This window comes from Phocoena phocoena, chromosome 1 (assembly GCF_963924675.1).
Source record: "Phocoena phocoena chromosome 1, mPhoPho1.1, whole genome shotgun sequence".
Classification (NCBI taxonomy): Eukaryota; Metazoa; Chordata; class Mammalia; order Artiodactyla; family Phocoenidae; genus Phocoena; species Phocoena phocoena.
Window position 1 is genome coordinate 102,391,152 of NC_089219.1, and position 144,179 is coordinate 102,535,330.

General features: G+C 44.8%; 2 protein-coding genes across 2 annotated transcripts; both read right to left on the minus strand.

Moving 5' to 3' along the window:
* Nucleotides 1–13,637: 13,637 nt before the first annotated feature.
* CASQ2 (calsequestrin 2) lies at nucleotides 13,638–73,032 on the minus strand. Its single transcript, XM_065875940.1, has 11 exons — nucleotides 72,728–73,032; nucleotides 51,642–51,726; nucleotides 48,100–48,200; nucleotides 46,522–46,633; nucleotides 42,236–42,309; nucleotides 35,984–36,114; nucleotides 34,555–34,600; nucleotides 27,810–27,864; nucleotides 17,054–17,154; nucleotides 14,821–14,895; nucleotides 13,638–13,853 (listed from the first exon to the last, which is right to left on the minus strand). Exons 1-11 carry the CDS (start codon nucleotides 72,959–72,961, stop codon nucleotides 13,638–13,640), a joined length of 1,230 nt encoding a protein of 409 aa, XP_065732012.1. The 5' UTR covers nucleotides 72,962–73,032.
* A 58,329-nt stretch (nucleotides 73,033–131,361) lies between these two features.
* On the minus strand, nucleotides 131,362–134,452 carry NHLH2 (nescient helix-loop-helix 2). Its single transcript, XM_065895482.1, has 2 exons — nucleotides 133,598–134,452; nucleotides 131,362–131,832 (listed from the first exon to the last, which is right to left on the minus strand). The coding sequence occupies exon 2, from the start codon at nucleotides 131,822–131,824 to the stop codon at nucleotides 131,417–131,419; it is 408 nt and encodes a 135-aa protein (XP_065751554.1). The 5' UTR covers nucleotides 131,825–131,832; nucleotides 133,598–134,452; the 3' UTR covers nucleotides 131,362–131,416.
* Nucleotides 134,453–144,179: the final 9,727 nt, after the last annotated feature.

Here is a 144,179-nt window from a genome sequence, read left to right on the forward strand (position 1 = left end):
ATTAGAGGGTACAAGATTTTGTTTGCCTGAAATGTTTATAGATTTTCTATAACTTTCAACCTGTTATGAAAATGGGAACGTTAAACAGTAAGGAGCAGAAAAACTTAATGAGGAGTTTATGTCTGTGGTTGTTCTCTTCCCTGGCGATGTTTTAACCAGTAGATAGTTTCTGTTCTTAAGTGTGTACTTTTGAAGATAATGACAATTTTTAATCGTCCATGAACTAAACAGTGAAGTCTGCATTCATAGAGCTGGAAGGGATTTTAAGGCTTTGTGATTGATCCATCCTTTGCATTATCGGTTAAGTCAAAACGTGTAATGGTTTTGCGAAAGTTTTTAAAGTAAGCCCTAGAGAAAATGCTTGACTATTTTTTGCCCAGCTGTCATCATCTCCCTTCCTTCCTCTCTGTCCTCTGTCTACGCACAGGACAAATTCTGTACGGCCAATGGATAGAGGAAAGTGGCCGTAGTATATGTGTACGTGTGTGTTGTGCTGCGGTTCATTGCCAGAGCTCGGACCTCCTTTGCAATGGGGAGATGGTGGTTGTTCGGGTGTGTGTTGGGTGGGCATGAGGTGCTCCGCTGTCTTCACCATAGTTGGTGGTGGTCGAGTACTCTCTTTCTTGTGTCTCCTGGTCACTTTGGTGTGCATGTATATAGATAAGCCTGTAGCCCTGTGGGAAGCCATGAGCCTGTTAGGCTGACAGAAACTGATGACCCTGCCCCTCCTTACTTTTTCCCGGGAGAGTGAGTGTAGCAGCCGCTCAATGAAATCAGCAAAATCAAGTCCTTGTTTACTCTCGTCTGTGTGAACCCTGCTATGGAAGGCTCCCTACACTGGGACGCACATTTGTTTGTGGGTGTGTGTTTCTATATATGTGAGCATTTCTCTGAGTGTAATTACCAGATGGACGGCATGTTTATGTTAGCCATCTGAACATCTGTGTTATCTGTAACAGATGGGTGTGTATCTCAGCAAATAACTTGTGGATGTGTTTATATAGATGAGTGTGTGAAAGTCCATGTGTTTCTACATATGCCCTGTGTTTGAGAGATACCCTAACAGCACCCATCTTCTGGGAGGTTACTCTAAAGCCAGATACTTCTCCCTCCCCTCCTTTACTCCTCCCCCTAGGTTACACTGGCTTCTCCCCAGGAGTAAATGGCTTTAGCACAGCAGTGTCTTCTGGAGAGCCTGCTGTCCTGTAGGCAAGTCCATTAGACTTTCTTGCCTCAGGACTTTATGACCTGAAAACAGCAAGAAAGAAAGGTCAAGCTCCATGATAATGACTGCTCCAACTTCACTACCCCGGAAGCCTTACCATAGATTTCTCAATATAACTTAAAAATTGAGCTTCATTTAAAAAAAAAGATTGATTACTAAAAGCAGCACAGAAATGGTGCCATAATATTCAAATAGTCCAGCAGAGACCCTGCAGTTGTAAAGTGGTGTAAGTATTTCTGGGTAGTGTTTGTGCTTTGCGAGTCTTGTTTTACAAAAAATAAATCACTACTGTGAATTTACTGCTATGTAACCCTGTGGCCATAATCCATTATAAATAAAATATGAGTTATTCTTAAGCCCATAGCACAGTTTTTGAATGGTATTCAGTGCAGTAGTGAATAAGGTACCTTAGGCACTACATTGAAATCTCCATATTGAGCTTTAACCAAGTGGATGCCTAGAAAATTAGATTTGGGGTCACATTTTTGACAAAATATATTTTGGTCAAAGAAGGAAGAGAAGGGTAATAAGATGTATCTATCAGGTATCGCATGTTAGGCGTTGTCTTAGAATGTGAATTCCTTTAAGGTAGGCGTTATCTGAATTTTACAGGTAAGAAAAGGGATGAGCAGAGAGGGAGGAACTTGCTTGAAATCTCATGGCTAATAAATGAAATTTCAAATCTAATGTTTGATCCCAATCCCTCAGTCACTACCTCGAAGTATTACCTAAATAATCTGGCATTTTCTGGATGTGGAGGAGAGACCTGAGGATACTTAACCTTGAATCAAAAGCTGGGATTGGGGGTTCGTTGGAGGCGAAATCACATCTGTTCTTCGACCTCGGGTTTGCACCAGAGCTGTGGCTCCAGGGAAGGCTGCTCCGCCGTGCTAGCAGATTTCTCAGGAATTTTGATGGAAAGAACTTGAGGATCCTCCTTCCCTTAGGAAAACCAGCCCTGCTAGCGCTGCACCTGCTGTAGGACTCAGGTGCTATTGTTCTGGTAGCCACCCTTTGCTTCTGTCCCCTCCCCCTCCACTCCCACCCTGCTGGCTTGGGCAGGTGTGCACCTTGGGGAAGTGTGCAGGGGCTGACCTGGCCTCCCTCTGATCTGAGGAGGCCTCTTCCTGGTGCTTTGTCAACATTATGCCCCAACAGCTTCCACTGGTTGGGGTGGGAGAGGGACTGCCTGCAGCCCAGCCTAGGGAGGTTTGGGACTGGAGCCCCTGGCCTCCATCCTTGACTTCATGTTCTCAGCAAGCATTTTGCATCCCACTATCTTCCCCACATTTGCCCTCTAGAGTTTTAATCACTAGACATAAAACAGGACTCTGAGCACACTTTTTTCTCTATTCCAATGTCTTGAGGTTTTGGTTTAGTTGTGCATAAACTACCTTCTCTCCTGCTGTTTGCTTTCAGTAGAGGATAGGAAAGGAAAGATAACACACCTCTCGGCATTGCTGCTTATTAGGAACGAGTAGGACACATTTTCAGAGGGTAAATAGGGAATGTATAACTACTGAATAAAATTAGATTTTAGTACTCTGTGTCCCTTTTACCAGGCCTGTCCCTGTCTACTTAGATAACCCAATTTGTTTTGTTTCACCTGTAACATAAATCTCTTCAATGGGTTGTTTTAGAGTCTCCCCAACACAGCAACAGTTTTCCGACACCTGAAGCAGCACGGTGAAATGTTACTCCCAATATGGCACCAGGAATCTACAATTGATATGTCTCTCAGCTTGAAAACATCAGTGTTTTGTCCTTGTTTTAGTGGGATAAAAACACTCTTAAGCCTTGGGGACAAATGTGACCAATTCCCAGGCTTTTATCTTGAGTGTCTTTGGCACTTCTTTTGGCACTGAAATAATACTTGGATAAAAATATTTGTGCAGTGTCTGGTTTTGTATTTGCTTGTATTTATCTCAGCCTTCCCTTGTGCACATGAGCTTTCATTCTGAAGGAGGTCATCCTTTAGGAGCTTTTAAACCCCCAAAAGCCCTCACCTTGGGAAAGCTTCATGTCTGAGGCCAGAGACTCTTGCTCAGGGAATTAGTAGTGGGACCCGGGCATCTGATCTGCGGGTGTCAAGTCTAGTTCAATTCATGTTGTAGCGAATTTAAACAGTTAATACACCATCACCATTCCAGGGGCCAGGTGGAGAGAGGTGGCGGTCGCTTTGCATTGGCCAGCGCCCCTCAGTTATAGAAATAATGGAATATTCACTTAGTGTTGATCATCATTCTAAAAAAAAAATCCAGACTTTGCTGAGAAGTCCTTCTTTTTATAATGGATTCACAGTAGGCTTTAACTAAATAGCAGAGTCCTCTGGGACTCCTAAATTATGACATGTTTAAAAAACTTGATTTCCAAGCAGTTGTTTATGACAACTATTGCATAGAGTGGAGGACACCAGCCAGGATGAGGGCAGTGGTGGATACTGGCTCACTGGGGTGGTGAATTAACTCATGTTGTGATGACCACTTCCTCAACAAAGATGCTTGGGAGAAGACCAGAGAGGCAGGAGCCAGGTCTTACTCAAGGGAAGTTTATTTGACCATCGCTTTTGTGTTGAAAGGACTTTACATTTCTGGATTTAGAATCCAGTATCAACCCAGCAACTTCAGTGACAAAACCATCTGTCTATCTGATGGGGCCATTACTGTTTGTGCAAAGATGTGGCCAGGGGTCTTTTTCATTCTCCCTTATTAGTTAATACTGCACTTTGTAACCAGAAGGGGAAGTTTTGCTGGTTAGCAAAATGCACAATCACTAGATATGTATGACAAAGTCTGAGTGTGACTTCCTGCATAAACTGGGTGGTGGGCTCTATTGAGACATTGCAAACATGTGAATGAATGAATTACACTACCAGCAACCATCTGCCCAAGTACATTTACATATATTCATAAGATGTATGCAGTGAAGCCTCTTTTCACTGTAACATCAGTAACAATGTTAGAGTCTATGAGGGGCATAGTGTACCTGGCATCCAAGTTATTTTGTTCTCTTTTGGGCCCCCATTCCAATTAATTGTAAAACATTTTACATGTTACATTTTTTATACTGTAAAACTCGGAAAATAAACTGAAATCCCAAATTACATTTTGTTACTTTTTTTTCATGTGATTACTTCAATCTAAAAAGTTTTATTTTATTTATTTATTTTTATTGAGGTATAGTTGATGTACAATGTTGTGTTAGTTTCAGGTATACAGCAAAGTGATTCAGTTATACATATTATTTTTTTCAGGTTATTTTCCCTTATAGGTTATTACATAATACTGAGTATACTGCCCTGTGCTATACAGTAGGTCCTTGTTGGCTATCTATATATTTCATATATAGTAGTGTATATATGTTAATCCCAAACTCCTAATTTATCCCTCCCCCCTTCCCCTTTGGTAACCATAAGTGTTTTCTACTTTTTAAGGAACATTTTCACTCTTGAATAATTTTGATACCTTCTTAAATATAACCTGTCAAGTTTCTCTGAAAACCAAGATAATTGTAATGGTAGATTGAACGGGAAAGTGGAATTGCCATTGTAAGAAAAACTATAGGTTGCGATCATTTTATGGTCAAGAGAATGTTTTAAATGAATAGATTACTGAAAATTAAATCCTTAGGCTCTAAAACTTGGAGGTGAAACAGGCCTTTTGAGTAAATCAGCAAGTGAAAAAAGATCTTTGAGTCAAGTAAGGAGGGAGGAAAATGTCAGACCCTGGAATTATGAGGAGGGTGAATGAATGTTGGATTGTTTTTGCAAATGGCTTGCTAATTCAATTTAAATTATTGACTTATTTTCGATAGGTCTATTTAAAGGGAACTTGATCATTTGACAAATATTGGAGCTTGCCTTCTGCTACTCCCAGCTGTCCTTACTGAATGCTGGTAGCACACAGTCAGATTCTTACCTGTTGCATGGATAAAGATCAGAGAAAGTAATTGATTTGATGATATTCATTGTATAGATTATTGATAAACTCTGTTTCTCTGGGCCAAGATGGGCACAATTTACACCTGCACAAGCAAAACCTACTAGAGAAAAGATTAAAAGTGTATGCAAACATAAACCAAAGACTTCTCTTTTTCATTCATTACCCATAATACAGATATAGAATTTTGGAAGAGTTCCGAGAATGTCAGATGATAAACTGAGATTATGGAAGTGGAATGAGGGATATCAGGATGGCATCAGCTACAGCCACTGCCTGCGTGCCTAGTGCCAGAGACAAGACCCACCAGTAGTAGTGTGGGAATGGGCAGTATCCCTGCACAAGAGAGACTTGGTAATTCCCTACTGGTGTCATGCAGCATCTTCTAGTTATGCAGGCTAATGCTGACGTGGAAAATCAAAACTGTATTTGCCTTCTGGTTGTGTTCTCTATATTTACATCTGAATGTGTTTCTGCGGTTCTGAGAATTCATAATGTCTCAGACAAAATGATGATGCATTTGTACAACTGACACGGGGGCTTTAAACATGTTTCCTTGCTCAACTCTCCCATCTTACCCACTCCGTTTTGCCTTCTGTGATCCACATGTGGTAACCAGCTTTATGGGTCCATTGAATGAATATTGGAATGAGTGAACGAATGAATGAGAACATGGCAGCACACTCAATGCTAAAACTACTGGGTGTAACCTAATCATCAGTGACTAGGGTGATCATTAAGAATTCTGGTCATCACTGCTCCAAAGAGTTCTGATCAATGAAATACCAGGTTAATTTGAAAAAGGTCCTTAATTCACCTTGCAACCATTTGGGTCTGAAGGTGCATTAAAATAAATGCATGGACACTTAGGTGGCTGTGGTCATTCCATGCCCAGAGAATGGGGCCTGGGACCACTGCTATCATCCCCATGCTGCTTTGCTTCCCGTCATGATGGCTATATTGCTGGGGGACTTTGCTAACATGAGGAAAGAGAACATCCCCCATTGGAAACCTTCTTATTGAGCCAAGGAGATAGTCTTCCTATTTCTTCAGCAATTGGCTATCCTCAGCAAACCTGAACAGATGACACCGTGTTGCCAAAAACGTCTTGGGATAAGATAGACTTTCGAGAATCAATAGCACATTCTTAATGGTGCTAATAGTTGTTAAATTAGCTTTGCATTGGGGCTTAGAGAATATTTAGTCAAACAAGATTAAGTACCAAGATCACTGAGATTGGTTCAAGATGGCAGAGTAGAAGGACGTGCTCTCACTCTCTCTTGCAAGAACACCAGAATCACAACTAACTGCTGAAAAATCATCAAAAGGAAGACACTGGAACTCACCAAAATGATACCCCACATCCAAAGACAAAGGAGACGCCACAATGAGATGGTACAAGGGGCGCAACCACAATAAAATCAAATCCCATAACTGCTGGGTGGGTGACTCACAAACTGGAGAACACTTCTTATACCACAGAAGTCCACCCACTGGAGGGAAGGTTCTGAGCCCCATGTCAGTCTTCCCAATCTGAGGGTCTGGCAATGGGAGGAGGAATTCCCAGAGAATAAGACTTTGAAGGCTAGTGGGATTTGTTTGCAGGAGTTTGACAGGACTGGGGGAAACAGAGACTCCAATTCTGGAGGGCACACACAAAGTAGTGTGCACATCAGGACTCAGGGGGAGAGAGCAGTGACCCATAGGAGACTGAACCAGACCTACGTGCTATTGTTGGAGGGTCTCCTGCAGAGTTGGGGGGTGGCTGTGTCTCACTGTGAGGTCAAGGACACTGACAGCAGAAGTTCTGGGAAGTACTCCTTGGCATGAGCCCTCCCAGAGTATGCCATTAGCCTCACCAAAGAGCCAGGTAGGCTCCAGTGCTGGGTCACCTCAGGGCAAACAACCAACAGGGAGGGAAGCCAGCCCCACCCATCAGCAGACAAGCAGATTAAAGTTTTACTGAGCTCTGCCCACCAAAGCAACAGCCAGCACTACCCACCACGAGCCCCTCCCATCAGGACACTTACAGAAGCCTCTTAGATAACCTCATCCACCAGAGGGCACACAGCAGAAGCAAGAAGGACTACAATCCTGCAGCCTGTGAAACGAAAACCACATTCACAGAAAGACAGACAAAATGAAAAGGCAGACAACTATGTACAAGATGAAGGAACAAGATAAAACCCCAGAAAAACAACTAAATGAAGTGGAGATAGGCAACCTTCCAGAAAAAAAATTCAGAATAATGATAGTGAAGATGACCAAGGACCTCGGAAAAAGAATGGAGGCAAAGATTGAGAAGATGCAAGAAATGTTTAACAAAGATCTAGAAGAATCAAAGAACAAACAAACAGAGATGAACAACACAATAACTGAAATGAAAACGACACTAGAAAGAATCAATAGCAGAATAACTGACGCAGAAGAACGGATAAGTGACCTGGAAGACAGAATGGTGGGATTCAATGCTGCGGAACACAATAAAGAAAAAAGAATGAAAAGAAATGAACCAGCCTAGGAACCCTCTGGGACAACATTAGACGCAACAACATTCACATTATACGGGTCCCAGAAGGAGAAGAGAGAGAGAAAGCACCTGAGAAAATATTTGAAGAGACTATAGTCGAAAACTTCCCTAACATGGGAAAGGAAATAGCCACTCCAAAGTTTACCATATGACCCAGCAATCCCACTACTGGGCATATACCCTGAGGAAACCATAATTCAAAAAGACACATGCACCCCAATGTTCATTGCAGCACTATTTACAATAGCCAGGACATGGAAGCAACCTAAATGCCCATCAACAGACGAATGGATAAAGAAGATGTGGTACATATATACAATGGAATATTACTCAGCCACAAAAAGGAATGAAACTGGGTCATTTGTAGAGACGTGGATGAATCTAGAGACTGTCATACAGCGCGAAGTAAGTCAGAAAGAGAAAAATATCGCATATTAACACATATATATGGAACCTAGAAAAATGGTACAGATGAACCGGTTTGCAGGGCAGAAATTGAAACACAGATGTAGAGAACAAACCTATGGACACCAAAGGGGGAAAGTGGCAGGGGGTGGGTGTGATGAATTCGGAGATTGGGACTGACACGTATACACTGATGTGTAAGAAGTGGATGACTAATAAGAACCTGCTGTATAAAAAAAAAAATTTTTTTTTAAAAGATTAAGTACCAATCCGAGTTTAGGCACTGAGGATAGAACAGAATCAGCCAAAGTCTTTTCCCTAAGGTTGCTTTCAGACTAATGGCCGGGGGGTGGGGGTGGGGAGACACACACTTAATAGTACAATACATTGCAGGTTCTGTAAGAGGCCTCCACGGGGTGCAGCTAGGCCTCAGCAGAGGAGGTGGTCCTTTTGCCTGGGGCGTGACTGGAAGTGTCACAGAGTGTATCTCTATAGGAGTTTGCCAGGCAGGCACAGATGGGGAAGGACAGGCTTTCCAGCAGGTGGAACAGCATAAGCCAAGGCTTGGAGGTGTTAAACAGCCACGCAGCTTCGGCCAACTTCAGGTTCTAAGGGTAGAGGGGCAAAGGGGCAGATGGTTGGGAGGTGTCATGAGACATGAGGATGGTAAGGTAGACGAGAGACATTTCACATAGACCGCTGGTGTCCTGTAAAAGAAATCAGTTTTTACCCCATGACAAAGCTGGTCCTGGCCCCTTAGCTCGTTGGCGGTGGTACTGACCCCACTTCTGCTTAAATAACAACTGGGTGCTATAATCAAGATGAGGCATTTGGACGCCATCATTCCAAGATGGCACTCCACATTTGCAGCATGGATCACCCCAGCTAGGCCAGTGCTCTTCTCATCCCTGAGCCCAGATATCCCCAGTGTCAACAGTACTCAGACTTCGCTTTCCTCTTGTGGAGGAGAGACTCTTCAAGGACTTTTAGTTTTACAAGCCCTACCTCATTGTTCCTCCCCAACCTCATGCCCCCACAGTCTAGATTCCACGTTTGGCCATCAGAAAACTTTCCATTCATTACTTGATCTTTGGCCTCATCATCTTTAAAAACAACAACAACAAATTTTAAGCACCTATTGGCAATAGAGAACCACTGAAGAATTTTAAGCATGTGTGTGACATGATCAGTTTTTCATTTTCAAAAGATCGTTTGATTGCAGTGTGCAGGGCTGGAGATGGAAGTACAGTCAGAAACTTGTGGTCACCCAGCTGAGAGATTGTAAAGCCTCAATTACACAGTAAGAGCGAGTGAAGAGAAGAGGACTGGACTTGCTCCCTATTGGATGCGAAAGTGGGAGACAAGAAAATGGCTCTAAGGTTTCTGGCTGGGACGTTGTCAGAGGGGGATGCCTCTTCCCCACTCCTCTGCTTCCGTGAAGGACTTTCCCCAAAACACTGCTGGCCTTTTGTCCAGTCCTTGTTCCCGTCCTGAGATGGCGTAAGTTACCTGGTTAATGGGCGGTAGCCATTTGTCCATGTTTCTTAGAGTGAAGTGCCTAGGGTGCAGTTAGTGTGAGGGGTCCACTCCTTTTCTCCTGCCTCTCCATCCTTGAGCGCTGAGAGCACTGGTCCTCTCTGCACACCTGGATGACCTGCACTTGAAGGCTGGAAACTGGCAAGCCCATTCTCCTAATCTCTAGTCTCCAAATTACTGCTTCTCTGTAATCAGGGTGATATTTTGGACTGCTGACTTTTGGAGCTAATTTCTCAGTTGGTTCAGATCTCAGTCAGGAAAAGAGAGATATCAGTACTTTTTAAGGGCACCCTCCCCACACTTAAAGCCCCAAAGCTGTGTTGGTCTAAGGTGCCTATGGGGCATCCAGGTGATGCTGTCCAGGGGAGACAGCTGGAGCGAGGGGCTTGGAACTCAGGAGAGGCCTGGCTAGAGACAGGGTTGGAAGACGTAGGCTGGATGAGATGACGGGGGGGAGTGGCAAGAGCAGTGGTCAGTGCTGACTTGCATCCATCCCCAGTGACTCTTGTTAAAATGGAGAGGATCGGGCTTCCCTGGTGGCGCAGTGGTTGAGAGTCCGCCTGTCGATGCAGGGGACACAGGTTCATGCCCTGGTCTGGGAAGATCCCACATGCCGCGGGGCGGCTTGGCCCGTGAGCCATGGCCACTGAACCTGCGCGTCCGGAGCCTGTGCTCCGCAACGGGAGAGGCCACAGCAGTGAGAGGCCCTCTCCAAAAAAAATGGAGAGGGTCAGGCCCCAGCTCTGGAGCCGGTATATCAGTAAGTCTGGGCTGGTGACAGGAGTCTGTGTTTTCTAGAATAAGCTCAGACATGATTCTGACGCTCACTGAGCAGGGTTGAGGAGCCCTGGTGGGAGTGGGAAGTTCGAAGACAGGCCACAGGACCCACTCAAGGGATGTGTGTGTCTGGGTGTAGCAGGGATTGTTGATCAAAAGCTATTCGATAATGACCTGTGACTGGTGACATCATTAACAGAAAGGGCTTCCTGGGCAATACAAACTAGGGCCTGGACAGTACACAACCGTGTTACAGAAGAGACAAGCACATTTCAACTCTGAGATGATGTTCTAAAGAAATATATTTAAATGATTCTTAATAACACAATGATTTTTTGTTTTATTTTGTTTTCTAGCAGGATGGCCAGAGCTCACAGTTCTAATTAGCCTACATTTCTAGTACTGTATAATTGATTACTTGCCTCCAGAATGAAAGGGGAAAGGGCATCTTGGCTTAAGCAGTGAAAAGGATTACGAGAAATTCACTTGAGTCCATCTTGGGACACCATCTGAAGAAAAGAAATGGAATCCTTTGATTGCTTGATTTAAGGAATTAAATATAGTTTAAATCCTTGATTTAGCTATAAAAATGGGGTTACATTTACACTCCTTTAAAGTATTTGTGTGACCCTGGGAAAATTACTCGAGGCCTCTGTGCCTCATTCAGTTTCCTCATCTGTAAAATGGGGGAAATAACAAAACTCATCTCATAAGATCTTTGGAAGGATTAAACGGGACAATACATGTGAAGCATCTAGCATAGTGCACTGGGCACATACCAAACATTCAATAAATATCAGCTGAAAAAGTTTTAGACCAATAACTAAACAGCACTACTACTTACAGATAGTACTAGTTTAACACTCGGTGCTTCTAACACAGGAGCAGAATAGCAAGATTTAAACTTAATGCATATTACTCAGGCCTGTAAGAACCAGGGAATTTTCCTGGGCTGGGAAATAGACCACTTTCATGACAGAGCACATTCCTTGGCTATTTGAAAGGTTAGCTTCAAAGATCACTTTGAAAACTCACCTCACCAGGAACTTATTTGGGTCTGTCTGGATGGCAACATAGCCCAGCTTGGGAAGTGTCTGCCTTGTTTTGTGAGGCGAAGGGATAAAACTAAGGAGGCCTTGGAAGCACTGTGATCCAACAGTGCTGATCAAACAATTATTCACCCATCAGTTCAATAAATGAGTATCTACTTCATGCTGAGCAAAGTGCTAGGTGTTGGGGATACAAGAGTAAATGAATTCCTTGTCTCCAAGGAGCCCGTGTTTTAGTGAAAGGACAGACATACAAATATGTGCTACCATTTAAATGACGGGTGCCAGGATTTGGGGTATACACAAAATGCCATGGGAGCAGAGGGGGAGGGGACCCCTTCGGACCACCCAGGCAATTGGACAGATGGTGATATTAATCATTTGAACTGGGGCTCCAAGAGGAGGAGGAGGAGACATTTAGGGGAGAAGGTAATGAGTTTGGCTTTTGTGATGTTGTCTGAAGCACTTGTGCAACGTCCGAACCAAGATGTCCAGAAGCAGTTGAACGAGTGAGTCTAAAGCTAAGGAGAGAGGTCAAGGTTAGAGACCCAGACTTGGAAGTTATTAGCTGATGGGCATGGATGATAAACTGTCTTGGAAGAATGTTAGAGCTGAGTGATACTGTGGAAGACTAACATTTCAAGGGCAGGCAGAGGAAGAGGGGCCAGAAAGGAAAAGGAAGAAAGAACAGAGAGGGAGAACAGGCGCCCAGAGATAATGAGCAGAAACAAAAACTCAGGAGAGGATGTTCAAGATAGTCTCAGTATTTTCAAAATATAACTTTAATGACAGAGTTAGTTAGCTACTATTCCATAAAGGATTGCCCTATTTTCAAAGAATTTGCAGTGTCTTACACGTGTGTTAAAAGATTGAGAAAATAAATTAGAACATTATAATGCACACTTAACACTAAAACTACCGAGCACAATATCACTTAGATAGCTCGGAAGGCACTGAGGGATTTTTTTCAGTGCCTCAGGGTATCATTATGAACTCTAATTATTATTGTTCTGTTCAACTGTGGGAGCACTGATAGACGGAGAGTTAACTGCCCTCCGGTTAAACCAACTTTGACTCCGAACGGGAAGGCTGACTAGGAGCAAAAGAGAGGGGGTATGGGGGCTTCCCTGGTGGTGCAGTGGTTGAGAGTCTGCCTGCCGATGCAGGGGATGCGGGTTCGTGCCCCGGTCCGGGAAGATCCCACATGCCGCGGAGCGGCTGGGCCTGTGAGCCATGGCCGCTGAGCCTGCGCGTCCGGAACCTGTGCTCCGCAACGGGAGAGGCCACAACGGTGAGAGGCCCGCGTACCGCAAAAAAAAAAAAAAAAAAAATAGAAAGAGGGGGGTATCAGGATCCCAGCTCAGGCTAGGATGCCAGCTGACCCAATCAGAGACCTAAAGCCATCAGAAAGAATTAAAACAAACCCCTGTGTGTCTATGCAAGACGGTCACCTAGAGGGAAGTTCAGAGAGCAAATCAACCTCCCATCCCAGTATCTTAATATACTAGAAATGATGGTGACATCAGTACGCATGTTTTTCAAGACCTACCTCTCAATAGCCATCCAAAGGTTTGGATGTGAGTTCATAATGGTCTGACCTACACTTAAAATAAGTTTAATAGAACCAAGAGAAGCTGATTTATAAACTTGTTTCCAAGCCTGAGCCTTCCCTAAGAGGGATCCTCTTGGCTTTAGGAGGAATCCTAACTGACGTTGTAGGCATGGGGGCTACATGCATTGTGTGTCTTCCCTGGGCTCTGGTTATAAGGTCACACCATGCTTGTGAGTTAGCAAGCTGTGAATTCTGTTACCGCCATAGTCAAAGACAACAGGTAAATTCGAGTCAAGGTGTTTGGGGATTGCTCTCCCCAGACTGCCAGATTCGGGCACTGCCATGGCCACTGATGATCTGGCAAAGAACGAGAGTTTTTTCATGACAATCAAGACCGTCAACATGGGAAAAATTCCCCGCTGTTCTTGCTGAGTGGGATTGCTGGATTTAGAAAGGCATTTGCTGAGTTGTACATCTGATGAGAAGGAAGTGGGAAAAGAGAGGTTGGAAAAGGGAAAGGAGCTGGCTGGACGTGGTCCAGGGCTGCTTGCTGCTACCTTGTGCTGTCTGCATGGGGGTGCGTAGCTGTGCTTCTGTGTTCATGAACATCATCTGGAGTTGGGGGCTAGTCATCATCGTCATCACTGTCATCATCCCCTTCGTCAGAATTGTCATCGTCATCGTCATCATTGTCGTCGTCATCCTCTTCATCCTCTTCATCTTCGCTGTCATCATCCTCAGTGTTTATCTTCCCAGAAAGCACGTCCTCAATCCAGTCTTCCAGCTCCTCAGCTGTGGGCAGGTCATCACCATCTGGAATCTCCATCCAGACACTGTCAGCCTGCAGCCAGAGACAGGATGAGTGAGTGAGTGAGTGCGCGAAGGGTCAGCAAGGCCAGGGGCTTCCAAGCAGCTGTGCTGAGTGGGCTCCAGGTCACTTACACTTATCAGGAATATGTGCACAGTGTTAAATGGAAATGCTTCATTGCAGAATGGTGTGTGTAGTATCCTGTTTGTGCAACATAAAAGGAAAGGTGTATTCTATTGCATATATATTTTTTTTCTATTGTATGTATATATAGCCAGTTAGCAATGTCCTTTTACCCTGTTGGTAGATGTTCAGTCACCTGGGAAATTCTACATTTCTTTATTTTGTAAACTACTTTTAAAATTAATAATAATAATAAATAATAATAATTTAAAATTCTGCTTAAGTTAAAACAGAACAGTAGGATACAAGGTGAAAAGCAAAAGTATTTCTGGCTGCCCTGACCCCATCCCTAGTCTCATTGGTGGTAGTTTCATGGCTGTCCTACCAGAAGTTTCATATAGATCCTGTATATCATATATATCCATATATTCATGAACACACACACACACACACACACACACACACACAATGGTGATTGCCTCCATGGGCTTCTGGGCCACAGCTTCCCCATCACCCATTGAACAATAACAACTCCCGGTGTGGGTTCCCTTGTGTAAAGAGACCTTGTTGGGCTTTGGAAGAAAATATAGGAGAGTTTACTTGTGTGGAAAGTTCTAAATAGTCAGTGAACCAGGTTAGGCTGGCTCCCAAAGCGAGGAAATGTGCCCATGGAAGAGAACCATGGAACAACAGGCTGGGACTGGCTCAGACTAGGATTGAGCCACACTGGCAAGTCTCCTGAGCTTTGGCAAGGCCAAGGGTCCTGCTTATTTCACATGGGGCCAGACTCCTATACGCGATCTTATAGTCTGGGCTGCATGGCAGAAACCAGGGCAGACTGAGGGCATCTGAGCAAACTTTCATGAGGTATACTCACATCTGTAACATTCACCACTCCAATCTGTGGCTTGAATAGGTCAATCTTGAAAGTCTTTTCCCAATAGGCAACAAGCTGTAGCAACAAAAAAATAAAATTAGACAGCGGGCAGAAGGCATTCCCTGTTAAAGCCACTTTTTGTGGCTGGACCCACCTGCCATCCCATCACAGTAATTAGGTCACCATTGGTTAAAGGTCTCCAAAACAGCTGTGGGCACTGAGGAAATTGAAGACTTGGCCCCAGCATTCAGCACTTTAAATAAACATGAAAAAAAAAGTCGTAACACGAACTGTGAAAGCATGTAATACAAAAGCTTCTATAGCCGTAAGGAAGAATATTACAGAGATAGTCCAAAGCCGATTCCCAAGTCACTTGTGGCTCTTTTACAGTTTATGTGTGGTGAAAGAGCCATTTCCCTCCACCTCTCTTTCAATGTCTCACTTAAAAATCCCTTACCTTGCACCACTCTGCTCGTGAGATGCCCAGGAAAGCAGTGGTGTGCTGTAAGTGGGCACACGAATAAGAAGAGGGCTTCTTCATTCAGCCAGACTTGGGTTCCATGAGGACTCATCTCTGACTAGGGCAGGACTAAAAAAGTAAGGGGCCATGGGGCTAAGAAAATGGAGATATTCAGTGGTAGAAAGTCTCCCAAACATGGGACTTCCCTGGGGTTCCAGTGGTGAAGAATCCGCCTTCCAATGCAGGGGTGCAGGTTCAATCCCTGGTCGGGGAACTAAGATCCCACATGCTGCAGGGCAACTGGGCCCTCATGCCACAACTACTGAGCTCTCATGCCTCAACGAGAGAGCCTGCGTGCCGCAAAACTGCAGAGCCCTCGCGCTCTGGAGCCCGTGCGCCACAACTAGAGAGAGGAAAAACCTGCACACCACAACTAGAGAGAAGCCCACTAGAGAAGAAGCCCGTGTGCCGCAACTGTAGAGAAGCCCACACACTGCAAGGAAAAGATCCCGCATACCTCAGTGTAGATCCTGCATGCCGCAACTAAGACCCAACACAGCCAAAAAAAAAAAAAAAAAAAACAGAAAGAAAGAAAAAAAAGTCTCCCAAACAAATATATGGTCTCATGGGGACTGGAAGAGTATATCTAACACTTACAGCTTTAACCTCTCCAGCTGTCATTCTTTTCACCTGTAAGATAGGGATTATAGGGCTTCCCTGATGGTGCAGTGGTTGAGAGTCTGCCTGCCAATGCAGGGGACACGGGTCCGTGTCCCAGTCCGGGAAGATCCCACATGCCGCGGGGCGGCTGGGCCCATGAGCCATGGCCGCTGCGCCTGCGCGTCCGGAGCCTGTGCTCCGCAACGGAAGAGGCCACAACAGTGAGAGGCCCGCGTACCGCAAAAAAAAAAAAAAAAAAAAAAAAAAAAGATAGGGATTATAATAGTCTGTACTTCACAGGGTTGTTGAGAGGATTGGATGAGATGATGCATGGAAAGAATTTATCATAGTTCTAGGCAGATAGTATATTAGCCACCCTCACTATCATTACCACTGGGCTCATGTATTGTACAAATTCTGTTTATTTTCTTTAAAACAAAGCATAATCAAGGCTTTCTGGCCATTGATCACTGACCCAGCAAGAGTTTGGGCTTTAAGGACCTGGGAGAACATGCTGAACAAGACAGGCAGGGTCTCTGCCCTCCCTGAGGGTTTTTTTTTTTCTTGGCTGCGAGGCTTGCGGGGTCTTAGTTCCCCCACCAGGGATTGAACCGTGCACCCAGCAGAGGAAGTGCAGAGTCCTAACTGCTGGACTGTCAGGGAATTTCCAGCAGAGGTTGTTCTTAACTCTATGCAAAATGTTCATCTCTGAACATTTATTACTTAGTAACTCAGGTTGCCTCACAGCGATGGTCCCCACCCAGAAAATGAAAGAGGTTATAGTAAGGGGTGGTGTGGTGGTGGGGTGAAGGGCAGCTATGGAGCTGCTGGCAGAAGAATTTCACCCAACACCCTTGAGTGGGCCCTGCAGAAGGACTTCTGGCCTCTAGGGGGCGAGAACAATAAGTCTAACCATGTCAGGTAGGCACCAGGCACTAAGTTCAATGTTGCCCCAGCGGCTAAGATCTCCCACAGTGGGTGGGGACAGCCACTGAGCTTCTGCAAGTGCCCCTCCTATTTCACATCCTCCTTCGTGCATCCAGGTCTCACACTAAACACAAACACGAGGCTGTGAAGGTGGCCAAGGACGGAGCCCCAGTCTGAGCCACTCACCAGAGGAAAGTCATCTGGGTCGATCCATACGATGCTTAGGTCAGGGTTGTCCGTGTTGTCCCGAGCAACCTGCTTCAGGATCTCCAGGAACTCATAGCCATCTGAAGCAGGATTCAAGAAGGTTGAGTAAGCCCTGTGCATACATGGCTTCTAATGTGGAGAGCAGAGCGCCGTTATTCCACAAGTGTTTCTTAGGCCATTTGGTGCATACCCTCAATTATAGGATTATTCTGTAAAATGAGTCAGGTGAGAACTCCAGCCACAAAGCAGCTTATTCAAAGGAAACAATAAACATTTTGAATAAAGAAATTGAAAGTTTCACAGGGAACTGTCTGGTTGTAACTGAAAGCTAAGTTGCATATGAAAATTGACCAGCCTTGTGTCAGAAAGTGCAACCCCAGAACAGAGAAACTCCTGTCTGGTCCTCAGTGCTCTGTGCCATCTCTTAAAACTGATAATTTATTGATACTGTCCCTGAGAGTTCCCCATAGCATTTGCTCTATGGAGCAAGAACGTTTAGCCTGGATCCTTAGTTTTCTACAACCTGGAGTTCCCGCAACCTTCAGACTAAGTGGGCTTCTGACTGACAGTTGGTTTCAAAGCTTTGAGATAGTAAATAGGGTTCCCTCCCCTCGTCACCATTTCCCTGCATGCTCTGCCATCCCTTTATTCAATTCGAAGCATTCATTGCCCCCCAGGGGAGGGATGATTCATAAGAAAAGCAGAGACAAGCCTCAAAGGACAAACTCATAGCTTCAAGAGCACAGAAAGCCTAAATCTTGAAGAAATGAGAAAGATGAACTTTATATCATAGACAAAAATTTTGGAAGAATGTCTAGTAAGAGAAAGGATAGCCTAAACCCTCAGCGTCTCTGCCCCACTCCCAGGTAGAAACAAAGAGTTTAGATTCTGGCAAGTCCCTGAGGATAAGCTCCGTGCCTGTGTGTATGCGTTTGTGTGTACATGTGCACGTACGCGAAAGCAAGCCCATGTAGAGAAACTCCACAGTTTCAGGGAGTCCCAGAGTATAGAGGATTCGTGCTTTGTTCTAAAACTCGTGAAAATGGAAAGACCTCAGATTCTCTCGGCGAATCCTCTGGTGCAGGAAGACTAGGGCAGAGAAGAGTGTGAGGAGGCCCCACCGAGTTCTCTGTGGTTTTGAGGAACATGGACAAGGCTAGTGGAGGGGGCAGATCTGAAGAAGTCCAGCGGTTGGGATGAAGGGGACCAGTGGTGACCCTGGCATAAAGCTAGAGTCCAGACAGAATGACGGACTTCTCTGCAGATGCCAGCATGGATAGGTGATGATAACTCTGACCAGATGCACACTTCACACATCATACCTGAGAGCCAGCAAGACGCCGGATCCCGAGGGACGGTGGGTGGGGGAGGGGAGACCATTCATTGTCAGACCCAGTTTCCACCATCCAGTGGTAAAATCTAGGTTCGGTTCTAGAAAATAAAGTTGTATCTCTTGCATAGATGAATTTGTGGCCTGAAATTTACCTTCTATATAAGCAACTAACTCACCCACTACTTAGAAATTCAGTACGGCAACTGCTCTTTCTTTGTAAAAGCTTCCTTCTTTTGATGGGGGCCCCAGCCATTCTAAGCCCCTCTCTGTGGCCTCTGTTGAACACACCTCTCCTCTCTCCAGCACCCTAGCCTTTGTTTGGCTACCTGGGGCCTCTTGGGAAAGGTTTTTCTCTGCACTTCCTCATGTTTAACATATTCTAGGCAAAATGCACACTTAGGAGCTCTGCTTTGAGTGGGTGTAGTCTCTTTAACTGTAGCTAAATCACACTAAAGGTTCCGACTCGGCCCCCTCAGGCCTTGTTACCTGGAAGGCAGAGCTACCCTGCTAGTAGAGAAGAGGGTCGTCATGGCCTGCAGCCCTCTCCAGCAGAGATCCGGGTGGCCTAGGTGATTTTTCCATCTGTGCTCTGAACTCTATGACAAATTAGATTGTATGACAGACACTTGAGATGGATGGGGCCTTGTGTTTCAGCGCTCATTATCTATTACTGTAGGGGTTGGGGTGGAGATGGGGGTGGAGGTAGGGATACTCTTCTTGCTGCCTGATGTGTGGCCGAGAAAGTCAAATCCCTCCAGAGTGCCACTGGCTGCTGCTACTTGGACACCATGGATCTTCCTTCTCTGGGTGTGTCGCCGTGTCACAGGACAGGGACTATGGTGCCACCTGGGTTATCTGTGGATTTAAGTATCATTATACACAGACTGCAACAGGGGATTTCTCCTCAACAGCTTCAGTGACTGCTTTCAGCAGCCGAGAAGTGATGAATGGCAATAAATAAGGTGATGTTGTCAGTACTCTGGAAGAGGAGAATCACGTGTGACAAGTCAGAAATTCACAGAGAGGATGAAACTCCACCACACACACCCGAATTCAGGTAGAAAGTAAACTTGAAGCGCAAAAGGCTAACTAACTCACATAAAGGGCAGGCAGAAACTGTCTAGACACAGTGTTGTAGAGGGAGAAGATCTGAACGGAAGCCGAACACACAAGACGGCCCTGTGGTTTTCTGATGGAAAAACCCACATAACGGGATTTATGAATAAGAATGTACGTACAGGGATTGTTTCTATGTTTTAGAGCAGGTTTGGAGATAAAAAGAGAAAGATTGAAGGAACAAAACCTGGGTCCTGCAAGAAAAATCAAATGGATTGGAGTTTTTACATAAACAAGAGAAGTCAAAATTGTGGCTTAATGCCTATTTTCAAGAATACAAAAAGTTTTTGTGAGGACGATGTTCTTTGTGTCTATGGAGGAGCAAAGCTCAAAAGACGTGCCCAGAATAAATTAATAATTGAGTTGACAAAAGCTGGGGAAGTTTCTTCTGGAGTCAAGGGCAGCCTTTTGGTGTTCAGGATGATGGAGTTTATAATGGGCATCATCCTTCTGTATCCCTGAATATTTCCAAGAACAGAACAGAACCTGTTCTTTAGGGAGGGAGCCCAGCTTGATATTTCAACACAAAGGACACTTGCGGCAAACAGTCCAAATCCTGGGTCTGCCGTTTAGAGTGTGACTTAGGGCAAGTTATTTAATGTCTTGGTTTCTCAACCGTAAAATGGGGATGATAATAATAGTACCTATTTCAAAGAATGACTGTTAGTTAAATGTGTTAGTGTCTCCATGGCACTTAGATGGTCCCTGGCACATAGTAAGGTTTAGCCATTATTCTTCTGAAATGCTCTGACATTCTTCTGCTTGAATACAAGGAACCTGGCCACTCATCTGTTCGTTCAATGCATATGTCTTAAGTGCAATGATCTGGGCACAAGGGGGCAGTTAGACACAGTCTCGGCCCCGTGTGTCAGAGAAGATATACTCCCAGGCAGTTACACCAGGAGCTGGTGTATCATGGAGCTATTCCTTCCGGGCCCTGTTGCTGACTCAGTGACTGAGGTCTGCAGGGGTGGCTGTACCAGGTGGTACGACTATGAGTACCTCGCCTCAGTACGTGGTTAAAGCACGGTTTAATTACTTTGTTTTAAAGTCATTAAGCTAATTTGGACATTCCTGATCCAAGGCTCACAAGCCCCATACCTTTCCCCCCATTATTCCCCAGCCTTGAATACAGACCTGTTGGAATGGATTCTCATTCATCTGGGAAAGCGGAATTAAGGCAGTCACACTGGCCTCGCACGGATTCAGTCGCTAACATTTTAAGTTAGAAGTTCAGTTTCCTCTTAGGGACAGTAACTATTTCTTTGTAAAACAGGTGAGCTGGAAAAGGGACACGTCCACTGTGGACCCTTCCTTTTTGACCAGGAAGGCAGGTGTAGGAAGCCACATTTCGCTTTTGTAATTCAATGTGAAGCAGAAGACAGTTCACAGTTGCAATTATATGAATGAATGAATGAGTTTGAAATTAATGACTGTTTCCTTTATCAGTGATATACACAGCTAAGAGGTCTTTTAAGATTGTGGCCATGTAGTTCTCAAAAGGAATAGCCCATAATTTCTTTCAGAGGTAGGTTAAGAAAAAAGAGGAAATATTATTTTGAAATTTGTAGGCTAGCAGTTATTTCACCATTGAAACTAGAGGACAATTCTCTGCAGTCATTAGTTAGAGGAGCAGCCATTTGCAAGGCCAGAAGGGACTCCCATCCCACAGATTCAGGCAGGTGTATAGCCCCACCCAGAACATTTGTCTGTCTTCTCTCTTGAATGTTTCCAGGGCTGAGCCCCTCGGACCTCCCTAAAGGTCCACTATAGAGTCAATAACCCAGACAGACAAGAGTCGTTTTCTGGCATCCAGCTGAAATCTCCTTTTTTTTTTTTTTTGCGGTACGCGGGCCTCTCACTGTTGTGACTTCTCCCATTGCAGAGCACAGGCTCCGGACGCACAGGCTCAGCGAGCCCGCTCCGCGGCATGTGGGATCCTCCCGGACCGGGGCACGAACCCGTGTCCCCTGCAACGGCAGGCGGACTCTCAACCACTGCGCCACCAGGGAAGCCCTGAAATCTCGTTTTTTCTCGAGAAGTTCGTCTCCCAACTTCTTCCTTTATGAACACAGGACATTATTGTTCTTTACATGCAGGAAGTCTGCAATCATGTAGCCCAACTTTGACTTTATGAGTATTTCTTGAGCATTTACTGGCTACTGAGTCCTTTTGTATTTAATCTTCACATCTAGTCCTGATGGAGGTTAGGAAGATGTTTTTATCTCCATTTTAAAGAGGATGAAGTTGAGACACAGGGAGAGTACCTGACTTGCCCAGCATGACACGCCAGCAGGTGGCAGAGCCAGGATTCTAACTCAGGTCTTTGGTCTGCAGGTCGAGAGCCGTTTCCACAATCCACCTGTGGTCTCCACATTCCTACCACAACTTCTGCATCTTCTTGCTCGAATTTGTGCTTGAGAGCCCAGTGCCCAGTGTGAAAGCTTCAATGTGAGGGAAGCAAGGGCAGGGGCATGGGGAGACACCCGGGTGGAGAGGGGGGCTGGTGGCCGGGCCCTGCCCTCCCCCGGAGTAGTCAGGGTCCCTTCCCCTCCTTCTAACCTGCCGCTAAGCCACACACTCCCCAGCTACAGCCTGTTTGGTTGGCTGTCTCAGCGATTTCCCTGAGTGCGCCTGGAATCTCAGAGGTGGCCCTAACTAAAGAAGAGGAGCCTGGTGCTGTGAAAGCTGTGACTCTGTCCCTGCCACACAGGCCTGGACCCTGAGATCCCACGACCCGGGGTCGAGGGCTCAGGATGGGCCAGGTTTCCCACGGCGAGCCAGAGACCTCTGGGAATCACATCCTGTGGGAGGGGGAGCCGGTGATTATGCTCTCCTCCTTTCCAGGCAGAGAGAGCCTGGCGGGAATGAGACTGCACAAGCCCTGGGCGACCAGTTCCAGGCCAGTCACAGCCATGTCAGGAACCAAGGCCTGTCTGGCAGAGACACGTGTGTCTCAGACCAAGCAGTGGCCCCAAAGTAACAGGCCCAGGCCCTCAGCATGCTGCCCACCCGGCTCTTACACCATCCTCTGGACCCAACCTCGGGGACTGGCGGTGCTCATTCCATAAAGGCACTGAAAGACCCTCCCTGCCGCCACACCATGTACAGTTATGGGACTCGGGGTCTCGTCCCTGGAGACAGGCCTAGGCTTGGGAAGCCGGGCTGTTTGGCCCAATCCTGTGGCCATTGCTTCTACAGCAGACAACACAGATAAGCAGGCATCACACAGCTTGGAGGTTGTGTCTGGAGTTTGAAGACCCTGCACAGGTCACTTAACCTCTCTGGGGCTTCCATCTCATCGTCTGAAGATGGAGAAAACAGCTCCCTTATTACCTTGGGGGCTCATTGATAATAATGATACCGCTGTTATCATGTGTGGCATTTGCAGAAGGAACTGCAAAGATTTTCTGTCTTTCTTTCTCACTCCATCAACATTTAATTCATTTCAAGTGTTAATGGGAGGGATTCATTTTTTCATCGGGCAGGTATGTTCTGAGTGCCCACATGTATTAGACCCAGGGCCAGGTGCTGGGACACACAGGTGTGGAGGGCAGTCACCTGAGAGGTCCCCTCGCGGAAAGGCCCACTCAGTAAGTGTGGAGGTCTCAGAAAGCTGCGGCATGGCATCTGAAGCTGGGCCCTTTGGGAGCCTAGGGAGGACAAGGTTGAGAGCACCTCCCAGACAAGGCGAGTCACCCAGTCACCTGTTAGAGTGAGACATCCACTCAGAACCGGGGGACATTGTGTGGGCGCCATGGTCCCGAGGTGGCACCTGCGACATCAGAACACCCTGACACTCCTTACTGCAGCCCTCCTTCTCCGCTCTGTCTCCTAGCTCTCGGGGCCCAGCATTGGCGGAAAAGTCCAGCGGTACAGCTTTGCAATACGGAGGAGTGTAGGTGGTAGTTATAGGGCTTGGGCTTGGGGTTGGACTGCCTGGGCTGGAATCCCAGTTCTACCGCTGACTAGTCACGTGACCTGGGGATGCTACTTAACTTCTCCATGCCTTTGTTTCCCTATCTGCATATCGGGGAGGATGATAGTGACAGTACCTACTGCGTACAATCGGGCTGCTGTGAAGATTAAATGTGCTGATATTTAAGGGCCGGAACTACGTTTAGCATTTAGCAAGAACCAAATTTTAAAACTGACAAATCAAATTTAAATTTGGAAGCTCAGTTAAGCAGTTGCCTATTTGAGACAACAGGTGTCAAAAACGAAATCGAGGCTGTTGAAACTCGGTTGGAACAAGGGCTTGGAGACTTTGATTCGGGGCCCCTCACTGGTTGTGTGCTCCGCAGACGCAGACGGCAGCCGATTCGCGCATTTCCAGCTTGTTAGTGCTAATATTGCCAGTGCCCTTGGAGGATATCCATCCAGCATGCGCTCACGTAGAAACGCCACTTTGTGAACCGTTCATCGACTGTTCTAAAGAAGATGTCAGCCTGATGCAGACACATCTGGGGGCGGCCGGGGAGACTAGTTCATGTTCAAACCTGTCACACAGTAGCTCCGGCGGCATTCTGAGCGCAGGAGCTGAGAGGAGGCTGTGAAAGAGGAAGCCGGGCCGCACCACAGGGCACCGGGCAAGACCAGAGAGCCGGAAATGTCCTTCCCAGCCAGGCCCGCCTGCAGGGGCAACGAGGATGAGAGCTCACCGCAGAAGAGACCTAGCGATTACGCTCGGGGCCGGAGAGCAGTCACTGCAATCCCTGAACACAAGCTCTCCGCTGCGAATGTCAGAACCGCTGTGACAGTCCCTGGGAGACCCGGGTCACTCAGACCTTTGTTATTGCTGCTGCTGAAAAATCGTACATTCCAAATTTAGAAACATCAGTAGGGAGGAAGTTTGACTTTTCTTCATTGATCGGGCGCTCAAGCTTCCAGATGGCTCCGCTCGCTCTCCTCACTCCCTCTTCTTTCTCGTGCTCTCTCGGCTCCCTCCGCCCCCATTCCTTGCAGCGGCTTTGCGCATGCCCAGAGCCTGCAGCTGGCTGGGGAGTCCTGGAGACGGTAGTGTGGTCAGATGGACAGTGACCAGAGGAGCCAACCAGAAATCTGAGCTCCTGTGTCCGCTGTGCCTCTAACCGTGTGATCTCAAGCGCGTCGTTGAACGTCTCTGGGTCTTTCAAATGTTGGAGGTGCAGGGGCTGGTAAAGGACAGCAGAGAGGAAGGAGGGCGGGCTAAATGGTCACCCAGATGTCCTCAGGGGTAGTAACTCCAAAGGGCCGGCAGACACAAGGCAGGGCCTTGTGGTTCAGGGTGCGGCTGGGGAGCCAGACAGCGCTGAGCTTAATTCCAGCTCCACTGCTTCCCAGCAAGTCAGCTGCTCTGGGCCTCAGCTTCCTCAGTTGTAAAGTGGGAATAAAAGTAGCACCTCCCACGTGGGGTTGCTGTGTCACCTAAGCATATGGTAAGTCACCATCATCATCACCTTCTTCCTCAGAATCAGAATGGATTCAGAGGCCAAGAAAGCCTGATAGAATTTGAATCTTGGCTTGGATACATCGAGTGATCTGGGCGAGTCATTTAACCCTTAAGAATCACTTTTCTCATCTGACGCTGGGATGATCGTTATTATGCATATATCACAGGGTGGCTTTAGGGACCAAATAGGACCACCTCCATAAAGCTCACAGCACAGTTCCTCCAGACTGTTAGCCCTTTAAGGAGAGCTGTATTATTTTCCTGGATGTATGACCCGTTTTCTTTGGCGAGGGGTTTGGTTGGCGCAGTGGGCCACATGTAGCTTGTTAGCAAAAGCAAGGTATATGAGGAAGTACCGTCTGGGTAGGAATGAAATTCCTAGTCCTGCAGGCAGGCCCCTCTGGCCCGGTTACACATCAGTGACCTGAGAGTAATGACTGACTAGTCGCAGACTCAGGGACTTTCACGGAAAAGCCTTTCCCTTTCCCAGCCCTGAGCAGGCCAGGCAACCCCCCCACCCCGCCCCCGCCCCCGCCCCCCGACCAAGGAAAGATGCTGTGAGCTCCTCCCCCTCCCCCCACCCCCCCGGCGCATTTCTTCCAGCTTCCCAGTAACAAGCCCCAGCTTGGGCTCCTTTGGGGCAAGACACAGCTTCGGGCCCAGGGGTGTTTGTGCAGGGAGGAGGTGGAAGTAGTTTCTGGAGCTTGATTCATTACAGCAGCAATCTCGGTCAAACAGGTTCCTGCAACCTCTCGGAGGCCTCTTTGTTCCATTGTTCCAGAAAGCCAGACAGGCCTCCCTGTAATCCTGGGAGGGGGAGGGGAGGGGGGGAGAGGGCGGGGGAGGAAGCCCCCTGGAGTCTAGCCAGCAGGCTGCTGCGGATGGCGATCTCATCTCTGTTCACACAACACCAGGGGATCCCATTCTGTTTGATTATAGCTTGTAAACCTTGGGCAACTGGCTTTCTTTGCTATTTTCTTCTCCAGGGGCTGAGGGGTGGCCAGAATCTGTGGAAAAAAGCTGGAAGCATACTGGTATATTTTTTTTTGGACTCAGACTAGATTTTCTTGAAGAGTTTTTCCAAATCTGCAAGTCAGTGATAGGAAAACTGGAATATCAATGGACATTCAAAAAAATTAACGAAAAAAAAAGGGGGAAGGAAGCTTTCAGATAATTTGCAGCATAAATTTGTTTTTCATACAATGGAATATTATTTGGCCCTAAAAAGGAATCAATTATTGATACATGCTACATACAGATGAATACTGAAAACATTATGCTGAGTGAAAGATGCCAAGCACAAAAGGCCACGTATTACATGGTTCCATTTATATGAAAGATCCAGAACAGTCAAATCCATAGCGACAGAAAGTACATTAAGTGGTTGCCAGGGGGTGGGGGAGAAGAGAATAGGAAAGGCTGCTAATGGGTATGGGATTTTTCTGAGGTGATGAAAATGTTCTGGAATTAGAGAGTGGTGATGTTTGCACAATTTTCTGGACATACTGAAACTGCTGAATTGCACTTTAAAAAGGTGAATCTTATGGTATGTGGATTATATCTCAATTTTTTAAATTGCATGATAAAACATTTGGGTTTCAGCCTGTAAGAAACTATGGAGGCTGATCGTGTGTTACCAAAAAACAAAACAAAACCCAAAAAACTACTGGTCAGACAGTGAAGAATTGGGCTCAGTCTCAGTCAGTCATCTGCCTATCTAATCATCTGCCCACAGGCATTTATTGAGCACTTTCTATGTGTCAAGGCATGGGCAAGAACCAGGTATATATCAATGAATGAGACAATCTGTCCCTCCTTCATGGCCTCCCTCTAGCTCATTGTGCCCTCTTGGGCAGTTTGTTGAACTTCTCTGACCCACTGTTTCCTCATCTGTCCCTATGAATGTATAAGAGGCTGAGGTCCTAGGAAAATACGACACAATTGTATCTTACCTGGAACAGTGGTTCCCAACCCCACGGTACATCAGCACTTGTCTCAGAGCCCCGTGAACTGACAGGTGTCTGAGGGTCCTGTGTCAGTCAGCCCCAGGTGGCTTTGTGGCACTATCAGGTTGGGAATCCCTGCCCAGGCACCTCATAGTCCAAAGCCTGACTGCTTAGCCATCCCAAAGGAAGTTCCCTGCCTTCTCTGGTTGCATTCTGGATTGCCCCAGGTCTTCCAAAACACACTTCAGAATCACCACTGACACCTCCCTTTGGGGACCCTTTATTCACAGAGCACTGCTGAAGGGGCCCGGCATTTTACCACCTGCAAAATTAATTTTTCCTGCACTTCACTTTCCACTGGTGTTAAAAAGAGTGAAACCAGGAAAAAGTTCCAAAATAAAACAAAATTACACATCCATTTATAGGGTCAGTTTGTACTTTAGAAATAAGCTGCTCGTTTTGCCCAGTTCTCGTTATTTGGGGGAATATGTTCTATGAAGTCTCCTAAGCACAGACAATATTTTTCAGACCAAAGGGTACCTGATTGTTATTTTAAGGTAGGATTGTGAGTCACATAGGCTAGGTCACAACATTGGTAAATGAACTTTAAATGTGAACAGACGTTTACACACATACACACACATCCTTAAAGCTAGGACGTTTTAATATCCTCAACCTCAGTACTTGGTGCTTCTTCCTCGTTGGACAGGTAGGCAGAATGAGGTTCAACGTTCTGTTAGCTGTGCGCACATTTGAAAGTGGAGTCGTCCCTCACAGGCGACCACCAGGGGGCGCCCGATACCTTGCGGTTGCGAAAAACCGGAAGTGACGGAAGAGAGGGTGAGGGCTGACAAAAGTGAGAGGTCAGTCAGGCTTAAGGTACACAGGAGCAGACAGGGGGCTTCCTACCTGGATCACTCCTCTCTGCGAAGGCCACAATGTGGATCCCGTTCAAATCATCTTCCTATGGGAGAAAAGAATCAAAGTTACTCTCCTGGGTAGAGAGGTACCAAGGACAGACTCAGGGACCGGAATGGAAATGGGAGGTGGTGGAGGGGGGTGGACGCAGGGGCACAGAAGAGCCGAGCAGGGCATGCATTCAGGACAGGAATACTGATGAGCCCCTGGGAGGAATGTGTGGAGTTTGATCAGTGGGTTTGCAAGACAGGAAAACACCAACTCCACACAGACATTAGCACTAAAGGGGCCTCACCCCGGTGGCCTGGTGGGTCCAGGAGAGCAGCAGTAAAAGGCAAAATGAGGAAGAATGTGAGTCTGGTTTATCAGGAGCTGTGAGGGCAACAAGCATTCTGGACACAGCTCAGTGAGTGCGCACGTCCGTCTGTGTTCTCAAGAATTCACCTCCAGCAAATATAATCGGCGATGTACCAGATTATGGAAACTTCCGAATGCTGCTGACAGATCCTGCAGCTGTCCCCAAACAGGCAGCAGACAGGACTCTATGCGATAAATTAGGATGTGGGTCTGTTTTGGTCACACGAGGATCACATGCAAGTGTAGCGCTTCCCTGTTAAGACATCTCTTATTGAAGAAGCAGAACCTGTGTGGTCAGTAGGGGACGCCTTGCTGACTGTGACCTCCAGGTTGTTTCCTTGGGGTCCTTTCTGCTCTGGAACCCAAGCTTGCCAAAGCAGGATAGGCCTCTAAAACATGTCATGAAAGTGGGAGGCTACAGGGAGAGTCTGGAATTTGGAGTTAGGGAAGGTTGAGGGTGTGACAGTAAAAGTGTGTGTGGATGTGAAGGCTGGGACGAGGTAAAGAATCTAGAGAGAGTATTTCAAATCCGTGGACAAGCAAGTGGCATTCCATGTTTCTATGTCCTGGGCAGAAAGGACCATATATATGTGCCTTGTGTCTCCTCTGCATTGATTATTCCTGCAGAAGGAGAAGCGGGAGCTTGGAGGGTCCCCTCTTTGGGAAATGCGATCCTCAGAAGACCTGGAGAGGAAGTTGTGTGAGAACGAGGCACCGGGGACAAATCCAAGTGAATATGATTATCACTGACACCAGCAGAGGGATTCACTGGATGCCCTGAATGTGTCATATCAGAATCATTCTAGGGAAAAAAAAAAAAAAACTCCAGGCATCTCAACCCTCCCATGATCTCTGTTTCCATTTCAATTGATTTTAATGCTGGTGCAATCCTATCTAAATGCTAATTTTTTCCCCTTTGAGTTTGGAATGGACAAAAACCTCCAAATAGTCTAAGAGAGATTAAATGGAAAACATTATTATTAAAAACAAGAGAGTAGGCACTGCCATGGTCAGACTCTCTGGGGAATTGAATTTTACAGATAACGTGTGTGTGTGCGTGCGTGCGTGCATGAGTGCAGGTTTATTACACAAATCCGACAGCAACCAGAAGGGGAGTCTGAGGTTTCACTATTTTACATTTGCTATTATCGCCAGACAGAATATCTTGATCAGTTCTCATTAGGCTGCCCCGTGTCTCTGTCTCCTGCCATCAGTTGGAAGTAAGCAGTGTTAATTCTGTTCATTTCTGTGTGCCCTTCTAGAATGCATTTGGAAATTGGTTTTAGAATTAAGAATCCATATTCGTTTGCTAAGAGGCTGCTTATAATACAGCTGTCACTCCCCAGGCCTGAGGTTGTCCCTGGATGGAGAGCCATACGTAACCCAAAGAAAGAGCCTCTCTCTTTGTGGGTCTCAAAGATTCAGCCCACAAACCTGTATTGAACACCTGCAAAGAGGCAGGCGCTGCTCAGTGCCGGGTGTTTTCAGTATTTTCAGTAATAAACTCACAGAGCAAGAATCCATGGACAAGCGAGTAAGTCAGGGTTACTCAATGAGAATCCAATGTGCATGGGGGAGGAAGAGCCAAGCTGACCATCCACGGGCCTGAGAATAGCCCAGGGGCTTTCTCTGAACCCCACAGCCTTTGCTGCCCAGATCACCCATTTAGTCATCACCTTGCCTTGGAAATAACCTTTTTTGTGTGTGTGTGATACGCGGGCCTGTCACTGTTGTGGCCTCTCCCATTGCAGAGCACAGGTTCCGGACGCGCAGACTCAGCGGCCATGGCTCACGGGCCCAGCCGCTCCGTGGCATGTGGGATCTTCCCGGACCGGGGCACGAACCCGTGTCCCCTGCATTGGCAGGCAGACTCTCAACCACTGCGCCACCAGGGAAGCCCAGAAATAACCTTTTTAATTGCACAAATCTCTTCTCAACCAGATGGCAAACTCTCTGAGGGAAGGCATTATGGCTTAAAATGATAATGATGATGAAAATGGAGACAATAATATTTACCACCCTCTGTATCAGTACTTTGTAAATACATTGTTTCTAAATCTCAAATCAAAGTCTCATTCCTATGCAACGCTTCAAGAATTAAGTGACTTCCCTTAAGGCATGAGATGGTACGTGACATAACTGGGATTCAAGCCAGTTCTGTCTGGCCCCAAAGCCCATGCGCCTTCTCACTGAAGGGGTCCAGAATAAGCCACTGTGGCATAAAAACTATTTTGGCTGAAGGCATTTGAATTCCTGAAATCTTTTATCTGCCTAAAAGTAGAGCCTCCCCAAAGAACTTGTCATCACTCTAATTTTCTTTTCTCAGATAGACATTATCACGAAACTATCATATCTGCCATCTCTTCTCCTAAGGGCCCATTTATCTTTCCAAAAAGTCATTTCGTTCTCCCAGAAGTGCTCCTCTGCCCCTACCCACCCCATTCCCCATTAAGATGGTATATAAGCCCCTCCTTGAATCACGTTTGTGAACTTGCATGCATAAATAGCTAATTAAATCTTTCTCTCTCTCTCTCTCTCTCTCTCTCTCTCTCTCTCTCTCTCTCTCTCTCTCTCTCTCTCTCTCTCTCTCGCCAATCTGTCTTTTGTCAGGTTAATCTGTAGGCTGTAAGAAATGAACCTGAGAAGGTAGAGGAAAGATTTTCCTCCCTGACATTATGAGCAGCAGAATGGGCTCCTTAAATCTATTGTCTCTCCACAGGCTTTGCAGAAGAAGTGGAAATTTGGGAGTTACTTTGGTGAATACCTTACTCTAGATTCCCTAGCACTTTGTATGTCCCTTTGTCATAGCAGCAAGCATACCGGGCTGGTGTTGTATTATTGCAACTGTTTCATCTACTTAACCTCAAATTCCTAAGGACAGGACAGTAAGGCTTATTTTTATAACCTCCGTACTTAGCACAATGTAATAGGTTCTTCTTAATGTTTATTGACTTAAAAAAAAAGAATATAGTGATAAAAATCTTACATATCGCTTGAAGAAAATTAGCAAATATTAGAGATACCAAGGAGAAATGAAACATCAATTACCCACCAATCAATTACCATTGTTCTTATTTAACTCTGTTTCTTTCCAGTCTTGGTTGAATGTTTGCTCTCATGTTGAATGAAGAGATGCAAAGGAAAAAAAGAAGCAGTTAAAACTGTCAGACTCCCTAACTAAGGGGCAGTGAAGTGGTGCAGGGGCTCATCTGGAGGAGATCTCTGCCCTCCTCTGGGAATTACTTGCCTATTGCAACCAAGGGAAGATTCTTTTAGAAAGAACTGCTGACTCCCATTTCTGTGGGTTTTTGCTAAGGACTCTGGCTGACCACTTGCTAGGATGGAGAGCTGGTGGGAAGGTGGAGTCTCAAAGAGGAAGGACAGGTCAGCATTGGGTCTGGACCACCCTGGCTACCTTGACATTCTTTGAATATTCTAAATAAATAAATAAATAGTTGTCTGGGGCTTCCCTGGTGGCGCAGTGGTTGACAGTCTGCCTGCTGATGCAGGGGACATGGGTTCGTGCCCCGGTCTGGGAAGATCCCACATGCCGCGGAGCGGCTGGGCCCGTGAGCCATGGCCGCTGAGCCTGCGCGTCCGGAGCCTGTGCTTTGCAACGGGAGAGGCCACGGCAGTGAGAGAACCGCGTACCACAAAAAAAAAAAAAAAAAATAGCTGTCTGATTTTCACACAGCAAATATTACTAGGTATAATGTTTTTAGGAATAATAAGTTATGTGTTTTCTATGATTTGCTGCTTTAAAAACCTGTAGAGTTTGGGAGAGAAGAAGGTCAATAGTTGCTTTAGCTCTACCTAGTTTTACTATTTTATTTAAATATCTTGCAATGTCTAAGGAAGTGGGTATTGAAGATAAAGACTTTAAAGTTCATGAGCTGGTCACTTTCCCCAACATGTGGGGTTTAAGTTGCTATGGCCAAGTAGCCCAAGAAGATGCTGCTTTGGGGGTGGGCACATGTGGATGGGTTGGGGATAGGCAGAGGGGTTCCCCAAAGAGCCTTCTGACAGACTGATTTCTGCTCCTCCTTTTTCAGGATGTGAAGATAACCCTGGATGGCCTGTCTTGCCCTCCCTCCCTAGTTGGAGACTTGGATGAGGGGCTGACTAGGTCTGGCTAGGGCTTCTGGGGAATCATGTGGGTATTCCATGATGGGGTGTTGGAAAGGAGTAAACCAGTCTGGTTGCCCTTTTCTCTACCTGGTTAACTTCCATACACAGCCCTTTCCCAACTAGAAAACAATTGAATATATAATAATGTGAGCCATCACTGTTATCTTACAGTATAGCAAAAGCTGTAACTTACTAAGTGAAAAGAAAGCAGAGAATGGGTTCCAGTGAAGCCAGGCAGTGAACTTTCTTTCTGAACATCTACCTCCGATATGGGAGAGAGAGCATTTCTTCAGGGCAGTGTGGAGGATTAGGGGTGTCTGTGAAGGAGGGGACAGGACATCTCCCGCTATGGTGTGGTGGTTCGGGGTGTGATACTGCTATGTCAGTGAGGAAAGGCCTGAGAGAAGGGGTCTACAGTTTTGCAGTGTCTCCCTTCCAGGAGCCTAGAGACTTATCTCTTAAGAATGAACAAAGTAAGAAGAAGAAATAAAGATAAAGGCATAGCAGAACAGAACAGTAATAATCACTCTCGATTTAAAATGGTACCTTGTGTCATGAAAGACAAAAACCAATGACCTCTTCCAGATTAAAGGCAACTGAAGTAACATAACAACCAAACATAAGCCTGTGATCCAGGATTGGATCCTGGGCCAGGAAAAAACAAATGTTTTCTCTTGCTATAAAGGATATTAGTGACAACTGGTCAATTTAAACGTGGAATTGTATTAGTATTAATTTCCTGATTTTGATAAGCATACTATGATTATGTAAGAGAAAGTTCTTGTTTTTAGACAACTTCTGAAGTATATAGGAGCAAAGGGGTATTGGGTCTGCTACTTAGTCTCAGACACTTCAGGAAAAAATCTGTATATCTATCAAGAGAGTGTGTGATAAAGCAAAAGGAGTAAAATGTTAACATTTGGGGAATCTGGGTAAAGGGATCATGGAATTCTTTGCACTCTTTTTTATAAGTCTGAAATTGTTTTAGGTGAAAAGCACATGTGCTTAATTTAAAAAGGAATATTATTTTCAAAGCACTGTTATATGCTTTTTGTTATTTTTAAATCTAATAATGAGACCTCCTAAAGGTTAAATTTTTGAAAGGTTTAAATGTTAGGGAAAGATGTTTCTATTGTGCTGTGTTGCTCTTCTATAGTCCTCTCCTCTGGACCAGATCATTTGCCTTCGGTGTGAAATGTTTGTTCTACCTTCAGACATCCAAAGAAGTTACGTGCCATTAAAACAGAGGGTGTCAAGTTACTCCACGGTTCTGTTCATCTGTCACTTTAGACTCTGAGTTAGAGAGTAAATATATGCTTCCATGTTAATCCCTTTCTGCCCCCTCCCCGCCAGAATGTTGCCTTATGGGGACATGGCCCACTCTAGGAGGTATACTGGAGAAATGAGATTTGGCCCCAGGTGGTCTAAATTTAAGTCCCAAGATCTAATGCTTATTAGTTATGTATCCGTGAGTAATTAATCTAATCTGTATGATTGTCAGTTTCCCCAGGAAGCTAAAATAATACTGTTTCTATATCACTTTCTAGAACTGTTGAGAGATCCAAGTAAAAAGATGCATGAAATGCTTTGAAAAATGCTCCATAGACTTTGGTTTTTACTGTTTACAGAATTTTGTATAAAGCTGGGGGTGGGGGGGGAGTGTATCTCCAAGGCCCTCTTTCTAATGCAATTTGACCCACCTTATGTCTTGTCCGTGACACAGACCTAGGGGACAGTCTGACTCAGCATTTTCCAGTGCCTTGAGTTGATATTTACAAAAACAGCTACCATGCATTAATGGAGTACCCCCTATGTCTGGGTTCTTCACACCTTTCATCCTTACGAAAAGCCGGATTTTAGATATAGAAATTAAAGCTCAGAAAGACCACGTGACTTGATCTACAATGCAAAGCTACTAGGTGGCAGACTGTGGAATTGAGCCCAAGTCTGTATGTAACTCATGGTCTGAGCGCCTTCTACCACGTGACCTTGGGTCTCTGGTGGCCAGTGAATGAAAGCCAGTAGAAACTCTAGGAAATGAACTCAGAGATAGAGTAATTTTGCCTACTGGCCGGCCCAGAAGAACTGGGTTGTAACTCAGTGTGCTATTGTCCACATTTCAAATTCTCCACCATCCAGACATCCACTCCAGGCAAATAAGAATTTGTCTGAGTTTTGGAACTCAAAGGGGTATTCTTCCTGGGGAATATACCCATCTCTACAAAGCAGAAAGAGTTTGCCACTTTCTTACCCATGTCTCAAACATATCTTCTGGGCGCAAGCGACGTAGAGTGGGTCTGAAAAAAAAATAATAAGATGAGCTTTGTTGAGTAGGGATTACCTTGGCTGACACCAAAGCCTCAGCACAGTGAAATGTAGAATGAGATGTTGGTCCATTTTCAAGAGTGTCTACGTACCTGTTGTCTCCCCTAATGAGACAGAGCAGATTGACCCTGTTGTGTCACACACAGAGCTGGGCCTAAAGCTCTCAGCCTTTTCATGGGCCCATTTGATCCAAGGATTATAAAATCTATTACAAATAATGGGTCAGAGGGCACGGAGTCAGCTCACTCCCAGGCCAAGAAGCCATTTCCCTCCTCACATACAGCTGCCATTCCTGAGAACCCAGAGCAGGCCCAGAATGAGGAGACCCAGGAGAGGAAACAGCCCAGAACTACAGTTGTTTTGTCACCAGGGTCATCCATCAAAAGCCCTTTAGGGATGTTCGGAGGAGCAGGTAGGATCTATCTTTTGCTCATGGTTTCATTTCTTTTTGAATGTTGACAAATACTGTTAGACATGTTGACATTTGTTCCTCCGGGTGCTGCATCCCTGTAGGGACCAAATGATGCTCCAGGTTCAACGAACCTATGTGAGCGTGTGGAGGGGAGGGTGGGTGGGTAAGAGGGTGAACCACCACCATATGCCATGTTCCAGTATTGCCCTCCCTTAAGAGCTGGGGTCAGCAAACTACAGCTGGTGGGTCAAATCCAGCCAATGGCTCCTGTTTTTATAAATAAGCTTCCTTTGGGACACAGCCACACCCATTTGTTTACATATGGCCTGCGACTGCTCGCACACTGTAACGGCAGAGTTGAGTATTTGCAACAGAGACCATCTGGCTCATAGAGCCTGAAATATTTATTATCTGGCCCTTTGTAGAAAAAGCTTGCTGATCCATGCTAGAGCTGGTGGTATCAACGATTCCTCTCCCAGAAGTTCTAGGCATATAATGTTCATCCTTGACTAAGTTACTCAACTTCCCTGAGCCCAATTCCTTGATCTGTAAAATTAGGATGATAATAATTACCCCATAATGTTGAAGAGTAAGTAATATAGTTTCCCAAAGCACCTAACATAGTACTTTAGGAGGCTGTCACTAAATCACTATCATTATCATTGTAGAATTTACTTACATCCTACTGTATGAGGTGATTTCCTCACTGCAGGGAGGTGGTCTAACCTTGTTTGCAAGTGTAGACCCATATTCAGAAAATATAGCAACATCCCTGCCACTGATCAATGACCAACAAAGCCACACTACTGAGTTCAGGTCTGCTCGGTTACTAACTCCAGGTTGTTGCCCTTGGGGGTCTGAAATGGTAGGACTGAGAGGCTTTTCTCCATCTCCCAGGCCCTGGATCCCCCCTGCCCCCACCCCTGCATGCCATCTAGGACACCTTTGGTGCTCCTTCACAAACTCCACAAGCTCCTCTTCTGTGTAGGGTTTGTCAGGGATGGCAATGGGCTCGTCCATAAATGGCTCATAGAAGTCAACCTCATTCATCTTCAAGGACAATTTCTTTGCAACCTGTAACGATTAGAAGTAAGACAATAGTTTCCTTGAACACTAGTCTAGAGTAGCAATGGGTTGTCCGGCTGCAAGTGTGTGTGTTCTCTGCAAAAGACATGAAAGTGTATGCATGGTTTTTACTTAAACATTGAAATGATAGGAACTCATCACCTAACTCATCCTGGCTGGACCGATCTAATTTTGTGATCAAAGGACAGATAGAAAAAACTTCTCTGGCAAATGAGATCCAATCAGGGCCAGAGAGCAGTCAGAATGAAAGGTGGGAAATTTAATTCCATTATCACCATCACTCCACTGTATTTGCCAGGGGCTGGAGGAGGAAGCAAATGTCAACAGATCATGTTCAGTGTCTTGGGATGTATGGATTTAATTGAATCAGTTTTGATAGAACAGGCAATTGACAGAAACCATTTAAAGCATACAGGTACTCAGAATCAGAGGCCAACTCAGGAATCTGTCCTCGATCAGCTCATAAACCCTAATTGCTATTTTGGTTGAAGCATTGGCCCAAGGGTGGTCTCTCAGTCCTGGGCTTGTTTTATGGTTTCTCAGGCTCTGAGAACTGCCTGGTTAGTTACCTGTCAGAAGGTGACCCACCATCCTGGTTTGTCCAGAGTGGAGGGGTTTCCCAGGATTCAGACTTTCAGTGCTAACGCTGGGTTAGTACCCAGCAAGCTGGGATGAGTTGCTCACGCTGTACCAAATAAAAAGCATGGGGAGCCAGCCCATAGCCTGGGAGCCATCTGCGCTCTTCACTAACGTGGCCACGCGGTCTGGTCGGGGCAGAATGGTCGCTGTGTTTGCCTGCAGAGCTGCTGAACTCTCATCTCCTTTTGTGAAATGATTTGAGAGGCCTGGAATGTGCAACGCTCTGTAGAAAACCAAATGCCATTCTTTTCTAGTTCAAAGCTGTGGTCCAAGAAAGCACAGGGATGAACAGTGGTTCCCTTGAAAATAAAGAGGAATTGCCTAAGAGCTGACGCCCTGTGGTGGTAACCAACAGTGTGGAGGCCCAGGGCAGCCGTGACTAATTGGTGACCGGGAGGAACTGGGTGTTACATAAGCTGTTACACAAGGAGGTCCATTCTGAGCACACACTGGTATCCCTATGGCTTTTGTCATCAATTGCTATTCATCCAGGTCACTCTACTCCAAAAGACATTTCTTGAGGACTTAAGGGAAAGAAATACCAACATCCTACTCAGAGCTAACGAAAACAAGCTGTGTTAAGAGCCAGCCGTCAAAGAGATTTAATGGTCATGCTGATTTGGTTTTAAAGGACAAGAAGGTGTGGGGTTTTTTTCTTACTTTCTTCCCTCTTCAGTGGGGTGGGGGTGAGGAGTGTGGTTGGAGGAAGGGAGGAAAGAGCAACTCTACAACCACTGTTTGGGTTTACGCACAGTTCTTCACAAAGCTGGGCCCATCATAGAATGGGCTTGAAAATGACATTGGATTCTGGTTTTCTGAGTTCACTTACTACATATTCTAGGAACCAGGAAACTGTGTTTATATGAAGTAGGAAGTGAGCAGACGAGCAAAAACTAATAATAGCAAACATATGGAGTGCTTACTATGTGCCAGGCACTGATGCAAAGTGTTTTCAGTTGATTACTTTATGAATCCCCACTTTGACTGTATGAGGTAAGAACTATTATTATACTTATTTTACAAATGACAGACCTGAGGCACAATTTGAGTATGCAATTTGTCAAGCAGAGTGTTCTCAACCAACAATTTGCCTCCGTTCCAACTTTCCTCTCATCTGAAAATTACCTTCTTCTTGACACTGTACAGAAAGGAATTTATGTCCCTTTAAGTATTGCCTTGACACTGCGCATGTCACAGTGAGAGGGTTCCTTCTACCTCTTGTAACATGCTCTCATCAGTTCATCCCTAGCACAGTCTGCTGGAACGAAGGCTTCCTGAAGGTGAAAAGGAGCTCATCAGACCCTCCACCGAGGTAAGCAGTGGAGACGCACCTATGCACGTGAGTGTGTATGTGTATATGTGTGTGTATGTTAGGGTCTGTAGTGTTAAGACCATGAACGTAAAGTTGGATTATGATGTTCGTAAGTTTAAGTCTTTGGAACCCTGAGCAAAATTCTCCAGAGACCTGTTCACTATATCCCCATCACTATACCATAGAATTTCCTCCTTTTGAATCTCAGAGAATTCCATTCTTTTAATCGTATCTTGGATGGTAAAGACTGAAGGAGATTTGATTGATTGAGGCATTGATTCTTTCATTCCTTCAATAAATATTTAGTGGGGTCTACTATATCCAAGGTTCTGTTCTGGGAGGAGACCTGTTTCATGGATGGTAAGAATGGATTTTACTATTAAAAACTCAACAGGTCCATATAATGAATTCTTTTGTACTTAAAAAGAAGATAGATGGAATGGAGTATGCCAAAGACAAGAAAGTTACAAAGTACAATTTTTTGACATTTGCATGTGTATGAATTTTGATAACAGATGTTTTTCTACAAGTTAGCAAGCCATTTTGGTTGTTGCAGATGAAAACAACTCAATGAATTTAGGTCTTCTCAACATCTGTCTTGCCCATCAACTTGTTTAGAGAATCACAGCTTCTTTTGGACCAATATGGTTCAAAAAATGATTCTGCTTCTCACTGTTCACTCCAAGAAAAGAACAGGCCAGTGGGAGATAGCATGAGATGATTAGAACTAACTTTTTCAGGCTGTGAGGTGCCATAGAGTGGACACCATCCTTAGCCCTCTGACTCTTGCTCCATTTGCTTCAGGGAGGTTAGGCCCTTGTGTGGCTTGATGTAGGATCAAAATCCATATAACAGTGCTGGTCCCAAACCTGTGTGCCAGGTAAAATCTCTCAGGGAGCTTTTAGAAAAATGCATATTTCTGGGCCTTGTCACAATGCTAGAAAAATCCAAATTTCCAAGATGGGACTCAAGAATCCTTGCTTTTAAAAGCTCCTTGGGGCATACCAATATGGACAGTGGTTGGAAACTACTAAACTCCCAAATCTACATCAGCGGCCCTGATATCTCATCCTCTTTACAGTTCTCCAACTCATATAATACATTTAATATAATATATTTATTGCGTTGTTTACTTACTTTCTGTCTTCCCATCTTTTCCTTTCCCAGACCTTACCCACCAATCCCATATACTAAACTCTAAATTCTACAAGGATAGGAATCTGTTTTGCTCAATGTTGTGTCCCTGGCAACTGGAAGAGTGCCTGGCACAAAACAGGCACTCAATAAATGCTTGCTAAGTGAGTGAATGAATCAATAAGTGAAAGATCCTTCCAGTCGAATGTCTTCCCGGCTTGTAGAGATTAGAGCTCATCACCCCATCTTATGTTCCTATATATAGATTCTTCTTCCTAGATTTCCAAATGTTTTCAGTAGCTTTACAATCTTTGCTGTCTTGAAGCAGGGACTTGAGATCTTAAGTTATTGGTGTGTCTTCTCTCGTCTTTCTCTCCTTCATGTCAACAGTGGCCAGGTCCTCTAGTCATCTCAACCTCTGCCAGTTAGTTTTTCATCTTTGGGACTGTATTAGGGCTTCCCAGGCCCTTGACTCTCCTGACTTCAAACGTCTAGAAAGCACCTCCCCTTCCCCCAGTCCCTCTGGGATTCCCTAGGATGTGTCTCACAACCAGGTCCTTCCACCCATCTCTTCTGCTCTAGCGCCCCCTGCTGGACACCACTGAGGCTTGGACTGGGGGCAGCCATGCCTTCTGGACACCACCATTTCCCCCACTCCGCAACTGATGAGTGCAAGTTCTCAAGTCCCACATGGCATGATCGGGTCCGCTCAGTGAAACAGCTCTTCCTTCTGTGCTCTCTATAGAGGTAGAGAGGTAGAGAGTGCATCTTTCTCTTTATAAATGTTATAAAATCCCACAAGGCTCTATGAACAAGGGCACTTATGACTCAGTGTCTTACAGAGTTTTTAGTGAAGAGCCTTCTGAGTTTTTGATTATAGCCTGACCTCACCTTCTTCATGGGCCACAGATATGAAGCCATATGGTTGGGCCGGGAGGCACACCTAAAACCAGACACTACCCTGAACTCAGCATTGGACCAGCCTTTTAAGAACTGAGGCTTTCTTGCTTGGCCTGGCTTGCCCACCTGACTCTCACCTGATGAGTTCTTACCCAGGAGCCACCTTGTTTACTCCTGGCCCATCGTAACCAAACGCCAGCGATGAATTTCCCTTAGGCTCCTCTGGACCTCCCCTTCTCTACTAATATCCCCTCCCAACCTCCATCCTCCTGGGCTTAGAGGGCTGCCTCTTCTTAGCAATAGTACTGGCTAACATTTACTGAGTGCTTACTATGTGCCAGGCGGCAGCTAATCATTTGACATGTAGTGTTTCTCTCTCTGGGGTGCAGCAGTACAGAGCAGTTGACTTTGAAGTCAGGCTGACCTACTCACTGTGTGACCCTGAGCAAATCACAGATCACTTCATCTCTTGGTGCCTTGGTTTCAGCTTCCGTAGGCTGAGAATCCTAATCCCTCTTATACAGGGGTGTTGAGAGGATTAAATGAGAAAACCCATGTAAAGCTCTTAGCACACAGCCTGATGCATAAAAAGTACTTAATAGATGGTAGTTATTATTCCCTTTGATATTCTTGTTCAAGCTCTCTCCCAACTCTAATCCAAACAATTAGGGTAAACTTTCTTCAAGTTTAGATTACATTACTCAGATTATAGAGCTCCCTTCTGGTTTATAGGCTTGTAGACTGGGGTCAGATCCATAGCAGTGGTTATGTCTATATATTTAATGCAATCTCTTTTCACCGTACTCCTTCCCTGCTCCAGCACCTACAGGCCGCCTCTTGTTTTTCACAGAAAACTTGAACTCCTCAAAGTAGCAAGACCCATGAGCATTGTTCATCAATGCCTTACTCCTCAGTAGGAGTAACTTTTACCTTTTTTACTTTCAACTTTTACCACTTGGATTTGATCAGGACTTAGTTTGTCCTAGATTTATTTGTTCTAGTAAACGTTGTGATTTAGGGCTTTAGTTGGGGTACGTATGTGTAGGAGGGCGTGGATGTAAGTTTGAATGTATGTGCACTGGGAGTGTTATGTATGTGTGGGTGTGAGTGTGTGAGGAGGTATGTGTTATGCTGGTATGTTGTGTGAGTGTGTGTACTGTGTGTGGTTACATGGGTGTTGTGTATGTGTGTTCTGTGTGTGTTGTGTGGATGTGAGTATGAATGTGGGTGTGTGGGTGTGCACCCTGAATCTCAAGGGCAGATACAGAGTTTTCTGCTTAATGGTGTGGTACAGAAGAAATGGCATGAGTTTTAGGTAAAGATTGTCCTAAATTGTGATCTCAGCCCTACTACTAATTTGCTGGAGACCTTGGATACTACTTAACCTTTCTAAATCGTTTTTCTCATCTGGGAAACAGGGTATTTTACTTTTCAGAGTTGTTTAAAGGATTAGAAATAGTATAGATGCAATATATCAAATTGTGCCCAACACACAGAAAATACTCAATAAGTAGCCATTCTAGTAGTAACTGGAGCCAGAATGGAGTACTGCAACCTTAGTAGACCCCAGAAAAATTACCCATTGATTCAAGATCCCTCTATCTCTGCTGTTCTTTGGCTTAAAAAGGAACTTGCCACATCCAGAAAATATAGATCCATTGAATTACAGACAAGTACATCAATAGCTTCTCCTGAGGATGAAAGTAACTTTCTGAAGCACCAGGGCTTCAGATGGTCAGCGCTCCTCTCCACTTCATCCCCCATCCTGACCCAGTAGAGGGGGAAGTATGCAACCCCAGGAAGGCAGAGGATGGCCCTAAACAAAAAGGAAGCAGTGACCAGTGTCCTGGCACACTCTGGGCTCACACACTTCCCATTCTTAGTGTTGAAGGTGATAAAGAGTGGTTCATCTCTCTTTATTGGATGCTTTCAGAAATACCCTTATATAGCTTCTGAATGAATCATCTTCATACTCATCTCTTATTCACTGCCATATTTACTGCCATATTTCTAACACTTCTGGAGAAAGCGTTAATGGATAGAGGATGGTTAATGTGGACAAAAGAAAAGTGGTGGGAAGTTCAATCTTTAAAGCGGTTAAAGTGGGGTTTCATAGGTACTTACCCCTTTGTCGAAAGTAGCAAAAAATTTGATGTACGGCTGGAAATGTTCAGCTGCCTCTTCAAAAGCCTTGTAATCTAAGAGGAAGAAGATAAAAGGGAGAGACATTTTCAAGATACACACTGCATCAGAAATTTCTCTTTTTAAATAACGTAGAGAAAGTGGGAAACCAATTAATTCTGATTGGATAGTTATTTAGTAGCCATTATTTAGATAGATAATTATTTGATACTATTTTAAACCCCAAGGAATTTGAACTGACTGGCATTCTATCACCCACAAGAGGAACTCTTTATCACACGTTTCTGTGTTTTAGGAAATTGGGTGACAGAAAGGAGAAAACAGAAGAAACAAAGAGAGGACAAGGGAGAGAAAAACCAAAAGAAATTTTTTCACTCAAACTCACTGCTAGTTACGTGTGCCCTCTAAAGAGTACTGCTGTATAAGTGAGCACTGAGTAAGAAGAAAACCCACTTAGTATGCAAAGCAACTCAATCAAAAATGACATCACAGAAGAATTTTTTTTTTTTTTTTTTTTTTTTTTTTTGCGGTACGCGGGCCTCTCACTGTTGCGGAGCACAGGCTCCGGACGCGCAGGCTCAGCCGCTCCGCGGTATGTGGGATCTTCCCAGACCGGGGCACGAACCCGTGTCTCCAGCATCGGCAGGCAGACTCTCAACCACTGTGCCACCAGGGAAGCCCATCACAGAAGAATTTTAAGCTTCCTAACAGGAGTACTTCTTTGGGTAACTCCTAGTTTTTCTTTCTCTCTTTTTTTTTTTTTTTTTTAATTATTTATTTATTTATTTACTTTGCGGTACGCGGGCCTCTCACCGTCGTGGCCTCTCCGATTGAGGAGCACAGGCTCCGGACGCGCAGGCTCAGCGGCCATGGCTCACGGGCCCAGCCGCTCCGCGGCATGTGGGATCCTCCCGGACCGGGGCACGAACCCGCGCCCCCTGCACCGGCAGGCAGACTCCCATCCACTGCGCCACCAGGGAAGCCCTCTTTCCCTCTTTTTAAGTTTTCTTTTTTCATTCTGATCTCCTGAGAGATGACTTAAAATTAACCAACCCCAGGGACTTCCCTGGTGGTCCAGTGGTAAAGACTCCACATGGCAATGTAGGGGACACGGGTTCAATCCCTGTTCAGGGGACTAAGATCCCACATGACGCGGGGCAACTAAGCTCGCTCGCCACAACTACTGAGCTCGCACACCTCAGCTAGAGACCTCATGCCCCAAACTACAGATCCCACACGCTCTGGAACCCACACACCGCAATTAGAGAGCCCACATGCCCTGGAGCCTGCATGCCACAACTAGAGAAGAGAAAACCTGCACGCCACAGCTAGAGAGAAGCCCGTGCACCACAACGAAGAGCCCGAGTGCCACAACAAAGATCCTGCGTGCCGCAACTAAGATACGATGCAGACAAAAAAAAAAATTAACCAAGCCCTTGCTTGATCCTGGCCCCAAACTTGAATCTAAACTGGTCAAGATAAGCATGAGACCACATGAGTGTGGCCATGCTGTGCCTCACTACACCTAGATAGTTACTGTTTGGTAAAGACATTCGTATTCCTCTCCGATATGTGAGGGTGATGGTAATGGTGTTGGTGTTGGTGGTTGTTCTGCATAAAGTCTATAATCCTGAGAGTCAATGATCCTATGATTCATCCTTAACAAGATTACCTTTTTTTCCATTTCATGGAATTTCATATCTCTTAATCATCAGAGGCATAAACTTTAGCTAGAATCCCAGGAGCAGGCAGAATTTTCTAATATTCAATGAAAAACATTTCAAGAATCATGCTGACTCAGGGGACACCAAGACGAGTAAGACAAGGACACTGATCTCAAAGGCTCACAGGCAAGGAGGGTTATGGGCCCTTAAAGAACCACAATGCAAGTGATAGCTGCTAGAATAGAGGAAAGCATAATAAACACAGGCGAGACAGGGGTTGAAAAATTTACAAGAACAGCTGTACAAACTGATACACGTTTACACAAACTCATTCCTCATAAAAGTAGTTGTGTCATCAGAAAATATATCATAGGGCTTCCCTGGTGGCGCAGTGGTTGAGAGTCCGCCTGCCGATGCAGGGGACGCGGGTTCGTGCCCCGGTCCGGGAAGATCCCACATGCCGCGGAGCGGCTGGGCCCGTGAGCCATGGCCGCTGAGCCTGTGCTCCGCAACGGGAGAGGCCACAACAGTGAGAGGCCCGCATACCACAAAAAAAAAAAACCACCTTGATCAGGAACTGTATGTTGCTATTTCAAGCATAAAACCTAATATCAAAAGCTATATTCTTAGAAATAAGCACAAGATATTCATTCAAAATCTAAAAATATTTTACTTGGTAGTTTCCTACAATGTAATATTTGATATCTTTCCTATTATTTTGTATATTATTATATTAAGAAGGTAATTTTTTTTTTTTTTCTTGCTAAGCCCAAGTAAATCTCTTCCAGTTTACCACTATGTGTCTTTCAAACATGGTCACATTTCATGTGTGCCATGACCCGACAAAGCTGTAAAGTCTTGAAAGTTCAGCCCAGTGGTTCAGTGTATGAGCATTAAAGTCAGATGTCTGGGGTGTAAACCTTGGCTTTACCATTTATTTGCTAGCTGTGTGATACTGGGTGAGTTCACTCAACCTTTCTGTTCCTTCATTTCCTCATCATTAAAATGCTGATAATGATGGTAACTGCCTTACAGGCTAGTTGTGAGAATGAAACTAAGGCGTCTACAGAAAGCTCCTTGCATGGGCCCTGGCGTAGGATATATGTTACTTAAATGGAGCTATTATTCTCATTCATTTAGGGTGGGGGAAGGTATAAACTGGAAGATGTGTTTTGTTTTGTTTTGTTGCCACACCGTGCGGCCTGTGGGATCTTAGTTCCCACACCAGGGATCGAATCCTGGCCCTCGGCAGTGAGAGCGCAGAGTTCTAATAACTGAACCACCAGGGAGTTCCCTGGAAGATGTGTTTCTTATCCCAATCTTGGCCTCGTCTCCCTCCCTATATGCTATCCTGAGCTTAATGGAGGAAGAGAGAGAAACAGAAGGATGGAAATGGATAGAAACAATTGAGGGGGTCGGGGAAGGCAGAAAAAGAGTAAGGGAAATAGAAGGAAGTGAAATAAAGAGGAGAAAGTAGAGAAGGGGTCAGGAGAAGCACCCCAGAGTAGTCAGCATCTATATAGGAATGTGAAAATTCAAATAAAGTCACCTAAAGAACTTGGTTGAAACTCCCTGGCTAGGCTCCTTCCCTCAAACACACCCTTAAGGAGGGTGAATAGAGGCTTTTATGTAGTAAATGAGAAGACAGTTGTGTCATGAGAGAGAGAAAATAGGTGGGTTGTTGATGAGACGACTAAGGATGCCAGTTGGCCTATGGGGTACAGAAACGGCTTTACAAATAATTTCAAAATATTTTGAAGTTTCCAGAAATAGTCACGAGCAGCCCTTATTTGCACCTCCCACACGTACGAATGCTACCAGATTCTCTTTCATAGTTATGCCCACTCCTTCTAACACTGTCCCTCTCTCCAAGGCTCAGACACCAGAAAAAGCTTTAAGTCATATAGGGCCCTTGTTGCCAAAGCAGTTTAAAAAAGTGTCCTCAAGTAGTTGGCCTTCCTGGTTCCTTCTCTTCCTGACTCTTCCTGACTCCCACTCGCTACGCCGATCATCCCTGTGTGGGTTGTGGTGATGTCTGATATGTTCCTCTGCCCACCCCAAAGCTGGCCACAAAGCTTTCAAAGGGAGTGTACCAAAGGGCGTGGCTGTGCCGTTGCAGGCAGCCTTGGTGGTCAAGGGGGGTTGGCCAGCAGTCTTCCACATTGTGCTGTAGCTCCCAAGCCCATCCCTACCCAGATTTTCCTCTAATGCTGTCCAAGTAACTGAGAAGCTCTCCAACTGCTGACCACAGGAGCTGCCGATGTCAGGGAGACAGCCCACTCTCTGCCCCATCTGGGGAGAGAATCCCACGGGTTGGTGGGCAGGTGGAAAAGGTGGAGGAAGGGCTTTTCTCTCTTCTGTCAAATACTCGGCCCCCTTCAAGGTCAGCAAACAAGACCCAACCTTAATGTTCTTTCAGCTCCTCTGCCTGTTTTGCATAATTTCTGCTCATTTGTCCCATTCCATAGGGTGCAAGGAAGATTCTCCCTCTATTCTACCTAGCATGTGATGTGCTAATGGCTCATCTTCTTTCTGGATAATCTAACACACCTTGTTGGGAAAAGAGCCTTTAGAGTGACAGGCTGGGGCTGACAGACAACTTACACTCTGAGTCCTCACTCTTGAAAAAGCCGATGAGTTTGATATGGTCCTCAATGCGCTCAAAGGCTTGGACTTCCAGTTTGCTGTTGATGATCTCCACGGGGTCTTCAATGAGCTGGAATGCCACACACATGACACAAAAGCTGTTCAAATAAGAGAACTTTTCCCTCCCCAGAGGGGAAATCAGGAACATGTATAGAGGGCTTTGGAGGGAAGTTGTAGACTAGGTCCTGGTGCTTCAATGGCCATTCCACCTTCCCCTGTGAGCACAGTTCTTTTCTTAGAGGAACTGACCTTACCTCAAGGGGTAGGCTGATCGGTCTGGGGGCAACTCCATTTCTCTTGCCAGTTATTGATTCAGGAATGGCATGTGACCCAATTCTGGCCAATGAATCTCCAGGGTAGATAAGCCTGAAGGCCTGGGGAAAGTTCTACTTTCCTTTTAAGAGAGCAATGGGAGGCTGGATTTTTCCCCCCACTCAGTGGATATGAATGAGGAAATGTGATATATCAGCTCCTGCTTCTGGCTATCTTATAACCACCTTGAGAATAGTCAGCCTGAGGACAAAGCCAACACGCCGAAAAGTGCATTATCTGTGATTTACAGAGAAAAATGGAACTACAGCCCTGACTGATCAAGCCTAAAATCTGCCCTCGCCCTGGTCTTCCATTTGTGTGGGTCAATGACGCTGCTTATTCTTTAAGGTACTTGCATCTAAAAGCCCCCTCCTGGTTGACAGAGCCAGAGCAGGGCCATTGGGCCCACAGTTATCCTGTTGCCTCCCTCAGCATTTTTGAGGGCTTATAAGGTATGGGTTAGCGAGAGGGCCAAGCAGAGCCTATGTGCACTTTTTTGTAGGAAGTAACCTCCAACTTACTTCCGACCCTCTCTCTGGGTTTCTGAGGCAGTGGGGAAAAGGCAATAGGCCACTGTATTCCAGCTGGTAGATAAGGAATCACCATTATGGATGTTCTTTATCTGCACAGGCACCTGTGTTCAAAAGAACTTGACTTCACAGCTGTTATTGAAAGTGTGAGTTTATCTATGGAAGAATATTTTTATAAAGTTTGTTGCTCTGTTTGCCTGAGCACGTAGACCCCAGGGTGTTGGACCTCCATGGCTGAGAGGGAGTGTGATATTGGGTGTCTCATTAGCCCTGCCTCTTTTCAACCTGCCTGAGGGATCACTCAGCAGACTGTTACCCCTCTCCCTACCCCATCTTCCAGGTACTATCCAACTCTCTCTCCTACACTTTTCTTCAGAAGCCCTGGAACAAAGCCAAGGGGATTCTGGGGATGTTTGTGTATAATTGCTAAGAGAATTAACATCTTACTACTACACAGTCCCGATTTGTGACCCTCTGGTCGCTAATAAAATAGTTTCTGAGGTGATTGAAGGGCCAGCTTCCCAGTAGACGTATTGCCGTGATATAGGCATGATTTAGTTTTTGTGAAGCTTGAGATATCTTTCTTAGACCAGGTCAGGTTATTCACCTTCTCTGTTCTTACTTTGGGCTTTTACTTCCCCCTGTATTTGAACCCAAACAGTGCCATGCAGGGCCACTGTGCATAAATGCTTACGTCCAAGAGAAACTCCACCAAGACATCAGCGGCAAACTCGCCATCAAACTCAATTGTGCGATCACCCTTAAGAACATACAGACTTCCTTCTTCATCAAAACCTAAAAAAAAACAAAGAGTTCCCCAAATAAAGTCATTCCAATGTAGGAAGAGCCATCCTATTGGCCACGGTCTGGCTCAGAGTACCTGGGTGACATGGGGTCAGGCTCAGTGGAACTAGAATGAACCCTAGGATCAGTTCCCTTGCAGCCACACCTCTGAAGGGCTCCCGGAGTGGAAACTCAAAATGAACTAGTCAAGAACCAAAAATCTAATCTCCACTCCACCACTGCTTTAATTTTCCAAAAGTATTGCTGACCCCATTCTTCTTATCAAAAAGTTTTCATGCCCACTGCCTACCTGGCTGTTTAGCCTGGCATTCAAGCCCTTCCACAACCTAGTGCCAGCCCTATCCTTTATATCCTCCCTTGGGTGGACCCGTGTTCCCTTGAGAACTGCAATCCTCATCCCTGTGCAACTCCCTCGGCTTTTTGCCCAAGAGCTGCTGTGAAAGGGGACATGAAGGAAAAATCACAGTGCATGATTCTCTGCACAGATGTTCTCCTTGGGCCTAGAGTGACCTTCACCACCACCACCACCACCCCCTTGCCCATCTCGGTCAACTCCTTTGGGTCTCAGCTTACGACCCATTTTTCCAGAGAAGGCCGCTCCAATCTCCCTTGCCGTTATGGATCTGCTCTCAGCTCCATTTAGAGGTATTCACTATAAGAGCGAGCCCTCTATAAGGGTAGGGCTGCTGTCCTCTTGGGATCCAGTGCCTTGAATGGAGTCTGGACACACTGGGCTCCCCATAAATGTTTGCAGCCAGAATGAACAGCTTGCTTTTCTATTGTAGCTGAATTCTGCGCATCTTTTCCCAGTCTGCTGATAACGCTGCAAGGGCAGGTTCTGCATCTTCTTTCCTACCCTCCATCACTCTCAGCGTAATGCTGTGTACTTTCACAGATGCTTGCTGGAGAACTGCATTTGCCCCCAGGAATGCTAAATAGCTGAGGCTGGCCTTAAGTCCAATGGCATGGCATCCTTAATTCCATAGATTAATTGTTTTCAAACTCTCGGATTAGCTGAAGGATGCCTTCTCCAGATGAACTCTTCTGCAGAACCTCTAGGAAAGGGAGGCTGCCCACCGTGTCCCAGGGCATTTCTGAAGAACCCGTGGCACACCATGGAGCACCATTTGTAAATCTAAAGGAGCAATGGGCCAGGTATCCCTGAAGCAGGCAGTGACTGATCACAAAGGGTGCCATGGGGAACCTCAGCCAGTGTCCTGCTGTTAGATTTTTCTCTGAGTGAAACCAGTTAGGAGGTTGTTGCACCAGTCCAGAGACCAAACTCAGGCACATGGAAATGGGGATGGAGATCAAGGAGCAGGTTCACAAAATACAACTGTCCTGTAAACTCCGAGGATCGAATAGTCAGAAAGAACCCGCCCCATTTCATTTAGAGGTTCATTTAGACATTTAAACCCCCATCACATCCTCCATGGGGAGGATATCCACCAGTCCATTCTTATGAATATTTACCCAGCTTGTCCTCCCTAAATTTTTAGATTTCTGGAACACCAGCTTTTTCCTCTAACTAAATTTACTGGAAATTCTCCCAAATTCAACTTCTCATTAAAACACTGGGAAGGGAGGGCTTCCCTGGTGGCACTAGTGGTTGAGAGTCTGCCTACCGATGCAGGGCACACGGGTTCGTGCCCTGGTCCGGGAGGATGCTGCAGAGCGGCTGGGTCCGTGAGCCATGGCCACTGAGCCTGCGCGTCCGGAGCCTGTGCTCCGCAATGGGAGAGGCCACAACAGTGAGAGGCGCGCGTACCGCAAAAAAAAAAAAAAAAAAAACAGTGGGAAGGGAGAAGACTAGGGTATCAAGAGGCACTGGACAGCTCATCAACTTGCTTTTGACTAGGGAAAGAGTTGAACATGCTTTGTTCCCCTGCTCAAGGGAGAAAATCTTCTTAATTTATCTCCAGGGAAAGAGATACCCTAGGCATTCTTAATAATTCATTATTATTTTATGGTCATGAGTTCTTCCTTGTAGCTAACCCTAAATATTGTTTCTTTTTTTTAAAATATTGTTTCTTACAATTTAAATCTTTCTTTAAAAAAGCTATTCTTGAAAATAAAATAGAAAACAGTTGTTTGAAATTCTCTAAGATAATGCACTTTCGTGTGCCTGAAGGTATTTACTGAACCACCACTAATCTTTTTTATCCTGTGCTTACTACTCCAAATCCAATTAACCTTTCTTCAAAGATCCTGTTTTATAACCTCCTGCTCTCTTTTAATAGCCATCCTTCACTGGTCATGCAGAAAAAGTGAAATGGGCAGTACACATCTGGGGGTGTTTCAACCCAGCGGAGTAACCTATATTCTCTCTCCTTGGGATTAGAGATGTAAGAATCTTAAAGCGCACTTGCACTTAACCGTGACATATTGACACAAGAGATTACAACTTGCACTGTGCAGTTCCTTGCTTAACCATACCTCATCTAAATCCTCCCTTTCATCCTTGGTGACAATGCCCAGCTGGGCTTTGGACTTAAATTTAGAAACCACTGGGACCCTAGAGTCACTACTATTAATGACATTCTTTGTTGGCTGCTTCAGCCAAGAGGTCAGGAAATAATAGGTGTTGGAAAAAGAGATTTGATCTCCATCAAAGAGATCACCATGTCAGTGAGACAGAGAGGTTAGGCTTTTTAAAAAAAAATTGACGTATAGTTGATTTACAATTTTGTGTTAGTTTCATATGTACAGCAAAGTGATTCAGTTATACATGCCTATATATTTGGTTTTTTTAGATTCTTTTCCCATATAGGTTATTACAGAATATTGAGTATAGCTCCCTGTGCTATACAGTAGGTCCTTGTTGTTTATCTATTTTATTTATAGTAGTGTGTATATGTTACTTCCAAATTCCTAATTTATACTTCCCATCCGCCATCGAGAAGCTAGCCTTTTAACATGATCTAGAAGCTGGAAATAAAGGTGTGAATCTTTTTTTTTTTTTTTTGCGGTACGCGGGCCTCTCACTGCTGTGGCCTCTCCCGTTGCGGAGCACAGGCTCCGGACGCGCAGGTTCAGTGGCCATGGCTCACGGGCCAAGCCGCCCCGCGGCATGTGGGATCTTCCCAGACCGGGGCACGAACCTGTGTCCCCTGCATCGGCAGGCGGACTCTCAACCACTGCGCCACCAGGGAAGCTCAAGGTTTGAATCTTTAGTGTCCATTTCTCCAGGAAGAAACCCTCTTCCTTGTACTGATACAAAGGTATATTAGATGACTGATGTGAAATTATTTAATTCAGACCTGTATTTACTTTTGTGAGACTCTTCCCCAAGCCAAGACTAAGGTATGCAGGATCATTTTAAATTTATTCAAAAATAGTCTAGTTGTCATGCAAGAAAAAATGACCATACTTTTTTTTTTTGCAAGACACATTTGTTTCTTCATGATATATCTCAAAGAAAATCACACTTACCCAGTTTCTTGGCAAGCTTGGCTTCTTTCTTGGCATCCACCATCACAAAGCCTATATCTTTATGTTCCAGGACTTGGGCCACAAGCTGAAGGGAGAGACAAGTAGGAGAGTAAGTGAATCAAGATCAGAAAGACTGTAGAAAATACCACGGGATACTATTTTGATATGTTGACAAGAGGATTTTCCTCCATACTTCCTGTTACTCTGTGACCAGTTCAAGCTTCAATGTAGGGGTTCTATGCTTATGCCCTCAGGAGAAGGATGATTCAGTAGAATTCTGAGAAGGAAGGAGAGAAAAGTGTAAGGACCAGATCTAAGATATAAGATTTGGAAGACCTTGTCGCACACCCTTCTCTGCCCTCAGGGTAGATAAAATTTGAATTGGGAGACCGCGGGATCAGAAAGGAAGCAAAAAGTACTAGATACCCACAGATACCTAACATGGGGCCTGGAGCCCATCGCAGCTACCAAATGAACCTTGGGTTCGGTGGGGTCTCAAAAGATGCCAGATAGGCTGAGGGACCTTAGGACAAAGGAAACCTGTGACCCCAGTACCCAAGATAATCCTCAAGTCCCTCCACCCCGTGGGCTTGAGGAGTAAGAGCGCCCATTGAGTGTATCTGGTAAAAAGACCAGAGGCAGCCTCTGAAGTTTTCCTGCTTCCAGTTGAGAGGAAGAACTATCAGAGTACCTGGGTGGAAGTATAGCCCCCGAAGGTGAAGAGGATACAACAGTGTCAGGTGGACAGATGGCTGTAAACTACTCTGGGTGGACACCAGCCTAGATGATGACACCAAGCACAAGACTGGCATAGTGTTAAGCTCCCTGAAACTTAGATATAAGGAAGTAGGGAGACCCTCAGTTGCCTGAGATCTAATTCCTGCCATCTGGCTGAATGGAAGCTTAAAATAGAATAGAGTGGAGAAGCTACCAAAAAGATCATGTAATACTAATATTACATTTCTTTATTTACAGTTTAAAAAAAATAATTGTAGATTAACATGCAGTTGTAAGAAATAATACAGAGAGATCCCTCGTACATTTTACCCGGTTTGCTCCAAAGTAACGTCTTGGAAAACTATAGTACAATATCAAAACTGGATATTGGCACTTATATAGTAAAGATGCAGAACATAACCAAGAGGATCCCTCATGTCGTCCTTTTATAGTCACATCCACTTGCTTCCACCTTCATCCCTTCCCTAACCCTTGGCAACCACTAATCTGTTCCCCATTTCTTTTCATTTCAAGAATGTTATATAAGTTGAATCATATAATATGTAACCTTTTGGGTTGGTCTTTTTTTTTTTTTTTTTTGCAGTACGCGGGCCTCTCACTGTTGTGGCCTCTCCCATTGCGGAGCACAGGCTCCGGACGCACAGGCTCAGCGGCCATGGCTCACAGGCCCAGCCGCTCCACGGCACGTGGGATCCTCCCAGACCGGGGCACGAACCCGTGTCCCCTGCATCGGCAGGTAGACTCTCAACCACTGCACCACCAGGGAAGCCTCCTGGGTTGGTCTTTTTTTACTCATCATATTGCTCTGGAGATTCATCCAGATTCTTGTGTATATTAATAGATCATTCTTTTGTATTACTGAGCAGTATTTCCGTGGTACGGAGGTACCACAGTTTCTTCAATTATTCACCCATTGGAGGACATCTGGGCTGTTTCAAGTTTTGGGCTATTATGAATAAAGCTGCTATAAACATTCATGTACAGTTTTTTGTGTGAAGGTTAGTATTAATTTCTTTACGATAAATACTCAGGAGAGAAATTGCTGGGTTGGATCATAGTTGCGTAGTTTTTAAAGAAACTGCTGATTGTTTTCCTGAGTGGCTGTACCACTTTACATTCCCAACAGCAATGTAGTGATGAGAGATCGTTTTTCTGCATCCTTACCAACATTTGGTGTTGTCGCTAATTTTTATTTTAGCTCTTCTAATAGATGTGTGGTGATATCTCATTAGCGTTTTAATGCATTTCCCTAAGGCTAATGATGATGAACTTATTTGCCATCGGTATGCTGTCCTCCATGAAATACCTGTTCACATCTCTTGTCTATTTTCCAAATAGATTATTTTTGGTAGTTGAGTTTTGAAAGCTCTTTAAATATTAGTCCTTTGTTGGATATGTGGTTTACAAATATTTTCTCCGACTCTGTAGCTTATCTTTTCATCCTCCTAATAGGGTCTTTCACAGAACAAAAGTTTTTAATTTTGATGAAGTCATATTTATCAGTTTTTCCATTTATGGATTGTGCTTTTGGTGTTAAGTCTAAGAACTCTTTGCCTAATCCCGTATGCTGAAATTTTTTTCTAATTTTTTCCTAAAAGTTTTAGAGTTTTTTTTGTTTGTTTGTTTTGTTTTGTTTCCCATGGCTTTCAGGATCTTAGTTCCCTGACCAGGGATTGAACCTGGGCCATGACAGTGAAAGTGCTGAGTCCTAACCACTAGCCTTCCAGGGAACTCCCTAAAAGTTTTAGAGTTTTAAGTTCCTCTAAGGCACCCCTCAGGTGGTTTTCTCTTCTTTCTTAGATTTTGACTGAGACTAGAAAAGGCTTAGGATGAAAGATATCATCAGTGTTTAGATTATGACTCATCTTGAGCGTCCCTGTAATGCTTAAACAGGTCTTTCTGTGAAGTCACTTGGCTTTAGTCTATCGCATTCAATTTATTAGAAAAGGTTATTTTTGAATGAGTTTTCTGGTTTTCAATGTAAGCCACTCTGTCCTATTTAGTGCTATCAAAACATTAACTTAAATGCTCCCTTTCTATCATTAAAAATTAATGATGATGAGACCTGATGGCTTTGTGATATTAGTAAGTTTCCCAACTCCTAAAGCATGAGCCTCTAACAGTGGTTCTTAAACCTAAGAATCACCTGGAGCACTGGTTAAAGTGGGCCTTCCTGGGCTTCAGCACCGGAAAGTAGAGAATAGAGCTGGGGTGGAGCTCAAGTATCTACATTTTCATAAACCACACTACCAAGCCCCATGATTCTGATGCCGCAGATCCCGTACCACACTCTGGAAAACTGCTATAAATGCTTGTCAGTTCATCCAAAAGTGCTGTGGCATAATATTTTCCAGCTGTGACCCACGGGCCATGCTTAGCCCTGTTGGCCACTTCATCTTAAGTGTAGGAGAGAAATATTAATAATAGTAAGAATATTAGAGATTAACTGAGAATTAAACAGAGAATTTGACTCTGACCTCTTCTAGACATACATCACCACATTTTATTGGTTTCTTAGGTAGATGCCAATGTGTGCCTTTCCTAGGCTTGTAAAGCATGCCCTTCTCATTACCTTATTGGTATTTATATGTGACATTTGAAGATATATGAGTGGAAGGTGCTAGCTCAGGCAAACTCAGTTCTGTTTTTCTGCTTTTCTGTCTAAGCATAGCCAATTATCATCCTAGGCACGGATGGATAGACAGAGCTGGCAGTCACAGATTGTCCAGGAACCTGTGCTAGCTGACACCTGCCCACCTTCTCCTTGGTACCCTTACACACAATCCCTGCGGCGTCCTGTCACTCTCGCCTCCCACGACGATTAGGCCCAAAGCCTGCCCACTTGAGCTCTGTCATCACTTCCATCAGCCCTAGCAAGCACCCTTCTTGGGCCTAGGTCAAGGGTGGCCAGGACTGGCAACCACCCAAGAGAGAGCAGTGAGATAGATGGGGGAGAAGGGCTGTGGTGAAAGACTGGGAACTTCTGGGCTGACTCCTACCATGACCATTCTCTCCAGGACCAAGTACCCCTGCTGGGTTGATGGGGCTGGCCAGACACTGTCTGCCTCTCCCACTTGGCTTCATCTCCACTTTTGCTCTGGTCCTAGATTTCCAGCTCATAGTTTCCATTCTCCATTCTCTTGCACCACAATCCCACTGGGCTCACTCCAGTTGCTGCCAGCCTGGCCTTGGCTGCAAAGCCCAGCTCCAGACTCATCTTTGAGTCCAACCTCCTTTTTGTGAATTCCAATAGCCCATTACAGGGACACAGCACTCTGGCTCTTATTTTGCAATCATTAGGGTTCTGTATTGTGCATCTTTCCTCCCTAAGGAGAAAAAACCCATTTTGTGCTTCTTTTGTATCTCATATAGTTCCTCAGAGACACTCAACATACTTTGGATGAATGAACGGACTGGCCCAAGTACTTCAAAAGTTTAAGAGGCTTTTGAGCCAAAGGGCGAAGAGGAAATTGTTACCAATTACAGTGATTAAAATTTACAACCATGAGGAGGAGAAAAGATAGAGTCAATATGTTTCCTAAATTCCCAGAAAACTGGAACACTCTTTTCAGATCGGACTCCAGTTTTCTCCTGTTGACTTATAATCTTTCCCCTGCTGGCTTTGTCTGTTTGGTTGGTTGGTTGGTTGGTTGGTTGGTTGGTTACTTCTCAGATGGTCTTGCCTCTCGTCCATCCTAGAGAATGGGGCTGTCTCATCCGTTGGTACATGCAGCCGCTGGGCATTGGTGCAGTGCTCATTCTTTCCAAGAACTTTAGGATTTGCTTTGACCATTGCTGATTCTTTTGAGTACAAAAATAACTTTAGATTAAAAAAGTTATACTAAATAATATGCATAACTCAGTAGTAAAAATGTGGATATTCATAGTACGTCCTTTCTCTTTTTTAAAAAAAAAAAATTATTTATTTTATTTATTTATTATTTTTTGGCTGTGTTGGGTCTTCTTCGTTGTGCATGGGCTTTCTCTAGTTGCAGCGAGCAGGGACTACTCTTTGCTGTGGCTCACGGGCTTCTCATTGTGGTGGCTTCTCTTGTTGTGGAGCACGGACTCCAGGCATGTGGGCTTCAGTAGTTGTGGTTCGCGGGCTCTAGAGTGCAGGCTCAGTAGTTGTGGCACCCGGGCTTAGTTGCTCCGCGGCATGTGGGATCTTCCGGGGCCAGGGCTCGAACCCATGTCCCCTGCATTGGCAGGCGGATTCTCAACCACTGTGCCACCAGGGAAGCCCCCTATCCTTTCTCTTTTTAAATTTTGCATTGTATAGGTATTTATTGTACCATTGTTACCTCTGTAATGATGTGATAGAAATAGATCTCAGCTTTAAATGAATAAATGACCCAGGAATCCTAGTGGTTAAGAGTACACAGCTTGGCATCAGAGACCTGGATTCCTGACTTGGTCATAAGTGCTCACTCTTCTGTAAAATATGGACAATACCAATATCTATTTCATAAGGCTGTTTTGAAGATTAAATGAGATAATGTGTAAAGTTCTTGACACAGTTTTTGGCATGCAGTAAGTGCTTAATAAGTGTTATATTTTCTTCTTACTATCCTGACAGCTGGATAGGGTTCTGAACCTTGTACTAATTCAGAAATACCAAAGCTTAACATATTGGGATGGAAAAAGAACAATAATTATTAATTGAGGGCCTACCGTGATCAAGGTTCCATGCTAAACAAAAGTGTAAGACACGTTCCAGAGTCAAGGACCTTGTGATTTCATTAGGGAGGAAGCTAATGAATAATTAGCTGGTAAGTGTTAAAGGACTAGGACAGAAAATAAGGGCTATGGAGACAGAGCAAGAGAGCTCGTGGGCAGGGAGGTCAAATCATACAGAGCTTCATAAGCTATGATAAGGAGTATAGATTTAATTTCTATGCACTCAAGATGAAATCCAAAATCCCTAACATAGCCAGCAAGGCCCTGCACGGTTTGGCCTGCCTGCCTCTCCGGCCTCATTTGGGGCCCCTCTGCCTCTTACTTAACACACTCGTCTTCGGCTGCTCAAAACAGCAAATTCTTTCCTGAATCAGGAGGTCTTTGCACAGGATCACCTCGTTCAGCTCCCATGTCCTAGACAAAGACATGGGCCGCAGCTGCCCACAGGGATGCCTGGTTGTATTCACACAAAGACACTCAACATGCTCTGCTTCTGTGCATGCCCTTCCCTCTTCCTAAAAGATCTTTCCCTCCACTCTTTGCCAACTCCTATTTCTCCTTGAACTCTGCACATAAATGTCAGTTGCTCAAAAGGCATTTCCTGACTCCCAGTCTGAATTGGGTGCCCTTTCTACACTTGTCCACAGCGCCCTGTGCTTTCCCTTCACAGCCCTTTCTCAGTTTGTAAGTACACATTCACTTATACGATCATTTGTCTATCAACTATCCACGTGTGAGCCTGTAAGCTCCATGTCCCTGTCTGCTTTTCTCCATATACTATCTCCAGCACCCAGTACAGTACCTGAGCAGAGGAGAGCTCAAAAATATTAGTTTATTAAGTAAATGAATGGAAGAAAGACGGGAGACCAACTAGACCTTGAAAGAGGAGGAGTGTCTGGATAGGCAGAGGAGAGCAGCAAAGACATCCAAGGATGAAAAAGCAGCATAAATAGGTGAAGGTTTGGAGGGGCAGATGCATAGCGTGAGTGTAAGAGAAGAGGCTTCTGTCCTCGAGCAGAGGGCTTCTCAGGGGAGCTGAAAGGCCTAGTGTATTTAAGGCATGTTAGAAAAAGAGCACATAGGACTTGGAATATTAGGACTAGCGGTTCCGATTTGGGAGATGTTTGAGTAGAAGAACAATATGGCTAATTTGAGTTCGGAGAGGGTTGATCTAAGGGCGTAGACCAGACAGATAGAAAGGAGAGTAGAAGCGAAGGTGACCAGTTGGGAGACCGAGTGGGGGAAGACTGGTCTCCAGCTAAGGCGGCACGTGAAGTAACTTGTGAGGTAATGTTAGAGGTTGAGAATCATTCAGACCTGGTAACTATTTCATGACCTTGGAGAAGCTGCGGGGAACCAAGGAGAGAAGGAGGCAAGATGATTTCAGGGTCTCCAGCCAGGGAACAGAGTGAAGGGCAAACAGATGTCGGGAGGGCATGCCAGAACCACGAGCCAGCTTCTCGGCTTCGATTTAGATGCAATGAGTTCACGGCCATGGAAATCCAGCCAAGAGCTGGAGGTGCCAACCTGGAGCTTGGGGGAGAGTTCCTGAAGGCACTGTGCAAGTGAGGGGTGAAGGAGCGAGGAGAGTGTACGAGAAAAACCACAGGGTCCAGGACTGGCCGCCTTGTAGGAGGGGAGAGAAGGAGGCTGTGTGGAGGCCGAGAGGTCTGTGGGAGAAGTAGGAGACCAAGGAACACGGTCTCGTGACTCCAAAGTCATGAGAAGCTTGACAACGAGCAGGTGTTCAGATCAAGCGTTGCGGGGAGTCACGGAGATGGGACCACTGTGAGGTCTCTCCTTCCAGGATGGTAAGACGTGGGTGACCTTTAGCGAGGAGCTGGGACAGAAGCCAAAGCAGTGAGAGTGTGGCCGACGAGTGGGTGGCAAGCACACATTAGAGCAGATGTGGATCACTTGGTCAAAAAGTTTGCCACGAAGGGAAGGGGATACTAACACAGCAGCGCCAGGGGACACGTTCCCTTTGGCCTCAGAGGACAGGACAGGCAAGATGCCCTCTCTGTCTATGTGTGTCCCTCCAAGTCCAGTCCCTTTGTGAGACATCTCAGCCCTAAACCAAGGACGGACAGGAAGAAAGATACATTTGTACCACTTCCCAAGAATGGTCTTCCTGGAGGAGAAAGACTGATTTGTTTCATGGTCAGAGGAAGCTGGGGAGGCATGCGGTAGCAGAGACAAAGGAGTGTTTACTTATTAAAGGGAGCTGAGGCCGGGTTACTTTCTGCAGGGTCAAGAATCTGAAAAAAAAAAATCAAGGGCTGAGAAATTTGGGGGGAAACGTCACAGATCTTTGCTCCAAGTGCATGTCCCTCAGGCCAGTCATTAAAAATACCCTGGCTGCAACCCTGGTCTTTCCATGTAAGCCAAGAGCCAAACAGCTCTTTTCACCCACTGTCCCTGATACCATCTGGCCCCACGCCAAGCAATTCAACTACTGTTTGTGTCCTCCCTTGAAACCGGAGAGCTGACGTTTAGCTCCGGTAATCTGTCACTTTCCACCGCCCTCAGATGAGGCCCGGGCTATGTATAGCTGGGGGGTTGGCACATGATGTGTCCACGCTAGAGGCAGGCAAGGGAATGGAACAGCTATTCTACGAGATTCAAGTGAACATTGGGGCCTCTTGGGGCTGGACTGGGAGGCTTCTAAAAGAGCCTTGAGGGAAAGGGAGGCTGTTGATTGTTTTTATTAGCACTTTGGGGCTATCACCTTGGTCAAGGCCAAGGAAAAGACCCAGAGGTCAGTGCTATGTGTTCTTTCCACTCCACCACATTGAGAAGCAGTATAACAGCAACAATAAAAATAGCGCCTATTGAGTGCTTGCTTTATGCCAGATACTGCTCCAGCACCTTACATGAATTATCTTATGGAATCTTCACGAAAGCCACATGATGTAGAAGTTTGAGATGAGGAAATAGAGGCACAGAGAGGTTAACCAACTTGCCCAGAGCCACACAGCGTTTAAGTGACACAGCTGGGATTCCAACCCTGACACCCTGGCTCCAGGGCCCAAGCTTTCATCCATTACATTACATTCCCTTCATCTGGGCCTCAGAGGGACCTGGGCCCGAATCCTGGCTCTGCCACTTATCAGGTATGAGACTCTGGGCAGGTCACAACTTCTCTGATTTCAATTTTCTAATCTGAAAATGCGAGATCTAATTCTTGCAGGAGTAACATGTATGCAAGTGCTTATGAATGTTTGTTCCCTATAAATTCACTATAGGGCAACCTCATTACCCAAGCCGGTGGTTCTTGAATCTGAGCCCGCGTCAGCATTACCTGGAGGGAAGCCTTGTAAAAACCCAGATTGCTGGGTCCAACCCAGAATTCCTAATTCGGCAGGCCTGGGATGGGACCTACGAGTGTGCATGTCTGACTAGGTCTCAGGAGATGCTCAATCTGCGGGTCCTGGGTCCACACCCTGAGAACCACCGCCTTACAACTGTCTCTAACATATAAACATGATCTCCCTGGGTAGCATTTTGTAATGTCCAAAATGACTGACTGAGGGAGGCTGTTCCTGGAGTCCAGGGTTTTTTTTTGTTTTCTGTTTTTCATACTAAAAATATTATTGCAATGGGATTTTGGGGGGGAAATGGATTTGACTGACATGGGGGTGAGGCCATGCACTTCTCCAATTTTTTCTCAGCAGAGTTCTGTTCCCGAGAGCCTGTGAAAATGCAGTCTGGTAGCCCAAATGCCGACACCCCTTGGTAACCCCCTTCCTGGGAAGAGTCCCACACATTATCCACCGCGTTCCTGCAGCCAGAGAGAGACTATCCCTTTTCTAACGAGACTTTCCATAGGTTGGTGCACTTCCTCAAAAAAACGAAAAAGAAATCAGAGGGAAGGACGGAGGCTGCCGCTGGGAGAGCCCTTCTAAATGTAAAATGATGGCAGACAGGCCTCTTTGCTGCATCTCCCCCATAGCGCACATTAAAAAGCAGAAGAGAAAGCTGCTGCTGCTTGGCTGAACTTTACGAAATGTCTGACTAGTGTTTATTTTGATAACATCTGCTAATGACAACAAATGCCACGTATAACTAACCTGAGAGTTAGTTTTCAATGTACTTTCACATACACAATACATTCGAGAATAGTCCTTTCCTGAGCACCAGACGTGGGCCGTTCACTTTACGCACACCCCTCTTTTCTCTTCAGAGGAACCCTGGGACAAGGGGTTGGTGATCTCTCTTTTACAAAGGAAGGGGCTCAGCCTTGAGCAACTCAGTGACCTGCCAACTGTCTGGACAGTGTAAGGACTCAGACCCACGGGGTCTCCCTCCTAAGTGTATGCTTCTTGCCTTGCTGGGCCATGGTGCGGGCTGCTGTTTATGGGTTGTATTCACTCTTTCCTTCGGGTTCAGGAAAGGCTCTCAGTTCCTTCACAGGGAAGCTGGGTGTGTGTGGCCAGGCTAAGGAATGGCTTGGGGTGCTGAGCCAGGGCAGTGTAAGGTAGAGGCAGGTGAGTGTGTGAAGGAGTATCTGCTGGTCCGTCTCCCTGCCCAGCACACGGCAGATGGTGAGGAGAGCTCTGCCTGGCTTGGGGCACCGGGCAGCAGGTGGGCGCTCCTGGAACAGGCTGTCTGGGCACTGAGAAGTGGCTCTGGCCTGCCCAGCCCATTGCATGGCAAGATGGTGCTCTGGCCATGTTCCTACGTGTCTTTCCAAACAGAAATGGCTTATCTGGATCAAACCACATTCAGTCTACAGAAGAGGGAACCTCAGAGGCTTCATTGGACAGATGCAGTACTTTGTGGGGACTGGCTTTTTTAATAGAACAAGTCATTTTTTTTTTTTTTTGCAATACATTTTATTTTTTTTAATTGAAGTAGAATTGATTTACAGTGTTGTATTAGTTTCAGGTGTACAGGTATATGATATATAATATATATAACATATATATATTATGTATATATATCCTTTTTCAGATTCTTTGGAACAAGTCAATTTAGACGCTAAGGCTGAGCTGATAATTATGCAAAAATACTCCACACCAACCAGTGAAGCTCAAACTGCAATAGGGCTGCTGCTTTGAAAGAAAAATCTTGTGATCCTGAAACAGATTTTGTTTGTTTCTATTTTGCTACTTTACACTACAATTATCCTTATAATACTTTTATCACAGTGACTTTTGTGGTCTCTCCTATCTCCATTTAGAAATTTATAACTTTGGGAGGAGGTCTGCCTCAAGGATACGATGACTAGATATCCTATTTGGGCTTGAATATTATCGAGGGCTTTTGCGGGTGGGAGGAGTGAGAAAAGAAGGTTCCAATGGTCTAAAAGCTTCTGAATCAACACGGTATTTGCCATTTTGTAAAATCTCTATTTCCGTATTAATTCTGTGTATGGAAGAGAACATTTAACTGCAATCAACTCAATCCACACTCTTACCATAGCACTTCTTGTCTTTTCACCATCTCACCCCAGGCTCTAGTTTTATTACTGAGAAGTGCAGAGCAAACACGCACCCAACAGTTCAGTGGCACGTGGGCTCTAAGGAGAAGTGCAACTGAAGAGTGAGCCTGGGCACTCATCTTCTGAGAGCACTGGCTCTACACGAGGATTTAGTCCCAAAGCCAAAACAAAATAAGCCTGACCTCATCTGAGTTTTCCGAGTGCAGCAGGTGCGAATTTGGAGAATCCCATCCCTGGGCAGTGAACAGTTGGAAGAAATACCTGAATCCTGTGTGTCTTGCGATTCTCTGTCCAGTGTTCCCACATCATCCCATCTGTGGATTCACTTGCCTCCCAAAATTTCATTTTGCCTTCCTCTCTTGAGGTTTGGAAATGCAACCACTGGGACATTTACCAGTGCTGAATAGGTTTGAAGGCAGCATCAGCCTTAGAGAGTCCAGAGGTTTCTGCCCATACTGTGTATGTATTTTGGACTGAGAGTCCCATGGTTAAAAAAAAAATCTGTTTTACCCATATTTCAGCAGGATTAAGCAGGGATGACAAACAGTTCCCTGAATCTGACAGATTCAGTTTAATTTTTCACATTTCCACTCAATTCTTTTTTAAAAACGGATTTAATTTTTAAAAGATATCACAGAGAAATATAGTTCCAATGTAGGCAATGAATCTGTAATTCCATGCTTTTTTCTTTTCTCTCCATCCATCCTTCTACCCACCCACCCAACATTTATTAAATACCAAGTAGGTGGTGCTAAGCATTAGTCCCTCTACTCACACCAGTCACTTCAGTTCAACACATAGTCCAGTTGTGAAATTAAACACTGCTCAAGTGTGGGTGAAAATCCAGAATTCAAACTAGAGACACTTGTCCTTTTGTAAGTTGGCACTGCTTACAAACAGGAAGCGATCCAATTCAGCAATCCCAGTTCCTTGGTGTAGTGGAAGGAACATGATGTTTGGAAACAAGTAGACGTGGGTTCAAATCCTGCTTCATGCTGTGCCATTTTATAGCTTTGTGACTTGGGGCAATTTCTACTCAGCTCTATGGAATCACTTCTTTGTACATAATGTGAGAATACGTTGTAAGAATTCAACAGAATGACATATGCAAAGCACCCATATTGGACATGTTTTATGGTAAGTTCATAATAAGTGCCATTTCCATACCCCTCCATCCTCATCTGTTCATTTAACATTCATTCAGCAAACACCGTTGAGAGCCCACTGTGAATCAGACACTGATCTAGGTGCTGGAGTACAGCAATGAAGAGAACAAAGTCCTTGTCTCTGTGGGTTTTACACTCTACAGCAGTGTAGAGCAATATGCACTCTGTCAGCCAAGGGCTATGGAGAAGAATAAAGTAAGGTTGAAGGGATAAGGGGGTGCTTGGAGAGTGTGATTTATATGGGTGGTCAAGATGACTTCTTTCATGAGATGACACTTAAGCATAGACCTAAAGGAAGTGAGTTCTCATCATCAACAAAAGAAGACCAACTCCTTAGCGACCAGGGACCATGTCATCTGCATTTTCTAAGTAAGCAGTGCATGAATATTTGACAAATAAATGAAAGAATGAATATTTCTATTTGGGTGTTCACAAGACTTAGTTCCACGTTATAGAACACTCACCAGTGTTCTCTGAGCAGCTTCCCCGTACTTTTCTGTTAAACATGCTAACACGTTAGTGTCCCATATTCATATACTCCCAGGGTTGTCAGATTTTTGTCATCCCTTATGGAGAAAAGGGAAGTGTGCCATGGCAACCAAATAGATGCTTTTCCTCCCTTTCTGAAGGTAAATCCTGGACCCTGATCTAAGATTCTTTAAGGCACCTTCTGATCTGGCCTTAGAAACCCCTGTAATTCCACTGGAAACCTCTCAAGGAGGGGGAGGCTTCCCATGGGCCCAGATCTTCCCTTTCTTAGGAGGTCCAAAGTATTAATCACTGACCGTGTGAGTGAGGGGACCGTGGGAGAAGACTGGGAGACCTGGCAGAGTCCCTAGAGCAGACCTGAATCCCTGCAGCCCCCAAACCAACTTCACGTCTCAGCAGTTTTCCAAATCAGAGGAATGTTGACAGGTCCATTGTCATTCAGGAGCGTCAACAGACCAAAGGTCAAGCAGGTGCAACACGATTATGGTCATCTGGAAAATTTCTCCAACCCAACAGACCAGGATAGTGCTTTGCAAACTTTAACATGCCTATGAATCACCTGTGGATCCTGTTGAAATGTAACAAACACCCTGCTTATACCATCGCCACTGGTGTGGTCTGCCGTCCACATTTTGAACATCAAGCCTCAAGTGGTCCCCAAACTTGGCCGCACGTTAGAATCACCCAGGGAGGTTTTAAAAACTGTAGCACCTGGATATCATCCCTTCCCCTGTGACCAGTTAAATCAGTGCTGGTGGGGGGTGGGGGGGTGGGAAAGACCCAGGCATAGGTGTCTTTTAAAACTCTGTAGGTGAGTCCCACGTGCAGCCAAGGTTGAGAACTACTGCAACTGGCCAAGAACAGGGGCTACATTTCAAGTGACAGGTGAAGGGAATTAGCATTTGGTAAGAACCAGCTGTATTTCAGGCCCTCAGCAGTCTACATAGTTCCTAAGTAGTAGACAACGTAACAAAGTAATAATACCTGACACTTGTCCAGCTTCTTATAATCTTATGAGAAATTTTTATTCACTGAATTCTCTTAATTCACTGAGGTAGAAAGCACACAGTTGATGTTTTAGATGAATAAAATGTGATGCATATTTGTGCCTTGCCCAGGATCGAATAGTAAATGAAAGAGAAATTCAGTTACTCTGACCCACAGCTGTCTGTTTTGCCCAAGCACTGCGACCTCACCTGAAGTTGGATACACGAGGATGGCTGTGCACACAAGTCATGTCGACGACACTGGGCATATGGCAGAACCTAAAGAGGCTTCAGTCACCCCACCAAAGATTTCTCACTGATATATAGATTGATTAGGAAACTGAGACCTGAATACAGAAGGGAGCTCAGTCTGTTGTGGGCCTTGGCAGACTGAGAGCAGCTGCATTAGGACACTTAGCAGAACCCAGAAGCCTGCAATGCACGGGATTCAGATCCTTAGTTCTGCCGTAGATGATGGAACCAGCCTCCTCCTCCCCTGTAGGGCCTAATGGATGATCTGTTCTGGAATCACCATCTAAAAAGTATTGGGAAATAACCTGTTTACCAGCCCTGGACAGTCAGTCATAACAATAACCCTCCCTGCTGGTGGACAGGCCATTTCCAATAATTTTTAGGTAGTGATCTTGCCATTTGATATCCAAGAGGGCTCGGGAGAGAGCCCCTGGGCAGGTCATGTGTGGGGATGGCAGTGGCTTTTTTGTGGTGAGCGAAGTGGGACCTCCTTAAGCAGGAAGAGCAGAAGGCCCTGCAGAGGGGATCCTCTGGGGAAGCATCAGAGGGGAAGCAGCCCTGGACGTCCCAAGAAACAACAGGTGCAGCTGGTCAACCTGGCGGGCAACTACCGGAGTGATGTGGCTATTTCTGTGCCAGGACCCCAGGTTGCCTGCCAATCCCAGGGACCAGTCACCCTAAACAAAGGAAGTGATATTTACTGTTCACAGTATGGAAAGCATTGCTTGTTCACCATCTATTAAGTGACTCATTCATTCATGCTATGATTCCTGAGAGTCCCACTAAGAGCAAAAGATATTTGACGAATGAGTATTTCTATTCAAGGATTCACAGTACGTATTTTCATGTTCTGAAACACTAACTTGCCTGAGAAAAATCCCCTGTAGTTTTTCCTAATCCTGTAAATGTATATTGGTTACAGGTTGGTGTGTTTAGTTGCTCCCATAGGACATACATACACAGTGCACAGCCTCAGCTCTGGAGATGAATGTGATCAGAGCGTCCAGCGATTCCAACACTGAGGCCTCCTTTCTCCTTCCCCTCTAGAGATGTTTAAGTGGCCATGAAATCATTTCTCCGTACGCATGAAGCTCACTAGGAAAAGTTTTCACCTTTTCCTTCCTTCTTTTTCAGGTTGGAATGCTGGTTTCCTAGAGGTGGAGTGGTGTAGAGGAAAGGAAATGGGCCTTGGACTGGGGGATAAGATCTGTGTGACGGTAGGAGGGGAAGAGGAAGAAGTAAATGGTTCCGCAAATCTGGCCTAGGCATTTCGCAGGACCATGACACCGTTTCCAGCGAGCTCAGGAACTCACAATGTGGACACCATACTGCTGGGCTTCCTTCTGACATCAAGGCAGCCTCTGTCACATGACCAGGTCATTCATTCAGTTGTGTTTTTGGCTCACAAGCAGTTTTTTTGTCCTTGTCCATAGGAACTTGATTCCATCTCTTTTTTTTTTCTTTTTTTTTTTTTTTAACTTTCCCCCCTTACCAAGTTTGCTTTGAATTCAGTTGCCTTCAGGAAGCTTCCAATCTAGGGGGATAACTCCAACATATGTCTCCAAGGAGAGAAAGAGTGAGTTAGAAGGAGCCTGAAGGGAATGGAAGAACTTCTTAAATGCAAGGAGGCTGCAGCGTGACTGAAAATGTGGAAGGGGCCTAATTTAAGAACTGACGCTGATGATGTGGAATCTATCAGACACAGGCTCCGTAAGCCTTGGCGATCAGAGGGAGAGGGTCTGTGATCAGGGAAAGTCACTCCACCTTTCTGGGCGTGGCTGGCTGTGAATAAGCAACATGGCATCACATCACCAGTCCTGAGCTCTCTGAAAGTGGCCTGGGGTCCTCAGTCTCTAAAGTGACGGGTTAGGCTGGGCTGTATCTAAAATCCTGACTGAAAGGGGGTGAGGGCTGAAAGGAGTCAGCATTTGTCCAGTACCTTCTGTGTGCCAGAAGCTGAGCTCTTGCCATCCTGCCTCACTGAATCCTCACGCCATCTCCGGCATCTCACATCACAAGTAAGGAACCTGAACACAGACAGACTTCCTTGGGAGTTAAACCCAGGTCTATCTGATTTGGAAGCCCACGTTAGAGCATTTCAACCTGAGAGAGGTCAGTGATGTCGAATGTGGGAGGACTTTCTCTGGCAATATTTATAGAACATGATAGGCATAGCACTTGCACTGCAGTTTCAAGGCAAGGGTGGAAGCAGGCAACAAAGGAGCAAGGAAGAATCAAATTCAGTGCCCGTATCCTCCTCTTGTGTCTCTGAGTCCTGCGGTACTAATAGGATTCAGCCATTGCGGTATGACTGCATTTGCTGACTTGGCCAAAGCTGATGGAAATAGTATACAAAATTGCAACTCCCTTTATAATCTGAGTTGACACCTCAATAGAAAAAATGGGGAAAAGACATAGAAAAATAAGAAAAAAATGTAAATGGCAAATAATTTTATGAAAAATTCAGCCTAGCTAGAAATCAAAGAATGTCCATTAAAACAACAATAAAAATATAAATAGACAAAGGTTTTTAAAACCCTGAAAATTGTGTCAGTGTCCAAAAAGAGAGAAATTCTGTAATGGCCTATACGGGAAAAGAATCCAAAAAAGAGTGAATATATGTATACATATAACTGATGCACTATGCTGTACACCTGAAACTAACACAACATTGTAAATCAACTATACTCCAATAAAATTTTTTTTAAAAATTAAAAGGAAAAAGAACAGAGAAATTATCTTAAAAATATGTATGATCATACAATGGAATACTATGCCAGCATTAACATTATGTTTGTCAAGAATTTAAAGCTATTTAGTGACATAGGAACACTCACAATATACTGTAAGGAAATAAGCAGGAAACAAAACTATAAAAATGGTATATGGGCTTCCCTGGTGGCGCAGTGGCTGAGAGTCCTCCTGCCGATGCAGGGGACACGGGTCCGTGCCCCGGTCCGGGAAGATTCCACATGCCGCGGAGCGGCTAGGCCCGTGAGCCATGGCCGCTGAGCCTGCGCGTCCGGAGCCTGTGCTCCGCAACGGGAGAGGCCGCAACAGTGAGAGGCCCGCGTGCCGCAAAAAAAAAAAAAAAAAGGTGTAAACCTAATTGGAAAACATGATTTTATGCATAGAAAAAAATACTGGAAAGAACTCTATCAGAACATTAACCGTGTTTAGCTCTGGGTGGCAGTTCTTATTGCCTGCTTTGTCTTTTCCACATAGTCTAACATATTCTTACACTAGTGTGTTGTTACTTTGTGGATGAAATGCCCAACCAAGAATCAGGATTACCAGCTGTGTAAGTCACAACACTGCAAGGCCGCATGTATGACATGAGAGGTTCAGAAAAATCTAGATGATTCACAAGGTTCTTTTGAGCTCTAACACTTCATTCATTCATTCAACAAGCATTTACAGAACATCTGTATAGAGCTACGTACAATGCACCAACACTGGGGTCCCCCAGAACTAGACCCCAACCAAACGCAAAGCAAAGTTTGAAAGTGATGCCTCCCGGTGCCATTTGACTTGCCCTTTTTCTGCCTAAGCTTTTAATGGCCTCATATTCTTCCCTTTCTCCTCTTCCCCTTATCAAACCCTGCTCTCAACACAAAACTCAAACTTGATCCGATGGAAGTATAAATGGATAGCAATGTCTTAAAAGACGGCTTCTCCCAGAGGGGCTTGACTAAGTAGGGATAAAAATTTTACCTAAAGGAACGAGGCCCTCGTGGCCAAATTTTAGGAAAAAGCTAGTGGGGTGGAAAAAGATTTGGGAGCTATCAGCACCTTAGCTCTTGGGGTTCCCTCCCCGACCCTCGCTTATTTGTCTGGTAAATTCTACTCATTTTCACAAATCAATTCTTCCTTGTCATGCCTTCCACATCTCTCCCAGAGGGCGGGGTGCTTCCTCTTTCCTCTGCACTCCCGGAGGACCTTATGTTGCCCTACTACTACAGTGACCCCGTTGCACTGTGGCTTTTCATTTGTATTGCACTGTAATTTCCACATCAGGCTACGAGCCACCTGAGTGCCTCACGTTCCCGGTATCCACGGCGTGCACCCCAAGGCCCGACCTAGAGTAAGTGACAGATGTATGACTAAATGATCTGCATTTCAAGGCCCCAAGTCGGGCAGTGACCTCCTTACCCTGTGGATGGGACTGTTTCTGGGTGTTTCAACGTCAGTCCTTACAGCAGCAGACAAAACATTGACCATAGTACCTTTGGATTTTTTTTTATCAGAATGGGATGGCCTTTACGTGACGAGTTATGAACTTCTAATTCCTAACCTTCTAACCCTTAGAAATTCCCCAGGTTTTCAACCTGAGGAGGGCAACTCATCACCAGAGAGGGAAATCAATTTAATAGGTTGGGATTAGTATTTTTTTAATGAAATACAATAGAAGAATAGAAAATAACAATAAAATAGAAGACAAAAGTATTTTAAATCCAAGTATTCCCCAAATAATAATGTGTTGTCCTATGAAACTTTTGTTTCACCTGTGTATGTGTCTGTACACATTACGTCATAGTGAGTTATGATAAAAAACATGGACAGCCACCTTCCCCGGGGGGGTGGTGGTGGGATGAATTGGGAGATTGGGATTGACATATATACACTAACATACATAAAATAGATAACTAATAAGAACCAGCTGTATAAAAAGTAAATAAAATAAAATTCAAAACAACAAAAAGAAGAAAGCAAGCCACCTTCCCAAACTATTGGGAGGGAAGGAGCCCGCCCCTTCCTGTGCTGTCTGCCCAGGGCTGAGATTTCACTGTCTCCTCCCTTCCTTCTATCCCAAACAGACACAGCTCTGGGATGGGCAGGATATTTTCCTTAGTGTAGGTTTGGAGTCCAGGGAATTAAGAGGACAAAATAGGCTTTTCTGACCACAAAAGAAATTTAGAGGCTCACATCTACCCTCTCGTATCAGTCATGGGATTCCTGGAACCAGTCTTGTCCTGGATTCTGAGGAACAGCCGGCAACTGACAGGTATCTCAACAAAGGCCCACCCCTCCCCTCTCCGACCTGCGCGGAGGGAGCCCTACCTCCCCCAGGGTCTGGGCATTTGCACGAGCAGCGCCTCTGGGGCTCCGTGCCTCTCAGCTGATACAGCTGGCATCGTCAGGCCCAAGCTCACAGGCTGAGTACTCTATTTAAGGAAGACTCTTGAAATAATACTGAACAGGGTATCCACCAACTCCTTGTACATTGTCTCATTTGATTCCAGCAGTAACCCAGTATAGGGGCTAAAACTGCCTTCACCCGCACGAGTAGAGTGATCTTGGGCAAGTTAGCCTCTCTGTGCCTCAGTTTCCACATCTGTAAAAGGGGGATAGTAACTGTATCTACATCAGAGAAGTACTGTAAAGATCAAACCAGCTACCACATACAATCCCTACACACAGGAAGCATTCAATAAATGTTGATTATTATTATTTAATCATCTCATAAGCCTGTATGATAGTTATTTTTTTCAGATTTGTAGATAAGAAAATGAGGCTCAGAGAAATTAAGTAACCTGCCCTATGTCATGCGTCCAGTAGAGGCAAAGCCAGAATATAAATCAGGAACTCCTGACTCCAAGTTCTGTGATCTCTTTCCCTTAGTGATTTAGGAGTCTGTGGGGCATCAGACTACCTCCTGTGCTTAACTTCCTCCTTGTCAGTCTCTGCCGGGCACTCTTGGATCAAAGGTGCCTGGAAGGATGGTGAGTCCAGGGCAAAGCTCCTTCTCAGGATTTTCCTTGGGGGTACAGAATTCATCTTTGGGGGAGACAGATTCTTGAGGGAGTTTGTGTGTGAGTGTGTGTGTGTATGCATGTGTGTTAATATAACAGGGAATCAGAAATGGGGTCATTGCTTGCACTGGCATTCTTTTTGCGTTCTAGGCTAAGTGGACAGATACGAGCAGATATGGTAGAATCCTTACGCCTTCAATTAACATTTCATAAGTACGTCTCTATAATTGAGTAGGGCAGTTTGAGATGGAGGTAATCACGTGAGTGAGGATTTCATGGGCTGAGCAGCAGCTGTGCTGTATGTCCTGGTTTTTTCCAGCCTGTAATTTTCCCATATATATAGTACAAAGACCTCATAACGGTCCCTGCTTTTTCCTCACTTGTAACCCACAGAGGTTTCTTGTCCACCAGAGCTCTCTGTAATGACCACACTGCCGTATATAAATCCTCTGAAAATAGATATGTGTGTGATGATCGGGAGACACAGGATTCTGCAATACTTCTTTAATTATCAAAGATATTTTGATGTGTTTGGTGTGGTTTTCCTGGATTTTATTACAACCACTTTTTCTTGAGAATTAAAATCCACGTGGGTTTTACATGGTAATTCTGTTCATCAGAGTCTTTGATTATAAAGTATGTCAGTTATGTCTCAATAACACTGGAAAAAAAGAAAGAAAAAAAGGCATCTGATTGAGCTGAGCTTTCTGGCTGCGCCGGTTAATAAACTGCTGTAGTTCTCCAGTAGTCCTTTTCACAGATTTGTGCCTGGGCTGAGCCCGACCCGGGGACTGATAAGGGATCTTGGTGCCTATTAGAATTCTTGGCACTCACAGGTGTTCCTGAGTGTAAGCGATCTGAAACTGTCCAGGAGGAACTGTGGGAGGAGTTCGATTAGAGAACGGGTCCCAGCGCCAGGTTTACGGACAGGCCATGTAATGCAGATGAAATAAGAACTGACTTCAGCATCTTCCCTGAACTCACACCAAGAACTTTCTGAGAAAGAGAAATATTCCCATTAATGAACGCGCAGCTCAAATCTTCCCACATCTACACTGTGCGATGTTGACTAAAACCGAGTCACAGGAGAGGCTCCTCGCTTAGTGATATTCCCCATCTGACCCACGAGGACAGGCAAGGTCAAATGACTCCTGCTTCATCAGGATCATGGGGGGGGGCTTAAGGGAACAAAGGGTAGGAAATTAGCACGCCGAATGAAACCTGCAAATAACCCTGAATTTCATTTCAGTCAGGTTTTTTAACAATAGCTTTAACATTCTCTGAGAAAAAGAGTAGCTTGAACTATTGCCCTTGAGAAATCAAGAGGACCATCGGATGACAGACTTTACATCTTTACAGACTATTGTGAAGCACGTTCAATTGTCCCGTCTTAAGAGTCTGGACCCACCCCTGTTTTTCACACATCCCAGCTTTGCAACAAGAATATCTTCAGATTTGCCTGAGACTGAAATGCCACAAGACTTGAGGATATACTCTCAGCGCCCTCAGGTCCTCCCATGCCGACCACTGGCCACCTCCTGCTCCCTTTGGCCACGTGGTCTGGGGGCCCCCCACTCACCTCCAGCACGATTTCTTTCATTTGGAACTGTTTCTGCGCGACTTTATCTGAAGACACGGGCTCATGGTAGTAGAGGCAGAGCAAGTCGTGTTTCTTCAAAACCTGCTTGAAGTTCTTCTCGGTTAGACTGACCACGCGGTCCTTGCCGTCATAGGTGGGGAAGCTCAGCCCCTCCTCTGCCCTGCAGGAGGACAGCAGGTAGACCGCCACCACAAACAGGTGGGTTCTCTTCATCTGGGCGAAGTTTTGTTTTTCTTTCCCAGAGACACGGTGTGTAGGAAAGAGACTGGTGCCTTAGAGGACTTGCTGGGAGCAGTGGGGAGCAGAGAGGCCGATCTCGTCTCTCTCCTTGGCCCTTCCTGGGCCCGAGAACCCCCTCTTCACCTTCTCCGGCTGCTGACTGTAATCGTGGGCTTGGGACGAAGCGTGCAGAGGCTCACACCCATGCATGTGTAGAACCAGAGCCAGGCTAGGCGGCCCAGCCCCAGATACCTCGCATAGCTCTGCCCAGCCCCTGTCTCATCAGGAACTCCATTTTTAGGATGCAGTTGTTTCAGGCTAAAAATAAATCATGCAATGAATTAAAAAGTTAGATATGGCACTGTTGAGGGATTCGCTGATACAGTTTGTCAGGCCGGTGGAGGAGGAGGTGGGAGGGAGACGGGGGGAACGTGTGCACATGAAATAGGGAGGGCGGGAAGGTCAGAGGAGAGAAGTTCACTCAAGAGGGAGGAGGAGAGAAGGAGAGGAGAGAGACGTGGCACTTGGATGTGCACAGGGCCACTCAGACGCTGTTGAATCGGTCTATTACCCCAGGGAACTGTTTCAGTCTGTTCCTTCCTGGCAGGCTGCTCATCCCTTACCTACTCACTGCTGACCTGGGGACCAGCCGGACCCCCAGGTGGACTTGACGTTCTGCACCTGCCTTTTCCCTGGCTGGCCATTGCGCCGTGTCCCCGTGGCTCTGCCGGTCACTGGGCGAGGAATGTAGGGTCACCCTTTCTCCACAGAAAGCGTGGAGCTTCCCAGGAGCCCAGCCCACCCGGGGTCACAGTTCCTCTCCTTCTGCCCCGGCTCACCGCTGAACGCTGCTGACACCAGGAGATCCTGACCCATTATAAAATTAAATAAAAGTTCAACAGTCTTCCTCAGAAGCCCTCTTAGGCTTTTCGCTATCACCCCCATCATCTTTCTTTTTTAACATTAACCCCCAGTATATCATTTTTGCCCTTCTCCTCTTCATTAGAGACAGACTGCTATAGAGAGTCCAGGAGCTGGACAGATCCGAGTTCGAAGCCGTGCTCTGCCTCTTAATGGCTGAATAGACTTTGGAAGGTCATTCACCCTCTCTGATTCTCAATCTCTCCCCCCCACCACCACGCCCACCATGTAAAATGGGGATAATTACGACTGTATTGTAAGGCTTGGAACACAGAGATGGGAAGGCATGGTACAAAACAGTTACCCAAACACGGCAGCTATTATAGTTACTTCATTCTTCCTGGAGATGGTGGAACGTAGGTTATTGTAATAATTACTTCTCAGTTTCTAATAGTAATGGTTTGTGAACCCTTTTCTCTCTGCCTTCTTGAATCCAGCAGGCAACTGGGGCAGACGTGATTAGGGCGCATTGCACAGGGGAGCTAACTGAGCTTCAGGGAGCTCAGCACCCTGTCAGAGATCGCGTTATCAACTGCCTGAGTGAGGGTTCAGCCCTGCCTTGGAGCCTGGTGCCCCTGGGTGCTTTCACTCTGATGGGGCAATTCCCCCACAGACGCTTCTTTTCTTAAGTGGCTCCATCTTTTCTGGTCAAACAACAGTCCACCCCTGCCCTTCCGCTCTTTAGAGTAGTCTAATGGCTCTCATGATTTAGGCCAAATTTTTTTCTTCTTCTGGTTGGAAAATCAGCTTTGGAAATAGCAAGGACTCTGTCCCATACAAACTTTGTAGGGAACAGAAGGAGAAAAGAAGTTCAGTGGCCTACATGAGTGAAAGCAAGCCCCTCTACTGCAGCCAGAGGTCCTGATGCTGACAGTCAGGCTGACGGGAGTTGTCTTCAGGACAGGTTCATGTCCAGGAAGCCAGGACCTTGGGGAACCCCTCGCTGAAACCCATGACAGCATTCTGTTCTTTCTGATGGTGAATTCTCTAGGCTTTTAAAGGTAGAGCCAAGAGGGCTTCCCTGGTGGCGCAGTGGTTGAGAGTCCGCCTGCCAATGCAGGGGACACGGGTTCGTGCCCCGGTCCGGGAAGATCCCACATGCCGCGGAGCGGCTGGGCCCGTGAGCCATGGCTGCTGAGCCTGCGCGTCCGGAGCCTGTGCTCTGCAACGGGAGAGGCCATAGCAGTGAGAGGCCCACGTACCGCAAAAAAAAAAAAAAAAGATAGAGCCAAGAATAGCCGTTCTAAGATGTGGTTAGCTTTTCAGGTCACTTGCAAGTGTGCAAGATCTCTGCTTTCTTTAGAAAATTTAAGGGGGAAATGATTTTTGAGTGAAGCAATATATGTCTTGTCTTTTCAAGGTCAGCTTCCCAAAACTGTTCCCAGTTGTCTCAATCTCACTGGCTTATCTTTATTTAGAATTTGCTCCACTTCTCTTAATATATGCTTTTTTTTAATGTTACCAAAAAACTGAGAGATGTTTAAAGTCAGAGTCTTTGAATTTCCCACTGACTTGCAACTGATGAAAAGTACCAGGGTAAAGGGATAATTTAAAAAAATTCAGTTTAGCCCTCAAGTCTGGCTTATGACCAACTGTGTATTAACAGAAAAAAAGCTCCAGTGTGGAAAGTTCCTGTCCCTAAATCCTGGCTCAATTTGGGGCCTCAAAGCCCAGCCCTGAGGACGGCATGGCTACTCACACGTGTTGTGGTGATCAGGTTTCCCACTGTCCACCCACACCGAGACACGGGGGGTGAAATGCGTGTCCCCCTCTTAGGAAGGTTAGGTTTGCATGTCGACTTTTTATGTCCCAGCCATTTTTTTCTGACTGCTTTTTATTGTTTTTGTTTTTCCTTTGCTTTCTTGCCCACCAACCTTAACGTATTTATTTTTTATTATTTGTGTGTGTGTGTGTGTGTTAGTTTCTGCTTTATAACAAAGTGAATCAGTTATACATATGTTCCCATATCTCTTCCCTCTTGCATCTCCCTCCCTCCCAATGTATTTATTTTGTAAACAAGGGATGCTTCTGACATGTCTGAGTCAATTTGGCATCTAGCAGATCAGCTTTTCATTCCAGTTTTAGCAGCTACCCAGGTCAGGGTGACTGTGCTGAATTGTACATGTGTCTTTATGTGCCATTAACAGGTATTTTTTGTCTTTGTTTTTAAACAAGAAAGGATAAAACAAAGGAAGGAAATCAATATAAATGTACGTTAACTATTGTCACGATATATGACATAGGCCCCTTGTTTTTGCTAACAATTTCCAGTCCCTCACTCCAAGTGGCCACTCCCTAGAATCCCATATTCTAACCTCCCCCTTTCATTTGTTTACCCTTGACAGGTGGCAGGACCATTTTGCATATACTATTTAACTGGATCTTCACAATAACTCGTTTTACAGATGAATCAGTATTTGAAGCCATGATCTTTCATTCATTTGTTAATTAAATACATTTTTATGGGCACCTTCTATGTACCAGACACTCTACTGGGTACTGGGGTTGGACATATTACTCATCTGAACTCACTGAGTTTACATCCGAGAGGGGAGATGAGCAGTAAATAATCAATGTACTTAAGGGGTATATGTGTGTGCACCCGTATAAAATAGGACTTCAAATAGAGGCACGTGCTCTAAAGAGCAGTTGAGAAGGACAAGGGAGAGCCTGCGACAGTGGGTGGGAGGTGGCCCTTTTGCACCGGGGGTGAAGGAAAGCATCTTCAAGGAGGGAACCTAGGAGCAGCAGGGAGGGCAGGGCTGAGGCCGAGAGCATTCTTCTTCCAGGGAGAAGAGGTAGGTGCCTCCGCACTGAGACCTACGGGGATTCCACCACTAGGGGGCGTTGCATCCACCTCCGATGGAAGCATCAGTTTCTCTCTCAGACTTTTTTGTCTGTTAATAAGACATATGGGCTCACACCTACATGGGTGGGTCCACAGGGTAGGGAACCTATCAGAACGACTCGGAGGCAGCTCAGAGAGGGCTGTGACCAGGGAGCCAGGACACCTGGATCCTGGGCTGGTCTGACACAGCTCAACCAGCTGTGTGACCTTGGTGAGTCTCCTCACCTCTCGGCCCTCACATTTCTAATTTGTGGAAAAGAGGGTCAGACTCACTGGTCTCCCATGGCCGCTTTCTGGCTCTAAACTTCTAGGATTTGTTCCGCCCATAGAATATTATCTTTCCCAGGATAGGCCCTGGCACAGGCCACAGGTTTGAGAAAGTTCGTTGACTGTTACCCGCGGAAGAGGGTTTCATGGGCGTGACTCTCACAAGTCCAAGCTTGCCTCTCCTCCAAGGCAGAGGTCTAGGACTTCAGTGCCTCCAAAAGCCCCTTCTTTGGCTAAAATACTCCACCCAGTGGACAAAGCGGAGTATGGCATCTTTCTTTCTTTGAGCCCATTCCTCCCATTCCGCTGCGCCACCGGCCAAGGGAGTCAGCATGCTGGCCTGGAAGAGAAAGTCCCAGAAATGCCTGGGTCTACAGCCGGGTGCTCGAGGCTTCCTCTGGTCCAATCAGAACAGTCCTGTCCGCAACCCCAAGGCCTTCCTTTTCCTCTTGACTCTGAATATCGGGCAGCCCCAGGAGCCTTCCCTGGTCCCCAGCACCAGAAAACCCCTAAATAGAGCCGAGCAGAGAAAGATCAATGCTAGGTTTAAAAAGAGCAAGGTTGGGGGCTTCCCTGGTGGTGCAGTGGTTGAGAGTCCGCCTGCCGATGCAGGGGACACGGGTTCATGCCCCGGTCCAGGAGGATCCCACATGCCGCGGAGTGGCTGGGCCCGTGAGCCATGGCCGCTGAGCCTGCCCGTCTGGAGCCTGTGCTCCACAACGGGAGAGGCCACGACAGTGAGAGGCCCGCATAAAAAAGAGCAAGGTTGTAAAACCGTCCAGATCTTAACAATGTCACTTCCTCAGGGAGGCCCTCAGGGTAGACCAGGAGCTGACATTCACTCCCCTTAGGTACCAACCATACTTCTCCTTGGGAACATCCCTCCCATTGGGGATTCTTTTTTCCCCAGCTAGACTGAGCCTTATAGGAGCCGGGACAGCATCTGTTCAAAATATTCCTTGAAACCAGCCTTGCCAATAGTAGTTCTCATTAAATATTTGTTAAATAAATGTGAAGCACTAACTTTGTACCAGGTCTTATTATAAGTACTTTACAAAATTTAACTTATTCTTAAAAACCGAGGAGGTTGATAGTTTTAGTATTCCCAGATGGGTAAACAGAGGTACAGAGAGGTTAACTAATTTGCACAGGGTCACGTGGCTAGTCATAGCAGAGCTGGGGTTTGAACCCAGAAGGTGGACTTTGTGCTTTGTTTCTGTTTCCTCTACCACTTGCAACCATAGCTAGATGCCTCTCACGGGGGGCTCATGAAGTCACTTGGACAAGCCAGAAATTGCTTCAGAACAATAGATGGCAGCCCACAATGTGAGACTGCTCATTTGTGGACATGTTCTGGGTTTTGGCCCTGTACTGAGTCACCTCCTGTGCTTTCTTGTGAGTATAAGAGGAAAAGCAAGAAGGGAACTAATGTTTTCAGTGCTTGCTATGAGCCGGTCATTGGGCTCATTACATTTTATACATCATCTCATTTAAAATTCTATCAAGCTAAGTATTATTCCTTCTATTTCACAGATGAGGAGACTGGGATTCAAGATCAAGTACTCTACCAAATTAATACAGCTGATAAGTAGCAGAGACTGGATTTGGACCCTGTTCTTCTGTCTGGCTTGTCATGATCCCAGGCTATTCTGCATAAGGAGGGGGACCCTTCTCTATCTCCTTCAGGGAAAAACAAAAATAGAAAAACTTAGAGAAAATTTAAAGGACAAGAAAATAAAAAGAAACCAGCTTTTTTTTTTTTTACAAGAGAGAAAAGAGGAATAATTGGAAAAAAGAGAAGAAAGAAAATGAGAAATTTAGTAATGTACATGAGAGCAGATAAAAGGAAAGCTTACGGTTTATTTGTCCTGGAACTACAAGGAAATATAGACTTCTCAGGGAAAGCAGTAAAAGAACAGAAAACCAAAACCAAAACCCCAAATCACCTGGATACAGAGGTTACATCAAAGTGTCCAAATGGAGATTGTGACAGGCAGAATACTGCCCCCTCGATCCACTCCCCAAGATGTCCAGGTCCTCACATTTCCATGTGAACTTCAGAATCAGGTCATCAAGTTAAAAAAAAAAAAGTCCATTGAGATTCTGGTCGTGTTTAATATGTAAACCAATTTGGGGAGAATTGACATCTTCACAACACTGAACTTTCTCAAACATCAAAAGGCATATACCTCTCCATAGATTTATGTCTTTTTTGATTTCTTCTGGCAGTTTTTTGTAGTTTTCAGTATCCAGGTCTCATAATATCTTTTGTCAGATTTATCTGATAGCATTTCATTTTTTAAAATTAATTAATTAATTGATTGATGGGTTGATTGATTGATTTTTGCTGTGTTGGGTCTCCGTTTCCGTGCGAGGGCTTTCTCCAGTTGCAGCGAGTGGGGGCCACTCCTCATCGCGGTGCACGGGCCTCTCACTATCGCGGCCTCTCTTGTTGCAGAGCACAGACTCCAGATGCGCAGGCTCAGTAGTTGTGGCTCACGGGCTTAGTTTTCCGCAGCATGTGCGATCTTCCCAGACCAGGGCTCGAACCCGTGTCCCCTGCATTGGCAGGTGGATTCTTAACCACTGCGCCACCAGGGAAGCCCCATTTCATATTTTTGATGGTATTAAAATGATAGGTTTTTAAATTTTTGATTTCCATTTGTTTGTTAATAGTGTATACAGATACAACTGATTGTTATATGTTGATCTTGTATCCTGTAAACTTGCTAAATGCACTTATTCTAGAAGATTTTTGGAGATTCCACTGGATTTTCTGCATAGGTAGTTATGTCATCTGCGAACAAAGATCAAAGATTTTCTTTCTTCATTTGAAATTAGGACACCTTTCGTTTCTTTCGCTTGCCTTACTGCACTGAGTAGGACCTTCTGCACATTGTTGATGGTCGTGGGAAGGGTGGACATCCTTGCCTTGTCTCTGATTTTAGGAGAGGATTCAGGCTTTCACTACTAAGTATGATAGTAGCTGTAGGTTTTTTATGGATGCCCTTTATGAGGTTGAGGAAAGTTCAGTTCCTTTCCTAGTTGGCTGAGAATTTTGATCAGAAATGGGTATTGAATTTACTTTTAAGAATGGGTGTTGGGGGCTTCCCTGGTGGCGCAGTGGTTGAGAATCTGCCTGCTAATGCAGGGGACATGGGTTCGAGCCCTGGTCTGGGAGGATCCCACATGCCGCGGAGCAACTAGGCCCGTGAGCCACAACTACTGAGCCTGCGCGTCTGGAGCCTGTGCACCGCAGCAAGAGAGGCTGCAACAGTGAGAGGCCTGCGCACCGCGATGAAGAGTGGCCCCCGCTTGCCACAACTAGAGAAAGCCCTCGCACAGAAACGAAGACGCAACACAGCAAAAATAAATAAATTAATTACTAAACTCCTACCCCCGACATCTTCTTTAAAAAAAATAATAAAGTTATAAATTACAGTTAAAGGCTTCCTTACGTACTTAAAAAAATAAAAATAAAAAAAAAAAGAATGGGTGTTGAAAATACTTTTTCTACATCTATTGAGATGACCATATGGTTTCTCTTTTTACTTTGTTGATTTGGTGAATTACCAGATTGATTGACTGATTGACTTTTCTTTTTTTTTTTTTTTTTTTTTTTTTTGTGGTACGCAGGCCTCTCACTGTTGTGTCCTCTCCCATTGCAGAGCACAGGCTCTGGACGCACAGGCTCCGGATGCGCAGGCTCAGCGGCCATGTCTCACGGGCCTAGCCGCTCCACAGCATGTGGGATCTTCTGGGACCGGGGCACGAACCCGTGTCCCCTGCATCGGCAGGCGGAGTCTCAACCACTGCGCCACCAGGGAAGCCCCTGATTGACTTTTGAAAGGTAATTCAACTTTGGATTTCTAAGATAAAGCCCATTTGGTCATAATATGTTATCCTTTTCATAAATTTTGGATTAAATTTACTAGAATTTTGTTTAAAATTTGTACCTTTGTTCATGAAAGATATTGGTCTGTAGTGCCTTGTGAAGCTCCAGATTGCCATCCGGTATTTTCCTTCCACCCAGTGTTAAAGGACTTGCTTTAACATTGCTTGTGGTGCAGGTCTGTTGACGATTCTTGTAGCTTTTGTTTGTCTTAAAATGTTTTCATTTTACTTTTGTTTTTGAAAAATATTTTCACTGGATAAAAGTTCCAGGCTAACAGTTGTTTGTTTTTTTTTCTTAAAGTCGTTGTTCTACTGTCATCTTGCTTGCATTGTTCCTTACAAGCAATTGCTGTCATCCTTATCTTTGTTCCATTGTATATAAATGTTCTTTTTCCCTGTGGTTGAATAAAAAAGATTTTCTTTTCATTCATAGATTTTTAGCAATCTGATTTTTAGCCTTGGTTTAGTGGCTTGGTTTTCTTCATGTTTCTTGTGCTTGGGGTTTGTTGTGCTCCTTGGAACTACGGGTTTATAGTTTTCATTAAATTTGTTAAATGTTTGACCATTATTTTTTCAAATGTTTTTTCTGTCTCCTCTCCCTCTTAAGAACTCCAACTACACATATAATGAGTCACTTGGGGTTACCTCACAGCTCACTGATGCTCTTTTCATTTTCTAAAATTCTTTTTCCCTCTCTGTGTTTCATTTTGGATAGTTTCTATGGCTAAGTTTTCAGGTTTACTAGTTTTTTCTTCTTCAACATAAAATCTTTTGTTAATCCCAGCCAGTGTATTTTTCATCTCAGACATTATAGTTTTCATCCCTAAAAGTCTGATTAGGTCTTTCTCTATCTTCCTTGAGTTAAATTTTTGAAGATATGGAATATAATAATAATAACTATCTTAAGATCCTTGTCTGCTAATTCTAACATCTGTGTCGATTCTGGGTCAGTTTCAATTATTACTATTCTCGTCATTACGGGTTATATCTTCTCGCTTCTTTGAATGCTTGATAATATTTGATTGGCTGCCAGACTTTGTGAATTATTTTTAAAATTTTTATAAATCTTCATTTATAAATAAAGTGCTTTATTTTTAAATTTCGTATAAGTCTTCTTCAACTCTGTTCTGTGATGAAGTTAATTTTTTGGAAACAGTTTAATCCATTCTGGTCTTAATTTTAAGATTTTTTTTTTTTTTTTTTTTTTTTGGCAGGACCAGAGCAGCAATTAGCCTAAAACTAATTATTCTCCATGGCTGAGAGAAGACTCTTCTGAGCAGTCTACCCAGTGTCCCATGAATTATGAGGTTTTTCAGTCCGGCTGGTGGAAACAGGCCCTCTTAGTGGCTCTATATGAGCAGAGAACACCCTTGTGCAGCTCTCTACTCTGGTTCTATGGCCTGTGAACTTTAGCTCTTTGGTCTCCCTAGACCCTCAGCTCCTTCTGCTCAGCACAGGGACTCTGTCTTGGTTACCACTTCCTGTTCTACTACCTAGAGGCTCTCTCCAGGCAGTATGCTGGGGCAACTGTAGGGCTTAAATCCTTTGTTTCCTCTCTCTCAGGGATCATGCTGTTTTGCTGCCTAATGTGCAGTGTCTTAAAAACTGTTATTTCAAATGTTTTTCTAGTTTTTTTTTTTTTGGTTGTTTCAGATGGGAGAGTATTGGCTAGAAGCAGAAATCTTTGAAAATGGAAATTTAGCTATGGATTATACAAGCAAAACTAGACAACAACTGCTTTTAGTATAATGATGTGGGTCATTCTTGTAGATGGCACTTATCTCAACAAATTCATTTTTATAATTTTTTTAGTTTATTTCTAAAGAATTATAAAAGCTAAAGGTGTAGCAGTGAGATTATGCTAGGATGCGAGTAACAAAACGCCCATGCGAGCTGGCTTAGGTTGTATTACTGGAGGCAGGGAAGGCTGTAGGGTTGGTTTGATTCATCTGCTTGACAGTATGTCATCAGGATCTTTTCTGGTTTCATCTCTCTGCTCTGCCTTCTCTTGTTCTAAATCCTCAACATATAATTGGCTGTGCCTGGTTGTTGTTAGCTGACTGCAAACCACTCTTGGGCTTCATGGTTTCTCTTCCACTTCCAGGAAGACAGTGTGGGTATTTTTCCCAGAAACCACCAGCAACCATCTTCTTTAGTCTCCTGAGCTAAGAGTAGGTCACAGGCCCACCTCTGAAAACTAGAGCCCAGGGGGTTCACTTACAGTGAATCCCTGGGACACTGGTGGGGTCAGCTTCCCTCAAAGCCCTGGGCTACCAGGAAGGGGTGGGATACCCAAACAACACTCAGCGTCAGAGGGATGAGGGGAAGCAATCACAGTGTCCACCTGGGTAGGCGGCAGGCTATTTATAAGTACTCTGGAACAAATAATACAGCATAGGTGTGAGTAGTCTATTCCTAATAAATAAAAACCCCAATTCATTATAATTATGATAGTATTTTTTGGATTCCAACTTTAGAAATTTTGGATATGTCTGGATATGTAAATTAGGATTTGGGTCAGATCAATTATTGGTGAGTTATATATATAGATGACCTCCAGATGCATTCACAGAATTAATGAATACTTATATGCTTCCTCTTAATGTGTGTTTCAGCACCAACGTCCCTTGTATTTCTTGTCTTTGTACAATAGTGCATTATAGGCACAAATTCGAAGGCGATGACTAAGAATAAAGATTACTGAAAGCTCTGCAACCGCCAAGACCACGGTGGCAGCTGAGGGATACTCTGAGTGCCTGAGTCAGGAGCTGGCTTATCTGACCCCGCTAAGGGGCATGTACAGTGATATTTAATTGGAGGCTCCCAAGCAGTTTTATTTTAGGTGGCAAGATTTTAAGTTAGTATTTTAAGTACTTAAAAGAACAAAATTGAAAAAGCAGTCTTAATGCCATCATATCACGGGCACTTTGAAGAGTGTCATAGCCCCCAGCTGAGAAGTGCTAGCATAGGTCACCTCTAGGGCTCACCACATGCCAAGTACTGTGGGAGCACTTTACATGTAACTGCAAATACGTAGTCTCAGATACCCTGTGAGGTTGTTCCTGTGGTTATCCACAGTTCACAGATAAAGAAACTGAGGCACAAAGTGATACAGGTCCCTTGCCCAATGCCACCCAACAATAAGTGGTGAAGCTGGGACCGGAGCAGCTGGGATTCTTGCTGTAGAGTATGTATAATTAATCACTACACTGTAAGCCTCTGTGAAGTGCTTGGGGCAAATTTTTATACAAATAATCGCTGTTGGCTTCACAGCTATAAGTAAACCAACATAAGAGGTCCCTGTATTTCACACCAAGCTCTTGTCTCAGGAAATATTATTGCAAGTGCTAGCAGTTCTTTTGAGGCTTAAGTCCAGATGGCCCAATCAGTGATTCTCAGCCAAAGATGATCTGAAGACCCAGGAGACACTTGGCAATGCCAGGAAACATTTTCAGTTGTCGCTACTCTGGCGGAGGGGTTTGGGGTGTTACTGGTACCTAGTGGCTAGAAGCCAGTTGTGCACTAAACTTTCAATGCACAAGACATCTCCTCACAACAAGGAATTGTCTGATCCCCAAATGCCACTAGTGTTGGGGTGGAACCTGACACAGAGACCACGATGGGCTGGTTGACAGTCTCCTCTGCGGACCCTCCCTAGTGTTTTGATCTTTGTGACTTGTGTAGCAGTGATCTTAACCCTGCGCACAGGACGTGAAGAGGATGTGACACACTCATTCCTTGTTTGTGCAAGGGCACTGGCTTTGCCTGCATCTCTAGCCCCGGCTGTAGGGCTTGTTGCTCTTTACAGCTCTGTCTCTTTGCCTCATGGGCAGCAGGATAGGTTTCGATTGGGAAGGACACTCTATTCTTAGCTGTTCCAAGATGAGTCATCACAGCCTACGTGATTCTTTTGCTCTTCCCGGGGTTATCCTTTAATATGGTCCTCCGATTACTCTTTCTGCCTGTCCTGTTTGCTGAGTCCTGTGATGGTAGCTACCCACTGCCTGCAACACCCTGATCATCCATCCTCAGCACATGACCAGCCTGATGGAGTGGAGGTACTCAAGGTCCTGTGGGATTGTGTCCTGTGGCAGAGTTCTCAGGGCTAATGAGGCATGGACACACGACCAAACTAGGGCAGGGGCAGATCAGTGACACCCTGAGACATGGGGGCTTTACAGCAGGGATGATCCCCTCTAGACCATCATGTCAGCAATGTTCCAGGAATAGCTGCTCTATCTGGCAATGGGTGGTCTGGGTTTGTGACGTCCAGAAACATTCCTTTGCCAATCCTTCCAAGGGCAGAAGGACGGCTAATCCTCCCTCTGACTCATAACTAAAACCAGCTTCCAAACTGGTGAGGTCGTACAGCTTGACAGAGGGGCCCCCTGGCCACAAATAATCTCCTCCACCTGTTTGCTGCCCCAACAAATTCCTACACATTCATTTAATATTATCGCTTACTCCAGTTTTACAGATGAGGATCCTTAAACTCGGAGAAATTAAGTGACTTTCCTGAGGTGACACAACTAATGAGCTAGATGATCCATAGGTATTTCAGACTCCCTACTCTTCGCTAGGTTATTCCGAGGGGCATTCTGGCTGGAGTGAAGGTTTTGTGCAGCCTTCATGAGCAATAATGCTGTGAACATACATGGGACCCAGACTGAGCAAAGCTGTGAATGTCAAGTGCAGTGGACGTCTGCTCTTTTTCTTGTCCCTTCCTCTTTCCCCCTTCTTCTCATAACAGCCTTCCATTGGACCCAGCCACGTGGCTCCAATGGATTCTGCCCACCACAGAGCATACTCTACTCTTCTGGCCACAGAAATAGGTCCCAAGGAGCACTGATAAACTTCACTTTCCTGGCTGGGCATGAAGACATGCCTGAAACCTGGTGCAGAGAGCCCTGCCTTGGTGGTCAGAATGACTAGTGATACTTATGGAGGCTTGCCTTGCTGATGGCAAGTCAACAGGAAGCATCTTGGTCCAGGATGGAAACACACTGTATCCAGCATGCTGGAGTCTGACACATCATGCACACTGCAAGGATCTGTTTTCTTATAAAATCAAACCATAGAACCCTCCAAGGGGTAAGCAGAGAAGAAGGCTGGGGGGAGGGGCTGTGAACAAGAATTGTCAGAAACAGTTCCCCTGAGTTTCACCTCCCGCTTGGGATTTTCACCACAGGGGACATCAGTTTCCATTTAAACTCAGGCTCGAGGGTGGACAAAATTGTTTCCCTTGGTTCTTCACAGCACAGCTGAGACAATCTGACATTTTCAAAAAGAATTTAACTAAATACTAAGGGAGAACAAAAAGGAAATAATAGCAGACAATACAAATAGCGAGTTTCCAGAGCACAAGTTTTCTAATCCTAAGATAACCAAACACTGGCCTTAAGGATGGGGTAATAATTTGGATTATTGTTCAGAAAATATTCATTCCCTACACCCTCTCACTGTGGGTGGAATATACATCCTGTCCCATTGATATTGACCTTGGCCATGCGGCTTTCTTTGACCACTGAAATGTTAACAGGTGCGACACGAGCAGAGGCCTTACATGTGCTGGCATGGCTGATTTTTGCATCCAGTGATCAGCCACAAGAAGAACATGCCTTGGGTAGCATTGCCTCTTCAGCCTGGACCCTAGAATGACACATGGAATAGACCTGAACCCCTCCTGAAGCCAGGAGCCTTGCCTAGCTGACCCACAGCAGAGCCTCTCAGGCAGCCCATTCTAGATCAGCCGAACTGCAGAAAAACTGCAGACCATGAGCACAAGCATAAATTCGGGTGTGGTGACTCACTGAGTGCTGGACTGACTTGTTTTTCAGCAGCATCGTGACAAAAGCTGACTGATACAGACGATCCAGTGTCACAGGCCCTGTCAAAATCCCTCCCTTAAAGCAAGTCCTGCCCGTCGTACTGTCTGCTCCCCAAGAGCTGTAGCAGGACATCTTGACCTTGTTCCTGTTAGACAGGCAACTGAGTGAAACACAGGACCTGCCTTCCACCCCCTGCAGAGGGGGAAGTTTACCATCTTACTCAGGAAGAACCCCTGCCTCATCACCTCACTTCTCAGTGGAAAGCAGCCTTGCCTTGCAGACAGCCTTGGCTGTATACTGCAGACCTATAGCATAAAATGTGTGAACCAGACAATAACTGATGCAGTGAATACCTGCGATTGAAGAAGCTTTTTTGGCCCATGCTACTCCAGCAGGAAGGCTCACCCTTCCCTCCCTCAGGGAGTTAATGCCACTTGTCCTTCAGCTCTCAACTCAGTTGCCACTCTCAGTGGCCTTCACCAATGAGTCAAGTCCCCCACTAGCCACTCCCATAGCTCTTTGCTTCTTCAGAGCACTTAGAGGTGCAGTTTCACATTTGATTTGTTTAATGTCTGTTTGACCCCAGACTGTAAGCTTCATGAAGCCAAGGGTAGGCTTCTGGTTGGTCTTTTCACCACTGCATGCTCAGTGCCCAGCATGTACCTGGCACGCAGAACCTTAGTAAATATCAATAGAATAGAGCAGGCTCTTGTCTCTCCCAACCCTCAGAAGTGCCCCTTTCCTAGGTAATTATTTGATTTCCTGGGCTTTATTTCCTTTCTCTCGCACTTTTTTTTTTTTTTTTTTTTTTTTACGGTACGCGGGCCTCTCACTGCTGTGGCCTCTCCCGTTGCGGAGCGCAGGCTCCGGACGCGCAGGCTCAGCGGCCGTGGCTCACGGGCCCAGCCGTTCCACGGCATGCGGGACCCTCCCAGACCGGGGCACGAACCCGTGTCCCCTGCGTCGACAGGCGGACTCTCAACCACTGCGCCACCAGGGAAGCCCTCTCTCGCACTTTTTAATCCCACAGCTCACGAACTCGTATGGTTCTGACCGTAATTACAAGGTCCCTTTCGGTCCCTCAAGGTCACACATGCAGGAACAGAAATGGAATCTTCGCTCACAAAAACGTCTCATCATCTGCATGGAAGTGAGGGCACCTGCCTCTCAGTTAATAAAGAGGGAAACTGAGGCACATTGTCCCAGTGAGTTTATTTGGCCAACATTGGCAAGTGTTAGAGCTGTTGACAGGAAATTGGTTCTGCCCTTTCGTTGTCACCGTGGTCATACATTGTTTTCCTCGTGTAATGATGACTTTGGCACCAAATACCTTTGGTCTGAAACGCCTGATCCTCGTTAAGCAGCCCCGGCTTTAGAGGGTCTGCAGGCAAGTAGGGACAGATTGGGAGCCGTCCACTGGCCAGGTGTTTGGTAGCAGCTGCCGCTTCCCTTCCTTTGTTTTTCCACCATGGCTGGTTTTAACCCTCATCAAGAAGGCCACTTTGTCTGGGACAGGGAGGTAACTTCGTCTTGCGTCTGTTTGGCAGCTCCCTGATTACCAGCTGAGCCTGATTACACAGTCTGTGTGCCTGTCCCAGGACAGACATGCCACAGCCGCGCTGGAGGATGGAGGCAGCTCCAACTGTGAAATTGCAGCTTGGAGGCTCACTTCCAACACCTCTCTGGGGCTAACCCAAACCGCGTTCCAGGGGACAAAGGGCTCCCCGGTTCCACAGTTAATTTCAAAGCTACCTGTGCTGGCTTTCTCTCTCCAGCAGGAGGTCCTAGTGGCTTAGACCAGGCTATCCTCTCTCTGCAGACCTCAGATCTGCCCCTTTCCTAGGCAATCCTTGGACTTCCGGTGGGGGGGGGGGGGCAGTGTGTGTGTGTGTGTGTGTGTGTGTGTGTGTGTGTGTCTTACTTACTTTCGTGAGAACAGCCTCCCATTCGTGAATTTAACAAGCTTGACCACACTCACAAACGATGATTGAGGACTTCTGTGCGAGGAAGTGAAGGTGTGGGTTGAGTAAGACACGGTTCTGACCCCAGGATCTTTCACAGTGGGATGCAGACAGATATGCAGCGTGGGGAGTTGTAGTCGTGGGAGCCCAGGAGAAGAGATTCCTTTTCTCAGAGAACAACAGAACAGAGCAGATCTGGGAAGGCTTCATGGAAGATGTGCCATCTTGACTGGGCCTTAAAGAGTAACTGAGATTTTTTTTTCAAATAAGGAAGTGATGGAAGGACAGAGGGAACATTGTGAGTAACACAGAGGCATGAAAACTCGAGGTGTGTGAGGTGGGGAAACAGCATGGGTAGGTAACCCGACCGTGGTGAGTGGAGAAAGGGCAGCAATCAGATGTGCCTGGAAGACACACTAGGAGGGGCCTGGGGAAGGGGAAGGGCGAAAATAAGGCTGGAAAATAGGGCTGGGATCAGAGGTGAAGGATGTTATATGATAACCTTCCTCCACCGTGAGGAAGGCAGTCACCAACGTCAGCACCCGTTGGAACATGGAGCAGATCATCAAGCTTCTATAAGAAAATATCACTTTTATATGATAGATCAAATATTTCTCCTGGATGTATCAATTTCTGATAGATAAAGTACATGTCATAGATAAACCAAGGAAGATAACTTTTAACTTTTTTATAATTTTATTGAAGTATAGTTGATTTAGATAAGCCAAAGAAGATAACTTTTAATTTTTTTATAATTTTATTGAAGTATAGTTGATTTACAACGTTGTGTTTAATTTCTGTTGTATAGCGAAGTGACTCAGTTATACATATATATATTCTTTTTCATATTCTTTTCCATTATGGTTGATGACAGGATACTCAGTATAGTTCCCTGTGCTACACAGTAGAACCTTGTTGTTTATCCATCTTATATATAATAGTTTGCATCTGCCAATCCCAAACTCCCACTCCTCCCCTCCCCCACCTCCCTCCCCCTTGGCAACCACAAGTGTGTTCCCTGTATGTGCGAGTCTGTTTTTGTTTTGTAGATATGTTCATTTGTGTCGTATTTTAGATTCCACATATAAGTGATATCAGATGGCGTTTGACTTTCTCTGTCTGGCTTACTTCATTCAGTGTGACAATCTCTAGGTCCATCCGTGTGGCTGCAAATGGCATTATTTTGTTCTTTTTAATGGCTGAATAATATTCCATTGTATATATGTACCACATCTTTTATCCAAGGAAGATAACTTTTATAAGATCCTTTTATAAAATGGGATTGCGGCTGGATTGAGAATAATTGTCAAATGGAGATTTGAGCTTGGCATCACTGAGCACATATGATGCACTAGACACGATGTACGCACCTGATATACGTTTGCCTCACCTAACCCTCAGAACGACACTACAAGGCAGATGTTATTACCATCCCCACTTGGTAGCTGAAAGTGCCGAAAACAATGGGCATTTCTGAATCATGTAATTTGAACCCAATCGGTCTGATTCCGGGGGTTGTGTGGTAACCTATACACTATTTGGGAGATAGTCAGAATCCTAGGCCAATGAATGCCAATTTTCTCCAGGCAGTGGGGAGCCACAGAGGGTTCGAAGCAATAGGGAAGTCGTATCAGTGAATGATGACTTCTCTGTTGAGCGAATAAGGAAGGCCGAATAAATACTTGGAGAAGTTTCGGGGGCAGCTGTTCAAACTATGAGTGGGCCATTGGAAAGGGGAGCCAGACTGGTGGGTAGGGCTCTTCCTAAGAAAGACTTTGTGCTATGCTAACTGGGCCCCTAAGGAGCCAAGCTGTACAGAGTGACAGGCTCTGAGGACAAGGGGCTGTCTCTGCACATCAAAGAATGGCACAGACTTGATTGCATACTGATCTTTTCGATCATCCATATGCCTTAAAACACCCCTCAGCAAGAGCGCCTGCGATTAAAAAGGCAAAGATCCTAACTTAAATTCCCTTTTTCTTCTTATGATTAAATTCAGCACTCTAAAGACAATCTCATAGACCTTTGCCTTGCCCATCCAAACGCCTAAAATGATGGATATGTTCCCTGACAAGCAGGGGTTGCTTGTGTTAACGACCGTTGCCAGGACGCTTTCAGAATTCCTGCAGCCTGAGATGCCTTTCACCTACTGCGATGGAGTTCCTGCCTCGGATTCACCATTTCACTGCTTTCCAACCTTCTTTGTCCTTTTCTAACCACCTTTCCAAATGAACCTCTGAATTTCATCCCTGCTCTTCCTGGGGTCTGCAAATCCTCCGTAATGAGTAGCCATCTGCAGATTTCATTTTTATGCAGTCTCCCCTCCCCCTTCAGGTTGGTAATAAAAATATTAAACAGGACTAAACCCAGTGCTGACCCCTGCAGCGCCCTGCTAGACAACCCCCCTTGGGACTGGCTGCCTTTTATCACTGGCCTTTTTTTCCTGCAGTTGTTTGGCCAATTTATAGTCATCTCCCTCTGTCCTCAGCCTAGTCAATTTAAATCGATTTTGAAAATAAAATGTTGACAGATATCCCAAAATTTTCTAAAGTCCAAATCTGTATTTTTTTCCTGTACAGCAGGAAATAATTATGGTATATAACAGAGTCCTTTTTTCCTAACAAGATAGTAAATATCAGCATATTTTGATGTGATCTAGAGAGTTGAGGAAATGTTTTATTTTCAACAGGTTCTTTGCAATCCTGTGTTCATGAGCTAACAATTGCTAATAAAGAGTAAAAGTTTCACTCAGTTTCTCACTCAGGCTTGGACCATTTTATGCTCCAGTTTTTTCCGGTATTAAAAAAAAGAAAACTGACAAATTTGTGTTTATAACAAACTCCAAGGAAGTATTTAATAGACCTACAAAGGATTGTTTACCGCCTAGAAGTGCTTTTGTCTTTTGACACAAATATTCCCCCATGTTTGGGGATCCCACCTAGAGAGATGCCATAGTGATCTTTTTTTTTTTTAAGTGACGGCTTTTATTTATTTATTTCTTTTTTTAACATCTTTATTAGAGTATAATTGCTTTACAATGGTGTGTCAGTTTCTGCTTTATAACAAAGTGAATCAGTTATACATATGTTCCCATATCTCTTCCCTCTTGCGTCTCCCTCCCTCCCACCCTCCCTATCCCACCCCTCTAGGTGGTCACAAAGCACCGAGCTGATCTCCCTGTGCTATGCGGCTGCTTCCACTAACTGTCTATTTTATGTTTGGTAGTGTATATATGTCCATGCCACTCTCTCACTTTGTCCCAGCTTAAGATCTATTTTTTTAAATAGACTTTTAAAATTCTTTTAAAAATAGACTTTATTTTTTAGAGCAGCTTGACGTTCACATCAAAATAGAGTGGAAGGTCCAGAGATTTCCCATGTATCCTCTGCCCTCCCCATAACCTCCCCCCACCATCAACATCCCCCACCAGAGAGGTACATTTCTTACAATCCATGAACCTACACTGACACATCATTACCACCCAAACTCCATAGTTTACATTAGGGTTCACTCTTGGTGGTGTACCTTCTATGGGTTTTGACAAATGTATAATGACATGTATCCACCATTATGATATCACACAGAATAGTTTCACTGCCCTAAAAATCCTCTGTGTTCTGCCTATTCATCTGTCCTTCCTCCTAATGCCCCAGCACCCACTTATCCTTTTACAGTCTCCATAGTTTTATCCATTGCGTTTTTATTCTGCATATACCACACTTTTAGAAGTCCTAGAAGAATAAAAGTAACATCTCACAGCTCTGGGACTGCATTCTGAGTGTATAAATGTGCTATGAAATTTGAATTCATCTGTTCCTGGACAGAGTTTTTTTTCCTTGCCCTCCTGAGACATGGCGCTTATGGAGTCAAAAGCTCAGGTGGTAGCATCTGGCCATGAGAAGACATCTTTTCAAGCTCTGTTTATCCTTGCCTCAGTACCCTCATCATAGTAATGAGGATGGATGGAGATTTAAAAGCAAATATGATCTAACAAATAGGCCAGACCACTTCCTCATCCAGCATGCAGAACAAAAGATAGCACTTCTCAGAATTTGCTCACCAAGGGGGAATCAACCTCATCTAGTTCTGTTATACCTTTCACTTTCCCTCTCTCTCTTTCTCTCTCTCTCTCTCTCTCTCTCTCTCTCTCTCTCTCCATATATATATATATATATATATATATGTGTGTGTGTGTGTGTGTGTGTAAAATGTATATATATATAAATATGTCATGTTTTTATAAGGACTCAAAGGGAGAGCCTTCAATATTTGGACCATATTTTTAAATTTTTTGTGACATTTTTCTTGGCCAGGAGTGCTTTAACAAACAAAACCATCCAAACTGGAAAACTTAATAATATTTTTTACATTACAACTGAACAAACGGCACGAAATAGTAAGAACCCCCCTATTCTCAATATATTTTAACTCTATTGTATAGAGAGAAGATATGACAAAAGAGAAAAGAATTTTATAGTTCACAGAATACCTTTATCTATCAACACAAATGTTATTTGTATTCTTAAGATGTCATTATACATGATAAAGGGATTTATGAAAATAATATATTCTATATAGCATACACAGTAAATTGATTTATTCTGTACACATAATATTTGCTTGTGTTGTATATTACATAGGCGCATTTTTTTGCAAATGTATTTATAAAAACATATATAAATGTAATTTCACTGGTGAGCTGTCTCATTGAAATGGTGATGTGGTCCTGGCCTGGCTTTCTTTGTATCACACTACATCAGGTCTCAATGGCAATAGAGTGGGAGCTGTCCCGTTTCTGAGTCCCAGAAGGCCAGGTTTGTGTTTGTGTATGGGGAGAGTTAATGAGAACAGAATGGCTTTCTTTCCCTTGCTTCCCCAATCCCATCTGTTCAAACAAAAGGCTGAAAGGGAAAGAGAACTGAGACCCTGCTGGTCAAGGGGGGAGGAATAATAACACATATCCTTGGGCAACATTTCAGCACATGCAACCCTTTAATACTGTGCTAGAGCTTTTATTCAGACAAAAGGAAGTCAGACCAATGTAGGTTCCATTAAAAAAATCATTACTAAAAAAAAAAAATACATTAGGCCCAAAGGCTAGCGTTTTGTTTTTTTCCAATGACTGCATTTGTAAGTCTAGATTAAAAACTGGAAAACAGGGGCTTCCCTGGTGGCGCAGTGGTTGAGAGTCCGCCTGCCGATGCAGGGGACACGGGTTCGTGCCCCGGTCTGGGAGGATCCCACATGCCGCGGAGCGGCTGGGCCCGTGAGCCATGGCCGCTGAGCCTGCGCGTCCGGAGCCTGTGCTCCGCAACGGGAGAGGCCACAACAGTGAGAGGCCCGCGTAACGCATAAAAAAAAAAAAAAAAAAAAAAAAAAAACTGGAAAACATGTAAGGGGATAAAAGCAATTTGGCTGTAGTGAAATCTGCTGAGTAACCCACCTGTGTAGGGAGTTGTAGAAGAACAGTTTTCACTTACTTTGCATTAAGTTCAAGGTCCTAGTAATTAATACCATCACAAAAGGAGTAAAAGAAGGCACTTCCCACTCTTCCTAAAGAGAGTCTATGAAAATATTGGAATTTCCGGTGGTGGACAAGAAAACAAATTGCCCTCTGCCCTTCAGATCAATAGCTTGTCAACAGAAGCCTGGAAAGCATCTCTCCGGAAGGTCTAAGAACTTTCCCCAGAACAGTTCATTGAGGTTGACTGGCTCCTAGAGATGGCTCCTTGAATACCAATGGGACATCCTCAAGGGATTATCCTACAAGGTTTCCTGATGCTCTGATCCACCAGAAAGACTTACTGGGTATTGCTCCACTAACTCCAGGCCTGAGCTATTGGATGTCCTTAACCACAGTGGGGAAAGTGAATTTGCCATCAAACAATTAATTTTCTTTTATCGGTATTACTAATCTTATGCTTTAATAAATGATTCATCGCAATAGCCGTGTTGCCATCATGTACAGACAGCCTGATCATTCTTTTGAAATTGTGTAAAATGAAGTCTGTCTTCTCCTCTTGCGTGAACTCTGATGCTTTCACTCCTGTGACAAGGAAAATAAGAAAGGGAGGGAGAGAGTCAACAGAGATCACCACAGCTGTTTAGGTCACTATATATTTAAGAAAGGAGACCACATCTTCAAACTATTTTCCAAAGGATGAAAAAGAGAAAGGAAGTGGAAATTAAAAAGAAAATGTGAGTGTTAAGAAATGTCATTTTAGAATCTCCTGGGAATTGTGAATGTCTAAGGAAACTTCATAAGGAAATGCTATTAGAGATCCCTAGGACCCACAGAGGTGTGCAGAGCTAATTCACCCCCTAGAAGGTCCATCAGCATGAAAGGCAAATCAGACCTAAAATCTAAGGAGGCACAGACTCTGAAAACAAAAGACATTTCCTGAGAGGGGAGCCTTGAAGTTTAGTAAGGCACAAGTTTTACAAATCTTGATCATCTTGGTAGCAATATTTTCTCATAAGTGTTCCTTTTCATCACGTAGTCAACATTCAATTATTCATGTAAATAGAAAGGAAAGCAGGGAAAAGACAGTCCAGAGTGGTGATTGATCAAAACTGTAGTATCTGGCTTTCACCTACATCATATTGTTCTTTTTTACAATGCATTTTCTTTCCTCATTATTTATTTTCACTTGGGCTAATTTTAAAATGAGTTTTTACTCCCTAGGTACCTCGGTCAGTGTTGGCCCAGAATAAAAAACACACCCCTTATAATCCATAGAGAATGTAATCCACATTAATAACTGGTGAGCTGAATGCATTTGCCTACTCCATCTCCCTCCTCTATCCCTAAAGGAAAAGAGGAATATAATTATACCTACTTTACAGAATAGATGAGTTCTTAAAGGCTTGGCTACAAATGTAAATTTTTGGTGAACAGAATTCTGTTTTGCCATGGTTTTCTATCTGAAAACTGAAGTTCTGCACCAGATGAAAAACCTTGCTCTGGGGGATAATAGAAACCATACTTAAAAGATAATAAAGCTGTTAAGTGCATTTAAAGGAAAGTTGATCAAGGCTAATTGTTGGGTGACTATCATTATACTGTCCCTACTAAGTCACAAGAGACAAGTATACTATGGTAGTTATGACAAGAGATCCCCTGCCCCAGCTCCCAACCATAAAATTTCAGACATCTTTAAGGAATGTTTTGTTTTGTTGGTTTTTGTGTAAGAAGGTAGTCATACAAGTAAATTGGATCCCTTCTCTTTGCCATCATTGGCAAGATGTTTATACGTTTGAAAGAGTTGCTGTCTTCTGACCATTTGACTTAAATTCCCGTGTATCAATACATTCCATAATCGTTCATTGTGAGAGACTGAACAGAGGCTGCAGGTGATTTGGAAAGGCTGGTACCCAGTTGCAAGTGCGGGAGTGGAGGCTATGGTCTGCCAGGTTTGGGGCTTGGGTATTTATCCCGAGGGTGACGAGGAGGTGCTGGATGTGGGAAACAGGGAGGACCAGAGCGGATCACTGCGACAGTAGTGCTTATAATCTGTATCTGATTTAACCAAACTCTTCGTCACTAGATGAATGAGTGGCATTAAGAGATTCCTGCATAGAAACAGCAGACCAAAGCAGACAGGAGAAGGGCAAGGTCACTCCTCTACTCTTGAACTTTCTGTCAGCCACATTATGGGGTGAAAGCAAAAACAACATAATTAGCTCTAACAAAAAGCCCCCAAATTAGAAATTATCAAGACTCTTGAAAGAGCAAATTTGTAACACTAACCACAGGGTACAATTATGGTGTATATTGTCTGTTCAAAAAATGAGGTGTCGTTTCAGCCACGTCTGCCATGAAAATCTAGAGGGAAGTCCAAAGGTATGAACTTCCAGTTATAGAATAAGTCAGTCCTGGGGATGTGATGTACTGCATGGTGACTATCGTTAATAATACTGTATTGTATACTAGAAAGTTGCTAAGAGAATAGATCTTAAAACGTCTCATCACAAGAGAAAAAATATTGTAACTGTGTGTAGTGATGGATGTTAACTAGACTTATTGTGGTGATCTTTTTGCAATATATACAAATATCAAATTATCATGTTGTACACCTGAAACTAATATACTGTTATATGTCAACTGCATCTCAATAAAAAAAATGTAGTGGGAAAATAAACTGGGCATAGAACCATATTTTGAATCACTGCATTGTAAAATGTTAAACCAAGTTTGTTTGATTTTTAACAAAGTGTATCCAACTATATTGCTCTCACTAAAAATATTATGAATTGTAACATTAAAAGACTCTAAGAGGTTTTTGTACCGTTAATAAAGTAAAATAATTTTAGAAATAGTTTTCACTTCATCTTTCTCATTTTCTAGAACAAATCATCCCAAAACTTTGTGGCTTAGAACAACAATACTGATTTTGCCTACTGTTTCACAATTTGGGCTCAGCTTAGCAGGGAAAGCTTTTCTCTGCTCCACGTGGTGTCACCTGGGTCAGTTCTAAGGCTGGGACCTGAATCATTTGAAGTCAGGAAGTTCATTAATCAAACTGGCCAAGTGGAGCTGACTGTCAGCTCCTTTCCACGTGGGCCAACTACTCTTATATATTGGCTCAGGGCCCCCAAGGCACACATCCCACGAGAAAAAGAGCCAAGCAAAGCAGTATCTCCTCTTATGACCTAGTCTAGCTGGGTTGTCACGAAGTTCTTTCCAGGTCCCAGGGCAGGGAACACAGACATCACTCTTCAGTCAAGGAGTGTCAGTGTCATGTTGCAAAAGAGTAGATCGTATTGACACGCCATTTTTGGAAAATACAATCTTCCAAATTTTTCATCTTTATTATCTTACTCTATTTTATGTATTTTGCACAATATGTCAGTACATGTTCACATTTTATCCATAACTAAATATGTATATGTGACATTGTCGATATGTTTCCAAAATTAGGGTACATAATCAAAATTTAAAACTTCTTGTAACTTCTCACTCTGCATCCATACTTCTCCCAAGTTCTTGGATCATCTTTACAATCATTACTCTGAACTCCTTCTCGGGTAGATTGCTTACCTCCATATCACCTAGTTATTCTTCTGGGGTTTTATCTTGTTCCTTCATCTGGAACATATTCCTCTGCCATCTCTTTTTGTCTAAATTCTTATTTGTATTTTTATGTATGTGGAAGTTTCATTCATTTCTTGGTCTTGGAGAAGTGGCCCTCTATAGGGGATGTCCTATGTGTCCCATCAGTATGCTTCCCTCTTGTCACCCACGGCCCAGAGACCAGCTAGCCCCAAGGTAGGTCTGACCTATGTTTGCAGACTCTGTTCTACAGGCTGCAGGACTGTAGTTTTCTTGCTTCTGGTGTCTGCCCCCCGGTGGGTGGGACTGGTCTAGAGGCCTGTGCAGGCTTCTTAGTGGGAGGGACTGGTGCCTGCCCACTCGTGGGTGGGGCTGGGTCTTGGCCCTCTGGTGGGCAGGGCCATGTCAAGGGGCATGTCTAGAGGTGGCTGTAGGCTCAGGAATTCTTTAAGCAGCCTGTCTACTGATGGGTGGGGCTGTGTTCCCCCCTCCCCGTTGGTAGTTTGGCCTGAGGTACCTCAGCACTGGACCCTACTGGCTGTTGGGTGGGGTCAGATCTCGGTGCAAAGGACCCAAGCAAGATGTCTGCTCCAGCCAGAGTTCAAGTACATGAACACTCTGCTATATTTCTGCCACCAGCATTTATGACCCCAGAGAGAACCACAGCTGCCCCCTGCCTCCCCAGGAGATCCTCCAAGATCAGCAGGTAGGTCTGGCCCAGGCTCCTTTTGTTGCTTTTGTCCTGGATCTTGGTGTGCAGGACAACCTGTGTGTGCCCTCCAAGAATGGAGTCTCTATTTTCTCCAGTCCTGTGGGGCTCCTGGCCCCACTGGCCTCCAAAGCCAAATGCTCTGGGAGATCCTTCTCCCGATGCCAGACTGCCAGGATGGGTAGTCTGCCGTGGGCCTCAGAACTCTCCTGTGGGAGAACTTCTGTGATATAAATATTCTCCGGTTCGTGGGTCACCCACCCCAGAGGGTATGGGATTTGATCATATTGTGAGTGCACCCCTCCTACCCTCTCTTTGTGGTTTCTTCTTTGTCTTTGGTTGTAGAACCTACATAATCAAAATTGTTTGAAAACCTCTAATTTAGGAGATTGAAGGTAAATAAAACAACCTGTGCTTGCATATCATGGCAGGCACTCAACATATTTTAGTTTCTTGATCCTTTCTCATTGGCCTGCAGATTAGCAGATGGGTAAATACCTTGTAAAAGCAGTGTTACACTAGGACTCCTCACCTTAATTCACCTTGTTCCTCTATATTTTCATAGTATATTATGCCTTTGGTACCACATTTCCCACATTTTTTTCGCATTCAAGTTATGTACGTAGATGTCATATAAGACCTACTCAGCTCTGTATACTCAGCAGCTAGCAGGATGCTTTGTACCTAGTGGGTACCCCCTTCCCCAAATATCGAATGGAATGGACTTGCCAAAGTATTAGGACCTTTCCTCCGGGGGTAGAAGGTGGTGGTAGGAGAGCTGACTGAGGAGGAGGGGAAGGGAGAAAGAGCGTACTATTCCTCACACCAACAGCTCTCCCTAGCATGCTCTGTTCATCTTCCAAGCCAACTGGGAGGGCCATAACAGTAAGTGAGGAAGGTGACTAGGCCCTTAATCCAAAGGACTGTAAATATCTACCTCCCACCTTTGACACAGGTACCAATGTGTCTGATCCCATGTCTCATGGTGAATGGAAATAGCTCCAGACTGGCAGTCATGATGTGGTCAGTCACTGGTGAATATAACCTTTGGCCAGCTAACTCTTGGTTTCCTCATCTAAAAGGGGTAGAGTTGTTCCAGTAAGGTCTTAGGTGCCCTGCAGCTCAGAAAGGTGGTGATTCTCAAAACCCCTGAGATATGGTTCTGTGTGGGTGGTCATGATGAAGAAGCAAAGGCAGTGGTTCTGATTAATGGTCTGGATATGGCACTGTCTTCCGGGCTTGTGTTTTAATGAAAACCATGGAATACATAGATTATTCCCCAATGCCTAGCATAGCGACTGGCCCAGCATAAGTGCTCAGAACATTTGTTGAGTACAATAAAATAAAGAATACAGCTGGCCTTTATTTTTGGTTCCCGGTACAGAGTTGCAAAACTTCTTGGAATTTCCTGAGTGATAGTAATGTATTTTATTAGCATAAGAGCCCCTTTTGACCGTACCTGAATTTATGCTAATGAGGTGACTTCTGACAGGACCTTAAATAGTTTAAAGGCAGAGACTGGTCACGTAAGAAAAGCCAACCATGTGATTATAATGAGAGGGTCAGAACTTTCAACCCCACCCCTGATCTCTGGGAAGGGGAGGGGAGCTGTAGATTGAGTTCAGTCATGTGGCCAATGATTCTTTTAAAATTTTATTGAAGTATAGTTGATTTACCATGTTGTGCACAGCGAAGTGACTCAGTCATATATATATATATGATTTTCCATTATGGTTTATTACAGGATACTGAATACAGTTCCCTGTGCTGTACAGTAGGACCTTGTTGTTTATCCTATACATAATAGTTTGCATCTGCTAATCCCCAACTACCAGTCCTTCCCTCCCCCAACCCCTCCCTTGGCAACGCAAAGTCTGTTCTCTATGTCTGTGAGCCTGTTTTTGTTTTGTAAATATGTTCAGTTGTGTCATATTTTAGATTCCACACATAAGTGATATCATATGGTATTTGTCTTTCTCTTCCTGACTTACTTGGCTTGGTATGATAATTTCTAATTCCATCCATGTTGCTGCAAATGGCACTATTTCATTCTTTTTAATGGCTGAGTAATATCCCATTGTAAATATATTGTATGTACCACATCTTCTTTATCCACATGGCCAATGATTTAATCAGTCATGCCCATATAAGGAAACCCAGCAATCAGGAGAGCTTCCTGGTTGGTGAAGAGATTGATGTGCCGGGAGGGTGACACACCAGAGAAGGCAAGGAATCTCTGTGCCTTTCTCCCCAAGAGTTTGCCCTACGTGTCTCTTCTATTAGGCAGTTCCTGAGTTGTAGCCTTTAGTCACTCTAGTGAATTATCAAACCTGAAGGAGGGTCATGGAAGCCCCCTAATTTGTAGCCAAGTCAGACAGAAGTGCAGGTATCCTGAGAAAACCACTTGCAACTGGCTTCTGAAGTAAGGGCAGTCTTGGGAACCTTGCCCCTTATCTTGTGGGATCTGACGCTAACTTCAGGGTCCTTAACTTGTGGGGTCTGTGCTTACTCTGGGTAGTTAGTATCAGAATTGAATTGAACTATAGGACACCTAGTTGGTGTCAGAGAATTGGTGTTGGAACATAGTAAGTACTTTCGTAGTTAGTAAATAACATTAATGAACCCTTGCTCTGTTCCAGGCACTGTTCTGAGAGCTCATCTAATCCTCACAACAAAACTGTGAGGTAGAAGTCATTATCATCCCCACTTTATATGCAGGAAACTGAGGCATGGAGAGGCTAAGTAATTTCAACATTACACAGCTGGTAAATAGCAAAATTGGGATTTAAACCCAAGCAATGTGGCTTCAGAACCCACATCCTAAACCGCTACCTCCATGCAGTCCCGCTGTCCAGCTCTGTCTCTCTGACCCCAGGGCAGCTGAAGCAACACTAAAAGAGTCAGACTTGAAGATGCTGGGCGAACCTGATGGCAAACATTCAGAAATATGGAAAGGATTTCTTTTAAGACACTTCATAAAAGAGGCTGTGATATGGTTGCCAGTTCCTGGAGAGCTGAAAGGATGCCACGTGCCTCGTCTCAACTTGGGTATTAAGTGTGAAATTCCTCAGACCCTATTAACCAAAGCAATCTCTAGAATCAATATTCATTAAACAGCCATGTGCATGAACAAAAGTTTATCACAAAGAAGACGTAGATGCTGCTCCCAAGTTGACTCTGTCCAAAAGGATAGATAACACTAATGGAGATAAACCTTTCTTCCTATCTTGGGAAAAGAGAGGGTAGAAGAGAGTCCCACTTATCTGAATGGATTTGAAGCACTCCACAGCTGCCCCTGTGCCCTGCTCATATCTCTTCCTATGTAAAGTATTTTCTATTTGAAGGACAGAGCAAGACTAGATTAATAGCTGGACTGGTGACCCTTATCTGTAAAGGGCCTTGGCCTCTCATAAAAATACTTAATAGACTTCTTTCCCTTTAATTGCATGCCACAATCTTTGGGGGCCCATCCACCTCTACGGCTGCTCCAGGCACTAGCGTCCTTCTATAATGTGACTCTGCCCGAGTGTGGAGTCAGCTGATGAGGCCAGGGGTCTCAAGGCAGTACACCATCTGGTCAAGGTCATGGGTGGCACATTACCAATTAGAAAGCATGGCAGGGAGGATGTTGTGTGGCTGGGGGCCAGGAATAGATGGTGGATCAGCCATTAGTAAAGGAACCAGTGTAGGTGTTGCAACAGATTAATACACAAATCTTTGCTCTCAGGGGATCCTGCATGAAATCTTAGATTTGGTCACTCGGAGCCTTCGGAGTGGATAATGAAGCAACTTCGTTAAAACATGAGCGTGCACTTAGAGCAGTGGGTCTCAAACTTGAACATTCATTTGAGTCACCTGGGGATCTTGTTAAAAGGCTCTTTCTGATTCAGTGGGTCGGAAGTGGGCCCGAGATTTTGCATTTACAATAACCCAGAAGATGCTAATGCCGGTGGGTAATGCACCACTCTTTCAATAGCAAGGTCTCAGAACATATCCTACCTGAATTCTCTGCTTCCCCTCCAGAAGACTTCCCTGCAATTTTCTACATCGTTGGAATCTGGTTCCTATAGTCAGGCCTTCTACTCAACACCTTAACTAAATGAGGTTTCTCTTGTATGTTAATAGTGAACAAGAAAGACCTGTCTCTAAACTTTCTTTTTTCTTTTTCTTTTCACTTACCTTTTAATTGTGCAAGTAATTCTATTTTGGACAACTTAAATATCGTATCATTTCATCTTGTCTATCTCTAACATAAGGACTCTTAAGATTAACATAACCACAATACCATTATTATTCTCAAAAACTTTAATAATTCTTTAATATCATATAATATCTAGTTCATGTTCAATTTCAGATAATTATCCCCAAGGTGTCTTTTCATAGTTGGTTTGCTTGAATCAAGATCTAAGTCAGGGGCTTCCCTGGTGGCGCAGTGGTTGAGAGTCCGCCTGCCGATGCAGGAGACACGGGTTTGTGCCTCGGTCCGGGAAGATCCCACATGCCGCGGAGCGGCTGGGCCCGTGAGCCATGGCCACTGAGCCTGCGCGTCCGGAGCCTGTGCTCCGCAACGGGAGAGGCCACAACAGTGAGAGGCCCGCGTACCACAAGAAAAAAAAAAAAAAGATCTAGATCTCAGTCAGGTCTACAAATTACATTTGGTTGGTTTGTGTCTTAACGTGTTAAATCTCTTTTAATCTCTAACAGCTCCTCTTTTTTTGTTTGTTTTTTTGGTTTCGTTTTGTTTTTTGCTATTTCATTCCAATTATTTGTTTAAGAAACTAGGTTATTTGTTCTGTAGAATTTCCCTCATTCTGAATTTGTCTGATTGCATCCTCTTGGTGTCATTTACCATGTCCCTGTAACCTCTATATTTCCTGTAAATAGGTAGTTAAATCCAGAGACTTGACTAGATTCAGTACCCTTTGTTTTTTGTTTGTTAAGTAATAATCCTTAAGTGGTGCTATGTACTTCCTAGTCTCTCACATTGGGAGGAACATAGGACTGGCTGTTTCACTTTTAGAGATGTTAGGATTCATCCTTGTGTTCAGATGATGTTAACCTGAGCCACCTATTACAAAGCCCTTCATCATCCTTTGGCTTCCGGTTTTGGCCATCATTGATAATCCCTGTTGGCACTCTTGAAAGTGTTCCTGCAGCACTCTGCACTTCCCTGCCCCACCACTTTGTTCGTCAGTTTTCCCTACGTTATGGTGAATTTCCTCAAGGCAGGATCAGGCCTCTCTTTAGCACCTAAGCCAGTACCCCGCATAGAGTTAATACCCAGTAAATAGTTATTGAATGAGTGAATTCTGCTGCTAACATCTCCTGAGATGAGTGGATGCCTGCCAGGCATTGGTTCTTCGGTCACATTCTTCGTGGAGGTGTCCAGGACTTTTAATGGCCTGGCAATATAGAAGGAATTCCTTCTAGAAATTCAACCACTGTTAGGCTTGGCGCCACCTCAGAGACAGGTATTTAAGACACGACTGGGGTTCCCAGGCCCCATGGTGCCACAGAGGAGGTAAGGAGAGACTCAGTCTCTGAGTCAAGGAACGGATCTCTCGGGGTCATATACATGGTCACAGGCAGAGAATTACTGAGGGGACAGAAGTTCCTGCTTTGGAGGGAAGCAAGGAATACTCCAGGCAACAATTTCCTATCTGCCTTTTTGCCTCCTTTGAACCCCAATAACCTATTTCTGAGTGGAGGGATCACTGACGTTTGCACTGAACTTTGTTCCCCTTCTTCCAGGATGTCTTTGAATTTAACAGCCCTCGTGTGGAACAGTGCTTCCAAACTGCTCCACCTGTGGTAGATGACCTTTGAGCTTCTTCAGTGTATTTGTGACAGGAAATAAAATGTGGTGGGTTGCTTCAACATCCTAGCTCAAGGGGCAAGATCTTAGTTTTGGGAGGCTGAAGGATTAATAACAACATGTCCAGTAGGGGGAGCCCTTACCAATGAAGATGCCGATGGTATTTTGGAACAAGGAGGAAAGGCTAAACGGAGGTACTTGCTGAGGTTCTGAAGACACCCCTTAAAAGAAATATGTAAAATTAAAAGGGAACTGCTAACTTTCCAGGTTCCAAATGCTAACAACCTCATTCTCTCCCCTACTCCCTCTGCTAATGTGAGTTTACACACGGACACACAGTGTTCGTTAAAACACTGGTTCAACTGGGGATGATTTTGTGCCCCAGGAGACATTTATCAATGTCTGGAGATATTTTTGGTGATCAAGACTGTGGAACTGCTACTTGTATCTAACGACTCCAGGCTAGAGATGCCACTAACCATTCTACAATGCACAGGACAGTCCCCACATCAAAGAATTGTCTGGCCGAAAATGTCAATTGGGCTGAGGTTAAAAAACCCTACCTTCAAACAATCTTTTGTTCCTTCACCAGTTATATAGTCACATTCAACTGCAAAAACTCTGAGACACTTCAGTTTAATGTCTTCCACCTGAATTCCTAAAATCCACTCTCACGTTCCTTGGATTCTCCCTTCAGATTTATCCAAGGAACAGTTCTGTAATACTCTTCAAAATCAGAGGTCCCAAATGCATTTCTCTTTTACTAGCCAAATCTCTACCATTTCCCCATTCAAGTGCCCTATTCCATTTATGCGTGTGTTGTTTTTTAAGCTTTGCTTTTCATACCTCATATTGTTTTAGGAAAGATAATACAGAAATATATAGAACAACCAATGAAACAAACGAAAACATCTCTGGTTAAAATATTTATTTTTCCTGAATACTCCCTACACTCCCTATTTCGGAGTTAAGGAAGGTCCCCCCCCATCAAGATCCAATTAACCAGGGCACTTTTGGGGGCACACTGCAATCAAAATTAAGAGATTGATGCTTGACAGAAAAGCCTAGGAGCTTTTAACCTTGGCTGAGTTTGAAAATGGAAAGCTATGGCATCTCTGCCATCAGTGAGTTTCCTTAAATATTTTGATGAAGGTGGTAGAAAACCCAAATGAGAGAGTTGGAGAGTTACAGAAACTCTCAAGTCCTAGCTCTTTTCCTGTAAAATAAAGGGTTGTCTCCAGGACCCCTTCCAGCTGCAGACTTAGAGTCAGTGCCCACTCTTAGGAACAAGGGGCTAGATTGAAAGTCTTTCTGGAACTAGTCAGAGGAGCTAGAAGCTAAGTAGGCAAGGCAAGCTGGGCTGCAAAGAGGAAGATGTTTCAGTGAAGCTGTCTCATCCCCTCATACCTTTTCCTGGGAGTATTATGAATCCTCACCATCACCATAAGCCAAGTGCTAATGCTTTACCTGCTAATCCGCAATCCTCAAAATAATTTTCTAAAGTCCATAGAATATAAGCGATTTTCTCAAGGATGGGAAGGATGTATACGTATTTGTATCTGAGGAAGGGAGTTTGGGATGAGAGTAAAATGGAGAGAGGACTTCTGAAGGAGCAAAACCTGGTCGCAAGTTCTTGAGTGCCCAAAGAGACAGACCAGCCATCACTCACCGAAGACTGACAAGCTCAGCCTCACCGTCTGTTGAGGTCCGTATTAGTAAATGCCACGTGGTGAGTTCTCAACCTTTTGTATCTCTTCCCTGTCCCCTCTTAGAACTGTAAGCGGTCTAGATTGCCAGCTTTCTCAATCTGTGGATGAAAGTAAAATTACATTACTGAGCTTCCCTGGTGGCGCAGTGGTTGAGAGTCCGCCTGCCGATGCAGGAGACACGGGTTCGTGCCCCGGTCCGGGAAGATCCCACATGCCACGGAGCGGCTGGGCCCGTGAGCCATGGCCACTGAGCCTGCGCATCCGGAGCCTGTGCTCCGCAACGGGAGAGGCCACAACAGTGAGAGGCCCGCGTACCGCAAAAAAAAAAAAAATTACTAACAACGAGTAGAAGCTTTTATTTTTGTCCCCACTAACGCCCACCTGCCTCTCCTCTTCAATTCCTTCTCTCCCCTACCCCCATATTTTCGATAGTCCCGGAAGAGGTACCACTCATGAGTTCACAAACCACTACATGGTACCTGTCATCTTCTTCCTCTTGAAGAATCGTGAAGCTTCAAGGAATGGCAATATTGACACTTCAGATGATGTCCTCCCTTTTTTAGACAGGCAGGATCCATTCCAGGATGCTCCCGGTCACCACCAGTCCTTAAAGTGGCAGAGCTGTGCTGAATTTTACGGAAAAGTGGGGGGGAAAGTCTTTTCCTCATCTCTGTGTGGATCTGTGCAGCTGCCCCTCAAAGCTTTGCCCAGAACTCAATAAAAGACATTCAGGAAAACAGCCTCTGCTTCCGAGGCTACTAATTGGCCAAGAACACACATGCGCACACACGTGCACACACACAGGCTCACGTTAGCAACAGAAGAGCTGAAATCTCTGTTTAGAAATCTTTTTTTTCCAAAATAAGTAGGGTCTGCAGAGAGGCAACTTTGCCTAAAACCGAGATAACTTTCGTCCAATAACTTACAGTTGTTTTCTCCCAGCTATGGTGTCTCAAGCATCCCACTTCACAACTATGGGCCCTGCTTTTTACTTACATACTTAAATTTCTATTCCAAGAGTTTTCCCAGATTAAAAGAATAGTACCTCTACCTCTTACAAGACAGAAACCTCTTGCAACTTTTGAATCATAGTTTTAAAAGCTATGTACCCTTCCCATGGAGGTCCCCAAATGATTAGGGCAAAGCTTCAGTCAGAATTCAGGTTCAAATGTCTCTGGGTTTCTTCTTGCTTTAGCACGTGACCTGGAAATCACTTCTTCCCAAGGAAATGGCAGTGGGAGAGGAGATGGTAGCAGAAGGCATAGTTTCCCCTTCTATACTCTTCTCTAGAGATATAGATCCCTGCCCTGCTCAGGGATCCTGGTCATATGTGGAATGTTAGACTTGAAGGGACTTTAACGGCCTGCGGTAGATGCAGCAAATTGCCTGACTCAGCTTCCATCCTCACCTCCTAGGATGCTTCCTGCAGGTGCTGGAAAGTTCAGCGTTTCATTTCCCAAGCTTTCCTTGCAACTAGGGTCTTGCATGCAATTTAGGTTCTGCCACTTACATGCATAAGCAGGGTTCAAATCATGGAAGTGAGGCAGGGGCTGTCTTCTTGCTCCACTGGCTGTTGCTGCTGCAGAGCAAGGTCAAGGACGTAGGCGTGTCCTGCAGCAGCGTCAGTTTCTAGCTTCCTGGTGCCTAGAGGCAGTTGTGGTGGAGGTGGCAGAGGCCATGGATGCTTGGTTAGCAGGCACGGCAGTGTGGACTTGAGCTCAACGGTTCCAGGGCTGACTTTCTGGAGCCCAGCCTAGAATCCACTCCCCTGGCTCCTCCAATAACTTTGCCCTACCGCATTTCCTGTATTAAGTTCGTTTCTGCTTAAAACACCAGATTTCTGTTTCCTGCTTTGAACCCTGCCTCATACAAAGTCATAAACAGATGAAGAACCTCTGTCTTGCTTTCCACTGACCTAAGCACAGAAGTGAGGGCCCCAGTGTAACAGAGAGTGGGAAATAATAAACAGGAAACTAAGCCAGGGTGTGTCAGGGCCTGGGCAGACCTCAGGGCTGCTTTACAAAGATGTACTAGAATATGTTCTTGAAGCTCATTAGTTTAACTGAAATATTACAAAAAGTTTCTAGTTCCTAGGCTTGGAGTTGAAGACAAGGATGAGCTCGAACTGCAAATTAAGCAGAAATACCTGTTAATCTAAAAGTCCTTTTCCAGATAAATGTGAAGAGGAGGTGGGTACTGTTCATTAATTCCCTCTCATGTTCTATAAATAAACTGACGAAGTGGTAAGAGTTGTGCACACAAAGCTTGTATTCACACAAAATCACACCTCACATTTCCTGGTTGTAGCTCATATACCCATTGCTGAGAAGTTTAATTTCCCTGTTGTGTTACATCACGTTGTTCGAATAACCTATACATTTACAGCCCAGCGATGTACTGAGTTTCTAGGGCATACTGTAGATGCTCACATCTGTTGTTCAGGGTAAATAATGTTTTACAGGATCTGGAAATCGCCTACAGTTATGGGTCCAATTTTGCTACAACTATCTGACGAAAGAAACAAACTGGAAGGGTGGAGGGAGGACATTAGGCTTTTTGAAAAAGCTGAAAATGAAAAGGTAACGTGCTCTGTTGGATAATAGAGGTCAGAATCAAGAGGCCAGGACCAAGAGGCCACTGGGAGAACAGCAGAGTGACCTTGGATTTGGGATAAACTGGAAACTAGCCTCTGGTGTTCTGGGCACTCCTGCCCACCTGTTCTGTGCACAGAACAGTGTTCCACTTAGGTCTGTGCACACACAGTGTTCCACTTAGGTCGTTTGCACAGGACTTGACTGGGCTGAAATTCCACGTTTGGGCTGAGTGCTTTCCCAGCTGTCCCAGCTGCCGTCCCCCTAGGGTGGAGTGTGTCAGAGGTCCACCAAGACCACCCTCAGGCTGGATGATTCATTAGAGGAACTCACGGGACTCAGGAAAGCTTTTATACCCATGGTTAGAGTTTATGACAGCAAAAGGATACAGATGAAAATCAGCAAAGGGAAAAAGCACATGGGGCAAAGTCCAGGAGAAACCAGATGCAAGCTTCCAGCTGTCCCCTCCCAGCAGAGTGATGGGGACATGCTGAATTCTCCTGGTAGCAGTGTGTGAGAACACATACAACGTATTGCCAACCGAGGAAGCTCACCCAAGGCTTGGTGTCCAGGGTTTTTATTGAGGGGTCTGTCACCTAGTCATGCTGTGCTGTGTGGCTGACCTCAGCCACCCGGCCTCCAGCCCCCAGAGCAAAACAGGTGTTCACCACGAATTACACTGTTTGCATAAACTATCTGATCAAACTGGTAACACCTGGCCCAAGGCCTCAGCCCTACAAAAACACTTTTATTTAGGCAGACTATTCCAGGCCCTCAGAGCTCATCACCCAGAGGCTGGCCAAGGGCCATTCCTGAAGTCAGGTTTTCTTCTTGGAAATGTGCAGGGTTTGAGAAACCCAGACCTTCTGAGCTACCCCTTTCCTGCATGGGGAGGGCACACCCTTCTTGGTCAGTGGCTGCAGGACTGAAGCCTTGCTCCATGGAGTCTCAGCGCCCCCAGTAGCTGAGCTTGGTAACCACGGGCGTCCAATCAGGCCGCCTGCACTGGGCATAAGGATGGATGAGCATGCAAACGACCCGTGCAGATCTGGGGAGTGTGGGAAGCCTGCTGAAAGATGGAGCTGAGGCCATGAGTCATCCTCAGGGAGGCTCGGCCCTTTGTTTCCACCCAGGACCCGCCCACTTTACCCTTACACATTTCTCGGATCTCCCCTATCCTCTGCATCTCTGTCCTCCCTCACCTGGACCATCGCAGCAGCTTTCTCCCTCACCTCCTGGCCTCCTGTCTCTTCCCCACTGTAGCCCGAGTGAGCTTTATTGAAAGTAAGTTGGCCCTTCAGTAGCTCCGCATGGCCTGCAGGGTGAAATTCAGGCTCAGGGACTCTGAATGGAACATCCTCTTGCCCCTTCTCCAGCCTCCAGCCTCCTCTGCCTTTCATCCTTGCCTTTGGTTCTCGGCACAGAGCTCGTTGTTGTTTCTCATCTGGTCTGTGCATTTGCACCAGCACTGCTTTCTGGTTCACGGATCTCTTCTCACTTCCCCACCTCAGTGTAACCGCCCTCTCCTCCTTCTGGATTGAGCCCGGGTATCACCTCGAAAAGTCTTCTCCAGTTTCCTCTTCACCCCGCAAGCCAGGTTAGCTGCCTGCTCTCCTCTGTGTGTTATAATTAGCTGTTCACTTGTCTGCCTCCACGCTGAAACTGTACCTCAGATGGGACTCGAACCCACAATCTTCCAACTGAAACAGCACAACTCATCTCAGGACTTAATGAAGCTCCGGTTCTTTATATCTCAGTGCAGAAGGAATTAAGCAAGAGGCAAAATGATAGGTAAGAAACAGAGTTATTAATAATCTTTGTAAGAGGTTGCAGGAAAATGGGGCGCCAGAGGACAGTCATGTCCCAGGTCTCGGATGAGTCCCTGGGACGGGCTGCCAAGTGAGGGTCCCTGGCTTCATGCAGGAGAGAATACAAGAGTGAGCCATAGGAAAGTGAAAGTAGAGATACACATTCCATGGACAGAATGCAACCCACCTCAGAAGGCAAGTGCTGCCCATAGGCTAATGAGTGGGAGGATTATTGCAACTATTTTGGGGAAAGGGAGGGGATTTCCAGGAATCGGGCCACCGCCCACCTTTTGGCCTTTTATGGTCCCCTCAAAACTGTCATGGCACCTGTGAATGTGTCATGTAGCATGTGCTAATTTATTGCAATGAGTGTTATAATGACGCTCAAGGTCTACTGGAAGTTGAATCTTCCACTACGTCGGGTCTAATCAGTTCTAACTAGTTTATGTCATATCCTCAATGGCCATGTCATTCTTTCAAAGGTTGTCCTTTGCCCCCTTCTCTCCTGTCTCCATGTCTAGACTGTTCTCATTAAGGGCAGAGATGATCTCTTATTAGTTTTTTATCTTAAATACCTAGCGCAGTGCCAACCATATTATATTGTAGGTGCTCAGTAATTGCTTAGTGTTTGAATAAGTTAATGAATTAATGAATTCATTTGTTAATGAGCAGATTAATCCATGTATGAATAGATGTGAGAATGAGCCCAGCTTGAGCCAGACTTGTCTTGCTTTCTTTTTGAGAAGTCTATCTTCCCCTCTGCAGTTTCATGCGCCAGCCCAAAGCACAGACTCTGTGTGTCTCAGTTCCTCCCCTTAGTAGCTGTGTGAGCTCAGACCAGCTACCTGATGTCTCTGAATCTCAGGTTCCTTATACTAAATCAGGGACCATCACAGGGTTGATATTAACATAAAATGACATGAGATCTGGGAAGTGCCCGGCACAGGGCCTGCCACATAGCGCTTCGTGTAGGGAAGTGCTTTCATTACTACTGATCTATTTGCCTCTGCATCCTACCTGGTCTTCCAGCCGGACAACTGGAAAAACCCTCATGGCTGTAACTCCCCTGAATCTCCAATTCTTACAGTCAGCGGATGGCAGAATGCCCCATCCTCCCGAGATTGGCATTCGGCTGGGAGGGAGGGGACCTAAATGCCAAGCCAGGGGTCTGCTGTTTACTTGGAGCCTTTCCTTCTCCATCTCCTAGGCACTTGCCCTCCTTGATTCCAGGAGCAAATTGACCACCAGACCCTCTGATTCTACCCTCTCAGAATTCTAACTCCAGTTGTCATGTTACTGCTAGCAGAGTCTAGAGTCCAGGCCCTTATCCCTGGACCCTAAGCCACTGAAGTTACGTCCTCTCCTACTCTCTCTCCACTAACCATCTGCCTCTGGTCCATCCTCAAACTACTGTGTGAGTTCACCATGCTCAGGGGTCATTATGAAGGTTAAGTGAGTGAATGCCCGTGAAGTGCTTAGAACAATGCCTGGATCACAGTGAGGACTCACTCCATAAATGGTCCATACTGTCAGATTTGATGATGTCATTCCTCTACTTAGAAACTTTCACTTGGTTCCCCGCGGTTTACAGAATGAAGTTCACATTTCGGAGCACAGCATTCAAGACCCTCAATGGTCAGAGCTCCACGGACCCTGAACTTTTTCACTTCGTCCTTGTCCTATGGCATTCCTCCCCCTTGGAATGCATTTTTCCATTCTGCCTGTCGCAACCTGCCCACTGAGGCCCAGTGCATATACGATGTCCATGAAGCATTTCCTGATCCACTTAGTTGTAATTAATCACCTTTTCTCTTGGGCTCCCATAGGGTTTAATTTAGATTTCCACCCTACCCACTTTTGCCCTATGTTTGTGTCAGTAAATTCTGTTATCAGACTTCCTTCAACTAGAGAATGAACCTGAAGTCCAAAAACATGTTTGAGTTGTTGAATACGGGGGATGTTGGCAACCAGTGATAGAAACTATGTGGGTGAGGCAGACCCAGCCTGCAAAACAGAACTGCAGGAAAGGCTGTTGGAGTTGAATTTGATGGAGAAGGCGTGCGAGGACAGTAGGCCAAGGGAAGCTTATCCGTGTCAGGGCAGCCAAGCTGGGCTTCCAGGTACCAGAGAGATCTGGTATCAGTGGTCCAGGGAAGATGTCTGCTCTTCAGAGAGGACGTGGACGTTATCTGAGTGGGGACTGATTGAAGATTAACTGTCTCCACAGCCTCAGGGGCCAAGCTGCCTGAGAGACACCAGAAAATGGAGGTAGTTTATAACTGCAGTTCCATCCCTCACCAGTAATGAGATGAGCACAGGTTCCAACTCTACGCATTGTCCCAAGTCAGGCGAAGGAGAGGGTTAGAGAGAGGAGACCCCTAACTATGCACCCAGTGTGAGAGGGAATGTGATCCCTCCTGCACGTGGTTTTGAGGGGAGCCCAGTCCTTTGAGCCTGTGATGGACAAGAGAGGGTGGACCTTGGGGCAAAGGAAAACATATTCCCCAACTCATATTCTGTCACAACTCCTTCCCAGACACAAAACTGCCCTACTTTTCCTTCATTCCTGCTGGGCTCTTCCCTCCCTTTCTCTTGTCAGTTTTTTTTCTCTTCTTCATCCCTGCCCATATCGGAGTCACCTTAGGTCACCTTGTCCTTAGTAACTGTGTCAATGCCCAGACCATCAGCTTCCTTGTTTCAGGCTAATGTTTACAAACACTTTATTTTCCTAGCGTAAGTATGTGATAATCCCCAATGAAAAGTATCAGGAGAGTCACGTAAGATGGGGCGTTTTCCATCACACAGGATTTGGGAATGAAGAATTTGGGAATTGACTGTCCTTGTGCTGACCCTGTCTATACTCTCCCACCATGGTTGGGCTGGACATGCAAAATGTACCATCATATAACTTTGGCTTTGAACAAACTCCATAGGAAATTATCATTCTGTTTTATTTAATTAGGCTTTGGTGGACAACTTTCCTGGAAAGCTAACACCTAAGGTGCTCCGTGAGGCCCAGAGGTAAGAGGTTGGAGACTACGAGGGGGCTTGTCATTGCCAAGTTTTTCTCTGCTCTTGGTAGAGGGTTGTCCTGCAGCCCTCTCCAGCTTTCATTGCTTTTATTCCATGATCACCAAGGACACTTTCGGACCATAATTCCCTTGGCCTTGTAGGCTCACCACAGAAAGACGATGTGGTGGGCAGCAGCCTTGAGAATACAGTCTGCTAATAATCATACTTCTCATGGTAAAGTTAACACTTGGGATGTGACCTGGGAAAGAAGGGGGGAAATGATATAAGACTGGAGACAGCACTACATACTCTGTCTTGTGTTCCCTGGCTCCCACTCTCTCCCCACCAGCCCACGTGTTTTTATCTAATAAATGAATAAATGGACAGCACTAAAAGGTAAAAGTACCAGAGGGGAGCAGCTGGGAGAGGGGAGAAGCTTGGCTGCAGAGTCATGGAAGGACGTGGGGGCTGGTTGTGTGGTTGAGCCTGGGGCTTTTCAAAGCCCTGACTGAGGGAGCCTTGTCCTTTTACTCCATCATTTACTTTCCCAAATTACTGCCTGTGATTGTAGACTGAACTCAGCAAACTCACTTCAGTAATTTACAGCCTACTTACTTTTCCCTAGTATGCCTGAGGAGTCAAATCAACTCCTGGAACTTAATAAAAAGAAAAGAAGTCCCTCTTGGGGCACAGGAATCAGATGGGAAAGACAGAAAGATAGCTATCATCTAGTTCTTATTTCCCAACCCCTGGTCCTGGCGTGCTCCCCCTAAGGTTGGGGATTATCTCACATGAACTGGTGAGCAATTTCCCATCTCTGCTGGTAAGGAGGAAAACCTCCAAAATAAGGTTGGATCTATAGTTGGACACCTATAGATCCAACTGATGAAAAGAAGGCAACCTAAGTGTTACCAACCCAAGTTTGAGAACAGGGCCCAAATCTTTAAGGGTGTCCTACTTTCCGAAACCGCTCATTACATAACCATATTCGCATGGTCTGACTCCCCCAAGGCCATTATATCAGAAGTGTGAGGCTGATCTTTAATTGGCTATTGTCTGCTAATATCCGGGCAGAAGTCTAATTACTATTGACTCAACTACTTTCTCCTACTTAGGGAAATGTTCATAAATCACAATATTTTATTTACAGTCGATCAATATAAAGCTATCTTTTAATTTGTGTCACATGAAAATTAGTTTTAAAAATTTACCTAAGCAAATAGTTACGAATGTAAATGGTCCAAAAATGAAATGCCATAAGCCTTTGCCACTCTGCCCTAGTCTGTTTTCCACAGGCAACCACTTTGTTTTTTTTTTGCGGTACGCGGGCCTCTCACTGCTGTGGCCTCTCCCGTTGCGGAGCACAGGCTCCGGACGCGCAGGCTCAGCGGCCATGGCTCACGGGCCCAGCCGCTCTGCGGCATGTGGGATCTTCTCGGACCGGGGCACGAACCCGTATCCCCTGCATCGGCAGGCAGACTCTCAACCACTGCGCCACCAGGGAAGCCCGAGGCAACCACTTTTAATGGTAATTGTTTTTAATTCTTATGGTGGTTCCTTCCATACCTCTAAATCATCAGATTATCAGTCAGACATTCCCTGTTAACTCCATTTAAGGTGGCCAATACTTTATACACCTTTCTCCGCCCTTCTTCATTCCCACAACATAGTAAAATAACTATTTTTTAATTTCTCTAACTTCAGCAAAAATATGTAAACCCCTCTTTCTTGTTTTATCAACTCTGATTTCTTAATCTGTAAGTTAAGGATAGTAAAAGCCCTACACTTCTTTCCACCTCCCCTTCTCTCCTGCAAGTATGATCAGCTGTGCTTTTTCTTTTGCATTTCCAAGGTTGATAACATGTATTTTGTAAGCATTATTAAGCCTGCCATAATTTGTCTATAGTTTTATTCTATAATTTAAAGATCAATAAACAAAAGAGATTTGAATCAATGAAAAAATACACTTTCTTTTTTTTTAAATTCCATCTGTTTATTTTTATATTTTTTAATATGGCTACTAGAGAATTTTAAATTACATATGTGGCTCATACTTGTGGTCTGTTATTTTTTTTTGAATTTTATTTTATTTTTATATACAGCAGGTTCTTATTAGTTATCTATTTTATACACTTTAGTGTATACATGTCAGTCCCAATCTCCCAATTCATCCCACCACCACCCCCAGCCCCCTTCCCCCCTTGGTGTCCATACGTTTGTTCTCTACATCTGTGTCTCTATTTCTGCCCTGCGAACCTGTTCATCTGTACCATTTTTCTAGGTTCCACATACATGCGTTAACATACGATATTTGGTTTTCTCTTTCTGACTTACTTCACTCTGTATAACAGTCTCTAGATCCACCCATGTCGCTACAAATGACCCAATTTCATTCCTTTTTATGGCTGAGTAATATTCCATTGTATATATGTACCACATCTTCTTTATCCATTCATCTGTCGATGGGCATCTAGGTTGCTTCCATAACCTGACTGTTCTAAATAGTTCTGCGATGCACATTGGGGTGCGTGTGTCTTTTTGAATCATGGTTTTCTCTGAGTATATGCCCGGTAGTGGGACTGTTGGGTCATATGGTAATTCTAAAATACCCTTTCCTGCATAGGAAGATTCAACGTGAAAAAGGTCTTCTCTTCCTAAATTAGTTTACAATTTTAATGTAATACAATAAAAATACTATCGGACCTTTTTTTTCTGGGCTAGATAAGTTGATTATAAAGTCCATTCGGAAAACAAAACACAAGCAAGAAGAGCTAGAAAAACTCTGAGAAGAAGAGCAGCGGGGCTGGGTTGAGGGCCGAGATCTACCAGGTATTAAAAGAACCTTACAAAGCTTTGTAAACCATAATGAAAACAAGATGGTATTTGTCCATGAATAGACAAAACAATGGAAAAAGATGTTATAAAATCCAGAAATATTCAACGGCATATGGAAAGTTAGTATAGGATTAAGGAGAAGGTCTGCCATTAGGAGGATGCACATTTAGGATTGTGTCTTCTTGGTAAATTGACCTTATCGTATGAAGTACCCTCTTTACCTCTGGTAATACTTCTTGTCTTAAATTCTACTTTGTCTGTTATTAATATAGCCACATCAGATTTCTTATTATTACTATTTGCATAGTATCCCTTTTTCCATCCTTGTGCTTTTAAACTGTTGGAACTTTGAATTTAAAGTGAATCTCTCTTTGATCTTGTCATTATTTGCCCTAGGAGAATGTTGGAATAGACTGCAATTTCAGATACTTTTGGTTCACGTTTGGATTCTACTCTGATAAGTTTCCAGAATCCAATCACTATGAGAATGCATATAACTAAATGATATCTCTGCTTACTAGCCCCTCCTCCACTGGAAAAACTTGGGTACAAATCCCACTTCCAGGCATCTGCCCTTCACATACACTGGCAAAAACATCAAGGACAGATGCTCAAGATTATATATTGCAGTGTTATTTATAATAGTAAAAGACTAAAAACAACCCTAATGTTCATCAATAGGGAACTGGTACCTCTACACAACAGGGTATAGTGTGGCTACAAAAAAAGGAAATACCTAGGAGTGGAATGATTAGGTTGTAATATAAGTGTATGTTGCACTTTTGAAGAAATCCACAAAATATGTTCACACAAATACTGGCACACGAATGTTCATAGCAGCTTTATGTGGAAGAGCTCCAACCTGAAGATAACCCAGATATCCACAAGTAGGTGAATGAGTAAATATTGTGGTTTATCCATTTAACGGAACACTACCCAGCGATAAAAAGGAACAGACTACTGACACATGCGACAACATGGATGAATCTTAAAATTGTGCAGAGTGAAGGAAGCCGGTGGAAAAGGAATACAGATGATATGATTACATTTATGTAAAATTCTAGAAGGTGAACTTGAATCTATAGTGACAGAAAAATTGGAAATTGGCTGGGGACAAGGGTGGATGGAGGGATAAATGATAAAGAGGCACAAGGAAACTTCTGGGAGTAGTAGATGTGTTTCTTGTTGTCTTGGTTGTGGTGTACACACATGTCAAAATGGATAAAATTTTACACTTTAAACATTTGTAGTTTATTATCTTTCCATTACACCCTTAAAATATTTTTTAAAGACATGTGACTATGTCTACATGTTCTTATAGAGAGATTTCCAGGATATATTAAATGAAAACACAATATGAAAAGAAGTACATATAACATGCCACTGTTTAAGAAATTGAAAGATATGATATCTCTCTATCCATATTTTGCTTATATATATATTTTTTTCTTATATAAAAAGGAGAAGGATAAACCATAAAAACAGGTTTTCTGTAGGGAGAGGGAGGAAATACGGTGGAGGCAATGATGGGAATATAAAGTTGATTCTTTAAATATACCTAATTCTGGGCTTCCCTGGTGGCGCAGTGGTTAAGAATCCACCTGCCAATGTAGGAGACGTGGGTTTGATCCCTGATCCGGGAAGATCCCACATGCCGCAGAGCAACTGGGCCCATTGTGCCACAACTACTGAGCCCACATGCCACAGCTACTGAAGCCCACGTGCTTAGAGCCCGTGCTCAGCAACAAGAGAAGCCACTGAAATGAGAAGCCCGCACACCACAACGAAGAGTAGCCCCTGCTCACCACAGCTAGAGAAAACCCGCGTGCTGCAACGAAGACCCAACGCAGCCAAAAATAAATAAATAAAATAAATAAATGTATTTTAAAAAAAAAAAAAAAAAATATATAGGGGCTTCCCTGGTGGCGCAGTGGTTGAGAGTCCGCCTGCCGATGCAGGGGACATGGGTTTGCGCCCCGGTCCGGGAAGATCCCACATACCGCAGAGCAGCTGGGCCCGTGAGCCATGGCCGCTGAGCCTGCGCGTTCGGAGCCTGTGCTCCGCAACGGGAGAGGCCACAACAGTGAGAGGCCCGCGTACCGCAAAAAAAATAATATATATATATATATACACCTAATTCTATAGATATGGTTTTTGAAACATGTAAATAGTCTGCATAATTCTAAAACAAAATTAAATTTAAAGAAGCAATTCTGGAAAATTGAAAGCAAAATGAAATAAATGATTCCCAACTATAAATCCAGTTGGTGGTGTTACCATCCAGAGAGAAACTATTTCAAGTAATTTTAAAATACAATAAATATGACTAGGTATCTCTAGTGGTATATAACCTAAGACAAAAAGAATTACCAGAGGGGAATCTTTGAAACCATCTTTGCAATTATCTATTCACTTTCTGAATCCTCCTCTTTACCCATTTAATGACTTTCAAATGTAAGAGGCTAAAGCATCACCTGTGCCCCGATCCCTTTAATTTTATGCAGGAACGCCACATATATTGGAGACACATTTTGGTTTCTCCTGGCTGCACCGTTCACTCTGGTATGGGTCAGAAAGATGAGCAGCGGGTTTGGAAGCCTGGCGGATCCCCACTCAAATCTCACCTCCTGCTCTGGGAAGAGAGTAGAACTCCAGACAGCATTGTTAGATCTACAGTTCAGATCAGCATACTTTGCCTCTTAATCTTCTTGAAACTGATTCTCTTTAACCTTTCTTTAATCTTTCCCGATTTGGATCCCAGGATGTAGCTTCCTCCTTTTTTTTGTTCACACTGTGGGCTTGGCCAGGCTGCACTTCTCTTCATGTTTATCAACAGCTGAGAATATCATCACCTGTGCTTATACAGTCGATACCGGTACTAATGGGCAAGGCTTCTGGACTAGTGTTTGTATTGCAGGGGGAGGGGAGGGGAGAGGGTCACGAAGACACTAAGTTGCTACGCACTGCTGCGTTTGGGTAAGAAAGCCTGGGTGGGGTGGGGCAAGTGGTGGAAGAGAAGGGTTTCCAAACAGCAGCCTGTTACATACGCCACCTCGAGATTATTTCCTCCTTTTAAAATCATAATTATTATGTGAATGTTTTCACGTGTTAACTGTGCCTTTCCTCCAAGGAGCTGGAGACTGGCCCCTTCTGCAAAACCCATTGTGCTTTGCTTCCAGAGGCCATCTCCTATAGTGTCACCACCTCTTTGAGGGGCACACCTCCAAGAGATACAGATCGTCCAATAGAAGAGAAAACCTGATAAAAATTCCCCTGTCCTTTGTACTAGAAAATAATTTTAGCATCACACTCTGTCCATCTGGACATCATTAATATTGTCAACCACTCCCTTCAGTAGCTTTTAATGTCTAAATAATTACTCCCTGTGGCCAGAATCCGACATGATGTCACTCCCCTCCTGATTTGCATTTCATAGATAACAGACAGCTTGGGAATTACAGGAGGCTTTGTGAGCTGTTCTGAAAGCCTAACACTCCCACCATCACCTCAATCACATCACGTCCCCTCCTCTAAATCTGTCACCCAACGGTGCCACCTTCCCCCAGTCAATTACCCTTTTCCTTCCGTTGCACCATCACTGGTTCTGTCTATACCAAGCTCATCATCCTGATTGATAACTGGAAACAGAGCTGACTAATCGGGACATTTCAATGCTTTGCTTGATGCGGGCATCCTTGACAGGAATTTTGCCTTTTCATTCCTGTGTGTGAGAACACCTCCTCCCCATACATTCATCACTTTTTCACTTGGTAGTTGCACCTCTTTTCAGACACACAGCCGCCCACCCAGGGAGAGCCTAATGTCTGGGCACAGCCTCCTCTAGTCTCCTCCTGGGTATCTTCCAGGTCATCCTTTTGTCCCCTTTTCCCTCACCCAGATGTGGACAAGCAGAAATGCTTCTCAGGAAGCCAGGTAAGAGTGAGGCCAGGAGGCGGGCTATCAGGAAACAGAAAAGTTGTTCTCTTTTTGAATATTTACTTGTTTTCCTTTTTACCTCTTTTCACATTTTTTTCCCTTTAATTTCTCCTTTTCTTCCCCCATCTCTTGTCCTCCCTCTTCCCAGTTAGTTATTTTCCTTCTCCACGTCTAGGTTCGGCCTTTGTCTACACAATAGCAAACATCTGGATGTACGGTGCAAACATGCTGTCAAATACGCAGATGTTTCCAAACATCTGGGCAGTTTGGCACCCCGCAGCAACAACAGCTGGATACTGGAATTAATTTCTTACTTTTCAGTCATCACCTGACATCGGATGGACAGGGTCTTACCAGCCGCAACCTGAGCACAGCCCATTATCTGCAAGCAATTCTTTTCTCCTCTCAGGGAATTATCTCTGTCAATCATTTCATTGTTGAAGAAAAGGGGAAGAAACGTGTCTCTTCTTGGGCCTGCAGTACATCATCACTCTATGTCTCAGTTCTTTTCTTATTGAAAGAGCGAGTGGGAGCTGACAATTGCTTTGACCTTTCCCACCCCAGAGGCAGGAAGAAGAAGGGGTAAGACATGTGAAACATGGTTTTCTCCACACAAGTCTGGAGAATTTGACAAGAACCTGTTTCTTATTAGAACCACTCTATCTGGTTTGAGGTTTCCCCCACTCCCCCCATTCTCTCTTATATTCTTGGTCCCACTCTATGAGAGAAAGCAAAATGATGACACTTTATTATTCCTGTCCATGGTGTTTCATGAAAGGCCCACATTGTCTGTTTGCATTTTTCTCAGGCAACTTAGAAAAACATTGCTCTCCCACACTGGGGCTTTCAGGAGAAGGCCCTAGAGTCTCTAGAGGCTGCCCCAGACAGCAAACTGTTCACATTATCTCTGCTTATCTCTGGCGGCCTCAAAGTAACTTCCAAATGTTAATGAAGCTTCAGGACATCACCAGGGTAGAGTCAGCGTTATCTCTCTCTACCACTGCCCCCTCTCGCTCTCTCACTGAAGGACAAATCCCTGCAGAGGTGCAGTAGCTGTGCCCACCCAGGGCTACAATCACAGAGGTGCATCTGTGTCTACACGTGCAAATTGGTGTGGCTTAATAAGAGAGAGAGTGTGTGTGTCTCTTTTCAGGAGATTTCGTGGAATAGAGACTCAGCCCCCAAATCAGTGCAGTCAGAAAATATATCAGTCAATTTAGTGAAAACCAGTTCCAGCCTGAGTGTTGGCCGGAGCCACGTAGACACGGCCAAAGTGGCCGCAGAGCGCGGCAGATCAGTGAAGAGCCTGGGGTCGCAGGCCCACGCCACGTCCCCAGGGTGGCAGTGTCTCCCTGCTCCACATCCCCGGCGCTGGCCAGGCTCCTCAGGAGGCAAGCAGAGTGTCCTCTCCCCTCCCCCGCCTCCCCCTTCCTCCCTCCCTCCCTCCCATCACCCGTCCTCTCCCTCCCTCCATCTTCTCCCAGAGGAGGTGACAGACGGGCCTGTAATTTGGTTCCATTCGCTCGACTGGAGCAACACCTGCCCCCCTCCCCTGGGATGCAAGGGTCTCATCCCAAACCATGCAAGCAGCCAAAGACAAATCTGGGTCCACATGCAAATACGACAGCAGAGGGGCAGCAGCGCGGCCTGCAGCTCAGCCACTCGCCGCAGTCTGCCCACAGACCAAGAACATCAAAGCCCGCTTGAGGTTCCAACCACTAAAAATCATTAGTTTTAAAAAAAGTAATCATTAGCGATTGTAGTAAGTAATATCTCCTCCCGCTCACACCACAAGACACTAAAACAAAGTGGCTGCCACTAGAGGTCCTGATAGCTAAGTTCCGAAATAGAGGGACAGGGGAATTGAGATACGTAGATGTGACAGCCCTAGACCCGCTGGCGGTCTGTCACACCCACGACGCAGTAGACGTTCCATCCCTGGATGGGCTCATTTTCTTTGTGTAAGTGTTCAGTGCCCACACACAGCCTCCCTAGTAAGAACACTCATTTCTTTTTTCCATTTATTTAGGATTGGACCAGGACGCTAACCACTAGGTTTTCTGAACATTTTCCAAAGTCTAAAGTGTTGTCAGGATGGTCCCGCTAGAGTGACTCGTTCTGGCTTGTCCTGAGGCTTGATGCAGACCAATAAGATGCGGCGCTGTCGGTCCCCAATCCTCTACAGCCACACTCAGAACGCGGCCTGCCTTTACGCCTTGTCACCGGATCCTCTTCTTTGCGACACTGAGGTCTCTCAACAGGAGAGGACAAGTCCAGGGGCCCAGGCCAATGTCTAGTCCAGGGCCAAGGCTGCTTCAAAGAGAAAACTTGCTCTTTCAATTGCTGTAGTTTTTTATTTTATGATTTTCACAAAAGAGAAACTTTTGTATTTTTTCCTTCTTTTCAAAATATAAGCTTTTGAATTTTACTGCCCTTCAGCCTTATTTTCCCATGCAAGTCCTTACAGGCAGCGTGACCTTGGCCATGTTACTCGACTTCTCTGTGTCCTGGGGTCTTGTCTGTAACTTAGGAATAATAAGAGCCTCTGTCTCACTGAGCTGTCGGAGGGTTAAGTGAGTTAATGGGAAGTGCCTGGCGTAGGGTGAGTGCTAAGTGTTTGCAGTTGTTTTTGATGATATTATTATGAGTCACCGGGCTACTAACTACACGCCAGGGCAGACAGCGTGAGGTCGGTGTGGAGAACGAGCACAGGATTGGTGTCAAAGGCTGCTAGGTGGTTCTGGCGCTGAGAGGGTGTGAGACTGGGTGAGTCACTTAACCCCTCAGAGTGTTGGTCGTACCCCGGTGCCAGGCCTGAGGGACTCACAGAGATAGCATGTGTGACAGATTTGTGACCTGAAAGGACGTGCTAGGGGAGCTTGTTAGTGGTCCTCAGGCCTTCATAGGTGCTGCTGTCCAGGGGGGCTGGCAGGTCCTCACTCCCGAGTCCCCAGAATGCTTTCTATGCCACGTCACCCCTTCACCCCAGTTCTTCATCCACAGCTAAAAGAATCCATCTGACTTTTTGTTTTTACATCTTTAAAATCAGCCTAAGTTGTGCTCTGGCCATGTGTCCACTCTGTCGTGTTCTAGCGATCCCTTCTCCATCACCCTGAGCTGTAGCTAGCCAGCCACCAGCCACCAGCTACCCCAGCACGGCCCACACAGCAGCCGTGAGTGTGGAATGGCTTTCTGTGCCAAAGTGGCCTGTTACGTCCATCCATGAGGGGGCAGGGGGACGGTGGCCAGAGGGGCACTCTTGTCCGAGATGTGAGTAAGAGAACATGCCAAAGTTAAGGGGGACAGGGGATGGATTTTTAAAATAGAAGGAAGACTACCGGAGAGACAATCCAACTGCCTGGTGGAAAAAGATAACCAGGAAACATGGGTTAGACCAGCTGTGAAATTCCCCTCAAAAATGTAGGTGCTCACTGACAGTATTCAGGAAATACTATTAATTTTTTTCACTGTAATAATGGCATTTCAGTTTTGTTAAAATAATAAAAGAAAAAGAGTCCCTTAACTTTTAGAGATACTTACTGGTGTATTTATGAATGAAATTGTGTGATATTTGGGATTTGCTTCAAATCGCCCAAAGTGGTAATGAGGAAGCATGGGTAAGTGTACAAAGAAATGTCAGTTACATTAGAAACCAGTGTACTATCCCCTTAGCTTTGGTAGATGTTCTTAAATCATCCATAAGAGTGTTTTTTGTTTATTTGTTTATTTGGGTTTTGTTTTTAATGTAGTTGCTCAGAAAGTTCATGCAGATTGATTTTTACTCACCAGGCCCCACTTGACTCGCACCTGGACTAAGGTAACCTCCCCCCTCATCCTCACCTCCCCCTCCAGTTCAGCTCACCTCCCGCTGCTCAGGGGATAAGCCCCAGCCCTCATACTGCTCCACAGAATCGCCTCTCGAGGATTTTCTTTCCTCTCTTGCCCTTCCATCAGTCTGACCCTCTCAGGCAGGCAGACCCCAATGTCCTTTTCCTCCTACTTCTCCCATCCTGATTCCAGGTGATCCTAGGGAGTCTGCCCCTTCTCCTCCATCCACCAAATCTTACCACTTTTCCTGTGATTCAAGAAGCTCATGAAATCTTCCATACTTTTTCTTTCTTTTTTTTTTAATTGAAGTATAGTTGATTTACAATGTTGTGTTAGTTCCAGGGGTACAGCAAAGTGATTCAGATTTATATATATATATTTTTTTCATATTCTTTTCCATTTTAGGTTATTATAAGATATTGAATATAGTTCTCTGTGCTATACAGTAGGTCCTTGTTGTTTATTTTATATATAGTAGTGTATATCTGCTAATCCCAAACTTCTAATTTATCCCTCCCTCCCTGACCCCCTTTCCCCTTTGGTAACCACAAGTTTGTTTTCTGTCTGAGTCTATTTCTGTTGTGTAAATAAGTTCATTTGTATCATTTCTTCAGATTCCACATATAAGTGATGTCATATGGTATTTGTCTTTCTCTGTCTGACTTCACTTAGTATTATAATCTCTAGGTCCATCCACGATGATACAAATGGCATTATGAACTCTTCCCTTTTCTTGGTATATTTCTGGAATGATTAGCAAGGAGATGAGGAACCTCCCTCCTGACCCAGAAATACTTAGCAAAATTCATTAGGAAATTTCAACAATTTCTCTCTTCATTACCTCAAAAATAATTTAACTATTTAACTTTTGAAAAAGTTATCTGCCATAAGAGCTAATACAGAAAATGCTATTGAGATCTGAAGGTGCACTGGATATGTTCTAAGTGATTTATGGGAATTAACTTAATTAATCCTCCTAATAAAGCTACAGGGTAGGTACTACTATCACCCCCCCCCCCCATTTTACAGGTGAAAAAACTGAGGCACAGAATTAAGTAATTTTTCAAGGCCACAGCTAGTTAGTAGGAGATCCGGAGTTCACAGCATTAAGTGCGATGGGAAAAACCAAGATGATAAAAGAAAAGGCATTGGCCAGGCCTCCCACATGGAGTGGAGTGGGATTCTCAGACCTGTACATAACTTTAGATGTGTATGTTTATGGTTTATTCCGTGGATTACTATTTACTTACCTGTGATGTTTTCTGTTTTATAGGACAGGGATTATTACTGTCTGACTTTCTGTAGAGTTAATAATGTGTCATATGCAGAAGAATACAGTTGTAGAGACCACAAATCATGAATACATAAATGAATTATTAATGTATTATTATTTTTAGCTTCTCTCATACAGCTTCCTATGCATACTATAAATACAAAGTTAATAATAATTGTTCACATTTATTGAGCACTTACTATGTTCTTCCTACTCTGGAAACACTCTGCCTTATCCCATGGAAGCCTCACAGCAGCATTTGAGAAAGGTGCATGCATTGTCCCATCCCACACATTTGAAAAGGAAGGAAATACAGTCACATGTTCAACATCACACTTTTTTTTTTTTTTTTTGGCGGTACGCGGGCCTCTCACTGTTGTGGCCTCTCCCGTTGCGGAGCACAGGCTCCGGACGCGCAGGCTCAGCGGCCATGGCTCACGGGCCCAGCCGCTCCGCGGCATGTGGGATCCTCCCAGACTGGGGCACGACCCCGTGTCCTCTGCATCGGCAGGCAGACTCTCAACCACTGCGCCACCAGAGAAGCCCAACATCATACATTTAGAGTAAGTTGGAGCCAGGGTCTGAACCTGGCCCCAGAGTTTTAGGTCTCAAACACAGGGATGGAAGAAAGATAAATTCTGGCATAATGACGATTGTACCTGGGATTCAGAGAGCAGAGCAGCTCACGCTGCCCAAAGAAATTGAGGAAAGTTTTGTAAAGTGGTTACACTTGAGTTGGGTGACAATGGCATCATTGGAATTTTCTGGGCAAAAATGAAGTTGGAGGAGAGCATTCTAGGCAGAGAGAAAACAAGTGGAGGTTACAAAGGACAGGCATCTCCAGGGAAGTGAGGAAATCCGAATTTGGCAGGAACACAACTTCAGGGAAAGTGGCTGAAGGTGTTGCTAGAGAGGATCTGAAACAAGGTTGCGAAAGATTTCTGTGCCCAGAGAAAGAATTGGAGTTTTATTTTTTTATAGGCATTGAAGAGTCAAGAAAAATGTCCAGGCAAGGGATGATGTGCAGTGTGAGGATGGGCCTTGATGTGCAGAGGCGTGTGGATGGGGGAAGCTGAGGAGTCAGGCTCACCCGTGTGGTGGTGAAGAGTAGTACCATGGACAGTGTCAGCGCCAGACTCCTGCAGGAGGGGCTGATTCAGGACTGCCACTAGCCCGCAGTGTCTTCCCAAGAGTTTAGCCCCAAGTCAGGGCACATGCTTGACCCGGCAAGCGGAACAGAGGCTCAGTCTTAGCCTCCACGTGGCCCCTTGGTTTGGTAGCTGGTGCGTGCACTGCAGATCCTGCACTCCTTTGGTATGTCTGATCTTAAGCTTCCCCTGATCACATGGGTGGAGAGATGGGGTGCAGGAGCTAAGGGTGGGGGTATGTGCATGGCCCCGCCGTCCCTCTGGCAAAGGAAAGCCATGGAGTATGATGGGTAAGAGCAGGGGTTTTGATGAACTGACAAACATGACTTTGTGACCCTGGGCAAGTTATTTTATTTCTCTAAGCCTCAAGTTCCTCATATGTTAAATGGAGACAAAAGTACCTACTGCACTGGGTTGTTGTGAGTTAAATGAGATCATGCCTGCAAAGCACTTAACTCAGTAAGCACATAGTATACACTCAATACATGTTAGCTATTAATATTTCTACCACTACCAGTACTGAATGAGATAGCCCTTCTAAGCCCAGAAAAAGTGTATCAGCTGTGCACACGTTCACATTAGCTGTCCCCACTCCCCTAACTCCTGCTGCCCTGAACCTCCATGGGAGGAAGACAGGCATCCAGAAACAGACAGCAGCGATGGGAACTGGATAAATCCCAGTGTTACAGAGGTCGGCTCTGTCTACTAACCTCATCATAGCATCAGGCGATGCTTGTTCAAGGGGCAGGGCCACTGGAGGAAGCCCCAGGAACAGGGTTCATGTGGGAAGCAGGCATTCCCGGCCCCAGCCCTCCACCTCCACTCAGCCTCATTTCTTTCTGCACCCATTTCCCCTGACCTCAGGCTGCTCTTCCTTTCCCGTTGCATCCCACCACCCACGCCCTCTGCCGCTGCTCCTCCCGTTCTCTTCCCCATGCAAGGGAAGGGTTTTTTTGTGGGTTTTTTGTTTGGGTTTTTTTTGCCCACAGCTTTTTTTTTTTTTTTGCGGCACGCGGGCCTCTCACTGTTGTGGCCTCTCCCGTTGCGGAGCACAGGCTCCAGACGCGCAGGCTCAGCGGCCATGGCTCATGGGCCCAGCCGCTCCGCGGCATGTGGGATCTTCCCGGACCGGGACACGAACGAACCCGCGTCCCCTGGATCGGCAGGCGGACTCTCAACCACTGCGCCACCAGGAAAGCCCTTGCCCAGAGCCTTTGCCCCTTTTCTCTGGATGTCTCCGAACAGTGGCAGATGTGAGGGGACATTTGGGCATAGAAATATGCAGCCCAGGTGTCCTTATCAGCTGGGCCAGGTGGGGCTGAGTTTTCTGGGGAGCAGCAATGCCCTGGTGAGTTGCTGGGCAGTGGGGACAGAGAGCAAAAGGGGTGAGGAGCAGTTGGAGGAACTGTGGTCCCAGGTCTGCCTACAGAGGGAGCAAGCTGGGGGTGAAGGGTGAGGCTGCTGCCAGTGGGGAATGGTGAGTGATCCCCAAGAGCTGTGTTGGTGGCCTGAGCACAGGTCAGGTTAACAGGATGCTAGAAGAAAGGGCACGAGGGGCAGCAATTGTGGAGGCTGCCGGTTAGGCAGAGCTAGGTGGCTACTCAGAGGTTTTCCTCCTCAGAGAGGCCTTTCCTGACAGTTCTGTCTAAAATAATACCCTCCACCAGCACCCTCAGCTGACATTCTCTATTTCCTTACCTTGCTTTATTTTTCTTCATAGCCTTGAGCAATACCTGAAGTTAACTATTATTTATTGTCGTCAGTGTACTGCTCTTCTCCAGTAGATTTTGTCTCATCTGTTGCTCTATTTTTAGCACCTAGAACAATGCCTGGTACACAGTAGGTCCTCAATAAATATTTGCTGAATGTCAGACTGAGTGATCGCCATCATCATTATTCAGAGAAGACTCTACTCCCTTACGTATGGCTGAGTACTCAGAGTCCCTGCCGCGTGCTAGGGAGCAGCCAGTCACCCTCTGGTCCAGCAGAGCGCCACAGCGTTGCCCTTCTTTCTGGGGGCTGCTCACAAGCCTCGGATTTGAAGTGACTTTGCAAAGATCCTCTCCTGAGATCCTGTGGGCTGTGTACCTGGGAAGGGATGTTGCCCTTTGTCCACGTCTGCCTTACGTCCAACTCCAAGGGCAAGGGACTTAGTCTAGAGAGGGGAGTTAATAGGCTCCTCCTAGGTGTCAGAGGGAGAACTGTGTTGGTCAGTTGGAAGTTGGGCTCATAAACCAGAAAAGGGAGGCTAGATGTTGACTTCGTTTCCTTGGCAAAGGAGCAGGGCCGATTTCTCTGCCCTACAACAGAGAAGTGCTATTAGGACGCGGAGTAGCTACCTCACCACACTCCTTGAGGCGGGAAGGGAGACCTGCAAACACTCAGTCCAAAGGTAGTGTGTGTGCAGGCCGAGGAACTAACCACTGCTGCAGGGACCACAACTTGGTCCAGATACAAGGCCAAAGAAGCCACCATTATTTTTCATGTCCTAGGAAGTGCTCTCCTCAGCTGAAGAAGAGAATGAAGTCTCCCTGATCAGGTATCTGTGAACCTGACTACAAGAAAAGGTGAAAGATGTTCAGAATCCCAGATATTTTATAGCTATAAAACCGAGCATTCACATAGTTGCGTTTTTTACTTTGCAACCAGAGATTTGGTGTGATATGGACTCACAGTTGATAATATTCTCTGTATGTGTGTGTACATATACACATATATATAGTCTTTAAGTTATTCGTGTCTTCTGCTTATAGACAGAGTATTCCACATTTTTATATTAAGTAGAGGCTTTTGTAGATAACATTCTTCATATCTCCAGGTTGGTCCAGGGTTTAGTTGTCTTTTCCTGCTTGCAGATGTCATGTCCTAAATCTATGTCCTGATTAGATGTCTGAGTGCTATAGTACAATAGTGAAATGCACCTTGTTCTTGATAAGTGCCATGAGGACTTAGAATCATCGTCCTGGGGTCTTCTCATTTTCATTAGGTAGCCATGGGACTTAGTGCAGGGCATTATAAACTCTTTGGACCCCAGTTTCCCAACTCTAATTTGAAGAGATTGGGTTAGTTACTGAATTTGCTTTTAAAGCAAAAGAATCTATGATTCAAGCAATGTTTTTATATAAACACTGATAATCTTTTTTCTTCATTGAGAGAAACATGATTTCTGTCACCATCATATGTGGGGCATCCATTTATAGACTGATCAGCGTCCAACTTTAGGAAGAGCATCAAATATCTCAGTACATGTCAAGATTTGGTTTTGTTGTTGTTGTTTTCTAATTTTAACTCCTTTCTGAGGAATTGAGTCCATTAAGATATTTCTTGCTCAGCCAGTATGTTCATTATTTTTAGACAGTATGCTTAAAATAAAGGAGATGACTTTATTTGATACCTTTATTTATATGCAAAACAGCGCACCATTCATGAGATATGAAAAACTCGTCAGATAGAAACCAGATTATATCTATTTTCACTACAAAATATTGCATTATATAAAGCAACAGAGACACAAAAAAACCCTGAAAAAGACTAAATTCTTTGGATAGCAGATGTGGTTTTTTTTTTTTTTCCCTTGTCTCTAAAATACACTCCTTGTTTTAAGAGTTTCACAGCTGAGAACATGAAACATTTTCAGGTTATAGACTTTTCTTTTTGGTTGTCACAGAGGAAAGTAGTTCTGAATTCTTTTTTTTTTTTTTTAGGAAAATAACTTAATTTCCTAAAATCATCCCACACACAAACCACACACACACACACACACAAAGAAGCTACTCTCCTTATAAACGGTTTGCAAAGTACTTTTCAGACATAACTACAGATAAGGATAACAACGCTTACTTTTTTTAAAAAACTATAACAGTGAAGTGCTAGTGTTGCTGATCTCACAACAAAAGAACCTTTCGGGAACAAACATCTTAATATATAAAATATGCTTAGAAACAGGGAGATGTGGGAAATTTGTTATACAAGTGCGATATAATTAGAGCAAAAAGAAAGACCACAGTATAATCTCAACAAACACGTAAAAAGTTAGACATAATTATTCCACAGGAGAAAGTGTAAACACTTGACTATAAATAAATTGGCACAGAGTGTCCAAAGTAAAATTATCACCACTCTGAAAAATAAGTGTCTTGAAAAAAATACTCTACTCGTTCTAACATAAATAAAAATAGGTTGTCTTTTCTAACTGCACCTATAGGTCCACATGTTTAAGGTCACAAATAGATGCTTTTGGATATATAAAGGGGCACTTCGCCTGAAAAAGCAATCAGATATTAAATTTTCCATTTAAATATGGATATTCCTGTCTACATTAGCGTCAGACCTTGGGGTTAAAAATCTCACCAAACTCAAATCTTCCCACAATATCTGTTTGTTCTCCATGTATCTTTTTAACCTTACCATATGTTCTAGGCTTGTCTGTTTTCCTTGGATTCTAATATAATCTTTCTTTTCACAACGGATCAGAAAGTTTCCGGTTCCACCTTTCTGTGTCTTGAATCTCTGCCCTGGAGGAGATTCCCTCCCCTCCCCTCAAGATGTTTGGTGATTTGTCAGTTAGAAAAAATCCAGATAGTCTAAAGTTAGAAGCCCAGACTCTGAGCTTCTGCCCTCATTCTTTCAAAGCATGAAGATCTGTGGGAGATGAATGTAGGAGAACTCAGTCTCCAGTGAGCTAAAGCAACAACCCCTAAAGGGATCCTAACACGTGGAGGGGAGGCCTGGAGGCCACTCATCTCGGTGCCTCCAGGAGGTTCGCCTTGCCTGGAAAATGCTCCCTACAAGCCCCAGGGCTCGTCAGACAACCCCACCCTTCTGGAGTCGGAAACCTTCCAGAGTCGCCCTGCCGACAGGAGAGAACACGGTGCGAGCCTCCTACCCGGTCCAAGGCCGTGGCGGCGGCCGTCCCGCTGCGCCACCGCTTCCTCCTCCATCGCCGCGGCGGCCGCCCGGGTTGGCCGCGTTTCACCCACTCCCGGCCAGGCGGCCCCGCGCCGCGACCCCGGCCCTACACATCCAGGACGTGGTTGAGATAGGAGATGTAGCAAATGGCCAGGCGCAGGATCTCGATCTTGGACAGCTTCTTGTCCGGGGGCAGCGTGGGCAGCAGTTTGCGGAGCTCGGCGAAGGCCAGGTTGAAGGCCTCCACGCGGATGCGCTCGCGGGTGGCGTGGGCCGAGCGGTACTTGGCCGTGGCTCGCCGGCGGCGGCGCTTCTCCTCGCGGCTCAGCTGCTGCGGGTGCGGGTAGAGCGCGGCCCGGCTGCCGCCCTTGCCGTCGCCTTCGGCCTCCTCCACCGGCTCCAGGTCCGACACGCTGCCCAGCACCTTGGCGTCCGCGCCACCCAGCGACTCCGGGTCCGAGGGCGCCGAACTGGGGTGGTCCGAGTCGGCGGCTTGGTCTGGACTCAGCATCATTTTGGAGGCTGAGGGGGAGTCAGAAAAGCGATCAATAAAAGGAATGGGGGTCTTCTTTGGATAGGAGCGAGAGCGGGCGAGGGCCTAGCCTGCCGGGCCTCCGCGCGGCCCGGGCCGCCTCCCCACGGCAGGACGGCGAGCTCCGAGGAGCGGCCCCCGCGGGGAGGGAGCGCGCCGAGGCAGGCAGGCCCGAGAGCCGAGCCCTGCGCCACCGCCCGGCTCAGGAGCCAGCGAGGCCTCTCCTTGGCCCAGGCCGCATCCTGGACCTGACACCGAGGCCTGCAGGAGACCCACACCGGCCTGCGGGCCTGCTCCGGGGAACGACCGCAGGCCTGCGAGGCCGCTCCTGGGTTTTGTGCCTCCTTCGGCTAAATACAACTCGGCCATTCCGCCTCCCTTACTTCTTCTCCGACCCTGACAAACGAATGAATCCGAACGACGAATCCATCTGGGGTTTGCGGGGGGGCAGGGAGACGCGGAGCGCGCTTCCCGCCCCGAGGGCCTGGGGCGAAGCAGCCGGAGAACTGGGCGCCCGCGGGCTGCGCGCGGGTCTGGGGCGCGGGGCGGCCGGGACTCCAGAGGAACCCAGCCCCGAGCGCGGACGGAGAGCAGGCGTCCCGGAGCGGGAAGGCTTCCCCGTACCCCTCGCGCTTCTCCGAAATAATAGATGACTAAACAAACGTGGAGGCTCCTTTCAACAGCAAATGGACTCTCATGCCCTCGCAGGCTCCCGAAGCACCATCTGTCACGCAGACAGCCACACACATCGGGGACCTAGGGACACGGCGACGTGGGATAAGACAATGCGCCCGCAGTCTGCCGACCACCTCCCGGGAATAGGTCGGCGGCCGGGTGGCTGCGGAAGGAGAGGCTGGGGAGGGAAGGGAAGGGCCAGGGAAAGACGGGCGCCGCGCCTGCTGCCCCGGCCCGAGCTGCATCCCCGCCCGCAAAGTTTGGTGCTCTGGGGCCCGGAGTCGGGAGCCGAGCTAGCCCGTCCTCAGCCTTTCTCTAAGGATGCGATCCTAGAAAGGCCTCCTTGCCCGGCTCCTCCCGGACGCCTGGAGGACCAGCCCCGATCGCGCCCCTCCGGGGAGGGGGCCGCTCCCAGCCGTGGGGCTTCGAGGAAATTCGGGCTTCGAGAAAGGGTCCGGGAGGCGGGGAGGCACCTGCGGGGGCTAAGCGCACCGATCGCGGGCACCGGGAGGGAGGACCAGGCTGCGAGCCCCGGGCCCTAGTGTGCCGCTGGAGGGATGCTCGCTGGAAGAGAGATCGAGTCGGCGACGTGCGGCAGCGTTTGCGCCCAGACAAAAGCGGGGGCTGTGCTCTCCGCTCCCAGCACCACACTTGCTTAGGAGCGAATTTGGCTCCAAGGCAGCTTTCATTTCCCTGTGAGGAAAACAAGTCCTCTAAGGCAAAATAAAAACAAATGCTCCAAGTGAAATACATGTGACTCCCTGTGGGCTTTTCACGGATACGTTTATAAGGAGAACAACTTGCAGCTACACCTTCGCCTTGAAAGGGTATAAATGAATAGGCGAGCAATGGAAAATCACAATAAATCACAACATAGTTGTAGTTCGCATAAAAAGTTCCCGGCTTGCCCTCGAAGCAGGTTAAATTCTTCTCCAGATATCTTTTTAAAATATTCGTAAATAGCATGTCGTGTATGCATTTTGTTTTTTTCAGCCATTCACTGAAACACATCTATAAATGCGATATGAATCATCTAACTTAGTTCCAAGCTGGAAAAAAAATCATTTAAAGGAGGCTTACCTTGTAAAAGCCTTTTCGATAATCTTTTCTCCAATCTTTTAGAGTTAAAATCCCAGGGAATAGCAGGGAGAAATTCCGAAATATATTAGAAGCAGCAAATATTTATTACATTCAAAAATGAAAAAGCAGCTGTCATCTCGCTGGTGTCCACAGCGAGGGACGATAATATCTCAGGATGTGGACGATATGAATGATTGTTCACTTAGTTGATAGATCAAAAACGGCTTTTCCTTTTAATTGTTCTCAAACGTTTCGGGAAATTCGTTGTTGATTTTTTTTTAAACGATGTGTTGAAAAGTCTCGTGCCTCTTTTCCTCTTCTAGGTCTCTATAAATAACAAAAGAGATGCAGAGATAAACACAATCACATCAAAGGGCTGATTCCTCCACTTTCTAATAGCGGAAGAATCAATAAGAAAGATGGTTAAGATAAGATTCCGCTCCTGTAGAACGCCTTTCCTTCCCTTAATACTACTGAGCAGAAGCTGGGAAGTGCAAGGCAGAGATGCAATCTTGCTCAGAAGTAATTCTCTCTTTTTTTTTTTTTTTGAGATAAGGCTTTGTTCAGCTGATGTCTCCCCAGTTCCCAGGAACACAATACTGTAACTCGGGGCTTAGCTTGCCTCTTCCTCTTCCCTCATTTACTTGTATGTTGTATAAACAGACACATATTTCCAGTTTCAAAGTCTTTCAAGGCTTGGTTACATCTCCCACCCCCACCCCCTCCTTTCTTTACCTTGTAGCAAAATATATATAGTCAGTGGCTTGGAGATGTTTGGAGAAAGGTTGGTGAAAAGTGAACGTCTCCCGGAGTAACAGTGACAGGGAAGCGGAGAAAGACGCGGGAGGGTGGGAGAGCCAGAGCAAAGAGGCAGAGATGAGTGTGTGGCTTCTTGGCTCTCCTGGTACCAATTGATTCAGCCTGGAGATGGTGGAAGAGATAAAGGCTTAAGAAGGGGGATGGAATTTTTTTCCCTAAATTGATATTTAATGGGAAATCCTATTGGACAGAAACCTGGACATGAGTCACTTAATTGGACTTGACATCTGTCACAGTGTGGGAGTTTTCACAGCCCAAATATTTTAGCAGATCAGATTCCCACTGAATCTGTGCCATAAAATATAACAGTTGAAAGCAGTCCATGATAGAAACCTTAGCCTCTAATCAGAATCTCTAGCCATAATCAGGTTATTTCTCTTTTTCAGATTATTGATGCAATATTTAAGTGCAAATAAACAACATATTGACTATGGAAAAATTATCCTGGCACATTATAAAACCAATATCTTCCCTTAAAGTTTAGGATAATGCTTGTGTCCAGAACATGGAAATATATACTATATATGGTGCTACAATAAGTATATTCAGATATGCAACAGCTAACGTTTATTTGTAATCATTTACATTTTAAAAGACACTTCAACAAGGCTTGATTAAGCATATTCATATTTTTGAGAAATATCCTGCCACTGGACTAATTTTCCCATATATGATAAGAACCTTTCAATAGATTAAGTCATTGCTGAAATTGAGAACAGAATCCAGGTATTGTAATTTCAAGGATCAATATATGAGACCATTCTACTTTTCTGAATATGTTTGTTTTTCTCTTCACCCACTCATTCATTAAACTTAAAATATGACATGCTACTTGTGTTGATTATCGCAGTTCATTCTTGCTTATCTTAACATGAGAATATTTAGCTGTGTGGCAGTGCATTGGGCCAGGACATAAACACTCACAAATCATCGGTGTATTCCAGCACATAATACCTTTGCCTTACATGACCCCACAGCCCTGAATTTATATGCCTTATGCCAAAAGGGAAAATCTAGTTCAACTATTTGGCCACTTTATAGAGATACTGTTAGTCACCATCAATTGCATATTATTTGTAATCATTTTAGCTTTTTTGATTGTGCAAGTTTAAAAGAAATAAAGAGTATTGCAGCCTTACCCCGCAACCTCCCCAGTCCCTGAGGTAGCACTTGCGGAGAGAAAAGTCCTCGCTTTCCCTCCTTGATCAATTTTGCCTTAAAAATGGGTTTTACCATCAGGGGAGGGGGTTGACCAGCTCACCCCTAGGAGTGACACTCTGGTTTCCTCATGGCTGTCACCGTTCCTGTTTGCCTTTGCACACATTTGTCATCCTGTGGGAGAGTCCTGGACCAGAACGGGGGAGAGCACAGAGTGCCTCCACAGATAATGGGCACCAGCATTTTCCAGCCTTGCCTCTGTCCAGTCCTGGCACAGAAGTATATTTGCATATCCCAGGACATTTAAGTGAAGGCAGAAGCCAGCCACATTTGGATGGCAATGGAAACAGGTGAGTGTATGAACTCCCGAGATAGTGAAGATGAAGGGAGAGGGGAGGTTCTCCCAGTCTGGCTAGGAGCAGTCAACGCTAAGCATTCACACATAGCCAGAAGTATACAAACAGATATACACCCACAGATACTTGTACTCTTCACCCCCAATTACACAAGCTGGTGGGCTCTATTAGACCACTACACATTCAGACTGACAGATTGAGAACCTGGTGGGTCTAATCACCGTAGCTCACGAGGCAACTGGTAGAGTGGCAAGCAACTGGTTACCCCGGTGTTAGGGGGAGGAAGGAGAAATGGGGAGACCATCCAGGGCAGGGCAGATTCCGCTATGGCATGTGTGAATCCAAGCACACTTTCTTTTACGTTCAGGCTTTCTGCTTTCACACTTAACAGCCTGCATGTGCATAAATTAACCCATGAGTAAGACCATGTAAACAGGTCCACACTCAGATCCACCTAGACACACGGTCATGGTCACAAACATGGGTTCACACTCGCACACACGCATTCTTTCTTCCAGGAAAGGCCCCACCCTTGCCTTTTCTAAGACCTCCCCAGCACAGATGGTCCCTCCTTCCGTGCTCCATAAGCACTCTTTTCATATCTCCCTTAGAGACTACATTGTGTGCTGTGATTCTTGGTTTCCATACCTTGGTCTCCCACTAGGCTGTGATGCTTCTGGGGAGGACTGTGGCTCATATCGCTAGCACCCCTGTCCGAGTTTGACATGTTATAAGGACTCAGTACATTTATGGTAAATGACTCCCTGGGTACAGAGGCACCCAGGATGTTTGTAACACAGAAACACTTCCTCCAAAAGACACCCATGGTTTCAGTTGTACCAGTTTTCTCTCCTATAGTAGTGAGGGTAATAATCCTGCCCAACTCACTTCACAGGCTGGTTATGAATCTCAATGTATATGAAAGTATTTTATAAAATACTAAGCACCAGGCAAATAAAAAGATTATGAACTATTACTCCTAATAGTAAATAATATTATTAAATCAGTGGGGAAGTAGAAAAAGCCAGACTTCCTGACTCTATCATATGCCAGCTGTGTGAACTGAAGTGAGTTACTTAACTTTTCTGGACCTCAGTTTTCTATCTGTAAAATGGGAATAACAAAAGTATGTTATGTTATATATTTTTCCAAAGATGAGCAAGATAATCCATTTAAAGTGCTTAAACAAATGCCTAGTTTATTTAGTCTTTAGTTTATATATATATTTATGTATAATATATTTAAATATATAATATTTAGTCATGCCAAATAAGTGTGGATTATTAATATTGTTAATAACATTCTTATTATTCAATATAAATATATATAAATAAATACATACTGAGAACAGGAAATGTAAATGAAATTATACAAAATATATACATATCCAGTGTGTGTGTGTGTGTGTGTGTGTGTGTGTGTGTAACTGTGTGTGTATGTATATAAATAGATAGATAGATATGTATATATCTGGCAAGTAGCCTAGAGTGAGTACTTTCCATATGTCAAACATAGGTCAAGGGACTTCACACATATTAACTCATTTATCTTCACCATAAAGCCATGAGGTAGGCCCTGTTGCATACAAGGAAACTGGACACAGAGAAGTAGTCTATTCAAGGTCACATAGTTAATAAATTATAAGGCCAAGGTTTAGACTCAGGTGGTCCAAATTCAGAAACTGCAACCACTATGCACTACTGCTTCTATGGTCATGGTTTTCTACGCAAATATACTCAGGCAGAAGAATTACTCACCAAATGAAATGCGTATTTTGAGGGAGAAGTATATATACACACAAAACATATATAAATTACCACATTTTTCATTCAGAGGGGGTCAGAGAGTCACAGTAAGTTTTGAATACTTCCTGTGAGTCTCGTACTGTGCCAGACACTGTCGGGCTACAGAGGCTTTATAATCATTTGTTAATTCAACTAGACAGCTATTTCTAATCTATTTTCTTAAATTTTGCACTCCATCAGTAAAAATGTTCAGCATACATATCCAGTGTATGTACGTTCATTATTAACAAACTTTATACATGTACTATTGTAGTAGCATATTCTGTAATTATAAAGCATATGCAAAAAGACATTTTAAAAGGGCGATAAACATAAAATTAGCAGTATTTATAAAATAATTTTATTTATTATCATACAAAAACCTCTTAGCAGCACAAGATATTATTGGTAATATATAGTTTTTGTAAAGAGCAATAAGCTTTACTTTACTACAGTTATTGGTTAATCCTTTGAGATAACATGATTTGATGGTCTGGTTTTAAGCTCAATTTATTTATTAATGGTTAATATGGCAGAAAAAGATGTAATACAAAGATTCAAAGACCCAGGGTTTCCCTGGTGGCGCAGTGGTTGAGAGTCCGCCTGCCAGTGCAGGGGACACGGGTTCGTGCCCCGGTCCGGGAAGATCCCACATGCCACGGAGCGGCTGGGCCCGTGAGCCATGGCCGCTGAGCCTGCGCATCCGGAGCCTGTGCTCCGCAATGGGAGGTGAGAGGCCCACGTACCGCAAAAAAAAAAAAAAAAAAAAGATCCAAATAGAAGATCATCATTGATTGTACTAAATTATGATTCTCATTTTTCTATCTTATCTATCAAATATGCCAAATATTTTTGAAATTTGGTTAGCAATTTTCTTTCTAATGTGAATTATTCTTTTTAACAAATGGGTTCAAAGCCCTGACACTCTTTATTTGGAAAAAGTCTTTAACAGTTTGGAAATTTCTATTTCCAAGTGTTTTAAGTGTTCAGATACAAGAGATTTTAATATGTGGCATATTTCCATTATTTCAGTGGCAAAAAATGACGTAACGATAGAAAAATGTCCAAATATTTCTTTTCAAAATGCATTCTCCACAGCACAAACTTCTTTTTTTTTAAGCTATCATTTAACTCCTTTAAAAATATATATTTGACTTAAAGAGACACATTGAGCGTGAGTTTATTTTTAATCTGCTGGTAGCATGCCATTACAGCCCTTTATCATCAAAGAAAAATAAATTTGGAACGTTAATCTTTCTTTTTAATATTGATTGATTGATTGATTGGCTGCCTGTGTCTTAGTTACAGCATGCGGGATCTTTCGTTGCCGGGCATGGGCTTCTCTCTAGTTGCCATGCGCTGGCTCCAGAGCACACGGCTCTGTAGTTGCGGCGTGCAGGTCTCTAGCTGGTGCTAGCCAGCATACCACCTTGTGGGGCAGTAGAATATATGCTCTCTTCCAGTTTTCTATATTGCAAAGATTCATCCATACTTTAAAGGACTCATATTTCTAAAACTAACTACATGGCTACATCCTGTACCCTTCTGTTCCAACCTCCTTATGGAAAATTCTTGCATTATATTTAGTGAATCAATTTTGTTTGTGATAGAATCTTTGGCCCCAGACCCTATATTTATTTGAATTAAAGCAGTCATTTTCTCAGTGGTTACACCTCCACAGTTTTTCCATGAATCATTTTTTTATTAAAGATCATTTCAGTTGTAAGTGTATCTTCTCCCATACACTTTACCTTTAATGCCCTCTTAAAAAGAGAAGTTTTTCATGTATTTCATTATTGAAACAGAATCTGTAAAGTACCATGAGCTGAAGCATGTTAGAAATAGCTGCTGTTCTTTCATCCAACTAAATAGCAAACTTCCAACACCATATAAATTGGTCTAATACTTGTTTCTTCACATCTTCAGCAATGTTTCTCAAGCATCTGTCAGTGGGATTTGCTGACAGGGGAATGCACTTTAGTTTGTCACCTTATTGGTTTTGCCATTTCCAGCAGAGTGTTTGGCTTTTGCTATAAAGTAAGAAACCTCAAAAGAGGCTTCTAAACATTTATCATTATATTTAGTGAAATATTCAAAAGTACTAGACCTTGGGCTTCCCTGGTGGCGCAGCGGTTAAGAGTCCACCTGCCAATTCAGGGCACATGGGTTCATGCCCCAGTCCGGGAAGATCCCACATGCCGCAGAGCAGCTGGGCCCGTGAGCCATGGCCGCTGAGCCCGCACATCCGGAGCCTGTGCTCCGCAACAGGAGAGGCCACAACAGTGAGAGGCCCGTGTACCGCAAAAAAAAAAAAAAAAAAAAAAAAAAAGTACTAGACCTTGAGTATGGCATGCTTTTAAACATCACTGGAAAACTCAAGAGATTTGCATTCAGCTTTTGGATGCTTGATTGTTAAAATCAGTTCATTTAAGTATAGTTTTTATAGAGTAAACTTCACCCTTCCTAGACGTTCACTTCTATGAATTTGACAAATGTATACATTCATATAACATCACAATAAAAATATAGGGCATTTCCATCACCCCCAAAAGTTCCCTGTACCCCTTAGTAGCCAATCCCTTTTTCCACACCTAGCCTCAGACAACCGCTAATCTGATTTCTGTTCCTGTAGTTTTGCCTTTTCCAGAAGGTCATAAAAACGGAATTATACAGCATGTAAACTTTTGAGCCTGACATCTTTTGCTTAGCATAATATTTTTGAGATTCATCCATATTGTTGTATCAGTTGTTCCTTCCTCTTTCATATTGTGTAGTAGTCCACGGTATGGATATAATACAGTTTGTTTATCCATTCACAAGTTAATAGACATCTGAGTTGTTTCCAGTTAGATACTAAGAATATAGCTAATAAATCTGGTATAACTATGCACATACAGGTATATATGAGGGCATAACTATACAGTTCTCCTGGGTAAATAACTAGAGGTAAGATTGTTGGCATGTATGGTATTTGCTTAACTTTATAAGCAACTGACAAACTGTTTTACAAAGTAGTTGTATCATCTGCATTTTCATCAGCAACACTGCAGGTGTCCTGCATCCTCGCTAGTATTTATTATTGTAACTCCCCGCTTCCACTGTAGGGGGCAAGGGTTTGATCCCATCTGGGAACTAAGAACCTGTAAGCCCCACAGTGCAGGCAAAAAACAAATTACTCATTTTACTGTTTCCAGAACTCTTTACATAATTGTGTAGATACAAGTTTCTATCTGGTAACATGTTTCTTCTGCCTGGAGAACACTCTTTACTGTTGATTACAGAGCAGGTCAGTTGGCACTGAATTTTCTCACCTATTATTTTTCTGAAAATGTCTTTATGTTCCTTTTGTTTTTGAAATATTTGCTTTAGATATAAAATTCTAAGTTGGTAGTTGTTTTTTTAATTTTTTCTTTCAGTACCTTAAAGATGTACTTCATTTCTTTCTGGTTGCATAGTTTTTGATAAGAAGTCTTAATTCTTATCTTTGTTTTTCTGTATATAATGTGTTCCTCCCTCTTATCCCCCAGCTGCTGAAATTTTCTCTTGATTTTAGGTTTTCAGCACGTTGATTATGATGTATCTAGGTGTGTGTAAGGTGTTTCTGTTTGTTTGTTTGGCATATATCCTCTGTGAGGTTGTCTGGGCTCCTTGGATCAGTGATTTACTGTCATTCATTATTTTTGGAAAATTTTTGGCCATTAGTTTTTCAAATAACTTTTCTGCCACATTGTCTTTCTCTTATCCTCCTGAGACTCCAATTTCAAGTATGTTATAATGTTTAATACTGCTCTAGCTCTCTTGGATGCTCTGTTCTCTTGTTGTTACTGTCATTGTTTCATTCTTCTTTCTCTTTGGATTGTCGTTTGGATAATTTCTATTGACAGATCTTCAAGTTAATTGATTCTCTCAGCTGGTTCAGTCTACTGATGAACATGTTGAAGACATTCTTCATCTCCAGTATTGGGTTTTTCATTTCAAGCAGTTCCATCTTCCCTGAAATTCCCCATCTATTTATGCATGTTGTTTACCTTTTCCACTATATCTTTTTAGATATGAATCATAGTTGCTGTAAAGTCACTGTCTGGTAGGTCCAACATTTGGGTGTTACCTGAGTTTTCTCCTGTTGATTGCATTGTCTCTTGACAGCAGGGTGTATGTGCGTGTGTTTGTGTGTGTGATATTTTTGAGTAAATACCAGACATTACATGTAGCCCAGGAGAGAATAAAATAAATACTATTTATGCCAGGAAATGAGCATTACTCTTCTTCTCTTAGGCATGTGGAGGGTTGAGTCAGGAAAGTCAATCTAGTCAAGAGTTGAGCTGGGTTTGAGTTTTATTGATGCTATGCTTCCCATCAGTACCCCACAGACTTCAAATTCTCCTAGTGGTGGGCTGTCTTTGCCTTGTGCTTAGGGTGGGAACTGTTACGCCAGCGGCTTTTCTCAGGATTTTTGCTCCACCATGCCTTTCCTGCATGCCTGCATCACAGAGAAGATCTCTCACCATGTGCTTGCCCCATCCCCAGCTTTAGACAGATGGTGCTTTGTTACTTCCATTGGGGATAAAAGAATTTCCCTGTTGTTCTACCCCAGTCTAAGGGGGGAGCCTATGTACTTGAGCCTCAGGTGCAAGGTCCCCTCTCTGCGTTCCTGCTCCTCCTGCCTATGGCAACCAAGTTCTTCCTCGTATTTACGGTCGATGTTGGGCAGGAGTTTGCTTCCCCTCTCCCAGCGGTAGGAAACCTCTATGTGATATTAGTTTAGGATTTGGGGCTCAACATGGCTTTGTGCTTCTCCCCTAGAGATACTCTTTTCTTATGCCCTTCCTTCCTCCCACAACGCATCTTTTTCTGTGCCTCGGGCAACAATCTTTGCTGCTTCTCCCCCAGAAGCTTACAGCTTTTGCTTCACATGCAAGAAGAGACTGGGGAAGTGCATGGTGTTTTGTGCCTGACCCTCACACCTGTCAGTTACCTTCTGTATACATGTTCTATCTCTAGTCTTTTTATGAGCACTCAATAGAGGTCCAAAAATAAGAGTCTGTGAACAGTATGAACTCCCTTGCATTGGGGCTCTCACTATTCTGGACTGACACACTAGCCCACACTTGGTCTTTGGCAGTTCCCTAGAATTATAGCTATTTCTTCTTCCCTACTTGTGTCATAGTCTGTACCTTATTCTCATGTGCTCTGCCATAGGTGAGAGAGTTTGTGTCTCCTGTCTCTCCTTAGAAGGGTTTGTCTCTCTTTGGAACTCAAGTTGTTCTATTGTCTTGTGACCTCAGCTTTCTGATAGGTTCAATAAAACTTTTTTTTTTTTTTTGGCTGTGTTGGGTCTTCGTTGCTGAACGTGAGGTTTCTGTAGTTGCGGCGAGCAGGGGCTACTCTTTGTTGCGGTGCGCAGGCTTCTCATTCCGGTGGCTTCTCTTGTTGAGGAGCACGGGCTCTAGGCACACAGCCTTCAGTGGTTGCAGCACTCAGGCTCAGTAGTTGTGGCTCGCGGGCTCTAGAGAACAGGCTCAGTAGCTGAGGTGCATGGGCTTAGCTGCTCCGCGGCATGTGGTATCTTCCCAGACCAGGGATCGAACCTGTGTCCCTTGCCTCGGCAGGCAGATTCTCAACCACTGCACCACCAGGGAAGCCCTCAATAAAACTTAAGATTTTGTTTTTTATCTGGATTTTTCTCATTGTCAGGATGGGAACGACATTCTCTGCAACTTTTTACATCTTAAGCAGAAGTGAAACTTCAGGCTCAATATTTTAAAATCTTGGTTATTATGATAGCATTGAACTATCGTTAGCTATATCTCAAGGTAAAAGATACACATAGGTTGAATTTCATTGTGAATTAATTAACATTCTTGATAATTTAGAATTTGGGGACATGTTCTTATTGGATCTGTTTAGACCAACATTGTTTTTTATTGAAATGTGGCTGATGAAGGGTTCATTTTAGCAGCGGACAGAGTGACAGCTGCCATTTTCTTGTTTGTTCGTGCCTGCATTATTAGTATTATGTTTACTTTATGACGTCTTTAAATGAATTATTTTTAAGCCGCTTGCCTCTTTGTGAGGGTTAATTTTCTTAAAGCTAGATAATATAATTGCAAATCCTCTTAACCAAGCATATCAAACTACAGTACATCACAGTACACTGAAAGTGATTAAATGACAGAGGTCTCCACTGTCAATCCCTGTAAGTTTGAGACCTCCCACTCTTCCCTGAGGATCCTCGTATACCATGAATGACATATGGTTATAAGACATAAATATCAATTGAGGGAACCAGGATCAATCCTCATATTACGTATTAGTAAAGCTTAATTTCTTTTTTTTTTTTTTTGCAGTACGCGGGCCTCTCACTGTTGTGGCCTCTCCCGTGGCGGAGCACAGGCTCCGGACGCGCAGGCTCAGCGGCCATGGCTCACGGACCCAGCCGCTCCGCGTCATGTGGGATCTTCCGAG

Excerpts from the sequence above, each read along its gene's own strand:
- NHLH2 (XM_065895482.1), bottom strand. The coding sequence starts at position 131,824 with ATGATGCTGAGTCCAGACCAAGCCGCCGACTCGGACCACCCCAGTTCG.
- CASQ2 (XM_065875940.1), bottom strand. The coding sequence starts at position 72,961 with ATGAAGAGAACCCACCTGTTTGTGGTGGCGGTCTACCTGCTGTCCTCC. Across the intron at positions 46,634-48,099 it reads TGGTGGAGTTTCTCTTGGAC|CTCATTGAAGACCCCGTGGA; the intron begins GTAAGCATTTAT and ends GTGGCATTCCAG. Across the intron at positions 42,310-46,521 it reads CAAGAGTGAGGACTCAGAGT|ATTACAAGGCTTTTGAAGAG; the intron begins GTAAGTTGTCTG and ends TCTTCCTCTTAG.